Source organism: Falco cherrug, chromosome 10, assembly GCF_023634085.1.
Source record: "Falco cherrug isolate bFalChe1 chromosome 10, bFalChe1.pri, whole genome shotgun sequence".
In the NCBI taxonomy this organism is placed as follows: Eukaryota; Metazoa; Chordata; class Aves; order Falconiformes; family Falconidae; genus Falco; species Falco cherrug.
In genome coordinates this window covers 25,080,115-25,224,293 of record NC_073706.1, presented here as the reverse complement: position 1 = coordinate 25,224,293, position 144,179 = coordinate 25,080,115, and the positions used below count along the sequence as shown (strand labels likewise).

At 41.1% G+C, this 144,179-nt stretch overlaps 1 protein-coding gene across 3 annotated transcripts; it reads left to right on the top strand.

Annotated features, from left to right (window-relative positions):
* Nucleotides 1-32,270: 32,270 nt before the first annotated feature.
* Nucleotides 32,271-141,078, top strand: MPPED2 (metallophosphoesterase domain containing 2). 3 transcript variants are annotated; one of them, XM_055722966.1, is made up of 7 exons: nucleotides 32,271-32,562; nucleotides 37,359-37,602; nucleotides 70,549-70,730; nucleotides 91,960-92,185; nucleotides 133,557-133,672; nucleotides 136,355-136,468; nucleotides 139,620-141,078. In XM_055722966.1, exons 2-7 carry the CDS (start codon nucleotides 37,475-37,477, stop codon nucleotides 139,736-139,738), a joined length of 885 nt encoding a protein of 294 aa, XP_055578941.1. In that variant the 5' UTR covers nucleotides 32,271-32,562; nucleotides 37,359-37,474; the 3' UTR covers nucleotides 139,739-141,078. The 3 variants fall into 3 exon arrangements, with proteins under 3 accessions (XP_055578941.1, XP_055578942.1, XP_005436224.1); XM_055722967.1 differs by lacking the exon at nucleotides 32,271-32,562 and adding an exon at nucleotides 33,620-33,707; XM_005436167.4 differs by lacking the exon at nucleotides 32,271-32,562 and adding an exon at nucleotides 34,560-34,610.
* Nucleotides 141,079-144,179: the final 3,101 nt, after the last annotated feature.

The window sequence follows — 144,179 nt, the reverse complement described above, 5'->3', positions numbered from 1 at the left end:
TCTGCTCCCTAATTGCATTTACAGATACTGTGTTCTTGTATGATCTCCCAGCCAGCCTCTATTGATGGTCAAGACTGATCGTATTTTTCCTTGTAGTGCAACGGCAATGATTTTATACTCAAGGTGTTGCCTTATGAATAAGACTTAAAGCTGGCTGGAGCTTTAAGTCCAGAGCTATATTTTTTATGTATTACTTAATTTCATTTTTGGACAACTATATTACTTTTCACTTCTTGCTTCGGTTTCAAAGAGGTTTTATAAGACAATTCCTCTTTTAAACTGCAGTAAATACAAGCAATGGGTAAAATGATATCTGTGTGCTTTTGAACGTATATATAGTAATCAATAGAGAAAGAAGGCTCTTTATAAAATTAGAAGTTAGTATTTAAAACCTATCTTTGAAATACTGCAGATTTTTAAATTGCTCTTAATTTAATTCTCTTATTTTAATTACTTGTCAAATGTTACCTTAATTTTTGTCAGATAGCCTTTTTGGTGTAGGTTTGGGTCAGCAGAAATACAGTGATGTCAGAACAGCGCAAAGCAAGCAGGAAGCTGGCCATATCTCTTCCCATCCTGCTCTTGTGTGTAGGTTTTGTACTTGAGGAACACCTGTCACATGGCAGAACTGGAAATATTGCAGAATTTTCTCTCTTAAACCTGGATGGTTTCAAATATTTTATTTGAGAAGTTCAGTGATGAGAGAACCATGTCTTTCTAATGAGAATTTCTTTTAACACTTTTTCTCATCTCCAGAAATACTTGTCCCAAAGTAGCAGATTTTTTTTTCTAATCCAGAGATATAACAGCTTCCTGAAAGGCATGCAGCCTGCAATTAACTTTTTTCTTTGCTTTTTTTTTTTTTTTTTTGTGGAAGAATGAAACTTTCTAACATACTCTTGACAGCCTGAGTCATTTGATGAGATCTTTCAAGGTAAAAGGGTCATGAAACATCACAGAAAAAGGAGACTTCTTCAAAAACCCCAGGCCTTAACCTTTGCTATAAGTATAATTCTTTTACTTCCCAAGACAAAATTCTGAGCTTCAAAATGAACTATTTCTATCATATGGTAATAAACTAGTGTTGAATAGGGAGCAGATATAAAATTGCTCATCAATTCTGTTATTTTTTAAATTCTGGATTGGGAAAGATGATTAGTGTCAGGTCCATAACAAAAATGATTCCATTTATTTTTCTGTACCCTATTCTTTGGTCCAATCTCTTCTTCCCAAATCAATTTTATAAGATACTACTTGGGACTTCTGTTTAATTAATACCCATAATACCAAGAGAATTTGCAAAGGTGGACTTAATAGCACAATTTTAGGATCCAGCAGATGCCAACTAAAGTAACAGTGTGATTGATCTCAAACATCAAACCTTGCAGTAGGTCTAATGGTCAACTGGCCACCAGTCAGAATGAAATCTTGATCCCATTGCCATGGGTGGGAACTGGCTGCATTGCTGTCGGTGCTCAGACTCTGAGCTATTCATTATCAGCCATATCGTCTGCTTGCTTTTCAAGCATGAGAGTGGCAATTATCTATGTGTAAAATAATTTTACTCTTTAAATGGAAACTAAGGAGATGAAAAGTGTACTAATCTATCAATAAAAGAAAATGAAACATCAGAAGAATTTATGACAATTCCCTTAGCTCACTGTAGCCTTGTGGCACTTGTTATGAGCATTAATCAGGAAAGGCATAATTGATGGTGATAACAATAGTCAGGTGTGTGGCAGGGTAATTGAGAGAACTGTCTAATCTGATCAGAAAACTGGCAGATGTCATGCAGAACATCTGAAATGCTTATGGGCTGAGAATGCCAAGGACCTCAACAGCGAGGTGAATAGATGTACTTAGCATGGACTGGACACCAGACACTATAGAGAATCTAAAAGCAAGGCAAGTAAGTGGTAGAGTCTGAAACATGACTGTTGAAGGGTATGCTTCATTTAGGAAAGATAGAAATTAAGGTGATAGGTGATTTTCTATGCTAATGAATCTCTAAATACAAAATAACAGAATGGCTAAAACAAGGGGTTTGGAACTAAAATGCTTCAATGTTGGTTGAACAATGACCTAATGGAAAATTATCAGCAGTGAGCTATATGCTACCAGGCTAAATTTTAGTTGTAAGTGAAGAATCCTGTTACCTGGTTTGACAGAGCACTGTGAGAATTGTGTTTTGGTGAAAAGATTTATTGTTCCACAGAAAAATGAGTGAAAAACAGAAATTACTGGTAGAACCCAATTTTAATTCAGTGCAAGAATGTTGAGTTTCTTTATCCAGTTGCTACAGAAGAAATCAAAGGTGATACAGTAAGCAGTGGGTACATAACAAGAAGGTGTTCACAGAGAAAAGCTTTGGCTTGGTTCATCCTTTGAATAATTTCAAATTAAGTAGAAATATATCTCAGACTATTTTTGAAGAAATGACTTAAAGAAATCAAAGTAAAGAGCTGTTCAGTGGAGTCACTTGGACTGTAGAACTTGATCTGGAATTGGTCTCTGCTTTTGGTTTAAGAAATGGTTGAAATTTTCATCTTAAGCAAGAGGGAATAAACTTGTAAGGAAGGTTTTGAGGTCCAGTTTTGTGGTGTTAAGCTGGGCAATCATCAAAAAGTTTAAGTGTAAAAATCCCACTAGAAATTAAGAAAGAAGCCGATGAACAGAGAAAGGAGACCTGTCACAGGTAGGAAAACTGGTAAGTATGACAAGAGAAGTGCCAAGCTCAAGATGTCTTAAACTTGGGAAAGAAGTTGAATGTAAATCAATGGTAAATAGTTCCTTATCTATATTTTTAAAGAAAAGAAGGTGGTGAGAGAAATTTGGACTTGCATTTAATGTAAATGAGGTGTAGACTGAGGATAATCTAGTTTTGGCCAAACCAGTTGGAGTTGGGTGGTGGTAGCGGGGTTGTCAAGGAAGCAACACTGTTCTTAATGAGAATAGAAAATATGAACATATAATCTTAGTAAAGCCAAAATAAAATAAAAACTTGGAAAACATAATATACCAGTTTGGCAGGGAGAAAGTAGGAGAGAAAAAAAACCCCAACTGAATAAGTCTTAAAAAAAGGCATATGAAACTGTGGTTCCTGTAGTTCCTTTCTATTTTTAAAAGATAGGTAAACTTGTGTATGGTTTAAAAAAATGGATTAAAAGTTTTGTTTAAAAAGTGCATGCATAGAGGTGAGGATTATTGCAGGTAACTGTTGTTCTGGCTTTAATAGTATTCAGAACTTTAAAGAAGTAGTTAAAAGAAGATATTAAGAATCAGCAAACAAAAATTCTGGAGATTGATTTAAAATGGGATAACACACACTGAATTTACCAAAGAGAAATTATACCACATCTCTCTCTGATAAATTAAATTCTTCATGTAAAGGATTTTTTTGTTTAGTCCTGACTTCAATAGATCATTCTATATGGGTCATGTGGGAAAAACCATGAAGAGTGCGACAGAGGGAAATAAAAGAAAAACTGTAAGGTAGCTGGAGAATGCTACAAAAATCTGTTCTAAAAGTAGAAAAATTTTCTTGGAAGTAGATTGAATGGGGATTTTTTTTAAAGGCCATCTTTGAATCATTGTTATATAACAACACTGGAATAAAAAGCAGGTACAGCATAATTAAATTATTGCAAAGCTCCAAATTATGAAGTCATTGTTATTAAGAAATGAGCTTCATAAGGGAAGAATTTGGTGACTGAGAATAATGGAAATAGGAAGGCATTTAATACTACAAAGGATGATGCTATGCTTTTAAAAACTAGTCATAAGGATTTCTTTTGCAAGATCTGAGCTAATCAGTTGGAAATGACAACAAAAAGAACTTGCATATATTAGCAGATTCCAGGATGAGGGTGAGCTACCACTGTGATATGGGTTGTTGAATAAAAGCAATAGTTTGGCACACCTGGAGAAGTATTCCCAAAAGGGACAGCAAACTGCTAAGTTCATATATGTGACAGTGGTACATGTCATTTAAATTATTGCATGCTGTTCTTGCCCATTTCACTAATATAGTTCCAATGGAAAGAGGTTTAGGAAAAGGCTGTAAGGATTATTGATGGGATGGAGAACTTCTCTGCTGAGACTCGAACAGCTTGGTTTGTTTAGCCTAGCAAAGTGAAGCTGTAAAAGAGCTCGCTTGCTCTTTACAAGTTAAAGAAGCGAACACCAGACAGAACAGCTGTTTAAAAGAAAGGAAAATATTGGCACAAGACCGAATCATGTATCACCTGGTCTTAGATGCATACATTTGGGCTGGCAATGAGGTGGTCTCTGAGGACTGGAGAAGGGGAGATGCCAGAAATTCTGTCTGATGGTAGAAATGGGAGAGATGCACCAAGGCACTGTTAAGATGAAGTGTGATTAATTTATAAACCAGATTGTATGATGATGTGGCTTGTGATAGCAGGCAATTAATTTTGATTGGGGAGGTTCCTTCCTGCCCTCTGTTTGGGATTCATTAAATGTTCTTCCCGCCTGCCTCAGAGTGCGTGTTGAATGTGACGGCACGGCACTGAGGGAACACCAACAGTGTCATTTTCAACTGTGTCATAAAATCAGGAGATATACCAGTTGGGATTGTTAAAAATCCTATGACTTTTTTCTTGAGTTCTTTCTTACTGCTTATGATTTTGCTAATTTGCTGGTTTTATACCTGCCTTCTGTCTCTCACAGTTTTGCTGTGCCAATATAGGTCAGAATATGTGGCCAATTCCAGCCTTCCTCACGGAGCACTGAAGGGCAAGCAAGAAACCAGACTTCCTCAGCTGAGGAGCAGGTCTGAATTCCCTGAGTGTGTCCAGGTTATGATGTTGCACCCCACAACCCTCCTAACACCTCTGGCACTGCAGGAGTGGATACGGGAGTCAGAGGGCAATGTCTAAAGTGCTCTTGAGCTTCACTGGTCAACACGAGGTGGGGCATCCCTTTTGGGAACCATGGCTGGGCAGTTCTGTGGCTTCTTCTGAGACATGCTTAGGCTCAAGTCTGGCATTAAAACTGTTCCAAGAGTCAAAAAGCTGTTACTGATTCCTTTTCACAGTTTTCTTCTGGTAAGCCTTAAGTTTTTCTGCAATCACTGGGTGATAAGGAATCTGGCTAAGCATTAATTCACTTTGTTGCTGTGCATTAGTAAGCAGTGGCTGCATCCCTGTTCTGAAATATATGTGCTTTAATGAATGAAATGACATTTATACATAAACTGAAAAAAGTATGAATGGATACATCTTACACAAATGACAACTGATTTTTTTAATTGCATTTAGTAAATTAAAAATGTATATGCTGTTGGTAGGGTATTAAAACAGAGCTTCAGCCTCAAGAAAAAAAAAACACACAGAAATGAGGTAGGAAGAATAATTGGGGATAGTGGAGGTGGATTTTTTTTTAAGAGGTCGAATCTTAGTCATGAAAATTGGATCTACAGTGGGATTTGTGAGGTAGGGTAAAAGGTAGATATTGCCTGCAAAAACGCATGCAGCTGGATTGTTTACCGACATATCTTTGTAAGAAATCTTTAAAATAAGGAACCTATCTACCAGAAAGTCTTTTCATGTCTCTTTCTATGAATTGTCATGAAGCTTTGACTCTAGATAAGGGAATTATAATGAAATAAAGGAAACATTGTTTAGTTGTCAAAACGAATTTGAAGTGTGACATGTGTGGAGAGAAAGAAACCACAGAAAATTGGATATTGGCTCCTTGAAATTTACGTATGTAATGTGATGACTGTGGATTGTCTAAAAGAATCTAACCCTTCATGGTTGGTGGAATCAACTATTTTATTGACCTTTCTGGGTTTATGTTTTAAAGAGTATTAATATTAATGACACGTAAACAAATACTGAAAAAAGCTCAAGAAATATTTATTTGTAAACAACTTGATATTCACTTTTCTGCTTTTTTCAAGTTTTATTATCATACTTGCTCAAATTTCTGAGTAAGTGAAATAGTAGATTTGAACTGAATGTTGTAGAGTCTATGAAACAAAACACTTTTCACATCGTAAACAAAATATGTGGTTTACTTAGATGATTAGGATTTGCTTTTATACAAGTAAGAACTAGTCACATGCCCTGCCTGTGAATCAAAAAATCAAATGCTTTGGTGTAAGAATGACTAATGCTCTTTCTCCTAATTACTGTTCAATTACTTTCACAAAGCTAAAGTGTGTAATGTTCAAGTGTAAAGGAACATAGATATATACTCTTTCTCACACACGCACAGATATATATATGAGGAGAGTCAAAAAATGAACGAGCATGTTTTAAAATACAGATACAAATTTAAGGCATTTTGCTTATCTTCTAATAGCCAAGCATTTGCATAATCAGGATTGTATCAACTTCACAAGAAATGTATGCAATCCTGAAGTCAGCTTTGATGGCTGTAGCACAGGGAGCTACCTCAGCCTTTTGTTTTTGATGTGCCTTTATAAAGAATAGTAGTCTATGTGGTAATGATAGTGCAAATGAGCTTCTGTGAGACAACTTGTTCTCTCAATGATATCACTCAGTTTTGTATAAACCATCAGTAAATATTTAAGTTTCTTTGGAATTTTCTAAAGCCTTTATAAAATGCTGCAGGAATAGGCATATAATGTGTTTAGGTTGACAAAGCTAAGACTCTAAAGTGAGGTGGGTGAGGGTCTGTTATCCCAGCGCCGTGACAGAGATGGCACTGTAAAGCCAGAGACAATATTATCTGATGTTTTGGGGTTTTGCCATTTTATGCTTAGAAATTATTCTTGAAAAGTAGGAGTAACAGTACCTTCCTTCACAGACACTAGTCAGAAGTAGAATTTTCCTTTTCCAAAAGGGTTCACAGGAAAAATTTACTGGTACCAACTGATCAATGCTAGGGAGGGGCTGGGGGGAGGCCTGGCTAGCTGCTGATAGGTGATGTGTCACTGGTTAGAAACTGCTGGAAGCTGGTAGTGAGTAAAGTAGTCATTCTCTGATGGCTGTTGGGTAGTTGTATAAATCAAATTCATGCTTCTTTCAACTCTTAGTTAACAAACAACTTGAATTTCAGAAACTACTGTGGTGGTTGTCACCAACTGCAATGATTTTTTTCAGTAATTTTGCACTGAAATTCAAGAATGGATGAATTACAGAGACTTAGATGTCCCTTTGCTACCAAAGTTGTAGTGGCCCTCCTCTCTACAACTGAAAGCATCTGTACAGATTTATAAAGACTCGCGGAATTTGAACCTTAGCTCTACTATGCTTATGGCAGTCTCTCCCTTTATGCTTCTCTATGCAGTTTCCTTTCTTGTGTTTTCTTCATGTGGGTTTACTGGCCAAAAGGAGACTCTTCATGAGACTCCACATGGTTGTAGCAGCAGGACTCCAAGTGAGCTGTGGGTCAGGCTGACAGAAGGCCCTGCCTCCAGGCATGGTCCGAGGGAGAAAGGTCTTTCCCTCTGCTGTGCTTGCTCATGGGGGGCAATAATCTGCTGCCTCCTCAGTAATTACAGGACCCACCACACGCACCAACCTTCTTCCTATACTCTGAGGTGACTGAAATGTTAAAGAAAAGCTTAAATTCATTTATTTCAACCAGCCCTATGCCTTATCTGCATGAGGAAATGTGAAACTGTGGCTATAATCCCCTCTCTAGGTGTGCATTCATATGAAATGGCCCCGGCGGGGCTGGGGGAGAATGCAGGGAATCAAGCAGACAAAAAGCTAGGGCCCTCACAGAAACGACCGAGAACTTACGCTAACACTGTTTCAGCAGCAGCAAAGTTTATATTTAAACAGCAGTCTGTAGAGCCAGTTCAGCAAATCAAGACCCAGTGAAAGGAAGGCTTCAGCAAAAGAATTTTTTTTTTAGTGAATGCATGATATTTTGAGACAATTAAAACTAATTTGGGACAGAATGTGTTACCAGTGAATGAAGCCTGTTCGAGAAGACCTGCAGTTGCAGGTAGCCTGTGGGTGTGTTTCCCCACATGGCCTTTCACACACCCCAGCTCTTTTTTTCCCTTCCACTCCCTACGCCTGAATGCAAGGAGCGATTGCAGCCCAGGCTGAGCAGGCAGAGGCCCCGTTTCTGCTCTCTGTAAAAGCTACAGTAGTTCCGCGTACTTTAATGGTGTCAGTCCTGATTTACTGTGGCACAACTGAGCTTGTAATCTGGCTCTGAAATAATAAATTGATGCACACTTCAGGGGAAAAAAAGGTTGTGCATAAAATCAGGAAAATGCTTTTGTTAAGGAAGGACTGTGAGATTTTTATTTTTTATTTCATTTTGATTTTTTAATCTCTGGTAAAAGTGTCAGGTTTTTCTCAGACTGGTTTTTCACATCAGAGTAAAAGAAAAAGAATATACAGTAAAGAGTACTTAGGGCTTTGTGGAACTAAAGGTAAACAGCGTGTTGTTTGCATCAGTGAAACGCATGCCTTTTTCAACGTGTCAGGGCACTTCTGATACACTTGTGTTGGCATCATTATACTGTGGTAGGAGGAAGTCATTTATTTATTTATTCTCTTTTGGCATCCATGAGATTTAGAGATGAGACATTGCCCTTCTGGATACATAATCCAATTCTGATGCTTTCGTTTTTTCCAGTAAAACATCAATAATTTGATATGTTTCTATTGTCTAAAGCGGTTTTGTCTTGATGAAAGACATTTTAAGTGGGCAGAGTTTCAGAACAGAATTTCTCTTATGTGGCTTGTCATTATGCGTATGATACGTAAGTAAATCTTATCTATTAAATTAATGAGAATGTGGGGAGAAGGAAATATTTTTGATCAGCAGTAACCAAACTCTGAGAACAGGGAGGAAAAAAGATGTGCGAAAAGCTTCAAAATACAGCACCGCATTGTTTGCAAAAAGCCTGCTGTTTCCTTTATGTCTAACTGATCCGTGCCAGAAGCCCTCTTGAATTTCTACAAGAATAGAGCTTCAGATCATCTGCATTCAGTGCCAGAGTCATGGCCCTGGAACCGATAATTGCCTCTGACAGGATTTAATTACCTTCTCCAGGACCTTTTCTCTGTTTGATTGGAGACCACCCCCCGCCTCCGATCAAATCAGACAGCGCTAACACGCCGTGGCGCCGGAGCCAATCCCGGGCACGGCCGGCATGGTGACCTTGCCGAGCCGGAGCCCATTGGCGGCAGTGGCAGGCACCCGTCACCGTCACCAGCCGGCCACCGCAGATAAGCGAGCAGCCTTCATGCTAATGGAGGCTGTCAGCACGCCGGGGCATGGCGGCATGGGCAGGCACCAGGCCACCAGCCCCGCAGCCACCTCTGTGGGCCGGCTGTGACCATCTTGAGGGTCTTCTGCGTGCCCCTCTGACACGAGCGGGGTGTGCTTCGCCTCCCACCGGCGTTTTGTCACCCAGATGCAGAGCATCGCTGCTTGGCATGCATCACGCGGCCCCTGTTTTTAATATTAACTTGACGCGTGCAGTCGCTATATTATTTATGGTAGTTTTAACGTAGAGTCTAAATGTGCCCTCGGCTTTCAGAAGGAAAACTGCATTCCTTAAGCAGTCGGCTTTTGGAGGCCTAATGCTTCTAAGGTGAAATGGCAGCAGCATTCAAAGCACAGTAGTTTCTAGCAAATACTTTCCCGTTCTCAGAAATTAAGCAAAATCTTTTGCCCGCACCTCATTTAGCAGCTGGCTGCCTTGACAGCGTCACTGCTCAGGGGCTTTAATCGGCCAGGCTTCAGCTGTAAGGTGTGTGTAGCAGCCAAGACTCAAGATACTCTTATTTTTGTTCAAAGCTATGTCAGTCTCAGTGCGGGTAGAGGGCTTGGCCCTGCCCCAGCGAAGCAAATGGCCGAGATCCCGGTGGAGCCAGGGTAGGTCCAGCCTTACTTCGTGCTGTATTTGTTGCTTTATCTGTTTTCACCTCGAAGGGAGATGTAGATGCCGTGTACTGAAATGGAGGGAGGGGGTGATTTGATGTCATGGTAACTTCTCCAACTATCCATACAGCTGTATATAAATTCAGCGCTGCTAAAGGCGATGCATCTCATAGCACCTCAGACAGCAGTGGAGGGATGCTGATGAGATTCTTTTCCTTGTGGAGTCACTGAGAAGAGCAGCAGTTACCCTGCTGAATGCCTTGCATTGCAGTATTGCCCCTTCCAATTTGAAAGGCCTGCCAGTACAACAGGGAAAAGGACCACAGACGGTGCTGCAGTAGCAGCGTTACTCCAAGAAGCAAAAGCACAGAAGCGGGGGTGGTGGGGAGCTTGTTCAGTTCTGCATTAGATAATCTAGCCCTTTGTGCAAATGCCCTGTCTTCTTTTTGCCAGTTACCCTGTTTTTCCCTTTTCCTAGGGTTCTATATAACTGAGGATCCAAGATGTTTTCATATGCTCTAAACAGGAATTACAGGGATGTAGGGCTCTCCTACCCTGAGGCAAAGAAAATTCCATAGGAAAGCATCGTTTGGTGAAAATAAGTTGCGTTTCTACAAGGCAGCAGATAACCGTTGTATGTGTGACTCTGGTCTGACCGAAGGCCAGTTTACTTGGGAGCTATTTCAGCCTTCTGCGGATTGGTATGGCAACACAGCGGTCTTCTGAGATGAAGGGATGTTAGAAAGAAAAAGGTAGAGGTGTGACTTTTTTCTTTGTCTTTCAAACTTAGCATATAGCAAAGTATGCAGACCGCTTGTTGCCATAGGCTGAGACACTGCACAAATGATCTTGACTGCAGTGCAAAATCTCTTCCCTTTTCTCAAAGCAAAATACTGAAAGATCAAATAGGCAATGCATCCTTCTTAGTCCAGGTCCCTCCAGAAACATGGAGGGAAAATCCACTGAGCCTGACTCTAAAAGTTTTAATCTCCACAATGGACAAAAACCACTCAAAGAGAGAGAGAGAGGCAGTTGGGGGAGGGTGGGTGGAATATGAAGCAAGTAGCATTTCATTTTTTTTTCATTTGCCCAGACAGATTCCACTGTGAACATGTAATGGTTTTCACTGAGGCACTGTGTTATTTTAAGGTAAATCTGCTGACTTCAGAATGCATAATCAGTTTCATGATCGTAATAAATTATATCACAGCCGCATCTGGTGGGAAAATGGAAGGAAATGCACAAAGCAAGAGTGGTAGGACAGCTTGTTGGTTCGGATGCTAGCCTAGAACCCATTTCTTTGTTGCTTTTTTAAGCCAATAATTTTGAAAGCATCTAGGTCTATTAAAAGCTCATTTTGAAAGCATTGTAGGCACTCAGAATGCAAGTCTCTTTGAAAAATATTTTTGAAAATGTTACTGCAGTTCAGTTCCATAGCTGTAAATTGGGAATTGCAGCACTTCTTGCAAATGTGATGTGTGAATAAACATATTTGAAAGCAATTGGGACAAAACAGGAGCTCTCTAAGGACCTGAGATAGACAGACAGGCTACAGGGGCTGTGGTATCGAGAGCATTTATTCACTAGCAGTCATAGCTTAAGCAGCTCGGGCATCTATCCCCCTTCCTGACGGGTTGCTTCCAGCTCTTGCATTTGCTGCCACAACTGTTTGCACAGCATGCTGTACAGTGAACTTGATTGAGGAATAGATCCAGCTTGGTAAAAGATAAAATATGTGCTGACTACATGGCAACACAAGCATCTGTGCCAGCCAAAACACTGGTTGGCACGTGGGGCAGAACCAAGGCTGGGGGGAAGGAGGGTGGGAGCTACTCAGGCAACCTGCTACTGAATGTAAAAGCAGTCCATTCTTATTTTTAAGTACCTTAAACATTAATCTAGAAGAGTAAAGGTTTTGTTCTAATATGCAAAAAGGATTGACCATGGTCTGATGAGAAAACTTGGAGCATTTTATCACTGATTCCTATACAAGCAAAACTGGCTCTCTGATTTATATATTAAAAAAAAAGAAGGGAAATAACCCAAAATTTGTTAACCATGGCAGTAGCCCATGAAAGAGATGATTTAGGAGTCATACTGTCAAGTGTTATATTTTGATTTGTCTGAAGAATTTAATAGAAAACATACAAATAGAATGCTGCCTTTAAAAAAGAAAGCTGTATTTTTTTATAACTTTTCTTAGAAACTTGTATTGTATGCCTGCTACGGTATTACTTTTTTTAATTGCCACTACCTAATTGTGAGATAAATCATTGTTCCGTTACCCTTCCATATTTGAGATATAGATACTCATACTTCAGGTTTGTCTTCCCAGGCTTCAGTGGCAGTATACTAAAGATGAATTTCATCTATTCCATGTGACACAGGTTGTTTAACAGGAAAATGTTTTTATTAGAAGAGCTGGGTTAAGGGTCCATCTGGAACCAATTGAATTCTCTAATGGCCTAACCTTCTATTTCTAGAGGGAGAGAGGAGAAAAAGCAGGGAGGAAATTTAGGCTAACAGTGTAGCTCTCTGCTCCCTCCAGCCTCTTGATCCTGCTCTCTTGCTGTAATTTGCCACGTCCTCATCTTTGTACATACAGCTACTTCTATGACTTGCTGTAAATTGTTCTGTTCAAATAATCGCTGTTAAAAGTCATCATCAAAAAAGGAGGGGAGAGCACTTACATAGGACAAATGAGGGAAGAGTAAATTGTGCTATGGGGAAAGAAGTGAGCATGGGTCTCTGAGAGTAGACCAGAATCTTCTCAAGCCATTATCACTTGAGCCAGTCATCACCGACGCCCACATGCCATGTAATTACAGACTCAGTCACAGACTTCAATGATTAGCAGCTCTCTTTAGATTACCCAGGTACCACTGTGTACCTCCCAGGACTGCATGCGAAGGCTTTATGAAGTACTATAAAAATAGAAGGCTATATAATGCAGCCTGATTCCAAGTCCGGTGGCAATCCCAGATGTCTTTCCATTATTCCAAGGGGGTTTGGCCAGAACCTGTGTGTAGCACTTCCACATCAGATGGGAGGAATTCTGCCCATCATGTGCTACAAATCAGGCTGAGCAAAAAAGAGAGGAAAAAAAAAAGATGGAGATTTTTTAAAGGAATTTTTCATATCAAAAAGACATTGAGGCAGCACTTGTCCTGGTATTGCATTGTTTGTAAACCCAGAATTTACCGAGCTCCCCATTTTGTAAACCTATTCTCATACTCAGGCACAATGTTAAGCAATTTCTTTCTTAAATGCAGACAGCCTGTAAGACAGCAAATGATTGCTACTTGTCCAGGACGAAAAAGGCTACAGTACATACATTAACATACATCTTGGGATTCTAAACTTTTTTGATTGCACTGCTAGTTCAGTTCAAAAGCAGAGTGTAAGAGTCATCGATACATCACTGTATTTGTCTCTGCTGTTTTAGCAGCATAAAATAAGGTCTCTGCCCCAACCACCTTACAATTTTGTTGTTAAGTGATACAGAAAAAAAAATCTCCAGAAGGAAAATACTTTCCCTTTTTGAAGTTGACCATTGAAAACATTTTGTTTCCAAGTCATGTCGTATTATTAATTCATATCAGGGTGGACTGATAGCCAAATGTAGAAAAAGAATATTATGATAATAGAAACAAACAGCTGTGAAGTCTGAAGCTGTGAGTTTTGTGAAGCTTGTGTTCCTTAGCACCGCGTTTCTGGCAGCAACATTACAGGGTAGAGCATCGCTAGAGGAAATTAACGTAAAAAGTGTTGATTGCAAAATATTGGTATACGTATTTGTGTATGTGTTTGGGGAGGAGATAACTGCGCAGTTCACTCCTAACCCCATCTGCTTAAGTGCACTGCACAGTTGTTCGAAAAAACCTTGTAAAAAAGATAAAATCGTGAGTACAAAGAGCCTAAAAATGCATCTATATTGAGAAACTGTAGCCAATTGATTATTCAGCTGGCAAAATGGAAATTTCAAGTTGCATAGACAGCTAATTGTGGCCTGCCTATGGAATGACAGGTCTATAATTTTTAGTTTTGTGCACATTCAAAGCCAGTCACCTTGACACTTAACAGTCCATTATCTGCCGGCCACCGACCATATGATGATATTCAAAGAGTGACAGGCCTTTTCCATTACAGAATGATAAAATGCACTATGCTTTATTTGGATAAAGCTGTCTTCACAGACAGAGCAAACCAAGTGCTTATCTGATCCTTGCATGCAACAATGACATTGGGTCACCTTTTACTCCACAGGGCCGACCTTTTTTTTTTGTCATTGTTCTTTGGGGATAAAGGTGAGTGAAACTGGTATCCCCAGTATTGTTTTCTAGAAGAAAAGGTAAGCTGGCATTCATATCTATGATTTCTTTCAGTATCAAATAAGTTATATTGCAGGAAGCATTGGGACCCAGGTCATGCAACTACATGATTCATAATCTAGGGAAAAATGTTTGGTTTTTTATCAAAAAGATTGTTTTGTTTTCAGTATGAATACAGAGCAAGGTCAGGAAACATGTCCCAAGATACTTCCTATCAAATAATAAAACCCAACAAACTGCCACAAATCAGGCTGAGACCTAGCATTAAGTTGAAACTGGAACAAGGGTCTGGATCCAGCCAGGGACTCTGCTGCACCTTCCCTGGATGTGGTAAATGTGTCTGTGGCATTGTCCCTCGTCTGCAGCAAGAACATGAGACTAGGGACCATCTCTGTTTACAGGAAAAAACGTAGCTTGAAGACCAGACGGTGCTTGGAGGTAGTTTTTAGGTTAGAGCATTCCCTGCCTGGGCATCTCTTCAAGAAGGTTGTGTGATCCAGGGAGGACCGGGAAGCAGTGACTCAATAAAAAAACCTCAAGCCACGGTGGACATAGGGGTTCTCTTACTTGTACCTTGCTGTGGAGGGAAAGCCATTCACTTTGAGTGCTATGAACGATGTGAGTACAGGAGCTTGCAGTTTTCAGGAACCTAATGGGAGATGGGCTCACACGAAAGGCATAAGCTCTGCTTTGGCCTTAGCACTAGCTTCTGTGCCCAAGCGCTCTCAGTGAATTTTATTTATTTATTTCTAAATATCAGTTTCTAGTTGGGAATTCTGAGTGTGCCTTTAGGATAACTATACTTAAAATTTTTCTGAAGTTTTAACAAGAGACGGTATTGTTTTTCTTTGCTGGCAGAGCCTATTTCAGCTCCCAGTGACATTAGCGCAAACACACTTACCGATTCACTGTGTGCTAGAGCAAGTGCTATATGAGTAACCCTGCAGAACTTTGCAAGAGAGAACTTTTATCAACAGTTCATTTTGAAATTCTCTTAAAATGCTAAAAATCCTGTGAATTACAAATTTACAAAGCAATTTTCTTGAGTGTTTAGAGTGAGCGAGAGTAACCTTTGCCACTGGAAAAGATTATTTCTGGATTTTCCAAATGATACACAGTCGCCCATTTCAGTGTTAAGTATTATTCCTTTAGTTGCTTGATTATTCTGGGATGAGTGATGAAATCCACAATACTTTGGTGATTCCTGTAAGAAATGTACTTCATATGCAAACGTTCGGTTTCCTATGTTCTCATGTGTACAGTATATTACATGTATTTATAGCTCTGGAGAAAAGGCTAATGAAGAGAGCATACTCTGAAGCGAACAGACATGAGGCTTCATTTGTTCCCTACATGCCGCAATAATACTAATACACCTTTTACTTTACAGAATGGCTTGTACTTGGGGAATTGTGTTTCATCCAATTTTCTTGCAAGTAATGAACAAGTTCCCCCAGGTTTATTGGCACTATCTTGTGCACACTTTTTTGGTGTAAATTATTTATTCTACTAATTTAACAGCAAACAGTCCTGGATAGTGAGCTTAGTGAAGCAATTTCATATATATTGGTTGTAGGTTAATTATTTAGGGATTGAGATATCTCTGGTAATGCCAAATAAGTACAGGCCTAATCAGAGAAAGCAATTGAATGTGTCTAGGTTTTCCAAATCTGAGATCATGCAACCATTATTTGATGGTCATTAAGTTTGGTATTTTATTGCAAAAGAACATGAATGTGTTTTGAGGTAGCCCACAAGTTAACCCTTATAATTCCTGCCATTTGCCAGGTGATTGACTCTTTGGACACTGAGCCAGCTAACCAGACAAATCCACATATTCTGTTATTCTGGAAACGGAGAGAGTTAAGGATGTTTTTTGATATGTGTCTCATGAATAGCTTAATGGTTTGGAGGCTGTTGAAATATGAATGCTAAAGAATCAACTGGTAAATCGTATTTAGGACTAAAATAAACATCCTCTGCTGATTGTTTTAAAGGTAGTGTGCAGCCGCACAGAGGAGATATCTTAAGTGTTATAATCACCACAATTTTTATGTAGAGATTCTGATGCTAATTATTTGAAAAACATGAAACATCTCAAGTCCTATGTAGCATCACTACCTAGTGTCAGTTTAATGGGAATGGGTATTGTGTGGGGGTTTTTAATTTGATGAGGAAAACATTATTCTTAATCGGTATGAGGTTTTTCCAGCTGACACAAAATAAGATAGGCAATTCATTGGAGAGGAGTGTAAGCTCTGAGCAGAGCCTGAGAAGACAATGAATGAAAAGCAGCGTGAGGAGAAATCTGTGAGCAATGCTTGGTGTGGATAAAATGTTGATGTTATGGCATAGTTGTTTCCATTCTGTCATCTTTATTTCTACAGCAAAATTACTGCTCTGTGCTGTGCTGTGCTGTGCTTGACTCCTTAAACGGCACTCAAAGCAGCCCTCTGGAAGGGCTGGAAACTCTTTACCTTATGTCCATGTCCTAGGACCTCTTCAGTAGCAGTTGGAGCAGGTTGTTTTATTTTTGAAGATCCCCAATGGAGTAATCTGCTCTGTAGGCTGTTTGTTTTGGCAGGGTTTGTTTTTATTTTCTCTTTATGTTTGTTTTAGTTTTGTTTCTTTGTTGGATCTTGTTTGTTTGTTTGTTTTTAAATACACCTGTGGATTTCTTTTTAATGTTACATTTCACGCAAGTTCCTAAAATGTGCCTTGAAGTTGGAGCAGATGGTGGGGAACATTTAAGATGATCTCTTTTTTTCTAAGGCAGTTCATTCCACAGTTTTAGGTCAGCCTTCATGGAAGCACTTGCTTCCTTCCAGATGAGCCCTACCTTCTTGCTTGAGAATCTGTTTTGTTGGAGGAGCGAGTAGTTCATTGCAAAGCTTTAGGATGCACAGGCTTTCCAGCGTAGAAAATAGAGGATAGGATGGTGAAAGCATGATGGTTTACATTGTCGAAGGGACGTCCTGAAGCATTCTGCACTAATTGGATTTTGTTTAGCACAAAAGCCTTTGTGCCAGATGTGTTGTGCTGGTAAGAGAGATGAATAACTGAAGCCAGATCATTAAGAAGCAGGATAGGATGGAGTCACTTAACGGCAGATTGAAGGAAGAGTCATTCATTGCCACATAAGGGCATTCTGCTAGCAAGGATTTCAAGAGTACAACTAAAGATGCTTCCCATTTTACATTCCATTGATCTGAGATGCATCCTAACAATATATTATTTTTCTCTATTTCATTATGTCAAAATAAATACAGTCCTTCAGGGAGGATCAAAAGCTCAGCTACATCAGCTCTTCCGTGGTAGGACGACACACTAATCTGCTAATTCTCCAGTTGCTGTGGGATTTTTGCATTTCTAAAGAGAGGGCTAATAAAACTCGTGATTAGTGGAAGAAGAGAAGGGAACCTTGGGTAGTGCTTTAATGATGGAGTGCTTCAGGGAAGCAAGAAGGAGACCTGGGGCTAAAGTCTAACGGACAGCTTCTGAAAAGAAGCCCAAAAAGATGGATGATGAAGTCTCTCCAAGGCTCAATGTAGCTGTGGGGTGGAATAAAGAGATACTTCCCGCCGTGAGTTTAGAGATCATTCAGCAACTTATATTTTATGGAACGATGGAAACTGAAAATTAAAAACATGAAAGGAAGACTGTAATAGTTGGAAAAGTATATGAGGAATTTTGCCAAAAGTATGAAATAAAACATACAGCTGTGTTAAGAAAAATATTTAACTCCATTTTAAATGCCATGAGTCATTAGGATGTGTTAAAAGGCAAAAAGCAGCATAGTATGGTTTTCCAGCAAAAATGAGGAAGGAAAGCTGCATCTCACTTTATTGTAAAATGTTTTAGTTACAGGAGTATGTTGAACTTCTGCTTAGGTGCAGTCCCTGTGCTCTTAAGTCCATCAGCTTAGAATTGTGCAATTACAGTAGAAATGGAAACACAGACAATCAAAGGCTTCAGAGTTACATAGGATGGATATAGGAAGGGCTGGATGGGTTATGCAGAGGATTTGGAGTGATTGGACATGTACTAGTTCTTGTTATTTTAGAAGCTTATTCTGTTAAGACACGGTGCCAATGACAAGTAAGAAAAATTACTTTTTCGTAATTCAGGAGTTATATGACCTGGTAGGCTGGAAGAAGAGAAAGAATCTCTTAATATTTGGCTTCTGTGGAGTATTCATACAGTACAGCTATTTTTCCTATGAAGCTGAGGATGTGTAGACAATTGAGCTATGCAGTATAATTACGAGGAACAGTGCATCCAATTTTGTGATACTAGTCTAGCCAGTGAGTGAGAGCAACAAATGAAAGACACAACTTCATAAGATGAATGATTTTCTGATTTTGATAAACCACTTGTTCATTCAGTATGAGGAAGAAAGATGGATATGGACTTAGAGAGCAGTGATGGATCGGTCTTTAAAAGCCTCCTTGTTTGGGAAAAAATTAAATATTTATTTTACTAACCTAGATGGGGATACTAGCTAGTCCAGTGTTTAAAGTTATGCCTGTATTATGTTTCTTAGAGTTCTGTAAAGAGCTAAATGGAGTAGAGGGAAATGAGCAAGCTAGGTTCTGGAAACAGTCTTGTTTCTAATAGTAAGGACCTCAACAAGCCCTAATTTATCCTGCTTAAGAAAACACTGGTTTTGAATTCCTTGCTTTTTCTTTCCTGCTTATACATTTTAAATTGTCAGTGTAGGATGCAATTAAGCTAATGGGTTAAGAAGGTGCAATTTTGTTGGTTGTGGTGCTGCTTCTGGGTGAGTATTCAGCAAGAACCCCCTGGATCCCACTCTGCCAGGTTCCCTGCTTCTGCTTTGCTGAACTGAGCTGAGACATGTTTGCTGCAATATGACAGGAGATCCAGCACTGTATTTCTAGTGACAGACTTCAAGTTCCCCCTTCTCTTCTTGGCATTGACTTGAATTCTTGCAGAGGGGACACTGTTGACAGGCACAGCGGTAAGGATTTTTAATCCTTTTCGTAACAAAACTCATTGAAAATCTTCAGAAACTCAACATACCTTGTCTGCTTGACTTTGTGCAGCAGTTCATTTTTTATTTCTGCTGAGAAGCATTTCTTAAACAGAGTGCAAGCCAGTAGGAATGTCTATACAGAAGATGTGATGCTTTCCATTGTATTACCGAGCTGTTTCCCAGTTTACTTCCTGGCATCTCTAATGGCACGGAGACAAAGCTGACAGCCTATCTACATGGAAAGGAGGGCACTAGCTGATCTGGATACAGTCAAACTGATCGGGGAACCTTGAAATAAGAACACCTAACAGATTCCGGGGGTTCTGGGTGGAATATAGCCTTTAAAAGTCTCAAGAGAATACACATTGTCTTTCAATGACATGTCTTTCAATGAATCCTCTCATTTTCACATTGTTCTTTAGCACGAAATGTTAAACGGAGATTCCACCTGCCTGTTCCACAAGTAGGTCAGCATTTGATAACTGCATTAAAATTGGCCTTTCCTAAATCCTCTCTCTCGCTGTAATCCTTTCTGTCCCTCTCAATTTTCCTATGTTCTAATGCTCAATTATGGAGAAAATGTTGAGTCTTTTTTCAGATTATTTCCAAACTGCCATCCACAGTGGAGCTGTTTTGTTTTTGTTTTGGATCACATTTCTTCCCCAAAAGCTTCCAAAGATAGACATCACAGATATGACACCACATGGGAAAGAAGAAGGTTTTTATGCTCATACAAAAATTCCATCTCTCTTTTTTTCTATTGTTCTGAAAGAAAATAAAAAACTCAGACTGTTTTGGGCTTATGAAAATGTCTTAAAGAACACATTCAGCATATTTAAATATATTTGGTAATTTAATTCTCAAGCCTAACATCCAGTTCATTTTCGATGTGGCCTATCACTTCTGGTGTGACATTACTGAAAACCCTCTGATTAAAGCCAGCTCTCTTATGCATACTTTACCTCTGTGACCTATGAGTAGCTTGAAACCATTTGAACTCTGTCTAAATTGGATCCCCCTGGTTGTAAGTGTTACTGCGTGTCAGTTCTATGTCAGTTGGATGGAAATCTTGCTGCAGAGGATGAAAGTTCACAGCTCAGTATTAATCTACTGGGCAAACTACATCTAATGCCTTCAGTTTTCTTGAAATAAAGCTTCTGATGACCTCTGACAGGTAAAATACAGTATAGGATTTTCTAATATTCATTTTTAGTGTAGATATTTAAAATATAGCATGTATCATCCTTCTGTACCAGATAAATGCTACGGGAGATGAAATTAACAACAGTGGCAAGTGGTTTATTGGACATGGAGACTTTTGTTAATAAAATATATCTAGGTCCACTACTTCACAATTGTCTTGTTCTCAAAACAAAAAATGCAAATCCTGGCTTCAGTAAAGGAGGCTGTGTATTGATAAACTGCTGGCTGAGATTCCCTTGATATCCGTTGAATGATACTTTGAAACTGGTGTGTGAAGAGGAGTTTAAAAAAAAATAATCGTGAAGCTGCATGGCTTCTGGAGCAGGCAGCATAAATCACTGCGTGCTGGTGGAGGCTGTCTTTAACTCACAAATAAGAACTTCAGCTTTAGCACCAGCTACTGTTTAAAAGAGAATCTGTATAGATTTGTGTGGCTTAAATGACACCGTTGTCAACATCCTCGGTTACAGAATGACACCTTTACTCTGCTCTGTCAGTGTCAGGGAGTCTTAAATTGTAAGTACATTACATTTGGGGTTTTTTTTGAAGTGACTTTTTTGTATATAACATTCCAAGCTAAAAAAAAAAAATAAATCTAATGGGTGCAGGTTTGGAAGTCTGCAACTTCATCACACTTCTGTTTAAACTAACAATAAAACCCATACCTCCTTCAGTAGGAGTAAGATTGACTTTTATATATTTAGTTAGTATCTGAAAGGGACTGATCCTGTGTTCCTTGCAACTCCCAAATTCTTTCTGAAAACACTGGGATTTGGTAGGAGGAAAGAAATCTAAGATTAAGCTTTTGTTTGTGATGGTAGGATGCTGATGCTTGGAAGGATGCTTTTTAGGCACTAGACATGAATCAAATTAATCTTTCTCAAAACCCTGCTCCAGTCCTACCAAGAACAACTGAAAAAGCTTGCTTGTGCCAGGCCTGAGTGGAACCTTTGGCTTTTTGAAGAGCCTGTGCTTCAGCCTCGTGTTTGAAAGAGAAATTTTAGTCTACAGTGTACACTTGGTTGGGATCTTTTGAGCCCTTCCAGCTCCTCTGATTCTGTAACTGCAGTTTGTCGTTGCAAAACATTGCCGACTGATAAATCAGATGAAATATCTCATCTGATGACTCTCATCCTGTCTTTCCTCTTACGGAAGTACAAAACAATAGTGATAAATCGGTATCGGTATGGCCAGAGGTATTTTAAGACAGTGGCTATAGGATCAGTTCTTGGACAGTTTAGGAGCATATTTTCCTGTTTTTACATTTTTAAACACAGCCTTCTAAATTCCTGAGAGCCTGATTCTTTTTCCTATGAGTCACACAAAGAAATAAATTTTTGATTACAACATGTGCAAAGCCCAGAGTCCAAAACCTGAGAGCTCTCTTCCGTCACAGGCTCTAACACCTGATATCAAAAGATATATATCAAAAGTCAGTGGAGCTCCCTGTGAGTGCAGTGCCTGGGTCACCCGGATCTCTGGGAGACCAGGGCTCATTCAGCAGCAATGCCACGGAAGTTTTCTGTAAGTACCCGTGCTGTATGTACACATGTTCCAATAGAAATGTAGAATAACAGCATAAGGACTCTTACAACAACGTAACAAGAAAAAAGGCATGGTAGTTTTGGCTGGGAGAGTTTAATTCTCTTCGCGGTCGCTGGTGCGGGGCCGTGTTTGGGATCTGTGCTGCAAACAGCGCTGGTGGCCAGGGATGCTTTAGCTCACGCCAGGCAGCCCTTGCCCAGCGCCGAGGGCTTTCCTGCTCCTCACCCGCCAGCCAGCAGGCTGGGGGGCACCAGGGGCTGGCAGGGGACACAGCCGGGACAGCTGAGCCCCACGGACCAAAGGGACATCCCATCCCATGCGGCGTCACGCTCAGCATGGAAAGCTGGGGGAGAAGAAGGACAGGGGGAACGTTGGGAGTGACGGCGTTTGTCCTCCCAAGTCACCGCTACGCGTGGCGGAGCCCTGCTGTCCTGGGGGTGGCTGGGCACCTGCCTGCCCCTGGGGAGGGGGGAAGGGATTCCTCGCTTTGCTTCGCTTCCATGTGCGGCTTTTGCTTTGCCCATTAAACTGTCTTTATCTCAACCCACGGGTTTTCTCACTTTTACTTTTCCAGTTCTCTCCCCCATGCCACCAGGGGAGAATGAGCAAGTAGCTGCATGGGGCTTGGTTGCTGGCTTGGGTTAAACCATGATGAAAGTATTAAAAAAAAAAAAAAAAAAAAAAGAAGAAGAAAAAAAATTAAGCAGCTTGCCAACTATGGCAATCTTGTGGCTTGTGGGCTTTAATCATTGATTTTTGCTTTGTTAATTTGGCAGTATTGAACGCAGGTAACTGTAGCGTTCTGATCCGACAAATATGTGGAAAAGAGCACATGGATGAAAATCCATCAGAAGACAAGTGAATGTCTCAAAGTAACATGAGTGTGCATCATTAGTCAGATTCTGAACTAAAAGAATTGAAGTGTGGACTGACACTGGTGATCTCTTCCTTTACTGTTCATTGGCCCACACTATTCATTTTGATAGAGACACCCAGATACGAAGAAGGAATCTACTTATTGTAGAACTCATATGTGTGGGGAAATTATAAGCTTACAGAGTGCTTTATGATAGGCTAAAGTTGAAAGAACAGAAAGAAACAAACAACAGTGGATGAAATGGTATGGTTTGATAGTTTTTACGTATGAAATAGCTGGCTAAAAGTCATGTATACTTTAAAAAAAGCTTTTATAGCAACAGCTAACATCTCATCTCAGATATAAGGGTCGGATCTCAAGGCAGGGCAGAACATCTGCTCCTTTCAATTTTACCAGTTTAGCTAGAAGTGATGCCAAGGATTTCAGTGGGATGAAGGTGATTCTGTAGCTTCTGCTCTCTGACCCAACAACATAAAGTATAGCCTTTAGTCTGAAGCTTGGGCAAAAGCTTAAATACACATTTGCCCAGGTTTATTCTAGATTTTGACCTTCTTAAGGTTAACAGCTTGATCTAAAGGAGAAAGAGTCATTGTCAGACTATTGGTTTATCTTGCGCCTGGGTAGAGGCATCAGCTAATCTGGCAAGTTTTGTGTCTGGATGTGTTTTGTAAGCTATAGAGCTTGTACGTAGGCTAAGCCTACAAAACACACTGGATATGCCACTGGGCTTGTGGGGGGTTGGGATACGAACCCCTACTTTTTCCCTTTGTCTTTTGCATTTTAATTTTTCCCCTTCTCACTTCTCCTTTCCAGAGGTGGCACATCTCAAGGGACGGGTCACTATGACAATGAGGGTGCTACAAACGCGACACCGTGACTCTGCATCGCTCAGCCACTGTCAAAGGCTATGCTGTGTGCAAATCCGAATGCAGAGCAGGAATCCGCGGGAACCCTAGGTGGACAGAAAGGTAACCTGGTTAAATTCTAACTGAGATTCATAAACCGATTTTATAAACTAGTTTTCTTTTAGAAGGCATTTTTTGCAGTAAGATCACGGTTTTGAATTTGCAGTAATAACATCACAAAAGACAGAATTGTGGTCAATAGGCCTGGGCGGCGGGGAGGGCACTGATAGAAGGCTCCTCAAGTGCATGGTTTGACTTAACGGTAACTGACAGAGGAAATGACTTTTTAACATACAGGTTTCGAGATCATCTCATGGGAAAAGATGATATCAAAACCCATGGAAATCATGGCTAGATTAGTTTAGAAACCTGAATGTATTACCAGAAAATCCTCTCAAGATTCCACTTAGCCCTTTTCTACTAAGCCTCCCATCTGTATATTCCCTAACAGAAAGAAGTCTTCCAGATATTTGTTAGCACAACTTTCTAATTAGCCTTATTGATAATTAGTCTGGATAAATCCATGTGCAGAACCTTCTCATTATGTTCTTTTAAAGCATGATATAAGACCTTCAAGAGATGTTTGTTTATGGATATTTTCCATTTCATGGTTTCTGCTATGTGCATGTCATGGTGAGATTGTGGGTATAGTTTAGTTAAATTTCCAAATCAGACTACACTTTAGAGAAATTAGTGCTTGATATCCACTGCTTGATCTTGATGATTACCTTTTGTACATGAAAACATTGATGTGACTGTAATAAATGTCCTGACATAAACATTTTAATTTAGAATAGCACACTTTTTAGAATTCCTGGGTCTCTTTTTTGTTTGTTTTGTTGTTTGCTTGGTTTAGGGTTTTTTTGTTTCTTCCTCGTTCTTGTTCAGCTCTACGAGCACACTGCTAAATGGCAGGAGGAACAACATATAGCTTGCAGTCCATCATCTGCATTCCCTTTGCATTAGGTGGAACACTGGCATGAAAATCGTAGCCCCTGCTCCAATTTTTCCAGCTGTCTCTGTCTCCCTGTGATCTTTTCATACAAATTTTCTGGCAAGTCTTTGAATATGCAAGCTTATATCCCTTTCTTGAGTGTACATACACATGTTGCTATCTCAGAACATGGGTACAGCTGAACAGAATTGTTAATGCTTTTTGCAGTAATTTGAGTGTGTTTACTGATGTAGGCAAACCCTCAAAACATGCAGCAACTTCTTCCTTTGTCCTCTTGCTCTCAGATTCTATGTAAGTTTTTTTTGTTTTCATTCAAAATGTATGAATAAAGCAATATCAGGATCTTTCCACTGCCATCTTCAGGTCTTATTTATAGAGTACTTTTACAGCTTCAGGAATTGTTAACTTTTAGGCAGTAAATGTCATCTTACTTCTGAGCTTACATTTGTTTTATTTTTCTTAGCAATATTATTGCTTTAAAACCGTAACGTGTTTTCTATTTTGGTCTTTTTCTATTGCCCCAAGGGACCTGAGCTATAACTAGGATTTGCATTGGCCACGGTGCTGTTCTTATTCTGCACATGGTTACGGGTAGACAGATGAGAGTGCCAGGGCCAAACATGGTATTTTATTGGAAGAGAGCTTCTGCCAAGATTTGGGCTTGAACAATTTGGAGGAGACATGATGTCATTGTCTCTATAAAGTGAATTCGGACAGGAATGTTGTATTTTATTTTGGGCATGTGTTTCAAAAATAACAATTAAAATACTATATTGTACGTTACCTTAATTTTTGTATTTACTCTCTGATTTCACAGTCCTCACCCTGCATTTCTCATCTCCTAGTGGTATTTCTGTTTCATTATTTTTCAAGCAGAGTTTGATGACACTGATTTAGCAGTTTCTCACAGTTCACTGCTTCAGTTTTCATCAAATTATACTTCTAGTTATACTAGACACTCTCATCATCAATTTCCATATGCCTCAAAGACATGCAGAGACCAGTTTGCCAACACTGAACTCAAATCCTAGACATAACTGGAATATGGGATTTTTTTTCCCCTATGGTGTCTGAGACAAAGAGTGTAGAATCCCTGTCCTTAGCAAATATTTTCAGCCTGGACGCATGAAAAATCTAGACAATAAATGCTATGGAATATTGATTTTAAAACATCACATCAAGGGATAAAAATTAATGTTGACCAGTGATTACACCATAAGACCTTATCCCTTTCTTTCCAGAAGCCTGTCTTACATTAGAGAGCACTGCATGCGGATTCCAACTTCGCTCTTTCACCACGCAGTGGGAGGATTCATAAGCATCCTGAACTGTTTTTTCTGTACAGCAGAGTTTGATAATTATGATAGTTACCACATAATCAAGATTTTGGCTTCAGGCTCTAGGTTTACATGTACCTTTGGATCAGCAGTGTTACTGGGGACATTCAAAGTGACAAGACGCCTGAGAGTGACTGTGAAAGTCTTTTCCTTCCTTTAGGGAATCTTGTTCTTAACTTCATGTTCAGATTAGAAAGATCTCCACGCCGGAATGCCTGACCTCTTTAAAAGCTTTCCATTATGTTCGTCGCACAATTCCCTACCATTTCCTATAAAGGGACCACACTCCTGACCCAAAGGTAATCAGGACTCCATAAACTGGAACTTTGATGGAGATGTGCTGGAGACCATGGTTCTTAATGTCCGTCAAAAGCATAAAGTTAATTATGCAAGGCATGAAGTGAAGCTCTATTTATTTAAATGTAAAGAGGTTAACTCCGAGTAACTCTTGACAACAGTCATCATCATCAGCTGAATTTGCCATTAGATCTATAGTCTTCAAAACAAATCTTCAGGATAGCATAGGAGTAATATTCTGGCTTCTGCACCACTGTGTAAATTGCTCTCTTTGCACTGTGAGCTAAGGTCTGTTTCAGTTTTGCAATTTGCTTTCCATGTGGAATTTTGACTGATGTTGAGACTTTAATCCATAACTTTCAGCACAATATGGACCTACTCTCAGGATTAGAGAGGTTTTCTCTATCTGCAGGAAATTCAGTTTGTGGAATCTGTTGTTTGCAGAATGCACTCAATGTGATGTAAACCCACTTCTGAATCTTCTCTCTAAAGTCAGAAAAATGTGGGTAGAGGGAGAATGTAGAGGAAGCTGTCCGATGTCTCGCTGTGTCTTCTCAAAACTCATGGGCACACAGTTCATCTCACATCCAGGAACAGAAATGTAGCGTGGCCAGTACCTGCCTCAGGATGAGATAATCTATGTCATGAAGAGGGAAGGGAGTTGTCGAATGGGTTAAAGGTCAAGGAGAAGAGAGGTTTGTAATACTCTTTACTGTAGTACTAAATGCCTGTTTCCCGACAGACCTTCAGGTTTTGGAATTATTTGGTACAATGAGCTGTGAGTGCCTGAACAGCAGCTGAATTCAGCTGAAGGTTTTCTCACACGTTGGTTTTGACTCAACGCACTGTAGACCACTTCAGTAATAAAATGATCACCTGAGGAAAAAGGCATCCACCTTCTCCTAAGCAGGTAAATTGATATGCAATACATACTATGTGTGAACACCTCACATTCCTCCCACAGCTGCATATTCCCTGCCACAGCTCATTGACCAGAAGGTGACCACCAAAAACCTTTCCTTGTATTGTGCCCTGAGCCTTCAGTATCCGTGAGCTCCTGCAGTAATGTCTTTACAATAACTGTGCATTAAATGATACCTGCACCTTTATGTACATGCAAAACTGAAGTCACTGCCTGCTCTGTTTTAAAGGAATAAATTACCCATACATCCTTCTCAGTTTTGAAAAAAGAATGTTTTGTGGAATGTTCAAAACAACAACAAAAAATAATAGGAATTATTTCTTCTCTAGGTACATTGACTAGCAGTTACACTGGGAGTTTTTACATGGGCAAATGATTCACCTGCAGTTCGTTTGCATCACTTTTTATTTCTGCAGAGGCCAGGTAGGAAAGTTCCGATCAAGTATTTAATTTAATCTAATAGGGGCAAGGCAGCAGACAACCATTATCCTGTGACAATGTTCTAGTCCATCGAATATAAGAAGAATGCCCAGAGGACAACTAGTGATATTTCCTTCAGTAGCCTTACCTGACGCTCTATCAGCATTATAATGACTTGCTCCTCTCTGTCTGCAGATTCTGACAGAAGGCCCAGGTTTCCCTTCTTTTTGAGAAGCGTCCTTTTTCTCCAAAAGCTGGTGCAATTCTACGGAGAAGCCATGGATTCTTTGTGAAGATGTAGTGTATGCTGGAGTGCTGAACAGCTTAGTGTATGGACCCGTGTTTGTGAGATAAAAACTCAGATAAAAATTCATAATGTTAGATTACAAAAATCAAAAGCCAAGAGGCTCTTTTTCTTTAATTCATTTTTAGGGTTTAATTAGTTGCAAGTTCTAGTGTCTGATTTTCTTAAGGGAAAGAAGCTCTAAGAGCTAAAAAAGCAGTTTGTATCTTCAGAATTGGAATCTTGTTGAGGTTTTTCTGCTTGTTCTTTCTCTCTAATACTATGTTTTTCTGTTGTTTTCACGTTGTCAGCCAGCATGCACACCAAATCCTCCATTATTTGCGGGCTACAAATGGAGGGAGAGAGCAACGCAGAACTTTTAATCTATCCGACTATGTTCTGCAAATTTGGAATGTAGTATCTGCTCAGTGGGGCATGAAGCCTAAACTAATGCAGTTTTCTCCTGTTGTCTTCTGTTCCACAGTTACTGAAGAATTTTTGCATTAATGAGAAGAACAAGCCTGTTAACATACAGTTTTTGGCAGAATCGCAGTGGTCTGTATTGAAATCTGGTGAGTTCAGTGACTTTCAGTGCAAATTGCTACCAGTGGTTGTCCACTGGTTCAAACTCTACTTTCTAAAAACGTTAATAAATCAAAATATGCATTGTCTAGTACTGTACCAGCATGCCCTAGTTGCTGCAGGCTGAAACTGAATCCTGCCTGCAGGACAAATGGGAACCCTTGATGCTCTGGTCTTAAAATTGCTAAAAATCTGGGAAATACATGTCTTAAAACAAACCAAACCCCTCTGATACTGTGTCCAAACTGAAAGATAGTGTGAAACATCGCCCTGTAATGTTTTCTGAAACTCTAGCATACCCTGTGTGGGGCTGGGTCCTGCACTGCAGGCGGTGGCACTCCGTACCATGCCAGCCATCACTGCTCAAGAGACCATGCTGTGGACTAGATTGGGGAAGCGATCTGCCTTAAAACCCTTTTTGCCTTTTCGAAAGAGGCTTTTTAAAAAACTGAATTTGTCCTTGTGCGGTTTATAACCCTGATGTATGGGACCAGAAGTGAATGGCAGAGGAGTGGAGCAGTTGTGGAAACACCCATGAAGTGGTACTGTTGATCATTTAATACAGTGGGATGTGGCTTTGTAATCAGGTCTTCCCTCCTTTGGTCAGATGATGGAATATTCTTGAGCTTACTGTGAGAGTACTCTCAACAAGCAACATGCAGCAAATTACGGAGCACAGTAATGCACCACATGACATACTACATCCTGACCAAGCAGGATCTGTATCAGGACAGTACTGTAACCACAGACCAATGTCATGATATACAGTTTGAAAGGGTTTTAGGGTTTCGTTTGGTGTCTGGTTTTGGTTTGTTTTTTTGTTTTTTGTTTTTTTTTTTACTTTCTTTCTGTGTAAAAGCTCACTCAAAAAAGATCTTGTTATTTAAGGAACGAGTTCTCAGAGGTAGACTTTAAATGATACTTTCTTGTATTGCTTCGCAGATATTTAAGGAAGATTTTTCCCCAGGTAAAGAGCAAAGTGAGATGGGTATCCATGGTTCACTCTGGCCTATCCTATGTGTGTCTCAAAAGTTGTTAGCTCTGTCTTGTGCTTGGCAGAAGCTGGAGACGGTGGTACCTATGAAGCATGTTAGAGGTTACATAATAGATTTTGAAGAATCTGTGTGCTTTTCATGATACTGTAGTGTTTTATAATTTTTTTTACATCTGCTGCCTCTGTGCATTTGATGATACTCAGTTTGGATTTACAGAAGTGAAAAAACAAAGTCCAGCAAAAACTCTGAACATAACTAAGGTTTCATGTATAACACACACTTTTAACATTACGAATAGCCAGTATTAAAGTAAACAAAAGCTGCTTGTTCACTGTTTTGAATTTTACCCAACTAGAAAAATCAGTCCTGTGACACTCACAATAAACAGCTTGTTTACTTTTTAAGTTTTAAAATTTATCTCTGAGTTCCTCTTGGCAAGTGTGTACTAATAAATGCACATTCCAGCCAAATTAAAGACATTTTCCTTTTCTGTTTTTACAGACTTGCATTTTGATGCTGCTCTTGTGAATTAGAGAAGAAAGGCAACAAGATGCAACACTTTTCTTCACCAAATCCTTTAATCAATTTAAGAATTTTTTTTCCCCCTCCTTTTAGCAACTCCAGGGCCAGCACATTTCTAAAGTGGGTGCATCTTAGGAAAGCATACTGTTCTCGGGGAAACGGAAAACAAGTAGTTTGTAAAAAGGAAGAGTTTTATTATGTCCTTTTGACAGAAAATATTTTAGTTTGTCAAGTCCTATATTAAAAACAGTGCTCCCAGTGACTGTATCACAGCTTGGTGTTGTTGCTTCATACTAAGCAACAGCATTTAGTATTATGAGAAAGATGTGACCTTAGAATCAGGTCCCACTCTGGATTCGTATGAGCAAAACCCAAGTACCACGAATTCTCAGGCCATATGCCTCACGTAAGGACTAGTGAATTAGTTCAGTACTGGGACACCGGGGTAACGTCTGATTGTCTCTCACCATACCAGGTATCAGAGAGAAGGTCTTTGAGCTTTGTCATTCCCAGTCCAGCCACCTACCCAGGCTTCTACCCTGTTTCTGTGCTCATTTTTGTAGTGCTGAGTGCTTGAGATGTATCACAAATACAGGAAAATTCCTTCTGCTGCAGCTGTGGAGAAGGGATGCAACAGGTTTGGGATCAAACTTGCTCCTCCTCACCTCCTCACCCCCCGCAAACCCCGCCACCACTTCCCCCCATATTTTTATATGGCAGTGGTACCAGTGAAGCTATCCTGTTCTCTTTGTGTACCCAGTGGCTCCTCTTGCTCCCTGCCTTGTTCCAGCAGGAACATTTGTGCAGTTACGAGGTAGGTTGGATGAGGAGACTGACCCACACCAAACCAGATGGTTTTTCCCTGGCGCTAACTGGATGGGTTTCCCGGGTGGGATTCCCTATTCCCACTCCAGGGCAAGTGCAGGGGCAGGAGCGGGGTAAGCGGGCTGAATGCTGGAGTGCGGGTTTTGCAGCTGTGTCACAGTAAGTTAGCTACAAATATTTGTGAAACTATGGCCTCAGACTCCATTCCAGGCAAAGATTCCCTGGGAAATGTTGCTTAGATTTGGTGAGGAGGACAACTCATCTGTGGGCCATTTTGTCTGAAACAGGAATTTTCCTTTGGTGGTTCCCAGTGCTTGCTTCTGTTAAGAGGGGAAATGACAATAGTAAAAAAAAAAAACATCAGGCTGAAAGGTCTAATATCAAATCTGGAAAAAAAACTTATGCTGTTTAGCCTTTTTTTTCCCAGGTTATTTTCTAATTTGCCATGTTTTTAAACAGGGCAATCCATCCTAGCGGATTTTCGTCTGGCAATACTGGGGACCTTTCTCATTGTTTTCAACAACAAAGAAAAACCTGCCTGGTTGCCACCCATATCCAAAGGTTGCCCAGAGTCAAAATGACTTATTTAAACCATGTAGGGGACGGCTTACTCTAAGAGGCCTGTTAGGAGCTGAGCTTTGCTGTCAGCTCGATTGCTCTGAATTGTCGGGAATTTTTTCCTTTCCTTTTCTTTATTTCTCCCCATTGTAAGCACACGACCGTGGAAGTCCCCCCTTCCCTTTGCTGTCTCGAAAGTAAAAGCACAGCCACCTCGGAGCTTTACTTCGTTACTGCTCACTGCTGACACGACCGCTGCGGATTTTGGGGTGGGGGAGACAACGGCAACCTCCCTGATTTATTCCTCCCTATGGAAAAGCCCCCATTATCCTAAGGCGATGTTCACCCTCCAAGGCTGACCCTACGGCGCATTTTTCCGATGGCTGAGGTTAGCCTGCCTGCAGAAGGAGCAGAGCACCGCATGAAGAACTAAGGATGAAAGGTGTGGAAGATGGGAAAACCCGTTTGGGGGATTTTTTTTCCCCCAAAATTGTTGTTGTTTGTTTATTTTATTCTTTATTTCTGCAGGGGCAGAGCCGAGCAGCTCCGCGCGGTGCCGGGCCGGCGGTGTGCGAGGGGTGCGATGCCCGGCGGGGGGGAGTCCCGGCGGGCTCCCACACAGCCCCCCCCGCGCCCCGGGACTGTGGCAGCCGGCCCCCCCCCCCCCGCGGCCCCCGGCCCCCGGCAGAGCCGCTGCTCCCGCCGGCCTCTCCCGCCGGCTCGGTGGGGGGAGGCTGTGCCGCGCTTGGGAAATGCAGCAGCGATTCCTCCCTCCCTCCCTGCCCGGGGGGGTGAAGTGCGAGGCAGCGGGAGGAGCTGTGCCTCTCTGTGTGTGTGTGTGTGTGCATGTGTGTGTGTGTGCGTGTGTGTGTGTGAGTGTGTGTGTGTGCGCGCGTGTGTGCGTGTGCGAGCAGCGCTCCGTGGCCGCCGTGTTTCCTGGTGCCTGCTCCCTGACCCCAGTGGCAGCCCCGCTCACTGCACCGCGCCCGCCCCCGCCGCCGCCCCGCACCCGGAGCCGGAGCCGGAGCCAGGCCGCCGCCGGGCACCGCCGCGGGGTCGGGCGCAGGTTCTGCCCCGGCCGCGCCCCCGCAGCCCCATGGAGCGGCCCCGCTGCCCGCGCTGAAGGCATCCCCGAGCCGCCCGCCGCGGCAGCCGGCGGAGGGAAGGTGAGCGGCCCCGGGCCGGTGCCTGCGTGCGGGGGCGGGGGGCGGCGGGGGCAGCGGCGCACAAAGCGGCGGGTTAGAGGTGCCGTGTCATGGGCGAGCGGGGGGGCGGGCAACGCTCCGGCGCGGCGGGGCCAGCCTGCTGCGAACAATAATACGGATGGAACCGGCCGCCGGCGCTGCCCGCCTGCCCGGCGTGACCGCCCCGAGCCCGCTGGGTCGGGTCGGGTCGGTGCGGCGGCGCTTCCCCGCAGCCCGGGCGGCTGTTCCGGCGGCGCGGAGCCCGGCCGCCCTGCCCTGCCCCCCCAGGCCGTGCCCCGCTGCCCTCCGCCGCCGCCGCGCCTCTCGGCCGGGGCGGGGGGGGACGGGCTGCGGCGCTGGCAGCGGCCTGGGGCCGGGAGGCGGCGCGCCGGCCCCGGGCTGGGGGTCGGGGCTTGGGGCGGCGCGGCGGGGCCGGGAGCGTAGGCCGGCGAGCATTGTGCTGGCTGGGGCCAGCGGACGGGCGGCAGCGCCGAGCGGCTGGCGGGGGGGGACGGGGCTGCCGGGGGCTCGGGGGGCACGCACACGCCGCAAAAGTACGGCGGGTAGGGCGGGTTTGCTTTGCCGCTCCCCGGCGGAGTTTCCCCCTCTGCCTTCAGCCGGCGGGAGAACCCGCGGTGGAGCCGCGATCCCGGAGGCCTCACGCACTTGGAAACCTCCCGAGGGCGGGGGCGAGGTGCGGGGGGCGGCGCGGTTGGCACCGCCGGGATCGAAAGCAGCGGGCACCCCCCAGCCCCCGCCGCGCTCCCCCGCGGAGTTTATTGCATCCCTCCCCCGAACACCCCCCCCCCGCCCCCAGACCCCGCTTCGGCTCGGCGGCGGCCGGGGCTCTGCGTGCGAGGGGAACTTTGTGCGCCATGGCACGTACCGCACCGCGGCGCAGAGCTGCCCCCGCCGCGGCGAGCGGCCCGGGGGGGCCAGGCAGGGGGCGCGGGGCGGGGGCTGCGGCACACGCCGGGACGGGGCCGCGCCGGAGCCATTGGCCACCCAGAGCCATCAATCACGGGGTGGTGGTGGGGGGGGGGGGGAGCGACGAGCCCGGGGCCCCGCGGGGCCGCGGCCGGGGCGGCCCGGGAGCCGGCGACGGCGGGGAGCGGCCGGGAGCCCAGGTACCGCGGGGCGGCGGCGTGGGGGGCCGTGGTCCGCACCCCCCTTGCCCCCCCCCCCCCCCCCCCGCCGGTGCCTTGTCGGGCGGGGGGCGGTGGGTGCCCGCGCTCCGGGGGGTTGCGGGGGCTGGTGCCGCACGGTGCCGGGATAGCGGCTGTATCCGCGGGAGGTGCTGACACGGGGTTAACCCTTTCGGCCGGCCGCCTTTCAAAAGCGGCTTTTCTAGCGCCAGAGCCGCCGGCAGGCACATTTTTGAAATTCAGATGAGGGAGGCGTAAATATTTTATGGGGGAAAGGCTCTCGGCGTGCCTGCGGGGCGGGCGGCGCGCCGGGAGACGGCACCGGTGACTTCTCTGCGCATCCTGGGCGATAGTTTTTTTGACCCGGCGGTACCATGCGGCTTTAAAATGTAGCTGCGCCTAAGTCCGTGCCAGCCCTTTTCTGAAAAAGTGCCGGTTTGTACCTGGAGACCTGGGCCGACGCGTACAATAACGCATCCGCGCATACCCGCGCATCCCTGCATCCCCCCGCATCCCGGCGCGCCTCCGCGCTGGGGCAGGGCTCTTCGCCCAGGGTAGCAGCTATGGCTGGGGGGGTCGCAGCCTGCTAAAGAAAGAAACAGTCCTCATTTCGCTGTTTATGACTTAAAACCGGTGGGGAAGGTGCTGCACGTTGTTTTACTTGACAGATCTGAAAAATAATGCAACTTTTAGTCTTTTGTACTCGCCTCCTGTCTGTAATCTTCAAAGAGTGGTTGCAGGTGGAGGAAGGACGGCGGTGATTCAAAGTAGCCTTTTTATTTTTGGTTTTTTTTCATCTTGGGCCTAAAATAAATTTGTTCTTAAAGTTTCGAAGCGTTCAGCTCCTTTTTGATATTTTCTTCAGAGAAGTTCACAGTAAAGAAGGTAATAATTAGTTCTTAGGTAATAATTACTTCTGGTAGGTGAGCTGTAGTACTCTGTGGAGCATTAAATGGAAATTAGAGAATTGACACAGAAGCCAGCTTCAGATTTTACTTTTTTTTTTTTTTTCCTTTCCTCTCTCTCCAATCCGGCATTTGTTGTTGAATTTCATTTTAAAAGGATACTTTGTTCGGCTTTGTCTTAATTTAAATATAGAGATTTATTTTTATGATTAAAGATTGGAACGATGGGAAGCAATTGCATCTTATATACTTGCAGTCTTACTGAAAGTCAACTTTAAAGTATTTAATACAGCTATTCAAGTATCCTCTTATAATTTGTTTTATGCCAGTTAGTTGTAATTTCTTTCTGTAACATGGATTGTTATAAACCTTGTAAAAAATGCTTATTATCTTTATGTATAATTCACTCTCATGAACAAATTGGATTTTTCTTCCATGAGTGAAATTTAATGTTCTGACCTTTCTAGATTACTGAAAATAGTGTGATTTAGCTTTTCTGAAAGCCCAAGCATATTTTTGTTGTTGGTTTACTGTGTTGTTTTATATTGTAGCTTTTAATTGGGGAAAAAATAACATTAGACATGTAATTTTTACGCTACTACTTAATTTATGCAGACGCTGAAGTTCTTGCTGTGTAAAAGAAAAACTTAGTTGTGTTTTTTTTTTTTTTCCCTGGGAGCTTTGATGGCTAGCATTTTTGTTAATGACAGTCATTTCTCTAACAGGAAGATGTTTTCATTTGTATTTACTTTTCAGTGCAGGGCAATTATGTTGCTCTGTGTTGCACACTCTTGGTAGTTTCTATCTCAAAAGAATTACAGTACTTGGAACAGGACTGCAATTTGAAGCAGGTGTTGTGTTTTACTGTTATGCAAAATAACACTAAAATATAATTGTAAGGGAAATTAAGGAAACAGCTGCAGACTTGGTATGGTAACCGCTACATTATGATTCCTGAGCAGTTGTTGCACGCATCTTACACATCACTTCTAACACAGCAAAGGTTTGGTTTAGTAAAGCTCACCTTGCTGATTTTCACTCCTGAAACTTGTGCTTATTATGAGAGGGGGTTAGTGCAAAGACCGGACCATAACCTTAGTTAAGGATGTGTACTATCTCACTAGTGACTCAGTTTTTAAATGGGAACTTTATGGTTTAGTTTCATTTTTTCCCCTTTTCGTTTTTATCTTTTTTTTCCCTCCAGTACTAAAGATGATGAAGGATAGAACCCAATTACTGGAATGAAGGTTGCAGAATGTCTTAACCCAACTAACATATGGAAGCGTACATAGGCCTGAGGTTGTAAAATAGTAAAATAAATGGCCTATAGCAGGCCATCTGCCATTTGCGGGGCATTTTTATCATGCTTCATGCCAAACTGGAAATTAGTCTTTGTATTAAAAATATATTTTGAATACAAATCAAAGATTCCAAATGTTTAACGTTACACATGGCAAACACATTTTGATCTGGGAGCTAAGAGAAGTCCAGGATGATCACACTAGAAAAATACTGCTTAGCTTGATGCTCAGGGCTCTCAAGTCATGCTCTTGTCTTTCCTATCTCTTTGTCTGCCCAGCAAGCACTGATTTATTTTTGTAAATTACACACCAGATATGAAAAATCCACTATTGCATGTGGCAAGTAAGTGGGGGCGGGGCGGGAAATCAACTGATGGGAAGTGTCATGATTTCATGGAAGTCCTTTCAGCTAGGGTGGTGTGTGCCAGTTGAGGGTCTGCCTCATGGACAGGGCTTTTAGAGAGTTGCTCATCTTTAAGGTATTCTTCAAACATCAGCTGATGAATTTTCACAGTCCCTCTGAAAGGAAGGCAGCTGAGGTATCCCCAGTTTATTGATTGAAGAAATTGAAGCACAGATTCTGTGCAGGGAACTCAACAGGGATGGGGTTTGGGAAGTTTCTGGCTATTTGGGCTTACACTCGTATTATAGGACGCTTCCAGTCTTAATGCAAAATATGTCTAAGAGCACTTTGAAGAAGCGAAAGATAGGGATGCATAGAGAGGGAAGAGCATATTTCTTTCATCTTATGCAGAAATATTTATGCATAACATCGCACTTAAATGTCAGATAAATCATTACTGTCAGGTGATGAATCCAAACCAATTTCATTGCTAGTGCACTAGAACATGAGTGTTCTATTACTGTTGTCTAGACACTAGCCTTTCTCAGGACAGATAAAGACTTTGATTCAGAGGTATGTGGGTCTACCTTTTGCTATGCAATTGGTGAAATTCTCTGGTTTGCATCAGTTTCTCTTAAGTCTCTCAGATGTAAGTTATTTTGTAAAGCTAAAACAGGGCCTTAGAAACAAGTGTGGGTATTTGTAGAAAGCCATTTGTCCATCAGGAAATGGGGTTCCCTTGTTAATTTTCATGGTGGCAATTAGCACAAGATGTTATTTAAAATAAAGAATAGTGAATGTGGAATATTTAATGGGAGCTTTCAACACAGTTTTCCTCCCACCCTTAAAGATAAAGCCTTCCTTACTTTCAGCATTTATCCTTTGGATGTATTTAATGGTGATGGAGTTAAATGATGAGGAAATTTTAAAAAAGAGTGAATAGTAAAGCTTAGAGAGTTGGGTGATGGGTACATCAAAAATAGATCTTTGAATGGAAAGCAGGGGAGGATGAAGCAATATGTCCGTGTATATTTACATCTCTTTTGAATTTATAGCAGCGTGTGCTGTCTTTCTTTCCTGGCAGAGGTCGGCGGAGTTGATGAGGAGCTGCTGGGAGCTGGGAGCCACCTGGGACACGATGCCCTACCCCGCTCCTGGCCTTGGGAAGCTGTGAGCTGCTCATGTCCATAAGGAGGAAGGATGGCTCATGGAATTCCTTCACAAGGCAAAGTTACCATAACGGTGGATGAGTACAGCTCCAACCCAACGCAGGCGTTTACGCACTACAACATCAATCAGAGCAGGTTCCAGCCTCCGCATGTGCATATGTGAGTATCCCTGACACTGCCTGCCTGTGTGCCTGCTGTGTGCCTGCCTGCGCCCTTGCACCGGGAGCTGCTGCTGCCCGACTGGGTTGAAAACTGGAAAAATTGGTTAGCCACCTTAGCTAAATAGGTAAAAAGGTTATTCACTTTTCTAACGTGGTGTGTTTGAGAAGCCACTGCTCCATCATCTCCTGGAGATAACTCTGCTGCCAGGGACTCCAAGCACCTTGCCCCAGAGGGGACTAACTGGGTGCATTTTTCTGCCACTCCTCACTCTGCAGATCTCACTTTGACTCGCCTGAGGGACCCATGGCTTTAAAATTTAAGCTCCCTTCCCCCAGCCTTTACACTCAGCTGCGAAATAGGGCTAATTGGGACTAATTGTCCCCCCTGATCACTGAATCCTTTGTCCTCCTGGTTGCGAGTGGAACGTGTGCCGCATGCTGCATTCCACTCGCAACCTGCTGCACAAAGGGCTTGGGGGTGGGGTGGGGTGGGGGGGGCTGCCCGGTGGTGCCTCCCCAGAAACACAAAACCCACGACCCTGGCCCGGGCTTAAACCAACAAAAAGCATGGGAAGTGGGGAGCTGAAGGCTTCCTACCTCACCTTGTTATTCCTGGGTATTGTATGACCCGCAGGACCATTCCTCTGCAGGGTCCCCAGGCACAATGGTCTGCATCAGAGCTAAGTACCAGTTTTAACTGAATTTCCTTCCCATTGTTTAGTTAGGTTTGATCTTTATCGGTTATTTCTCTGAAGGTTCTTTTTTTTCCTTCTCACATTAATAGACTGAAAAGCACGTGAAACTAAAACAAAGACGACATCTCTCGACCTCCTGCTGCCATTGTTAAGCAGGGTTTTGAACGATGCCACACTATTGAATTTGATAAGGATTTTGCATAATAAGGAGGGGAAAGTTGTATGGGGCTTCATTGCATTTTTGTTATGTAGAAGCCTGCCGGAAGAGTCACAATGTAGGAGTTCAGCACCTTCTAATAGGATTTCCTGTGGTTACAACCTTCCTAAAGGCAACTTTAGGAGGGATGCTGAAGAGTTGTCTGTCCTGCCTGTAACTTTTCAAGGTGGAAAAAGTTTTCCTTAATTACATTTGATTTATTACTACAACGGTGATGTAATTCTTCTTTTAGAAACAGTTCCATTTCTTGATGCACTTTTCAGATCTTTTGTCAGCAAATTTGTGCTGCGTGTTTGGTGCTCCAGACTGCACTTCTGACTGACCTTATGTACAAATTCTATGTAGAGAATGAATTCAGAACAAACAAAAGAAATGTAGAAAGCAGTTTTGAAGAATGCATTATAATCGACATTGATGTCAGTGGGAGCTGGTTTGAGGACCAGCTGAGTGTGCTGGTCAGCATTGTAAAAATTGCTCGTGCTTTGTTTCAAAAGCTTGCAAACAATTTATACAGCTACTACTCTAATAATTTGCATCTCTCTTAAACGATACTGACTTGACAGATGTCTTAAAAGAGATTTTACTTGTTTGGAGAAGTTGTGTAATTGAAATAAATACTGAAGCTGTAAAGTAGAACATAGTGATGGTATTTTGAAAGATTTTTAACTGAACTGCTGCAGCTTTCTTAAAATCAGTAAATTGGTTTCAAGGAAGGGTGCGGCATACTAGAAGGGAGATCAAAATTTAGAAAAATCGGACAGGGATTAGTCTTGGGTTCACAATGGGAGCAAAGACAACAGCGTTGTGGTTCAGGAGGTGAGTTCAGGTTTAGGTCTCCGTTGCAAATGATGGGATTTAGAAAACCTGTTGAGTTAAAAATGCCAGGATCCTAGCAGCAGGTCTCTAGAGTTGTGGGAAGAGGAAAGCAAGGAAAGGGCAGCTGTGAGTGTGGGTTTGTGTGATGGTAAGAACGGTATTTATGGGGAGGAGAGGCTAGACTGTGTGGTAGCTTCAGAAGGCATCCTTATTTGTCTTCCCAATGTTTTGTAATGGAGGCGTTGTGCATATTTCTGAAAGAGGATGTCATCAAGCGAGAAACCCGAACAGAGAATCGGTGAAAGCAGTATTAACAAAGAAACCATGATCTTTTTACCCTGTTGTATCTTTGCTAGTGCCACATTGCGGCAGCTGCCAGTATTGTTTGATTTGACTTCATTTTACAGTCTGCTTTTCTTTTTTTGCGGTCTTGAAGTAATGCATGCAGCTTGGTTTTTCCAAGGGGGAGTTTGAGGAGGTTTTATTCTTCTGTAGTGAAAACAAAAAAAATTGAAAAAATCATTGGATGATGGGAAATGAATAAAGCAACACGGTAACTGAGTGTTATGACATGTATGCGAATAGCAGGGCAATGTATTGTTACAGGGCCCTGCTGCTAACCATAAATCTGTAGCTTGAGTGTAGCTTAAGGACAATGTTCCTTCCTGAAGGAAGTAATATTTTTTAATAAGTAATTTCTTTATGGATATGCATCTCCATGTGCAAAGGTGAGAAATGGATTCTTGGTGTACACGGAGCTGTTTTCTGGTTCTCGTATCTTTTGGCCCCAACCCTCACCTTGGAGTGAATGGAGAGGCTGTGGAACACCATCAGCGTAAATCGGGCGGTGAAGGTACTCCTGCTGTTACTCTGCCTGTTCTGTGGGACATGTGTCCTGTGCTTTTTCTCTGGCTTTTATTTACTGCCTTTCACACGAGTGTCATGTAGTTTGATCAGCAGGGATACAGTTCTCTTTTATCATCTATGTATTTTTACACCAGCGCTTCTTAGTGGATCCGTTTAAGCATAGTATCAGGTAAATAACAGTGTATTAACGCTGGCTTTGCTTGGGCTGGCTGTGACAGCAGTTTTGTCAGTTACTTAAGCTCTGGTATAGTATGGCTTTTGAATCAGTCTGTCCAGTCTTTGTATTTTATTTCTCAACTAATTAATGTTTGAACAAGTGTTCTGAAGACAATTTTTACTGTACGATTATTTTGGATAAAGGGATATCAGGTTAAATATTTTGTCATCCTGAAGCAGCGCTCCCACCCACAGGTTTCACTTAATTTTCTGAAGATGTTATACAGTGTTTGCATCTGAATGCTTTGTTCAAGTCGTGTTTACTTTCATTTAGTTTTAATTAACTGCATCACCATAGTTCCTTGCTTTAAAGGGCAGTTGCAAAACAATAACAATTATAATATGCCTCCCTTTGATTATTATTGTTCTGAAAGTATTGATACTTTCCCATTTTTTTTGTTAAGAATTGTGGCTGCAAGAGGCAAATGTTGCTTGCCTCTTTGGTGTAGTGACTGCTGCCAGATATTACAAGGTGGTTTGTTTTTTTTTTTTTAAAAAAAAAGGGGCGGAGGGCGGGGGAAGAAAAAGCTTTCAGGCTGGTTTAGACCTTTGAGATGTTTGGTATGAGGCTACGGTCAGTGGTGGCAGCGATGCCCACGAGCAGTGGCAGAATGCAGCCCTGGGGATGGGGTGGCAGGCGCTGGAGGAGCTGGCACACCGGGCAGGTGTGTTGTGCTGGCAGCTGCAGGAGGCTTCACCCTGTCAAATTCAGTAGACTTTAATTCAGTAGTAGGAGAGTAAGAAAGATAGAGGCTTCTGTAGCAGAGCAAAAGTCTTCTAAATGAGGTTATTCATACCTGGAGATACATTGAACAATCTGTAACTATATAATTTTACTGCCTTTTCTGTACTGGATTAATTCCCCATGTGAATATTCTTATTCTAAAACAACGAGTATAAACAGAATGTTATATTAGTAGAAATATATATATGTAGTTGAATAAAGTATTTAAATGTATGAGTGTGTGTAAATGTGTATATATAATAATAATAGTAATATAAAAATATAGCTGTATAATCACAGAAGAAAAAACTTTCAACTGTGATAAAGCCTTAAGTTGTTACAACCTGGAGAACTTAAAAGACTACTAACCTTGAAAAACAGAATCTTGCCTATTTTTTTCTTTTCTTGGGGAAACCGTTCTGCATTTAATGAGCTTTATAAACTGCCACTGAGATTGGTGGGAAGTCATGCATTTGATTTGTAATATTACCAACTTTTGTTTCCTATAAGGTGTGGGATATTTAGGGGGAAAGAGTTGGCATTAATAGAATATCGACTTATTTGACGTTTACAGAACAGTGGAGTTCGTACCTGTGGTGATACTGGTTGAGAGAATACAGAGGTTCAGCCTTCAGTTAGCTGTCCCGTGTGTGACTAGGCAGACTGCTTCAGTTGGTGCTGGTACAATAGAGGATCACAGTTTTGGTGGAAATTGTTGCTCTGTCCATTAATAACACTTCCTACAAAAGCATACATAGCTCATGACCACCTAAGCACCTTTTCACTACTGCTTTTTCTAAATAACTAAAAAAACCCCAGTACTCTTTGATACAGTCAAGGTACAATTAAGCTGTAATTGTGAAAACAGAAGTACGTGGAATGAACATGTCTAAAACTTGAGCCTAACTTTTGGACACAGGGATTTTTATTGGCGTCATGGCTCACAGCTTATGTTGGTGCAATTTTCGTCTCTCTTCCTTGCTGGTCCCTCAGTGGCATGGGTGGCTGCTGAAAGGCAGGAGTTTACAACCTGATGCATTAAGTAAAAGAAACCTGTCTTAGGGCAAGAGCAGGAGCCCTTCAGCAGCTGCCCCAAAGCAGCTGAGAGAATCCTTACAGCTCTCCCAAAATAAATAGTCTCCACTCAAGAAGAGGGCCGTTAACTCATTGCATTTTCTGATGCTCTTGCCATAGAACAACAGAAACCAAGTTGCAAAGATGCTAATTTTAATGGTCATTAAGAAAACTGACTTACTGGAGCATGTGCATGGGTGTATGTCTGTGTGAGTCAAGATCTGTACTGATCTTAAGGATACTACGTTATTTCAGGTTACTTACTTTGCAAAAATCAAAGCATAATGCAAGTTCTAAACTTAAATTTACATGTAAATTTACATGTAAAATGAGAATAAAAACATTTTCATGAGGATACACTTAAAGGCTTTTGAGGTGTTGGAGTGGAGCATGATGAAAGTGAGGTGTTCATACAGACTTCATATAAAGCTGAGGGATTGCAGTTTTGTAATTAAAACTCAAATTTGGGCTCTTTGTATTGTGTTTATGCAGTGTAGTCATAATATGCTAAGCTCTCTTGCAAAACTGATTGTTTCTGACCTCTCTTTTTGTCATTGTGAAAAGGAATAGTATCAACTTACCTTTTAAAAAATGTTCTGACATACCTGAAGGCTGATGCTTAAAAGTGCCGGTATTATTACAAATGTAGGATAGGTTTAAATTCATTTTTTGTCACCATTGCTCTGTTGGTTCCTATATTTGCATGTTGTCCTGTCCTAAGATGGAAGCCAGGTCTGGTTTAAGTTGGTGATAACCCCCTTTACCTCTGGTGCTAGTGGGAGCAGGCTGCCAGAAATCCACCAGCGCCTCAGTGCGAGGCATCAGCCTTGTGCGAGTACTACTCCTCCTAGACGTAAAAAGCTGGGATTGTAGGTTACTCGCAGGTCTGGAAGGGGGGATGTTCTTTGATACTCAGTGCTGAGCCTGCTGCTCCCCAGCAGCTTGCTCAGCCCCGGTGCCGCATGCTCTGCCACCTCCCCAGTGATGCTGGCAGAGCCCTTTGTGGGGCTGCTGTAGGTACCACTGAAATGGTTAAACACATCTGTTGGGTGGTGTGGGTGGGTGGTTTCCCCAGTGAGCTACTTTCAGTGATCTCTTTCTTGGTGTAGCCTCACCAGTAGTGGGTTACGGGGTGGCCAGCACAGGTGGGAGGGTGGGGATCTGACAACAGGCAAGGACTGGAGGGGATGGACATGTCTTCACCTTACTTCTTCATTGATGAAATTCTGCTGTTACAACACCTTGTAGAGTCAGCCTGGCCCCTGTTGGGAAAGCCTGAGAGGGAGAAGGAAGGAAAATTGTTTGTGTTTTATGCGCATGTATGTTCATGTTCTTTTATGTGGCGTTAAACCTGAAAAGAAGCCTTCAGGTAATGAGCATTTTAATTATAAGACCCTATTTCAGTAGCTGAGCACTATAAATAGAAATTTTCATTACATGATCGGATTCTACATTTATAGCATTACCTATGCAATTCATTTAGCGGTCAGTCATACTGAGTGACAGTTTACTTATGTTTTCACGTCTATGTACAATATACAGTGTGTTCTTACCTTACGGGAAGTGCGTGATGTGATCTGACCAGGAATCCTTTATGCAGCAGCGGTCCCTACCACTGCCCCTTGTGCTATAGGGAGACTGCTCACCAAGGCAGTTTTTGCTATGAAGTAGTTAGGAAAAAAAAATAAAAACCATATACGTTACAATCAGGATGTTGCACTGTCACTGGAAGCTTTTCATTTATTTTCGTAAAATGTCAGGGAAGTAGGACTGTTGTGGAAGCAGCAGCTTCTTGCTTTTGTTTAATGCTTGAAGGGTGAGAGCGCAATCTATCTTGGGCACAACTTCTAGAGCGCAGATTTCCAAACAGGGAGGTAATACTTTACAAAACTTGCAGGCTCCACACCGCAGATCCCATCGTAAGTGTTTGGCTTGTGATTTTCTCCTAGTGGCAGAATGAGGCTGGTCTTCCCTGGCAGTGGTGATAAGCTCCTCCCTGTGACACATAGCTATTCCAAGCCCAAGGAAAGTGCTGCACCTGCCTACCACACATCTGCTTTTGTTTTGCAAATCTTTCTTTGTGTATCTTGTTGGACAAATAAACAAAAGGAAGGCCCTGTAAACAATGTGGGTTTAGGTGTTTATGTTGTAGTTAAATTACTATATGTAGCTTGCTTATGTTTGATGCAGGGGTGTTTCAGAAGTGAGCAGGTGGTGTTGTGATGAACATTGATTTTTGTACTGAATGTTGCAGGGTAGCTTCTGGAGTTTACATTTCTGATCTTGAGCTACCAGAAGTGGCTTCATTTTCAAGTCAGTTGCCTAGCATAAGTATCTACAGAAAAATTCAGAAACGGAGAGCCAGAATGCCTGTCTCCTTCCCAGAAGAACACTTGGAAGGCTTTTGGTTTTGAATTCTGTAAAAGGCCATGGTGTAACTTGAGAAAATAAATGTGCTGAGGCATAGAAAAAGTACAGTGAGGTAGGGAGATTTCTTTAAAACATGCCCCTATGGACAGTGAGCTTGTAAAGTTACTTCTGTGAGGATACAGTGAAGTTTGGCATGAGGGTTACCTGCCTTACTTGAGCGATACATGCCCCCATGGAGCGGAGAGCCTGTGTTGGGTGGGAAGTCTGCTCAGAAGTCCGCTCAGTCTTGCGAGGTAAAATCATTCCCTTCTTAATTCATGCCAGGTCTTTCCGAGTGCCTAGAAGATTTTCCAGCAAGTTGTGAGTTTTGGTCTTTGAAGCAATGGCTTCTTGTTTCCAGTGGTTTGAATCATACTTGGCATGTGCAGTTGTAGCTTTGTGGACTTCATCATGATCATTTCTGCTCGCAGAAGGTCTGAGAGCGGCTTTTTAGTCTTGTGTGATGGGTACATGCAAAGCAGGGCAAAATAGAGGAAGGAGATAAGTGTGTCTCTGTGTACACCTGCACATATTTCATAGAAGGTGTTTCAGAAGATATAAAGAGCTCGTTGTTTGATGGGGTTTGGAAATTCAGGTCCTGCTCGCTTACTTTCGGCTTTGATGTGGGCCAATAAACTTCAGGTACCGGGAGCTGCAGTCATTTTATTTATCTCCTGAAGAGCTGATCATAAAGCTTGCTCTTAACCTCCGTAAGCCTGGAGCTTTCTCCTGGCGCATCAGCTGTATGTGTCCTGCAGGATGTGCTGCGTGAAGGTTGGCTGAAACGGGATGCCTGGTGGGTGAGCACTGGTGTGGTGAGCTGCCACTGAAGCTTTCGGCATGGGGGCAGAGGATGTCTAGAGAGCAAGTCAACCTGTAATCCCCAGATAGAGTCATCCTCTTCCTAACTGATGGGTCGAGCCCATCTTATTTCTTATTGTTGTCTTGTAGATCAAAATGCTGTCGACAGATTCACCTGGTTACTATCCACTGACAGCGAAATGCTTGCCCCATTTTTATATGCTCTGTTTTACAGTGGGTGTATTTTCTAAATTTAAATTATTACGGGGAGGGGAGGAGAGACAAATAGGAAAATCCCAACTCTCTCCTGTTTTTACCAATAGATTTGAATGATTGTGCTGTGTGGCGCCTTGCAAGATTTGTTCTCGTCACAGGCTGCAGATTTCGTATTCCCAGACCCTCTCCTCCTTGCCTGCTGCTTGACACTAGGGCTACAGAGATTCCGCTGGATGTTGACAAGGAAAAAACAGTACTGGAGGCTGCCACGCACTAGAGTCCCTGCTTACAGTACTGGGCATTAACTTATATCCAGCACATTAGACTTAAAAGCACACAGCCGTTAAGTGTAGCACTCCCTTCCCAGGAGGGCAGCAGATGGAGAGAGGATGGGGGAGGGAAGGAGAAAGGAGTATGATAGAGGGACTTTATCTGATGCATTTGTAAGCCAGGAAACTTGCCATTTACCACGTTTACAATTTCGCTGGTATAAGGAATTGAGTGTAGTGACTGGGAGCATCAGGGTCAGCACATTACTCCTAAATGTTTTGCTATTGTATCAGTTTATGGGAAGGAAAAGGTGCTAGTCCAGTATATCTTCTTCATGCTCCTTTTATATAGGGAGCACAAAGGAAAAAGTCATTACTTTTTAATTACTCCAGGCTGCTTTGTTTCTTAAAGCACATTCACTTTTAGCCAACAGTGAGAATTACCGAAGGGTTATTTTCTTCCCTGTGAATGGTGAAATAGTAGTTTTGGGGAAGATAATTGTTCCGAATTAAAATTTCATGTGGTCCAGCATATTTAGTAAATAGGAGCCTTGTCCCTGTAGTTGTTAAATGCAGTGATTAGTGACAGTGTTACTGCTTCCAGTGGGACGGGACCAGTCACTTAGAGATGCCAGATTGAGTGGTTTACTCAATTTTAAGCTATGATTCTTTCAGGGACTTTTTTTCTCTGGTTGTGAACAATGTTCATGTAAGATTATGATAATTAACAGATATTAAAGAGGAGGGAAATTTCATCTTTATGGTTTGTTTATTTTGTAAATTTCAAGTCAGCCAGGCATTCACTTTTCCTCCTGGTGAAAAGCAGTGAATAGATTAAAACTGAATAAATACATAATAATACATTCAAGTATATATATAGAACTCAGGTGTAATCTTTGAAATTACTTGGAAGTTGTTTTTTTTTTTAAATGTTTTGATTTTGATTATATCCCTCTTGACTTTAGTTTGATTTTTCATCATCTTTTGTTTGTTAAACGGTGATGCTTGCAGCTTTGAAGGGAAGGCATGTTTACAAGAACACATTTTTTTCTGCTATCTTTATTATTCTGTGCCTTGAAAGTTTCCCCTTAGGACATTCGCTTTGGGTTACTGAGGGGGAGTTATGACTCGTATTGCAACTTCTTAATCCTTTGGAGGGTATTTTTAATTTTTTGCACAAAGTTGATAAGGCAGTTTTTCTGCTAGATATGTCAGTATAATGCGGCTGCACAGATCAGATACTGTTTCATATACTCGTATACTGGATACGTGTTTCAGACACCCTCTGAGAATTAAAATGATGATGGTAATCTTCTGGGGGTGGTATGTGGTATTTTCTTCTTTTTTTATTTTTTGCACTGTGACCTTTGGCGGTGTTCTGCTCGGCTACTTTGCATGGCTGCTTTGTGAGAATGCCGCTGTGTTAATGGAAGGATCACACATACTGTTCCTCTCAGAACCTGATGCATCATCTTGGCAACAAAATTAAGACCTTTAACTCTCCAAGTTTTCATCATTTGTTGTTAGTTATGTGTTACCATACATTCTGTGCCTTCAGGAAAACAGGTTGTTTTAAAAACATATACAGGTAGCGTAGAGCCTTCATTTTCTCTGAGCCAGAGGAGAAAAGAAATCCCTGGTTTTGGTTTCAAGGAGTTTAAATGGTCTGTGTTTAGGGGGATTTTGTTTTGTTTTCAGGTTCATTCATTTTAGATATCATTAATACAGAGCACAGTTTCCTGAAAAGAATCCTTACATTCAGTCTAGGTTGTCAAGAGAAATACCAATTGTAAGTTGAAAAATTAACTTTGGATCACCTGGATTCCTTGATAGTCTGTTCATAATATCATTTAATATTGTGATATGCAAGAGTGACTATTTTCAGTCAGTATTTCTCTTAGAAGGTTTTTAAGACATCATTCTACAGAATGAGAAAGACCTTTTATGATTCATTTTATTCAGTGCAGAGTTAAAAGGTGTAAGCTGAAAGACATCAAGTCAGGAACTTGGTAATTCTTTTTATTAATTAGTTGAAGTTAAATGAGGGTCTGTAGAAGATTTGGTACAAGAAGTGGCAATTTTCTGGATATCTGTTTAGGAAGAGGCAATACAATTTTTTTAGGGTCTAGACGCTTGTCCAATAAAATGCAAGAGGAATGCACTGGAGGTGACTAATACAGAATAAATGGAAGATGAGAAATAGATAAATGATCTCAGATACCCAGAAGTAACCCAAGATAAGGTGTTGGCCTAAAGTATATTTCTTAGTACACCTCACACTTGCAGCTCAATTTCATTTCTTATGATTTTACTGTCTGCATATGTGTTTAAAGGCAATCTTGCTCTAGCATGAAGTGTAGCAGTAATACGTGGCACATCATTGCTGCAGCATTAGTATCGGAGTCTGTCTTTCAGGTCTGTATGTGTTTTATTATTTTCCTAACAAAAGCTTTTTCAGATTTTGAGCTTCCAGACCTGGGCCTTGTAGTTGTTCATGAGGGAATCTGGCAATGCTGACCAAGAGGTTGTACGTTAACACACCAAGGCAAGGTCATTTGAACCTTTCAGTGCTGTGCCCAGAACCTAGCAGCTTTAAAGGCACACCTTTTTTTTTTTTTAATGTATCCTTTACAGTTTTGCTTCTGTTGGGCTTAAGTCTGCTTGTGAGCAGTGTCAGACGGTGCAGTGGGAACGAATTCCCTTTCTCCACATACGCACACAGAGCTATTGCAGTGACTGTTGGAGCTTCCCTCCTAAGTTCCCCACAAATGACTGTCATCTTTTACCTGTGGGGTGATGTGGAGCCAGGAGGGTAGATTAGTCCCTGCCTCCACTCAAACTAGAGTTTCTTTAGAGAAAGAAACACCAGTTGCTGTGGTGGTCTTTGTTCCATGAATGTCTTTCTAGGAAATAAAGCACAGTCCTCTGTGTGTTTGGTTGTTGATTTTTTTTTTTTTATTTTTTTTTTTTGTGTGTGTGTTTTTCTTTCTTTCTTTTTTTTTTTTTTTTTTTTTTTTTTTTTTTTTTTTTTTTAAAGGCACCAAACAGCTGTCAGGGGTAGGATTTCTGTTTGTTTAGGGTCAGATTAGACAATGAGCTCTAAATGATAAATCAGGGATCCTGCTATCTATCCCACGTCATCTGATTTTAAACAATATACCGAGCATTTGTAGGGCATGAATAGTGCTGACAAGTATGCGCAAAGAATTTATGGATTTTTTTTTTTTCCTCTCTATTTTCCGAGCAGAAGAAGGCAGAGAACCAAGAGTTAAAATGTTGATTCGCTGATGGTATAAATTAAGTATATTATGTATCAGCTACATGGGTGGCTGCTGGAGTGGCCATCCCCAGCGTTCTCATTTTAGCACCCCCCAAAGGGTGTTGGCCTGCCGAAGGAATAGTTGAACCGAGCATGAAAAAGTTTCCCAATATGCCTTAGTTTGCACTTCAGCATATTAGTCTAAACGATAATCAGCTTTAGTTTTACTTGCATACTTTGACTTGAAACAGTGATAGTAAAGAGCCATGGTAGTATATGGATGACTGTATCTGGGAGAAGCATGGAAGAGAGAGTAAAACCTGGTTGTCCTTATTTAATTTGTTGCCAGACATGGGTCAACAGCCTGGCTCAGAGTGGGCAGTGGCACTTGTTAGCAGCAGTGCTCTGAGTATTCACACCCCAAAGTTACATTAGGCAGCATTTCCACAAACGTTGTTAAACGTTTACCTAACTTTGGCAGTCAGTTTTGGTCCAGTGCTGTAGAAGGGTTGTGCTACTGTACGTGTGACTACAGATGTGACTGCCCCTGTTCTTTGAGCGTGTCGGAGTTGAGGTCTTCTCCGTGGACATGATGCGTTCACCCGTTGCCACTTCGCGGTAGCCGTACCCCAGCAACTCGTAGTGGTGGGAGGCGTCGTGGCTGCTGCATTAGTTGCAGTTTGAGATTTTAGTGATGTTGGTCAATGGTTCTTGCAGATCTTGCAAGTGAAAGGACTTTTAAAAACAGGTGGGTATGGTATTAAAGCAATGACTACATAGGGCACAGCAAAAAATGTTTTCTCTTTGTCTTACTGATGCTGCTGCCTGTGTTTTTGAAATAAAGTCTTGTGATCCATTGCACAGCTACACTGCTGTGTCCTCTGAGGAGCCTTTTGACTGTATTTTGAACATGTCTTCTGTAATGTGTGTTACAGCTGCCGGTGACCTGGCAGCCTAATCAAGTTAGGGGTTCAACTGTGCAAAGAAAAAAGAAACCTTATTTATTAACCCCCATGTATCTTTTGGTAATTAGGGAAGGTGGTGTGGGTAATTATAAAAAAGACTTGAAGGTAAATAGAGACGTTTTAGTAGGTATTTCCCCCACTGTGAGAATCTGACTTTGTGATGGCGTGGGGGGACACCGGTCCACATGTGCAATTTAAATAGGTCTGGATTCTGCATTATAAATATGCACCGGATGCAGGGGAGAAAACCAGCACATTCTCTCAGGATGCTGTTAGGGCCAAGCAGAATCTCATTAGGGACAACTTCAAAGATCAGTTCCTCATGTCCATAAAAACAAGTGTAAATTATCTTCTGTGAGCCTGCTGTTAGCAGTTGCACTGTTACATTATGCATGATTCTAGACTGCACATGCTATGAACAAACTGCACTATGTTTCATTAGCGTGTTTTATTTTTATGCTAAGCCTGGTGACTTCGCCATTTATTGTTGGTATTTTGGCTAATATACTATTTGACTTAAAATTTCCTGTTACATTAGCTGTTAGCAGTGACACAGTCTGAAAAGGACTTTCAAGGTTCTACAGTGCTTATGTTTTTACAGAGGAACAGCTTATAGAGAGCTCCCTTTTCTTTCCCTATTGCTTTCTCATTCTTCTGCTTCCTGCACTGGGTAAGAAGGTGTCTGCTCCTGGCTCTCTTGGGGTGAATCCCGAAGGAGCTTTCTGTGATGCTGCTGTGCAGCACTTGACTTAAATGTTTGTGAAAATGAGAAGAGGGTAGAACTTCAGTAACTTCATTATCCTTGCAGAAACAGTAAGATTCTGTGGAACATTTTCGTAAATGAAGCTATATTGCTAAAAAGGGTAAAATACATATTTTTAATTTTTTTCCCTTGTGGTATTTCTGCCTTTTTTATATAGCTTAATCACTGGTGAAGCCAAACTAGGAAAGCATTCACTTGCAGACCCAGTCAAGGCTCACCGCTGCCTTCAGATGTGATGTTAAATTCCCGAATGGGTCAGCAGGCTGGTTTGCACTGTGGTTTCACAAAGACCTGCAAACTGGGGCTGCTTTGAGCTACTTGAACTATCATCCCTTGTGACATGCACTGTGCTTTGAGAGCTGTGTCAAACCACTGCTTGTTAAATTCATAATGACAGTGAATGTGTCAAGCTATGGTTTTATGAGGGCTTTTTTGCCCCGAGGTTTTGGGTTTTTTTTGGGGGTGGTAGTACTGCCAACTTGAATAGCAGTTTTGCTGTTCACTCTTTTGCACCGCTGTTCTGTTCTGCCACATGTGTCTGTGTTGTATGTGTAACGTAATTGGAAATTCAGAGTAATCCCCTGGAGTGAGAGGAAGAGAAACTCTATGTAGCCAGTTCAGTTCTCCAGTCCTGTTCACCATCTGTCCCTGCAGACGGTTGCACTGGCACAACAGGGGAGACCGCTGAAGCAGGAGCCAGCCACAGCAGGACGGGGCTGGGAGTGGCAGAGGCTGGCACTGCTGCTGAAAGGCAAGAATTATCAAACTGTACACCCACACGGACTAGTCATGGCCTTGTGTTTAATGTATGGCTGGCTCTACAGTTCATTTGCAGAAGTACTTCACAAGGCACAGCTGTGAAATTATGTGTCTTGTGGTGTGGGATGGTGTAGAGTTCGCTGTGTAGGTGATTTGCAAAGCTCAATGAACCCGTGTGAGACTTTGGTGCCATTTCCAAAGAAGACGTAAAGAATTTCCCATCGTTCAAAGCTAAGATAATAATCTGAGATCATTTCTACATCCTGAAGGGCCTGAGTACACCTGTGGAGATCAGTGGGAACCTGACTTTCTACAGGGCCAGAGTAGTGCTTTAAAGAGGTGGGGAGTGCTGAGCTGCCAACCGTCCTGCTGTGGCCACGAGTGATGCTGCCAGGTGCTGGTCAGTGCAGGGATCCATAAGTATCCCCTTCTGAACTGCAGGGTGCTGGGACCTTCCCTGGTACCGGGGCCTCCAGGGAGCTGTGGGCAGTCAGCATGGTCCTGCTTAAGGCTGTGTGGATGGGATGGATGAGGAGTGGTCTGTGTCACATGGAGCCTTGGGCAGGATGTCCTCCTCTGGCTCAGAACCCTTAGTCCTTGTTCAGAGCTCCGACCTGTGGCTCCCTGGGAAGGAAGGGCAGCCAGCTGCCACCGGGGCCAAATCTGCCAGTTTGCTGGTCTAGGTCTAACGTTAATCATGTTAACAGATCCACCTAATGAGGGCACAGATTATGCTGCTAAAAAAGCTTATATTGTTGACAGCAAGCAGCCAGCTGGAGGAAAACGATGGAAGTAAAAATCTTGCCTCTACCTGGGTTTAGGTTTTTTGGGTTTTTTTTCTTATATATCAGGTCTTTTACTGTTATAAAAACATTTCAAACCCAATTTTCTTTTAAGTGATGTCACTTGCTAGTGCAGAGTTGTCTGAATTTTAATGAAATTAAAAACCGTTCAGTTCTTTACTCTGGAAAACTCCCAGCCGCTTCAGCTGCCTTTTAATATAAAATAAAAGGAGGCCAAAAAGCCTCCTTTAAATTTTTTTTCAGCTCACCAGGTGTAACAGAGGAGGATTTGACTGAACTTTTTTTTCCCTATCATTAAAAAATGAAGGAATCGAGAGACTCACATGCTGTATATTTGTTCCTACACGTGTGTACGTATGTACATATAATTGGTGCTTACCTGTTGCCCAGAGAGAACGTTGACATGCATTAATAGCTTTGCCATTCTCTGGAAGTTGGCTTCCTTTTGACGTTCTCTTGACTTTGATGTTAAAGCCTGTAAAAGCCGGACAGGGTTTGTTATCTCGCTCAGGAGCGATGGGTTGCGTTGGAAGTTCAGGACAGCGTTGGGAGGAAGTCTTCATTTAACACCGTTGTTCAGGTCTGGCTCTTTGTCTCACCATAGCAGACAATGTTTGAAACGGCGATAAGAAGTGACAGTGATAGCTGTGCTGCAGGGTTACTGGAAGGGCATGAAACAGCATCTGGCCGTTGGACTTTAGAGGTCTGCTTTTTCGTTGTAATGGGTGATTGAAATGTTCTCCTCGTAGAGCTGGCAGTTAATGTGGCATTCATGTCAGTGAGTCCCTCAGGAAAAAATGAAGTGGTTGTAGGAAAACAGAAGAGAAAAAAACAAAGTCTGTAAAACTGAGCAGAGCATAACTGGTTTTTTGTGTAGAGTATGTATGGTCACTTGCTGCTTTTAAAGTTCAAATAAATGCACGAGACCATGTAAGGATACGGTTTTGTTCAAGGAAGATATGAAAAAATAGAATTAACAAAAAAGGATGGGTGGTTAGGACCTAGGTGCTGGGCAAGAAAGGTGTGAAGGAAGTAGAGAAATACAGCCCCTTAGCAATATAAAGAAACTCCCATCAGGGCTCTAGTTATCTCAATATGTTAAAGCTAATTGCTTCGCGCTTTTTTTCTTTCTTCATTAATTTTGTTTGTTTGCTTTTAATTTGTCTGTTTAGGAGGTCTGCTTCCCATCCAAGCCTAGTACTGTCTCCTACATGACTCGACTCCTTTTGTAAAGTCGAACACACAATGCAAGATCAAGCTGTGTCTGGAAATAGAGAAACTCTTATTAGATCAAGGAGGTTCTTATTTTTGTCTTACTAGGAGGAAAAAAAAAACCCAAACCCTTAACTTTTAGGAAAATTGATATGTTGGTCCAACACCTGGCTTCTGCTGAATGGGGCAGCCCGCTGCCTTCACTCACTCCTGCCCTGTCCTGGTGCTTCTGCTGCTTGACTTGTGCCTGTGCTCACCTGCCCTCCCAGTGAGCTGAGTGGGCTCGTGGAAGGGCCGTGCAGCTTCCAGGGCTAGTCCGAGGCAGCACTCTGGCCACCAGAAGTGGCAAGGTGGGCACAGGAGAGCAGCTAGGTCTTGGTCTGCATGGCTGTCCTGTGAGTGCTCCCTGCTAGGCTGTGAGCCCGAGGTCTTGCCTTGTAGTACTGGCTCAAGGCAGTTGTTGGTGCAGCTGCACTGTGCATGGGACTGGGAAGAGGTCTGCCTGAACACGTGCCTGGAAACGGCAGTGGCTGGGAGGATGCGACCAGCCAGCTGTCTGTAGGCTTGCAGCAGACTTTTTTTCCCTTTTTCCTGACAAGTACCCATGAAAGTGTTCATGACTTGCTTCTCATGCTTTGGTAAGGAGGGCCAAGTCTGTGCTTGTGTGTTTTTCACCCTTAGCCTTCAAGTAGTTGGTGGCCTTTACCAGATCTGTGAATGGGATGGATGGTAAAGGCAATTGTCTTGGTAGGCTTCTTGAAACAAGTTGCTACCTCCCATGAGTCAGAGCTTGATGGGAGACTCATGAAAGAGAATCACAGGCTTGGAGCCATCAGCGGAAGATCCAGGATACAACAGGTCTTCATGGTTGACACTTTCCTCTGTTTTGCTTAGTGGTGTGAAAAATCACAGCACAGTTTATGGAGTCAACAGCACTTCCCTGCACTCACTTCAAAATATCGAAGTGGCTGTTTATTGTATTATCCTCAGCATGCAGCTCTGACATCTTGTTAAACCGGTGCCAAGCCATCCTTGATGTCCCAGGGCTGAATTCCCTTTGCTCCATACTGCAGTTGTCCCTTCACATATAACCATGTTCCCATCACGCTCGGACTGGAATTGCATTTTTGCCATCAGGCTGGGAGCTGGAAAGCGAGTGGCGCATGCCAGGAGCCAGAGACCTTGTTAAATTCCTGCGAGGTTAGATTCCCTTCAGAGAGTTGGCTTGGACGTCGGAGTTGAGCGTCACTGGGCATACCCCTGCTTACTGACGCCTTGGGGCTGGCGGTGTATACACCTGGCAGGTCGCCTCGTACTGGGAAATGGTTCAATGGCAAGTCTGTGACTCACGCTGTTCTCTGGGCACGGTTATTTAGCAAAGGTCAAGGGCAGAGTGACTTACAGGATCGTATTTTTGGGGGGAGGGGTGCCCAGAGGGAGAGTGACTTGTCAGGCAGGGTGTTGTGACACAGTGAATGTCGTTGACCTACTTGGAAGGGATTGCCAGCCACTCTAATTAGCTGCTTTACAAAAAAATAAACACCTGTGTTTGTTACATCAAGTTGTATTTGCTGCTGTCTTGGTGACACACTGTAAAAGGGTTCAGAGGTACCAAGTCGTGGTAAGCAAGGTGTTACTTCGGTGAGAAACAGTCTTTGGGGAGATCGTGATGTTTCAGACAAGAAAATGTCATTTGTGTGGGCGAGATGAGTGTAGCTCCTTCGAACTGCATGCTACTCTCTTTATTAGTTAAAGATGATCATTATTTAAAAATATCTACTGCCTTTTGACAAGGAGAGAAATAGATGTGATGCTTGTTACTATAGGTAATACCGATGGAAAAAAACAAGTGCTAGGGATGGTTTCTTAGGCAAAACTAGTTGTTTCAGAGCATGTTCCCATCTACAGCAGCCTGCAAAGCCATTCCTGAGGGAAAGTTCAGAGCAGCTGATTTTCCAGATGGCAGGTTGACCAGAGCCGCTTAACTCTTAGACAGTGTTGCCCTTTAGGGTTATGGTTAGTCTCAAGTCTTCACAGTCTGCAGAAGATGAAGGAGCTCAAGATTTTATAGGCCAAAGTAAACCAGTACAGTAGAACTAGATGGAATAATGAATTGCAGAAGGGATTTCTGGAACAGACTGAAGGATCTTGCCAGTTCTGCCCTTAAGGGCAGTATTCGTTATGAAACAGTCTGTAAGTCTGTTGTTGATTGCCAGAAAGTTGGGAGGGAGGAAGGAGGAGAAAGGTTGCAGGAAATTAATCACTTTAGTCAAGGAACTAAGAATCTTAACTGCTAATTTTGCTTAATGTAGATGACTGTTAAAGTATTGATGTGAACAAAATAGTTTCACTTAGCTCACATTCCTGTGCCCTTATGGTCACTGTGAACTTTGACTTGACTGACTTCAGTAAGCAGGAGCACAAGCCCTTTGTGCTGTCCGACTGGAAATTTCAGGGGCAATGCCGGAATGCAGAAATGTAAAGAAAACTAAAAAACAAATGGATCCAGATGTAAAGGAAGAAATGGTTAAGACAGCTGTTCCCGGGTTTTAACAGTTGTGGGTTTGTTGGGTTTTTTTTCTCCTTAAGCAACTTACTGAGTTAGCCCATTTCCTTACTCAGAAAATACTCTAATAGTTACAAAGCTGTCAAAGATGCTGGGAAGTTTTAGTGAATATCTTTTACAGAATTTTTAGTAAATGATTTTGTGCTGAAAACTCATAGAAACTGTGGGGTTTTTTGGGTTTTGGTTTGGTTTTTGTGTGTGTGTGGTTTTTTGGTGTTTGGTGGGTGGTTTTTTTTTTTTTGTTGTTTGTTTGTTTGGTTTTTAATTTGCAATTCTCCATAGCCTTGTAGAGCTGTTGTGGAATTTTGTCATAGTCTGTCCCTGGAAGGTATCTTTTCCTGTTCCATAATGACAGGGAAAAGAACTGGCATTTCATTTGTGTACTGGGAAAAAACTGCTGCGGATGACTAGGTGGGTGCAATGTTACACCTATTCTTAGTCGAAGCAAAAATGGTTTTGATTGTTTAAAGAAAGAGGCAGCTACCCACCAAGTTAGTATAGCTGACAATAAGTGCATCCTGATATTCCATATATTTATGTATTTTGATTTTGTCAGTTTTACTGTGAATTTTCAAGTAGCTGAAGCTTTCCTTATGTTTTTATTATCTGAATACATATGAAAAACGTTTGAGTTTCTTCTTTTAACCACTAAGAGGAGAATAAAGATGAAATCCAAGAGTAAGTAAGCACGTATTCATGTAAGGAAACTGATTCAAGATAGTTCCTACAGAAAAAGCTGTTCTGCAGCTGGTACTCTGAAATTCCTCTTGGTGTGGACACTCATATTCTCTAGGAAAAGTGCTTAAGCTAAATCAGAAAATAGGACTGTGCCTAATAAATAGACTCCCTGGGAAGTCATATAGGAAAAGATATAGGAAAAGCTATGGTACTTTTAATTCACACAGCCTGTCTTACTTCAGAGTAACCTCCTGGTATTCTCAAGCTTCAAGAAACCAGAGGATAAATAAAAACAATGATTCTTTTGCATAAAAATGTGTGCATTTGTTGGTCATTTTTTTTGGTTAGTTTTGTTGGTGTTTGGGCTTTTTTTTTTTTTTTTTTTTTCCTAAACTCCTGGTTTGGAGGATTGGAGGTATGATTTCTCTTTTCTTTAGCTTATTAATGACAAGTTTGGTGGAATTCAGCTCTGTGCGTGAGACCTTATGTACCGCTGGCTGTGTAAGCTTAGATGTTGCATTATTTAGTTAATGCCTTACCAACACCCACCATGATAGGATGAGTTTCACCCACCTTGCTTATTCCCATCTAAATGCAAAATTACGGTTTCTATTTGTTCTGCAGCTGATAGGATGTTTTGTAATTTTTACATGTCTAATGCATTGGTTGAAGTAATGAAATTCCCTCTTTTGTTTTCAAGTGTAATCACTGAGATTGCATTTGCATGGCTTGTAACTGCATCACGTAAGTGAAATTACATTGCCCATATCTCATTTTGCATCGTAAAATGTTATGTGGTGCAGCTTTTTTTCCTCCTTCCTGAAGCTTTTCATGGTGATATTCTTTCTCTAATTTTCAAACCACAAAGTATTTGCTTTTTTGTATTTGGCATAGAAATGACTTTCTGCAGTGCGCTTCTGCATCCCACGTGAACCAAACTTTTGATAGTGGGCAACATATGGATTTGGGAAGCAGCTAGTTTTCTAAGCTTTCAGGGTCTTGTGTTCTGTTGCATATTAACAGATTTCTAAGTAGATCTGTACAATTGGTAACAACCTCTGGGGCATACAGGACAATACCTTCCTACTGTTCACATATAGAAGCTGCATATTGAGAGGTTTCAGCTTCTCTGGCCTTGGAATTGACCTGTAGATAATACTGAAATAAAAATGATTCTGTTGTGCTTCCTTCTTTTCCCCTGCCTTTGTTACTGGTGTAGAAGCGAAAGTAAGTGCATTTTTAAATTGAGTTTTCTAAAAGTATTCCTGAGGTAGATTTCCATCTTGACTATAATTTGGTTTTGGATTTATTTGATTTTTGGGGTTACATCTTTGGAAATAAATGGTTTAATACTGTAAGAAAAATTGCTAACTGCAGAAGTCAGTAATAATTCTGATAAATATGAATGTCCCAGGTACTCCCACTGAGGACTTGGTAAAACAAAAATGTTCTTTAGATAACCTGTAACACTGTGGTTGCCCACAAACCCTCTGCCTATTAACTACATTATTGATAAAACCTCCTGATTGTATATGCAGCAGTGCTTCTCATAATACTGTCTAAACATGATATGTGTCAAATAAATGCCGTAGACAAATTGTAGTGATGGTGCAACAAAAATACTCAGTGCTGGTTTTTATCCATAAGATTTTTTTATTTTCTGTAAGAAGGCATTGGTGCTGGGTTCAGCAGCCTCCATCAAACAAGTGCTCATTGCTTAGGAGAAAGGGTGTAAGAATACCAAATAACGGGTGAGACTTGGAAAAGAAAATAAAGGGGGGGAGAAAGTAAGTCAGAATGAATTGTGCATTTCTAAGGAGTATCTCCTGCTGAAGCTACATTTGTATCGTGTTCTGCTAGTGCAGACACGAGATTTTATTTCTCCCCCTGCTATAGCTTTATCTACCAAACTTTTTCTCTCTGGAACTAATGTTTGTATCTTGAAATATTGTGGAATGTATACTATTTGACCTGCAGTTTCCTTGTCATAAGTTCTTCAATACTGGATAGAGAGAAAAGAGGGAGAATGCTATCTGGTATAATCTTTTTAGCTGGGAATGTGTTTGGTGCAATCTTTTACAAATGAGAGAACCTGCTTTCACAGCCCTCTCCAATCCAGTCACCAGGAATTGCAACATTTTGTTGACTGGATCCAGTTCTGTCTGCAACTGGGTTTCGTGTTAGCCATGTATGTCAGGGAGATGATGTTGGCTGAAATGAAGACAATTGCATTAGAAGGAGAAATAATGGAAAGATAAAAGTGCGAAATTCTCTCCAGTAGATTTGGGTGCCCAAAGTTGTCTTTTATGTTTCTGTGTCTCCAGCAAAGCTACTGTGAAGGGCTGAGAGCACATCTGAGAGCAGAACTTGGTTCTGGTACTCCTTCCCACTTTATTAAAGGAAATTATACAAAGTAAGTTCATGTTTTTCTATACATCCTGAGACTGATTCAGATCTCTCGGCAGTCTTAAGTCTGGAATTCAAGCTGAGCTTAAGATGACTAGTGTCAAAATGTGTGACAATGGAATTAGGAGTACAGAAATACTGGGCCAGCTGGGTGGTTACACAAGGTGCATGCTTACATAGTACTGAGCTTTTGGTAATCTGGAGGCTGAGTACAAACCAGTCTTTTGGTGTTGGTAGAAACTACTTAATAATCTCCTCTCTCTATTCCTATTAAAAACAAGGACTTAGCAATTTAGCTCTTCTAAAGTTGTCCGTTTTTTTTTATCATCTTCCCTGCAGAAAACTTCAGAAATCTTAAGAGGAGGTAGAGACTGAAACCTTTCACAAAGGCTGAAATAATTCATATACGTGAGATTGAGTGGCAGAAGGCCTTTTAAGACAGCGTGGCTATTATGAAGAATTTTGTTGAGTAGGAAAATAGTGTCGGTTGCCTGGGTTTCAGTTGGAAGCATTTTATTACTATTATCTTCAAAAAGTTTGTTAGAGCCTAGATGCCGGAGAGAATATACATCCTAAGAGAGACAGATTTTTGCCAGATCCACAAAGCTATTTTGTAGATAATATACAGTGTCTGCCAATTTACTTCCCTTAAAATAGTATCTCGTGCTGCATGAATGCTAGGAAGTTTCTTTTTATTTGAGTTATATGTTCTGCTCTGTTCCCTGATCTCCCACTAACATCAGTGACAATTTCATAGGCATGTTGATGGCACTCTGTGCCCTTAGTACCTTAAAAATGGGAACTCACAGTGGTTGCCCAGTGTGAGTTGTCCTTCCTTTGAACAGGTTTTTTGGACTCGGTTCTGTCACCCCTGTGGAAGTCAAATCATAAGGCAGAGCAGCAGAGAGACTCGTGATTAGCACTCTGTTTAGGAGAGGGCTAGCATTTTGCCTGCATGGAGATTGAATTGCATCTCATCCCTGGAGAGGGTGATAACTTCAGGTCAGAAAGTAAAATGATTGAGAAGGCTAAGTGCAGAGCTTCTTACTTGCACTGTATACTTAACTTGTGGATTAAACCCAACACTTCTATTTCCTCAGCTGAAAGTCGGTGAAATTTCAAGTAGTTACTGTATTTCAGACCAAATATATATTGAGGGGGGGCGAGTCAGGACCAACCTCAAGTGAATTTCTGCAAATGCTGTAGGCTTAATCCAGTGTCTAAACACTGAACATGTGTGTCTGAAACATGTAGTTTTTAGATTTGGTAGGAAATGCTAAAAGATAATCAGTTCTTCTCAAAATTTTGTGTGCCTTCAAGGCCAGTTGCCTTATTAAATAGGTTATTGTCTATTTGCTGAATTTTATAATCTCCAAGAAAAACTGAGTCATGTTTATGAATTCTGTACATTTTGGGACATTCCAGAGTTCATTTTAATACAAATGGGCATAAAAAATGGAGTATATGCTGCTATACATGCTTATACAATTCTTTTTTGATGGAACCCTGTGACTAGAAGTCATATCATTAGTTTTCTACATTTGTGCCTCTGAACAAATTGTCCTAATTTCTGAGAAAGATGACATTTTTGATGTGTCAAGTTAGAGCAAAATCGATTAAATTCAACCTATCCTGGAGATCTGCCCCTATTTGTTTTGGGGTGGGTTTTTTTTCTGTATTACAGTTTGAAAATCTGTTTTAATGGTGAAGCGAGAGCTAAAGCCACCTCTGTGGTTTCCACCCTGGAAACAAGTCTGCTCCGTTTTATGACTCGTGCAATTGAAACGATTGGAGGGATACCACACATTCATTTAGCCTCACTCTTGCTGAGAGATAAAAATGTGTGTTTTTCAAATTTTGTCATCCTTAAATTAAAATTGGATCTAAATTCACTTCTTTTTGGGGTTTGGGATGCTAGATTGTACTTTCTGAGTATATTTAATGAGTCTGTGTTTGGAAAGCTTATAGTAGGGAAATAAAAGTCTGCTTTTGGTGTCGAGAGCTTATTGACATACCCTCCTATAGCTGCAGTTTTATCAGCAAATAAGTTCTTTTGGGGTGAGAGCAAGGCATAAATTATAGCATCCCCCCACCACCAAAACAAAAGAATGTGGGAAAAGTGCTTCTGAATGACTTTTAATTGAAAACATACCAGCATAAAAATGGCAATTTACTGCTTTATTTGAAGGAAACTTTTGCTTGGGCCTCAGAGTGATGCTCGTACTGGTGTTGATACTGGTTTTAGTTCTGTTTTGCTTCTTTAACCTTTGGAAGGCCACTTATACCCAAATTTTAGAAGGTATTTCATTGACTAAACAAATGTAATTTGCAAAGGGATGATTAAGATTTTCAAAAGCACTCAAGCAATTCAGTTTCTGAATTCCCGTTAATGTCAAAGGAGGTTAGGTACTTCGGAAGAAAACCAGCTGACTATTTGCTCCCAAAGAACACCACAGAAAATCTCTATTTTAGCTCTTTCTGGTTTTACTACTGACCAGAACCTGGGATTAGCAGAGGTTGGACTCTTAATTAGTTGAGGTTTATATTGGGCTGAGATCTCTTATGAATTCCTTATGAACGAGGGTTTTCTTAAGTTTGCCCAAATGATGACAGTGGATAATATAGGTCTTTTCTGTTTAATCTCATAAATCTCACTGGAAATAAAACAGCTCCAAAACCTGTAATAAAAAGATCCATCATTTCCCTGCAGCTATAATTGTTGGAAACGTTAGCAGTAAGCTGCTGAGTGGTGCATTGAATCCTCCTGTGGGTTTGTAAATGTAATTTATTTTTTTTCCCCACATTGCACCAAGACACAATTAATGCCATTTCTGAAATAAATATCAGACCTCTGTTTTACAGTTTCCAGAACTGTTTCTAAGGTTTTGATGGGTGACACATGTACATGGAGGTTTCCAGAAGAGGTGTGGCTTTCTAGCTAATCTGGGATAGTCTGTTATTAGATATGTGTGCTTGTACAAATAAGATTTACCAGTGAGAGTGTCGAAAGGTATTTGCATCCCTTTCTTTTTAGTCAGAGAAGAAACCAGATGTTTTCTTGGTGTTTGACTATACTGGAGGATGGAGTCAAGTTAACAAAAGCACTAATACGTATGATTTAAACAATTAATGGCTGACAGCAGCCAAGCAAAGCAGTGCTATATTTTGACATTTATTGTGTTTATTGAGAGGAAATGAGCATTTGCTTTGTTCATTCAGCATGTGTTGTATCACAAAATCAGCTCTATGTATGTGCACACATACGTTTTTCTGGCTGGAGATGTCTGCATGTCTATATGATATGCTGAATTTACGCTGTAAGAATTTGCAGGGTGTCTGCCTTTCATTGGAAGGGACAGCGTAATTGAATAACCTGCCTGTCTTCTTCATCAAAGGTAGTTTCCCTTTTAAAACCAGAGGATCAGTTATAAATACTAAGAAGTTAATCTATTTCTGAACGATTTCCTAAAATAGTCACTGCAGCTTCAAAAAAAAGTAATTCTAAAAGGCCTGTTTTGTTAGGAATTTTTAAATGCAAGTTACAAAGTGATAATAATTCTCGACTGACCAGAGTGGATTTTTCAGACCACAGGTCTTTCGACAGGAGCATTCGCTCAGTGGGGCTGGAGGTGTGTGGGCTGTGTGGCAGCCAGGGGCAAGAGGAGCGTGCTGAGCTTTCCTCTTGTGTGCGTTAGCCCTGGTGGGGCCACCAGGGAGCTCTGGGATGCGAGGTGGGGTGGGAAGGGAGCCCCCGGCAGTGGGGCAGAGGTGCCAAGGTGGTCCTGCAGGTTGCTGACTTGGAGTCCTTTTCTTCCCTGGCACGCTGGCTGTTGCCTCCCCTCCCTGATGCTGCTGGAGCACTTGCCCTGCTGGGTCTCCTGCCCGTCCCACCACCCACTTGGCTTTTTCTCCAATTTATTTGCTCCCCTGTTGGCTGAAGAAAGCCATGGTAACCTGTGGTGTCTGGCTTTACCCATGGGTACTAGGATTTCTTAAGGAAGAAAGTCACAGTGGTTATTGCCAGCTGGGTATCCTGTTCTCCTGCACCTCTCCCCCTTCTCCAGGCCGTACATTTCCCCCCCTCCCTCCCTCCCCCCCCCTTTAATCAGTTCCTATGACTGGGTCCTCATCATGTAGAGCCTCATTTAGGATTGAGATCTGCAGCTGTGCTTGGGAAACCAGCATCTACCCTGGCAATCATGGTGAGATGACTCAAGGAGGTAAAGACACCGGGGTGTGTTGGACTCAGCGGGCCCAGCCAGCTCAGGGAGCAAAGCCGGCTGGAGTGGCTGCGGCGCACAGCCACGCGTCTGGGGCCACGGGTGGCTGTGCCTGCCGCCAAGGAGAGTCATGGCTAAAACCCCTGGGCCTGGCTAGTCCCCAGGGTCTCAGCCGCCGTCCCAACGGGCTTCTCAGCTGCCATCCCAACAGGCTTACAGCCTCTCTTACTGTAATTTGCCTTTTTCTGGATTTTTGTCATCCAAGAGTCTTGGAGCTGACCATGGGCTGTTGGCGCTGGTGTGTGCTCAGTGGCAGCCCCTTCCCTGGTGTCCCAGCGTGGTGGGCCAGGGCCAGGGCCAGCGCCTGCTGCCCGGCCGGCCATGGGATGCTGCCCCATGGGCCGTGGCTGCTGCGGCTGCGGCTGCCAGCACCCTGCAGCTGCGGCACCGGGGAGAGCTGAAATGCTGGGTGTTGAGGTGGGTGCTGGCAGGGTGATTGTTGTAAGCAATGTGTGCTTCAGCAGTGGAGAAAAGAAAATGCCTGGGTGTTCTAAGATGCCTTATAAATTTGGGAACAGCATCTGGAGCAGCTACGGGAGATGCAGCTGCAGAGCAGCGCAGGCACAGTCGGCTTGTTCCTTGCAGCTTTGGGAGAGAGAAGCTGCTCAAAATATGCTGAGTTAAGTTATAGTGAAGAACGGGGGCACTGTATCTGCTCCACACTTGATGCTGGAGTTTTGGCTTTGAGTCTGGGCGTGTACGAAGTGTCCGTGTTCATGTCAGCCTGATCAACTAAACTCAATGGCGCTACATTTTGAGACAATGTTTTGAGCTGAAGATTTTAAATTCAGATGTTACATTCTTATTTCAAAATGTAGACACATTTACAGTTTGATTTTGATATAGACCTCCTGGTCTGTGGCATTACAAACTTTCTGAAATTATGAAGTTGGTCTAATAGTCCTGAGATTTTTTTAAAAAATGAGAAAAATTGCACATCTTTTATTTTCATTCCGTTTCTTGAATGTCTGCAGGGCATACAGATGCTTTTCATGTATTTTTCTTGAACAGAGAGACTTATTGATGTATGTTGACAAAAATAATTAACCCACAGGTCTCACATGATTGCCCAATGCCAGGACTTGGGACTGGCTCTAAGAGAAATAACAACTATCACAAGACAACAAAGCTCTGAGATTTAGCTACTGTTACAAATACTTTAAGTACTGTAGCAAGTAGTTTCCACAGAAATTCCCCTTCTTCCCTTCTCCTGAACTTCCCATGTCAGGGGGAGCATGTGTAGAGACAGAGCTATGAGTTCAAAGAAAGAAAAAGCTGAAGATATATTGAAAAAAATATGATACTATATTGCTTTTGTTTTCCAGTTGCAACAAAATTACCTTTTGTTGCTTTAGCTGGGGAGGGGGAACTAACAGCACTTAGAAACAAGCTTTTTTATGAGTTTTTGCAGAAAATGTTTGTATTTTAATCCTAAAATAAATATACCAAGCTAACTGGCTCTTTGAAAAGGTTTGGTTTACAAATTTTGAGAATAGGAGTAGCAGGAAGAGTATGAAGATTCTGCAAGAGGAAGCTAAACTGTGTAAATAAATAAAACACAGTATTCATAGCAAGTATGAGTAGGTGTTTTTTTAAAAGCTAGTAAAATAGATAGGGTTTTAATCTATTAACTATTCTATATAGCATGTCTCCAAATGACTCCCAAAACAGTAGAGTAAGTACAACAACACACGGATTTTATGTGCTACACAGACTTGAAGTCTGTGCTTAAATGGATTTATAATGAATAGTAATTTAAATGTCATAAAAAACAAACCCACAAATTCAGTCACAGATCTAACCCAATGGAGAAATTATTAAGAGATGAAAAGGCATCATATGATGTGGCACAGTCTGGGAAGGACGGGGGCCGTAGGTCATGGGACTGTTTGTGCGTCTGGTGGGCCTGGGAAGGAGTAAAATCCCGTCCGTGGTGGTCTCTGCTGACTGCCGACTTGCTCACCTGTAGCAAAGCCAACAGAACCAGCTTAAAAAGTAGTGGCCTGTAAGCAGTTATAGTGCTGGTTTGAGCTGAAGGGTTTGGGGCAGCAGGAGGGATTTTTAGCATCTGTAAATGTTTTCTGCAGCCTAGGTGCCACATTAATCTGTGTGATTTATTCAATGTTAGGAACTGGAAATTCTTCCTGGCTTAATGTTTAAGATTTTTATTCCATCTTCTTGGATGAATTGGTTTCTTGGGAATTGTTCTGTAAGAGGGGATTTGGGGTCTGCATATCTCAAAGCTCAGGAGAGCGGGGAGGTTGGAAGGCTGTGGGTTCAGCTCTCTAAGCACAGGCATTCCCGAGGACCGGCTAACCCAGCCAGAGCCCTGTGTTTTCAGCATTTGAACTCAACCATGCAGAATTATCGTTTGCAATCAAAACTTTTAGCTCTTTCAGAAAAATGGTGCTTGTGTCTTTTCTGAATTTTCTTTGAAAACAGGGTCCTGGTGTAATTCTGCCTGCAGCTCTGTTTCTTGGAGGGCTGCACTGCCCTTGCTGTCTCAGAGGTGCTTTCTAATGCTGCTGATTTATAAGACATAATTGTGAGGAACTAGCATAAGCTTGGGCTGAAATACACAGCTCATGTGTCTGTTCCATAGCGTGACATCCTAAATCAAGTCCTTTGCGTCCATGCATGTGAAAGGCCCAATGTTTTCCTTCTCTGTGAATTTCTGAATTCAGCCCCCCACCTCACTGTCAAAACCCCCCCTTGATGACTTCTGCATTGCTCATTGTCACTTATTTACTAAATCTCTGATTTTAAAGCATAAAGCCATGATGAAATTTACTGTCCAGTAGATGAGGACAGCATGGAACTCCCAAGTCCACATGTTCCCCGGGAGCAGCACCGCTGGGATGTCAGCAGCCCGGCTGTGCACGCAGCATCCGCAAGGCAAGGAAGGGGCAGCACTGGGTTTGCTTGCTTACATGGCCCCGCTGTCTTGGAAGTGCCATGGTAACCGTGGTTTTGGAGGAAGATACTGATTAGTGATAGCTGAGCAAGCCACATTGGAGCCTGGGTTTTGTTGTCATTTGGTTCAGCTGCAGCAGCGTGTGAGGGACTGTAAATATGAGGTTTGTACCTGAGTGAGTCTTCCTCTAAATGAGAACAACCGATGGTAAGGGCAGTTTAGTAAAGCCAAGTAATTATTGGATAAACAAGGTCCTTATAGAAGTCTATGATGATTACATTATCCCCTCTGATTCCTAAACCCTTGTCATAAGTGCATTAAATATGACAGATCTTACATTACCGTCATGAATTTAGAAAGCAGTCATTGCTCAACGGCTTTAGGGGATTACATTCTGTCTTTTATAAACTTTGGGAAAAACGCCTAGTTTTCTAAGTTGTAAGATCTCTTAGGATAGATAAGTACCTATTAACAGCTGTCTGTAAAGGAAGTCAGATGCTCAACATCATTTACTAACTTACGGCAAAAAAAATTCTCATTCGTTTTGATACTTGGCTGTTTTGTTAGGTTGTTTTCCATTTCCTGATTTCTGTATTAATCCTAACGTATGAACACTTGGCTGTTTTGTTAGGTTGTTTTCCATTTCCTGATTTCTGTATTAATCCTATCGTAAGAACAGCTAAATTATTCTGGCATCTTTTTGTGACCATGCTTTCCCAAGTGCAGTGATCAAGTAATCTGTCAAGTGTTTCAGCCTGCCAGCTCAAGACTGAAAAAATAAAGTATTGGTGGTGATGGAGACTGTCCAGGTTAGCTGGATGCACTGTTTGGAGCAAATGGTGAAGGATATGTTGAATCTCTTAGGCATGTGCTCTGATTGAGCAGAGACTGGTGGTGGCTGAAATTACTATTTTAATCTCCTGTTGAACTGCAGTGAGGGTCAGGCGCATAACTATGACAGAGCTTTCGGAAATGTTGGTTTGTAAGCTGCAGGTGTTGGGCTGTGAGGTGAGCAGACCACCAGCAGAAGGGGTGGCGTTGGCAGCCCAGGTGGAAGCCTGCTAGCGAGCAGTGTGTCACCGAAAGCTGTGAAAGGGTGGTAGTGCCTGGCCTCCTGCGGCAGCTCATCTCACGGGTTCAGAGGCCAATCCTCTCATGATGTAGTAAAAAAGAAAAATCTCGCATTACTGTTTGCTGTACTGTAGCTCTGGATGAAAAGAAAACTTGAGCCTTTAGGACTGGCAATAACACCACTTTTATTAAGTTTCTATTGAAGGACTGTTTTGAGTAGGATAAATTGATGGGCTGAACACAATAACCTTCAGTATCTCACTTTCAAGTACTTAGTGGGCAAGCACTACTGAATAAGAGAAGAAATTAAGCGAAGATTTAGAAAAAAGGTTACTTGGCAACATCGTAGTGTTTGTAAAGAGGAGAAAGAAGGGTCAGGAACTTAATGTATTTCGATTATAGAATTTTCTGTAAATCAGTCATGGCATGAATAGAAAAATCCTGAACCAAATTTTGGTGTTATGCTCCTATAGGGGTTGCCTAAAGCAAAACAGGGGTTGTCGGGAAGCTGCAGAGAATAGCAAAAGCGTAACTGCTGTGTATGGACAGTATTGGACTACCAGGATGCAGGCAGTGGTGGTCCATATCTTGAGCAGAGGCCACCTGAATAAGGTATGTGGTAGTGATGGAAGTTGGTGTTGGGTTTTGTGTTGTCTGGAGCAAACGTACTTGGAAGTGTTGACATGGAGACCCCCGTGTTTACTGTGTGACATACTATTGAAGAAGTTTCTGCTTACCTTCGAGTAATTGGGAGGAAAACACCAAACACAAAAGCGGTCTATAATTACAGTTCTGCCCAGCTTGCCAGTGTGATTTCAATGGGTAAATTAATTTTCCTCTGTAATAATAACCTTCTTAATATCTGACCCTTGCAAAGACTAAGAATCCATTGATTGTGGGACGTCAGATTTTTGCAGTGGGTTCCTGTAGTGGTAACCAGTTGTATGGCTCAACTAATTGTACCTGGTGCTTTGGGTGGAATAGGAGATGCAATACCAAAACCAGTTATCTACCAAACTTCCTCTCCAAACCAATCCAGCCTGCAGTAAAACCTGCTTTTAAAGTAAAGGCCATATTAAAGTCCACATTTTTTAAAGCCTGAATTTCTCAAATTAATTCAGTGGACTGTGGCAGCCAGGTATACCAATGTGGTATATTTATGGTAAATACAGTTGGACTGGACATGCTTAAATTATGGTACCTGGGAAAGTGCAGTCTAACAAATAGTGTCTTTCCCCCTTCCCCCATGTGAAAATTTTAGCTGTTATTAAACATTGTACCAAATACAAAAGACTTAGTAAAATCTTGTTAGTAAGTGCGTTCATGTGGACATTTTCCCATTGGAAACCAGTACGTACCCGTACAGTGTTTGATTTCTTGAACCACTGTAAACTCCCCACTGTTGGGAGCTGAATTGCTCCTTGGAGGATGCTTTTGGTCTTTCTCACCTGTGCAGGGAGCTACAGTTCAAGACACTTGTGGAAGTTTTTACACATTTCAAAATATAATAAATACTAATGTAGTTTACTAAAAATAGTAAATACAGTCCAGTAAATAAAGGAATACTTCAAAAGTCTCCATGTTCCTAGGATTTGTGTTTTATTTTCTATTGCTAATCATACGTCGCATTACAGCTGTGGGGATTTAAGAAAAACAGATTTACAGTGATGTGTGCCAGTTATTTTTCTTTTCATTCAGGATGGGGAGCAAAACTAATAAAACCTGTTTAATATCTCTTTTTACTGTCAGACACTGATTTTTGGATGTTGTGTCAGTTTGTCCCAATAAGTCTTAGAACAGCATTATTTTGGGTGCTTTAGAATACTCAGAGCTCGGTTTCACTGCTCGCATGATTTGAGATATAAGTGAAGTATTACTCTGACATAACTCCTAAACACCCCAAAAGTTCTAGCTGAAGCTAAGCTCTAACAATGATCAAAGTGGCACATCGGTGGAATGGGTTGAAGTTTTGTGGAGTTGGGATGGGGTTTAATCTGTATGCTGTGCTATTCAAATCTTGAGTTAAATTGAGCAAATCGAATTATGGTAAATCTCTGCAGAGAAATAATTGCTATTCCAAAACAGGCGATGGATTGCTTTTTGGAGTTTAAGTTACTCTGTTGCACATTAGAACTTCTGACCCGCTAAGCATGTGTAAAGCACTTCTCTTCCCTGTTATTTTTCTCTATTCTGCTTATTTTTTTTTTTAAAAAGACACCTCAAAACCAAACTTCTGTGATGGGTTGCATATAGTTAACAAGATCACATTAACAAACGTAGGTTGCAAATAACCAACTGAACTACATTTTAAACATCATTGATAATAGAAAAAAAATGTTTTATCTATGGTTCCTTAGTGCTCTGCTGTATCAGTTCCTGACTTTATAGATTTTGGGAAGATGAGCTCAGGACGTTGTATGAGGGTAAGAAGTTGTCATTAGTCTCAGTTCTGCAATTTCCAGGCTTCATCAAAGCACTCCTGAATGTACCTGTTTGTGTGTAAACAAATATTCCTGCTGGAATCTGTAGGATTTCCTATGCCCTCGAACAAAATCAGCTGCTGAGCTGCTCAGCTCAAGTGAGAGCCTGTTGCTGGCCCACCTGCGAGACCTGTTGTACCTGTTCATGTGTAAAGTAAAGGGTGGAAAAATATATCTGAATTCAAAGTCTCACATGTCAGTTTTTCCCAATGTTTAAATTAACTTTAATATCAGAAACCGGCCATATCTTCCGTATTTTTTAATCTTCCCTTCTTGCCAGGTAAGTTTTTAAGAAGCACTGTGATTCCTTCTGGATTTTTGGCTGTGTTGCTTTACAGAATCATTTCTTCCAGCATGGTGTGTGTAAATGGATGTGTGTGTGCATGCACGCTTTGTAGAGATAGCTCTGTGTTGATATCTGAAATAATAGATGTGAGGGTTTTAACCTTGTAACTGTTACGAGATCTTTATGTGTCTGCTTTAGGGTCGACCCTATCCCATATGACACTCCAAAACCAGCGGGCCACACGCGATTTGTCTGCGTCTCAGACACACACTCCAGAACAGATGGCATCCAGATGCCTTATGGGGACATCCTTCTCCACACAGGCGATTTCACCGAACTGGGACTGCCCTCAGAGGTTAAGAAGTTTAATGACTGGTTAGGTAAGGAATTACTGCGTTTTGGTGACCCCAGTTAACCTCTCCTGTCCAAGTGTCAGTCACTGCCTCCTAATTGAATTAGAGCACTTGAAAATCCCTTCCCCCCCTCCCCCCCCCTGCTTACTTCACTTGTCCTCATGTGATGTGCTGTTTCTAGCCTCAGTGTGATTCTGTTAATTAAGACAAATTTGGAGACTTTGCTGTATTTCTGCATTACCTTGGGGGAAAAAGATTCTGTCATTCCACAGCAAGGACTGTGTAGCCTTACGTGTGTGCTGAGGGGGTGGTGGCACCTGGTAGGAATGTATGCGGTGTCCCATTAGTTGACACTGTGGGGTTTTATATCCACAGCCAAAACTATTGCTCGCTGTATTTTGGGTTTACCATAATTTAAAGCAGTGCTGAAAGCTACAACATATTTGGGAATGGTGGAAGTCCTTCTTCCCACAATACAGGATGGCAAAATCAATAATGATGTTTGGAAGGAGAGAATTTTTTGGGGGTGGTCTTCACACGATTGCCCCTTTGCGTTAGGGTACTGGCATTTTAACTTCGGACACACTCAATGCCTTTTGGGTAGAAGACGTTTCACATTCTGCTGTATTTGATAGCAGTGCCTTGATAGCATATCGCTACATTTGAGGGCAATTAAATTGCAACAGCAGAAGGCTAAAATGAAGGAGGGGGACTTAGATACAAGGAATGTATCTAAATGTGCAGGATGCTCCTGTTATAAATGCCACTGGTAGGCTGGCTGTGTACTGCCATGTCACCATGTGCACTAGAAATGCTCAGAGGTGAAGGTGACTCATGCAACTGATCTTCAAGAAACGTTACAATGAATTTACAGCATTATATGAAAACCTTTGAAAGCGTAGCTTTGTCCTCGGGCTTTACCTCCCTCAGTGTACTGTCTCTTGCCTGCTGTATGATGGCCACATCTCTACATGCCTTTAATAGCATCGTTTTATTCCATTGGAGTTCCGTGGCTGACCCTTCAAGAGATAAGTAAAGAACATTTGGATTTACAAAAGGAATTTTTAAATAGAAGAGCTTCTACATTTTCAGTCTTTTCACCCTCCTTTGCATTTTCTCCATACTGTTCTTTTTATCTTCCTTCTGACCTCCTCTGATTTCTACAGCCCAATTTTAAAGAACATTTTCATCCTTTTTATTGCTGTGCATGTGGGATTGGGGCTTTCAGATACTGCCATATTACTGTAATTTAGTTTTATCATTCTTATTTCTAGAAAGCAGCACTAGATTTTATGGGCTCAAAGCTGTCCTTTTTCTCGGAATGTAATCGCAGGACCGGGAAGTAAGAAGCGGTAGCAGAAGTAGGTGGGTTGGTACATAGGTTGGGGGAAGAGACACAGACAACTTCCTCAACTTTGGAGCATTCTTTGTGATAACCTGTAAATGTCAGTGTTGCGAAGGAGGAGGAACAAGCAAGGTAAGGGCAGTGGGAGGCTGTGCAGCGGTGGGCGGTGTGGTCCTCCAGTGCTGCAGTCCTTGGAGGGAAGCCTGGGCAGCACGGCTGTTCAGTGAGGTTCTGTTAGTACCGATGCCAGGCAGCTCCAGAAAAAGAATTGCCTTCTGGAGAGCGCAGACCTCCAAAGTCTACCCTGAACGCGCTGCTGAGAGCAGTGCCTGGCTAGCCAAGTTCCTCTTTGGACTTTGAGTCATTTCACAAGTATTGCTTTGATACAGCCAGAGTCCATGCCCAGTGCTTGGCACTTGAAAATGCTAACTCAGTGCTGCAGAAAGCCAAAACAAGCAAGCTGCTCGTGTGTTTTCACCCTTTCATGTGGTGATCTTATAGTATTGGCAGCCACTTGGCATTCCTTGTATCTAAGAGGTGTTTCATGATGATGTTACTTTATCACATAGATCCTGGGTTTAACATTTGCAACAGAAGAATTCTAACCCTTTGAAATAGGGTTTTTTCCAGCCTCAGTAATTTACCTTGGGGCTTTCTTATAGCATATATATAGTTCTTGTAGAAGTCAGTATGGTATTTATCTGAGAAAGCAGATTTTGCATTCTTTGGCAGTGTCATTGAAACTGGAAGCTTTGATTGTGTGAGGACCTACTGGCTTTGGCCTCAGGCTTTCATATTTCAGACACAGAGAAAACTTCTTTTGTTATTTCCTTTCCCCCCCCCTTTTTTTTTTTGTTTTCTTTCTGTTCTTTCTGTCTCTCTTTTTTTCTTTCTTTTTTTTTTTTTTTTACATGCACAGAATCCACTTGCATTTTCATCTATATGACAATACCAGTTATTAGGTTTCTGGTATAAGGTGAGGCAGAAAATTGATTCCCCTGTGGAATCTGGCGGCATTGGTATCCTCATCTGGAATTGTAATACTATGAGTCAGGCCTGCCCTTTTGCCACTTTGTTTTATGCTCCTCTCTGCAAAATGAGAGTAACTGCATTTTACTGTTGACTGTGTATATTGTGAAGATTAATACGTTCAAGATTGTGAGGTGATGACATGTAATAGTTTAAAAGATACATACCAGTGGGAGGCAGCTTCTTTCCATCATAGTTGGTAAGAACCTTATTCCAAAGCAATGGGCTGAGATCTCCCATCAGATGCAGTGTTGCTTTTATAGAAAGGGGTTTTCATATCTTTGTGTGCATAGTTTTCTCCACTGGTAGTTGTGTTGTGAAGCAGTAATGGAGACAAGGCATCTGTATCGTTTATACCATGAGGGAGAGAAGCAAGATCAAAGCTCGGCTTCATTCTACAGCTTATTTTACATACCCTGTGGTAAAAACCCCAGAGCCTTATCTCCACTAGGATTATATAATGGGATAACTAAAACACAATAACTGTCCGTAATTTTCTTGGCAGTAAAGCCAAGGGAAAAGTTCAAAGATGATCATTCTGAACGCCTGCCTGGCTGTACTGCCCTGGGTGTTACATATGCCAGTCAGACAGGACAGAGAGCACTTCTGTCAATCCTGCAATTTTTTATTTCTTGGGTCTTGCATCCCTTTGCAGCTCTTCAGGTATCTCACTTGAGCAAAATGTCTTGTCCATCCATTTCATTAACACTCATCCTTCCTTGTCTCGGCAGCCCAGTTGTAAAATATGCTTTCCACATGCTCCTTCCCGCTCCTCTCTCTCAGCCTTTCCTGCAACTTTTACTAGTTCTTATGCTTTTTTCCCTTTAGCTGATAAATTTTCATTATTGGTTTTGCATGAAAGTCTTCTGGTCTTATACATTGAATAACCTCTGTGGTCACTTAGTGATTACATATGCTGGCTGAGGTAATTTATTCACTTTGTTTTGGTGTGAACATGTCCCTTGGGTCTTGTAACTGCTGTAATCACTTGACCTTGGTGACTGTTAAATGCTTTAAACACAGTTATTTTAAATTTATAATTGTTTTCATTAAAAATCTCTTATAGTAACTTAACTGACCTTGCAGTAAACACAGCATTATGTGCTGAGGAAGAATTAAGATGTTATTCTATGCCTAATACATTTCTTACTGAATGTTTCAACATACTGTTATTGTCACCGTTCATATTTTTCCCATCCGTTCTCATTCAGTCATATATGTGAAATGAAATATAGGAATATCTAATTATAGCTCTGTCTTCATAGTGCAATGTTTCCATCCCTGTGTCATGGGAAGTGATTGACTAACTTTTAAGAACTGAAGAGAATGCAAAGATAAATTCAAGCAGACAAATCTTTAATGAGTGACGGTCTGTTTATTGTGCTCAGTTAGTATGGGCCTGATTATGCACATCCTTACTTGTGTGAATAATTTGCATCTGGTTTAGTCATTTTTCTCAAATAGCCAGTTTTGTTCATTTTTTATCCAGTGGTTATCTCTTAACTTTATTCATTTTTTTTTGTTGGTTTTTTTATTTTCTCCCCAGTGGAAAATTTTTAATATAAGGCATATTGCTGGACGAGCTAGGCAAAATGCTGCAGTGGTAGATACGAATAAATCCAGTAAGTGAAATTACTGCTGGTTAATGTCTGTGGAGCTGAAGTGGAATTTGGCTAGGTGTTTTCTGAGTTGTTCTGGGATTTAGCAACTTGACTGTTCCATATTTTTTTTTCCTCTTTCATGTCTTTTTTTTTTTAATGCATTTTTCTTAATTTCTGTGGGATAACAACTTGAGGAACTTTGTGAATGGTTTAGTGGACTAATACATATGGTTTTGTACTGAAATAAATATTTTTTTACCTGTAATATGTGCTTGCCTTTAGTATAAACCTTGTTGATTGAGCTAAAATAAAAATTCAGCTTCTTTTCTGTGGTGTAGTTCATCATGTTACTTGAAGTGAAAAGAAAGGTTTTCTTGTTATGCTCTGCATATATGGATGTGGTCGGTCCTCAGAAACGTATTGTCAGCCCTTTCCAAGTTCACTTTTGTGTGAATGTCAAGTTATTGAAAATAGCAGCTTCAGCTTGGAACTGCTGGCTGGTACATGGAATGGATGTCGGAATGGGAAGAGCCTTGGAATTGTGCTGTTGCTCTCAGAGATATGGACAGACAGTTGGTTCCAGCCTACACTTAGATTTCTGCATTAGTACTGTAGAAACTTGAAATTATATTCAAAACTGTAAGCCAGACACCTGCCAAAATAGTGTTTGACCTTGAAGATAGTGTAATTTAATCTGAAAAAAAAAAAAGTACTGTAAAAAAATAGTTTAATAGTAAGATCAAGCTCTTATCACTGTTTAAAAATTCTGGTTCACATTCCTTGTGTATCCTTTCTCAGTCTCTCTGGGCTGGCTCAGTTATTCCCTCATTTTATCTACCCTTCTTTTCTCTTCTCCGGACATACTTCATTTAGGGTTTTGTATGAGTGTGCTCCTTCTGCTAACGTACACTGAAAACTCTTTCATTGTGGTGAAGAATTTTTTTTGGGAACTTCTGCTCTGTAAAAGTATATTTCTGATATGAATCATTTTAGCATCTGACAGGATGCTTTTTTATAAAAACAAAGCAGTAAGCTCTAAATTTCTCCAAATTCAGAGAGCTCAGAGTACTCTGAACTAATTTAGAACCAGAAGGAAGCTTATGAATATTTTAAAGTAAAATTATGGCAATAAAAATAAATCTCTTCCTATTTTTATAAATTGATTTATTTCTGATTTGTGTTTTTACCATCTGGAGCATATTTTGAACCCTATATTGCTCTACTTGTTATAGCTAGAATGAATAATTGACTAAACATGAAATACCATTTTGATGAACAAAACTCTTAGCACTTGAGAAAAAATTGCATTCATTGTGAGCGCAGGAAAATGCTGAGGTAGCTTTAATCCTGTAAGTGTGTATGGGTTTTGCACAGCTGTTCTGGGAGAGAGGGAAGCAACTCCCAGGAAAATCTATTAGTCTAATTTTGAAAACAGCTATGTCTTCTGTGGGTGGCTCTGGTGAGATGCTTCTTCAGGTTTCAGACACTGGAATGGGATACACGTACTTCAGTAAGAGGTTGAGCTGGCTGCTGAAGGCAGTTGCCTCTTCTGTTGGTGTTGGTGTTCTGTTATCCTTCTGATACCATTAGGAATTCCGTGTGATTTGCAGGATCCACACCATGTTGGCTGCCTGTTTCAGAGATGCTTGGAACTGGAGAATTAACGGAGACCTAAAGGTGCCACTGGCAAGCCTGTACACACAGTTTTATTCTGACAGCTTTCTTACTAATTCTAGATACTGAATATTATGAATTTGGAACATGTTGAAGCAATTTCATCTAACGCCCCCCCCCCCAAGATTTATAAGATGAAATCTAGAGTCTTCAAATTTTCTTGGTTTGGTGCTTTTTTTTATATGTTTAGTTATCTGGGTTATGTATCTCACTCTGTCTTTATTGAAAAGTTTAAAAAAGTTTCTACCAAGTTAGGTTTAATTGCAGTATCACTACTTAAGAATAGTTCCTTCTGCTTTTGTTCTGAGTAGAACTGTGTTTAATGTCGCAGTTAACTTCTCATTTGTACTTGGTTTTAAATTCCCGTATGGCTTGACTAAATCAATCATCAGTGTTCAGCTTTTATTTGTATACAGCTTTTTTAGATACATTAAAACTAATTTTAGGGTTGGGTTTTTTTCCTCAGAGGAATAGAAAAATAGTTTGAATGCTACATTTTTATTGTATTTATAAAATAGTGGGAAAATACAGCCATGTGGATTTTTGGTAATAAGCTGAACAGTGTTTACTTGATGTAGCAATCTACAGTGAAATGTGAAAACAAAAGTGAAAAAAAAAATGCAAAATGCTACTTTTGATCTATCGTTGTAATAGCTGCTGCTTCATACTTATCGCCTGCTCTGAGTCAGATACTAGGTGCTTTGTAGAAAACAGAACCCTAGAAGTAGAACTTGAAAGGTAAACCAGCAGAAATTGTATGGAAATGAGTGTCAAGATAGTAGAATTTCCACGGAGTAAAGTGAAATACGTGCATGAGGAGCAGTATAAGTTTATTCATATCTGATCAAGCTGTTTCTTGTTTTGCTCTTGTTATTCCTGGCAACTTTTCATAAAGAAATTTCACAAGGAACTGTTTTTACTATCTGTTAATGGCGTACAGATAAACTTTGAATTGTTTGGTTGTTTTTTTAAACTGTAATCACTAACTTTTTACTAGAGATGCAGTTTAAAATCCATTATGCAAGTTGTATACTACCTGCCGTGGTCAGTCAAACCAAACATTAAGGTGTGATTTGACAGCCGTTAAAAAACTTGGCTCAGGTGAAATGTGCTTTCAAAGAGAATAATGTTCTGGATTGAGTGTCTCTTTATAACATACTCATTTAGTAATTTTCAGTGAAAGAAAGGAGCTAGTGAGCATGGAAAGTATTGCACAATTACTGGATGGGACTTTGAATCACAAGAATTGCTCAGTCATTTCTTGGATCTGCTTCCCTGGACCGCTGTTGTCTTAAAAGAGGAAGATGATCAGGTTTCAAATAATAAACCATAACCAATACAAATTTATAAAATAACCAAAATTATTCTTCCTTTCAATTCCCCCTTTCCTGCAAATACACTTTAAAACAGAACAGAGATTTACGGTTGCTGTATTGACCAGTCATGAAATAAGTAATGCCACCCAAATAGAAAGTTTTATAGACATTGTCATCAGATTCTTCCTCCAGCATCGCTGCTGCAGCCATGTGTCATAATACGAGAATGATTTTAATGGAAAGCAGTCAAAGTATGTGTTCTTTGTACACCATTGATTTATTTTGCCACATACAAATTTAATGTTGCATCAAAACTACAAAGTGCAAAAATCTCTTTACTAAATTTTCACATCACGCACACCATATTAGCAATATCTAATTAAAATAAGAAGTCTTTCTGTTAGTAGAGCATCACATTCCTGCTTAGAAAGAACAATGGTTTCGGGGTAGAGGAGTCGCTTTGAGCAGAGAGGTTGGGGCTGGAGGAAGAAAGCACTGCAGATTTTAGTATAATGTGTAGTGTTCAAAGAAATTTTATTTCATCATAAAGATTAGCAGGCTGTGTAATTCAATTTAAAGCTGGTTGGCAGTGTCCTGTCTATTACAAAGCCTTTTTTTTTTTTTAATCAGTGCTGGGTTTTTTTGTGTTGTATGTGACTACAGAACCTTGTGGAGAGCAGGAATGATCTTTGAGTTTTGTGCTTCCCACCCCCCTTCCTCTTTTCAGTTCTGCATGTTCAGAAATGTGTGAGATTACCTTGAACCGAGCTACAAAACAGTATCTGTGTGAAATGCCATCCTGCATTCTTTTGGCTTGTGTAAAATGGTAATTTTTTTGCGGCCAAACAGCCACTGAGAGTGAAAATCTGCTAAAACTCTTGAGATTGGGGGGGTTGAATCAAGCTTAAAACTCAAATGTTAGCATTTATTCACACTGTTGTGGACATTACTATGCTGTAGAATAGCAACATGCAGCAATTTATGTTAATGCAAGACTGGCAGACCTTTATCTTACAGTAATTGCCTGCACTAGGGGGTTAATAAATGTTCCAAGAATTACTGACCTTTTTTTTTTTTTTTTTTTTTTTTTTTACAAAAAAGATTGTTGCTTCTTGCTGGCTATAAGCAGCTTGCGTAGCTTAATTAACCCTGTTGTTGCAGTGAGCTGAAGCCAAGTACTTGAGCTCGGGCAAATTCTGCATACATTTTATGTATCGGGACACAATGTCTTGGCACAAAAGGGCTGTGAAAGAAAGACCCTGTGTAACTCCACCTCTCACATCCACCCCCGTCATGCCTGTTAGAAGAGCTTGAAATCTTCATTGACTATCTTTAGGGAGTATATTGATTTCAGAGAACGGGTGTTATATTTGTAGGCACTTTGGTACCACTGGTGAGGAGGAAGAGAAACCTCTTCTCCCAGAGCTAAAGGAATCTGTGTTTTTCTTTGTCCTGCTTTGTCACCCTGCGCAGGACAGTGTGAATAACGGTGCTTGCTCCATCAAGTGGGTTACCAGATCCACAGGCAGCAGCACCTCTGGGTAAAGCCCAGCACAGGGCTGGAGGACCCACTGTGCTGCCACGTCCCATGGCACTGGGCTGGTCTCAGCACTGGGTGCTGGCACATGGTGGCCCTTCCCGGCTTTGGGAGCGGCGGTCCTCATTACTTGCGGTGGCTGCGAGGTTCAGGTCACTGCAGCACCGCACTTCACTGAGCTGGGCTGCTCTCCTCTCATCCCGGACGCCAGCTGTGAGGGGACGGCTACCAAACCCGTGCTTGCTATTGATGGTACATTTAGCAGAGGAGGAACAAAGCGGCACAACAGGGGATAGCAATGTAGGGAGGAAAGCATGAAGATGCAAAGCCAACACAGAAGAGAACAAAATAACATCAAACTGGGGGAGGGACGGAGGCTACAAAGAAAAGGGAGACAAATGAGAGCGCAGGGACATAAAATAGTGGAGGTTCACCTGCTTTTCCCAGAGCTTCATTCCTTCCCAAAGTAATAAAATTAAGAAATGAGAGCTCGGGAACACTCTGCGCTTTGAATTTCCTGTAACTGTTGATAAGTGAACCTTAAAGACCTCAGAATTATGTACATCTTTTCTAATGAACCAGAAGCTTTAGTATTACAGGCCAGGCTGGGTATGGGAGTGCAATTGCTCCTTTTCCCCTGAATGTTGCCATTAAATTTTTTAGTGTAATCGGCTGACATGGAGGGTTTTAGTTTAAAACAGAGCTGCAAATGATAAAAAATGAGCTGTACTTTAGTTTTACCTGAGCTGCCCTCCCCCGGGCCTTACTCTCTAGCCCCCCGCTCCCTGAGGAGCATTTGGCATTTGCCTTCGCTGCTGAGGGGTGAGCAGGGAAGCTGCAAGGCAACCATGAAATTTCCCACTTTTTTTTATGCAGGAGATGTCTCCTGAGTGTTGTGAGGAAGTAGTTTGTTGCTTCTCCTGTCCTCTGTCCCTGCTTCAAGCTTCAGTGGTTGCTGGGAATAAAACAAAGTCGCTGTAGCCATACTTCTGGTGCTGAGGGTAAAGGCCCCGGAGTAACGTCCCCTCATAAAACCCCAGGCGAGGCAATTCCCAGAGTAGTTCTGGAGCGAAAGCCATTCGCCATTTGCACTCTCCTGGTTGTAAATTCTCGATTTGCACTCTCCTGGTTGTAAATTCTCGTTGTGTGCCATTAGCTGGCGTGTGGCAGGCAGGGAGGGAATTGTGGAGCCAGGATGGCCGAGGGGCTGCCCTGTCGTGGCACTGCCCCTGGGGACAGGGAAGGAAGAGCCATGGATCTGGTGACCTGGTGACCGACAGCTCTGGCTAGCTGTGTTAAAGTGGGTCCTGGCGTTTGGGTGAGTTACTAGAGAGTGTACAGTTATAGTGGAAGCAATATAGCCGTTCATAAACAAATGCTTCCATGAAGCCAGCTGTAAAAACAATGATGCTTGCCTCTGAGGTGAAAGGGCAAAACCTTAGCAGAAAGGAGGATAAATAAGAAATAAATTGTTACCTTGGTGTAAGTGACTGAAATAACTGTTCTCTTAGTGCTTGGTCTTAATGACCAGCTCTGATTAACTAGAGTTGTTGCTTTATTCAGCAAAGCTCGAGGCCTGCATATCATGCCCTTTTACAGCAGTTTTTTCATTCCTTTTTTTTTTTTTTTTTAAAGTCTAGAAATGATGGCTAAAATGGGTATGTCAAGAGAGACCCTACTCTGCAGAAAGCACACTAGGTAAAAAAATAGGGAATGCTGCATGCCCTAACACTTGATGATAATGTCTCACATTACAGAGAAATACTTATTTATGTACCAAAATCCTTGGTGTACTTCTGTATGCAAAAAAAGTACAGACTCTGCATCGTACAGATTTTGCAGCGCCTTGTGAAAACGCTACTGTAAATCAGGTGCACAGATACAAGTGCCATAAATCTTTCATATCCATTTAACTTGATTCAAAAACATTTCACTACCTTAGTACATTATGTGCTTACTATTATCCTTATTAAGAAGCAGAGACAGCTGCAGCAGAGGGCCAATGTACTTGTAACAGGGATAGGAAAGGTAAGAGTTTCACCTGAATTCCATCACAAATAAAGCACGCAAACTCTATATTGCAGAACGGAGTCTACCTTGCACATGGTATTTTTCATTGATCTGTTCTTTGGAAGGACAATTAGGAGGCATTTCAGCACATAGGTTTGTCCACTGGAATCCAAAGAGCGGTGCCTTGGGTTTTTAAAGAAACTTCAGTCTGAACTGTCTGTTGTGAGGTCCCGATGCTGTAACATAATTTGGCAATTGAAATTCTGCAAAGCCAGGAGAAGAGGGGAGGTGGCAACAAATAGTAGCAGGAGTGAGACTTGGAACTCAGAAATCGCTGGCACCACTTTCCATCATTATCCCTCTAGACCTTTATCAGGCTGAAAGTTTCCTTCTGCTGTTTTTTTTTTAGTGGTTGGGGTTGCTATATGTGCTTAAATTTATAAGGAAGGTATTTGAGGCTATGTGTCATTCTGCTCAGGCAATTCTAAATGGCTAGGAAAAAAAAAACCCAACGCTGCATAAGAGGAATTCAGTTCCTTGTAATAACATGATACAGCTGGGGCGATTTGGTTGTCTCCTTTAGTAGCTAAGAAACCTCTGTGGGCTGGGTTATTAAAAGGAATTTCCTTACAGGGCTCAGGAGATTCCTGGTATCCAAGTTCATCTTGAAAGACTATAATGGAATGTTTAGGTTTATTTAGAATAATAAATTCAAATGTGGCATTAGAAAAATAATACTGGAGGTTCATAAAAGCCTGCCTGAATATTTTTAGTTCACTGTAATTTCTGTTTGCATTCTCTGTGTACTTTATTTTTTTATTCTCTGTAAAAATTTCATGCAAAGACTGTGGGGGTAGCTCTGAGATAGAGTACACAGTGCTTTCAGATGGATGTTGGGCTGCTTCTAGAAGGGGAGTTTAGTTCAGGTTTTGGATTTCTCTTCTTCCAGCTTGGAAAAGGAAGAAGCAATTCCCAAGAAACACCAGCGTTGCCATCCAAAGATATGTTTAAAACCACCTTTGAACATCAGACTTGCCTCTCATACTTAAATGTTTACAAGTGGAAGCACCAAACATGATCACAGGGTGAAATTTCAAGAGCAGCTAATTACTTTAGCACATTGGAGAATGTTACATTGTCAGAGTTATTAAAAAGCTGTTGTCCTGCTTTTAGGCAGCAGTACACGGTTTTAAAACCTTTGGGATACTATAAAAATATTTTATCTGACTTCTTCATTTTCCTTTCAGTTTATTTTCCTTGCGATTATTCTTGCTGCCCCTGCTTATTATTTTTTCCCTTACTGTTATGGGAATTTATCCATGTTACATTAGTATTGGTAGTCAGGTAAGTCTGAGCCCCAGTATGTTTAGTGGTTTACCAGCAGTGTGCTCAAAAATCATAGTTTTGAAACGAAGGATTTCATCTCCATGCATAAAAATTGAGAAGTTACGTAAAATCTACTGTATTATAGAAAGAAAATTAAAATAGTTACCAGCAGTTTCTTGGTTTATGTATTTGAGATTTTTTGGTCTCATAAGATGCTCTGACCACCTTCCTAGGATGCAGAAAAAAAGGATGCATTTGGAGGGTTTTTTTTAGAAATACTCACTAGGCTTTACCAGGCTGTGAGGCAGAGGGAGGTATGTGCCTGCTGCTGTGTGCATTTGTAAGTCTCAAAGACTTTAATTTAAAAATCAGAAAACATATTATGGGGACAAGTTCAAAGTAGGATGGATTCAGGATGTTTCTGGTGATTATATGTGTTTCCCTTGATTTTTTAATATTAAAATCGGTAGTAGATGTTGGAAGTGTCCTGATAGGGGTGTGCATTTCAACCCTGTGCACAGAAAAGGAGGTTCAACTGCATACATAAAGGTGGTCCCTGTCAATAAGGCAGAAAAATTTGGGGCAGAATCTAAATCTGGGTCCTGCATTCATAATTCTTATTTCCTTCCTTAAGTTTTCTTTCAGTAAGTAGTGAGAAATTTATATCCAGACTTGTTTCTCTTTTAACTAAATATTTTACTTTGTCTGGAAGATCTTGTCCCTGGTCTTTTGCAACGTGAAAATATACATGTACGTGAAAATACCAAGACATTGTGATAATTATGATTAGCTTAATTACTTTCTGTATAATTGTTTCTCAAGATGACCTCCTTTTTGATGGCTTTTAATCATTTATTTTAGGAAAAAAAGACTCAATTGGAAATGTAAATTACAGAGACAAAGGGTATGTTACGGGAAGTAGGTCCAGATCTGTTTGTGTCAGACAGTGACTGTTGGGTTTTATATTCTTAAGATTCATGGAGAAAAATCATTTAAATTGATACAATATGTGCGTGCACAAGGTAATATCAACAACCAATATATTATTTCAAAATCTGGTGAGTTTCTTTATAGAGGATTAGGTTATATAGTGTGGGGGGACTCCGAAAAGAAAATAGAATTGTGTATTGATGCCTTTAGAAATATTATTTGAGGGCAATAAAATGTTCCCTGAAATTCCCTCCTGAGTGGAGAAAATGGAGTTTGTTTGCAGTAATTGCATTTTCTAGCATTTGCTTTTGCACTTTCCAATATGAGTTAAGCCAATTGGAACCTGTGATCTCGTTTTGCTTATTGGCAAAAGTACCATGTAAATTGATCTGTGATGCATTTATAGAGAAAGCTTTGAAAATTTTGAAATAGAGATGGCTTTTTCTTATTAGATTTGGATAGTATTAGGTTCATTTCTGTATTTTAGCCTAATGTAATAGTAACCAAAACTGTTCTTTTCAATTTAGTCTTAATCAAGTTCAAGGAGAACATTTTTGCTTAGCCCCACTGGCACTGTGAAGGCAGAGTTTTATGTACCTGTTCTCAGCCTTGGTATTCAGAGTTCAAGATCTGAGCCATTCAAAACCACACCGAGCTGAAACTGGTTTAAAACTTGTCAGCCCTGCTACATTAAGATCTTGATTGCAAGAGAAAATGTAAAATCCTGTTGGACAAGGTATAACGTATTTCTCCAGGGGAGTATACGTGCACTATAGTCCTTAAACTACAGGGGGTTAGGTGCAAATCTCATTATAATAAGTGTAAACATGGGGTAATTCTGTTTAGGGGAACACCCTTCATTCAGCTCTGCCAGGCAAAAGATGTTCTTGCCTGAAAACCTTGCAGATTTGCCCGGGTGAGTGCCGTTTCACTTACAGGATCTCTTTGGATGTGCGCCCATAGCACCAGTGCAGCCGTGGTAGTGCTTTATGTATTGCTTTGCTGTGGGAAAGCGAGGAGTAGCAGGAACTACCATTTGTGCAAGAAGCATTTTTAAAAGTGAAAGGGAAGAGGAAGGCTATTGCCATTTCCAGGGAGGGTGTTGTTTTCAGAATTTGCTAAATTTAAAGGGAAACTTCATAGTGGTCAGCTTTTTTGATGTTAAGTTAGGTGGGTTTTTTTTTCTTTTTTTTTTTTCCTCTTGAAAGCTCCATTTTTTAGGTTACATAATTACAAGCCTGCTTTTCCAGGAACTAGGAAGCAATCTGTGCTGCTTCTGTGTCAGATTTCATAATTTTAAAGTCAATTTGGGGGACTTTTTACACCTCACTTTGGCAAGTGCTGTGAGCGGCAAAATGTGGAGGATTTTTGTTTTTGAGGTTAGGCTAAACAAAAACTTCAGATTCGGTCTGTTTCAAAACAAATGCCATGTATTGATTGATAAAACTTTCCATGTTTCAAAGAATGTTTTAATAACAGTAGCCCAGTGAAATTCAAAACAACTCTTGAGATCAAAACCCAACACAAGTTATGTTCAGGGTAACACTAAGGAAGGTGTGGAACACTGAAGTGAAACAAAAGATTGTTGTTGTGCCACGTTTTTCCTTCTAACAGGGAGGAGAAGGATATTAATCACAAACAGTTACATTAGAATAATGTTATGGTTGAGACATAAATACATAAAAGCAAGGAATTGTTACAGATGTCAGAGCATCACGTGATCAGACCCCTCGCTGACGCGGTCCTGCAGTGCGGGGTTCCTGCTGCTCTTGGTGACGTTGTGCAAAATTTGCTGTTTACCTATGGGAGAGAGAAGGAGTGGAAGCGCTTGGTATTAGGTACCACTGACTCTGCAGTGTCAGACTTCTCCTGAATGCCCGTACAGGTCCCGCGGCACCGTATCTGCGGTCACTGGGACTGTGTTTGCTGCAGTACCTTGGTGCTGCATTGCTGAGTTATAGGTACTGAGGCAAGAGTCACTCGGTACTTCCTTGCTTTCATGGGTTTATGGCTCGACCTTGGCATTATTGTAACGTAGTTTTTTGTGTTTAATGTTTCTTAGACTTGGTTTTCCATTGCCAGCATGGAAGAAATCGTAATGCATGAGTTTCAGAGGAGAAGGTAGCAGTCTGAACCTGCTGTGTGGCTCGATCCTCAAGTGTGAGTATTAACGCTAGAGCTGTCAGGCCTTGTGAAAATTAATGAAGCCTGACGGTTACAGAGTGAAAGGTCAGAGGCAGAGCTTGCACTTACCTAACATTTCTGTTTTGTTGTGTCTAACAGCGTTTTCAACAAAGGGGAGCTTTAATGTACAAGCATTAGATTTATCACAGGAATTCAAGGATCTCAGCCTTTGCTTCTCCCTGTGCTGTGGTCTGATGTTTTCTTTGCATAAAGGCAAAACAGTTAAACTTCCATTCATCTGCTCGTCTTGCTGTTGCCCATGTGTGTTTTGCCTTTATTTTTTCCTTTCCAAAATCTTCTTTATTCTTTTGCAGAGGGAGGGGGGAAAAAAAAAAAAGGCATCTGAACTGATGATAGTTTAAAAAGCTGGTTGTATAGTTTTCATCAAGAAGATTTTGAGAGATCTTGTATTTCAGTTCTTTGTACTTCTTGAGAAGCATGTTTTGGTTTTGTGCATGTTCTGTCTTTTATTTGCCTGCTTTTTTGTTTTTGATTATTTCATTCTGTAGATTTCTACAGATGCAGAGGGGTAAAATACATAGAAATTAATGAGTCACATTTTCAGCCAGTGTGTTGGCTGACATCAGTTTCAGCTATTCGGTTGGGCACTTCTTGTAAAGGCTGTTTGTTTAAAACAGTAGGAATAGTTTCACAGTCAGTTGGTCAGTCTCATTCTAGAAAACTGTTTTTCCTACCCAGTTTTGAATCTTGGTGCCTGAAGTTGATTGTTGATGAGAGAAGTCCAGCTTATCATTGGAAAGCTGGAGCCTGTGCAACTGTACTTATGTTGTACTGACTCATTTGTTTCTGCCAAAGAAGAAATGAGCGCCTTTGAGATGTTCTTTGTTTTAAAAAGCTGAAGGGGGTCTGTGTGTGTTAAGCTGTAAATGCTGGAAAAAGAGAGAAACCGTGGCCCTGAGATGCAGCGGGCTTTCCGTGAGAAACCTGTGTGAAGAGTTAGAGCGCTGCGGACCAGTTGCAGGTTGTGCTGGTTGCCCTTGCCTGCTGCCCGTGGGCAGGTGGGCAGCTGTGGTCAGACATCTGATAGCAACCTGTGCTGCTGGGGGCATGGAAAGCCCATGGGAAAGACACAAAATCTGCTCCTTCAGAGTTTATCTCTGGATGCGTATGTGGTTGGTTATGGGTGAATGCTCCGTGACCAGTTTTGCACTTCTGAAGTGTGTGTGATATACCGTAAATTCAAGACGATTCATTTGTACATATTTCTCTCTTTTTTAAGGGACTAAGATTTGTACTTCAAGGTTTCTCAGCCCGTTTCTCAACATATGGCCAAAGGGTCTGTGGGGCTATGAAATGGGCATGAAAAAACTTCGCATTTCATGGAAGTGTTGTGTGGTTTGAATAGTTAATGCATGCATATGCATATTCAGAGCTTCACATCAAAAGCACTTGCATAGCATTGGTGTGTAAATACAGGTTTCTACCACTTTATAGTCAACTAGTATCATATTATTGCTTATTTCCCTACTTCCCTGTGGGTTTTGTAGGTAAGAGCAGTCAAAAAAAACCCTGTGTAATTTTCTATTTTTGTAGGGACTCGGCAGTTAACATTCATTGCCAGTCAGACTCCTTTTCAAGTCTGGCAGCTCTACAGAACTTGGGTTGTGTGACTGAATTGTACTCATACGAAGCATGGCATTAAAATGGAACAGTTGTTCAATAGATTATGGACTCCTAGGATCACCTACTTGAGGTGAACTTAAAAAAAACCCAGTGGAACACCTGATTACATAGCTTAAAAAACCCCAATGCCCTCCATCCCCTGCTGTCTCCCCAGCTTCCCCCTTGTCCCGTGTAATAGGTGTATTTAAAGTCAGTCTGTTGGTCTGCTAACACTGTAAAGTGATGTATGGGGTTGCAGCCAGCAAAAGTCCTGCCTTACCAGTGTTCACGGGGCTGCATTCTTTTTTTGCTACATCAGTTTTCAGCTGGATCAGTTTCCTGATCCACTGTGCTCTGCAGCCACTGAGTCCTTGTGGTAGCAGAGGTGTGGTGGCACAGGAGTGAGGATGAACGCTTGGGAGACGAAGGTGGGTGGGACTGTAGCTTGAGGGTTGACTTGTTAAAATGAGAAGTCACAGAAACCTTCTGAGACTCCCAGATTAATGTATTTGCTGTAAAAAATCAGATTTTTACGAGGTACTCACAGTTAGCTATCTTTGCTTTTATTTGAGTAAGAGTTACACTGACCTTTTGTCTTCCAGAGGAGAACAAATTGTCTAATTGCAATATTTTCATGATCAATTATTACATTGTGCCCTTGCTTCTACTGTTGAGGGCGTGTGTTGAAAAACATCTTAGCCAAAATAAATATATTTTGAAGGTATGTGTGCACACACACATGCACCCTGTGTGTGTATATACACATAAATTCACAGTATTTAAAATACTTCAGTATAAGTGACTCTACCTAACAGGCTTGGTGCCCTCATATTTTTTAGTAGCTTTAATCTTAGCATATTGATCTCGCCTGTTAAACAGTTAAGTATTTTTAATATAAACTCAGTTATTGCCTTGGGAGTTGACAATTGGGATTTCTGAAGTGTTCGTCCCAACAAACAGATCAAACTCTTTTCCTGCTTGGGAAGAGATTCTTCTGTTTTCCAGACTCACAGTATAAATTAGAATGAATAATATTACTGATGCACGATGGAAAATTTAGTAGTTAGGAAATTAGACTAATAAAGACCAAATGTAGCTAATAAAAATTTAGTGAAGGAAAATGAGGAAATGCCTTTCAACCTGTGTATTGTGCTGCAGCGTCTCTCTGTACAGACAGCGCGGACATAGATAGGCAGAGATAATCTGGTCAAGATGAAACTAAAATACTGTGGAGTAGGATAGTTTTGTGTGTGGCTGTTTATCCTTCCATATTAAACACAGAAGGTCAGCAGATTATAGACAAAGGGCAGGACTGCCGAAAGAAAACACGCCAAAGTATTTCAGAAAGAATTCAGAAAGAAGAAAAAATTCAGAGAGAATGAAGGTTTTGTGCTGCCACAGGGCCTTTCAGGAAGGGAAAAACTGAATGCGATGAATAAATAGCTAATCTGATTGCAGGTAATTTATTACTGTGATTAGTGCTATATAGTCTTTCCTGGGGGAAGAGGAAAGAAATGGATGAGACTTCCTCCTGCTGCTCCCCTTTGCTTGTGCCTGGCTTTTGATGCGTTTGCATTTTGATGAGTGGTGTTGCTCATCGCCAACTCCAAGGAGATGAGAGCAAAATGTGAGGTTGTGAGGTCGGGGAGCTAGGTGGGGAGCCAGGTCAGACCTTGGCACTCATTCTGTGGTAAATGTTAAAAGTATGTGCAGAAATAGAGTGAAGCACATCTCGTGTGGTCGCTGGGCGGGGGGGCGCGGGTCTGCAGCTGTGCATCCACAGCATCCCTGCCCGCGCACCAGCTGGCAGGTTCTGGGTGCGTGGTGCCGCTCAGCTGGGGCTCCTGGGTAGGTGCTGGTGGACTTGGGTCCACATGGGGCTTCTTCTCTGATACCTCTTTTGCCTTATTTCTCCGTCCTGGTCTTTCTTGGTCCTTAAGTTTCACTGGTGGGGCCACATCCTGAGCCTCCCCAGTGGCACAGGGAGGAGGCTCTTCTCTCCCAGAGCCCCCCTGGCTCCCTGGTGCCTTCCTGGCTCTTAACTGACCAAACAGCCTCTCCTTAGTCCTAAGAACATCAACAGCTGTCTTGTCACCAACTGCAGTAAATACTGTTTGGTTTTCCTTACTGATGTCAGGTGCTTCTGTAACATATATAAGTTTTACATTTCTATGTTTTAATAATCACTGCTGCCACCGTGGGTTTGTCTTTTCACATCCTGTGTGTCTTCAAAGTGAGCCCTCTTTTTCAAGGTGTCAAGATAAAAAACCATTGACTTCAAGCAAAAATATTCTAGACTTAATTGGACATAATGTCAGCAAAATGCACTGATTTTCAAGTCTATCAAAATAAATGGGAGGACACTTATCCAATAAGATGAAAAGTTTTCTCTGCTAAAACTGGCAAATGTTGATAACTTGGCAGAAACCTGAATTTAACTTCTCCATCCTACTTCTCCAAGAATCTTATCACATCTAGCTTGTTTTGGGGGGATTGATAGTTATGACAAGCGTGTCAAATTTCATGCCGGTGGTATCTTTTACATTTCCTGAGAGAGGAGAAAATAGCAATTTTACCTTGTGCCCAGGGGTCACAGAGAGCAGGAATTGTAGGTACCTGCCACATTGAGTTTTTAAATAAAAATGAATTGCAGAGCAGCATGTAGCAGAGATGAGGGAAGAGGGAAAGGAGTGAGGCATAAACTGTAGAGAAGCATTTATTGCATCTTCTGCAGCTTTTAATCTAATGCAGCACCACAGAGTTATGAATATGTATGATCTGCATTTTGTTCAGATGTGAGGTGCCTATGAAGATACTTGCTTGGTTTTTCTTCCAAGAGATTTGTGGCTTTTTGGTTTTCTATCCAGAATTAACTGATTTTGCAAAGATGATGTTTGTATAGGTGTCTTGTGTAATTCCTGTTCTGTGCTGTAAATTTTGAGAAGCAGAGGGTTTTGACTGGTTCCTCATAAGGCTGATTTAGGGGAAAGTTATTTTTGTAAATATTTTTAGCTTCACTTTGAAACTGACTTTAAAAAAATAAACCACAAACCCAAACAGTTTTGAAAGCTGAAAGAGGTTTTAAACTAGCCAAGCCACATCTGTTCAGGAGAGCTTTATTCATGAGAAGTATATAGCACCTGATTCTGTGTTCCTCAGGAAAGATATCAGGAGGACCAGAACTGGGAGATGGACCCATAGATTTCCACATTCATTCTGTTGCCTTTATGGAAAAAAAACCCCACAACTAAACCCACAAAAAAACCCCCAAACCCCCCCACAAACCCAACCTATTCTAAATGACTATTAGGAATAAATACCAAAGTGAATGATGTGGTGTAAGAGTAGGAAATCAGGCTTATGGTGAAGGCAATAGAAGTCAGCTTTGATGCAAACTTACGTGTGATTTTTGGCAAGTCACGGTGGGACAGATTTTGTAAAAGAACCTCACTTCTGTGAAGACACTGTGTTATGGGACACATATTTTTAAGAGAGCTCAACACCCAGTGTGTTTATTTGGAAGATCTGGCACTGATTGTTGGTACTAAGTTCTTGAAAATCTGTCTCTGAACTCCAGAAATCTGGCTCCACGGGCCTGATCCATGCCTCCTTCCAAACAGTGGGAATAGTTGCCCCAAATGGGGTAATCAAGTCTGTATTATTTGTCTCTGACCCTCACAGTAAATGAATTAACCACAATTCCTTTTTCCTACCTTACATCTTACTTGCCTGAATCTCGTGCTTTCTTTTACACCTGTACTTCTTACAGAAATGAGCTACTACGACATATATATATATATATGTGTGTGTGTGTGTGTGTATGTATATATAAATAGTAAGAATAAAGTGAAAGTCCATTGCAAATGAACTGAAGCTTTGGAGAGCAGGTTAGATCTGAAATAAATGCCACTTGTCTAATTCAGTACCCGGTGCCTAGTACCCTCACAACAGACTTGAAGCATCCTAGGGTCGCTGCTCTGCCCACCCACTCAGCCACCTGTGGCATCTCCCTGCAGCCCCCTCCTGTGGGCTGGGACTCAGGACTGCTGACTCTGACCCAGTCCCATCAATTAAGCAGAGTTGCACCAGGGAAGATATAGATTGGATATTAGGAAAAAAATTCCTCGCTGAAAGGATGCTCAAGCATTGGAATGGACTGCCCAGGGACGTGGTGGAATCACTCACCATCCCTAGACGTGTTCAAAAAACATGTAGATGCGGTGCTTGGGGACATGGTTTAGTCGTGGACTTGGCAGTGCTGGGTTAACGGTTGGACTTGATGATCTTAGAGGTCTTTTCCAGCCTGAATGGTGCTGTGATTCCAAGTGGTAGGACTCAGTGTCACATCTTAGGCTAATTTAAACCAGTGTGTCATCAGCTGAAAGCAAGGGAGCAGTGGTGGTTTATGCCACCTTTGGAGCTCGTTTGGTGCCTACCAGTGCGCTTTAACTCTGCAGTACACAGTTTTGGTTGTGACATTGCTTTGTGTCCTGTTACTTTACATTTCAACATCATTTCACTCAGTGGAAGAGAAGCAGCAGTAATAACTTCTGCTCAACATGGAGATGCACACAGATCTTGGGTATTTCATTCTGTTGCTGCTAGCTGTCTACTTATTGTGCCGGCAACGCTGGTGTGGGAGGAAAATGTGCTAATTAAGTCCTCTTTTTTGTTATTTCAGGAAACCTACCATATGAATATAAAATAGTGATTGCTGGGAATCATGAACTGACATTTGATAAGGAATTCATGGCAGACCTTGTTAAACAAGATTACTACCGCTTTCCCTCTGTGTCCAAATTGAAACCAGAGGACTTTGACAATGTTCAGTCACTCCTGACAAATAGTATTTACTTACAAGATTCAGAGGTAACAGTTAAAGGATTCCGAATATACGGTGCCCCATGGTAAGTCTCAATTTAAACTTTCTTTGCTGTTTATTACTTGAACTGCAGCAGGAATCATTCCTGTTGAAAATGCATGAAGTTGCTTTGTTGTATTGCCCCGCAGAACAGTATCAAACTTAACTGTAAACCACCTTGAAACAATTGCCACTTTGTTTTTGTGTGTGTGTGTATAAATAGGCTATTTTTAGCCACGTGTGGGAAATAAGACAAAAGGAATTGTAATTATTTCTATTCTGCCTGCTGAATGCACTTAAAAAATTGCAAGTTCAATATCCACTCTGTGCTTGTGGATTAACTGCAGTGTCATCTTGGTATGTATTAGAGAAGCTTCGGTACACTGTGTGCTGCTTGGGTACATGTGTCTGCTGTGCTAATAGATTAGTGTGGTAGCATTTAATACGCACACAGCACAAGGTACAAGGCAGCAGGTGCTTTAAGCATTATTTCTGATCAGTTCTAGGCTTTTTTTGCTTTTAAAGTTGTGATAATGAAATTGCAAGCCAGTTTTGATCGCATTCCACCCCTGTGCCAAGCATATGCAGGAAACATTTCTGTCCAGTTTTGCAGTAAGGAGAGACTTCCTTGTTTTTTCTACACGTTGTTTGTGACACCTGATACCTCTCTGTGTGGAGACTTGAGCAGCACTTGTTTTAAATTCTCATGCTAACAACAGCCATGGTCCTTTCAGGCTGTACCAGAAACCTCAACTTCAGTGATGGTGATAATCGTTATGCTACTTGGTGTTCTTAGTCGTCAGCTGACGTACTTAAATGCTAATTTATGTCCACCTGTAAGAAGGGTTTGTTATAATCTTATAACTTAGATTTTTGGTGCCAGGCTTGCTTTAAAGGTGAAAGTAGGAGAGGAAGGGGGAGTGGCAAGGGTTGAACCAAAGAATTGGGCAAACCTATACAGATATTAGAAATTTTCCCCTTCATCTCATCTCTATTGACTTTTCACTTGGCCTGCAGGCCTTGGTGATTCATGCAGCACCACACACGTTGACACTTCTGACAGTGCTTCTTTTGGTCATGTTGTGTCCATTAGTGCTGGCTACAAAATTGTAATCTAGCTCTGTATCTCACATTCTTCACTTAAGCTACTAATTTTTTTTTAATTTAAGTCAGCCTTTAGCTTGTTGTTTAAATCAGCCTGACATTGCTCAGCTAAAAAAAAATAATTAAATACTCTAAATCCTGCAGCATCAGCTAATTGAGAAAGGTGATCTTAATTCAGCTTAGGAGTCACCTCTTACAGACATTTCAAAGTAACTTTTTTAGTAATAGCTTATAACACACAAAAAGAAGACAGGGCACCTAAGGCCTTGGGTAGCATGAGGTGGATTTGAGACTTGCTGTAAGGCGAGCAGTCATGTGGGCTGGAAGGTTGGCTGCTAAGATTGAGGTTGTGTTCGCCTTCTTTCGTATGTATGCCTTGGACTGAGAGGGCTTGTATTCTGCAGGCATCCCGTGATAATGAAGTGTAGGCATCTTTTCAAATTTATTTGGGGCAGATTTACGTGAACTCTGCTTACTACGGAGCTGCTGGAGAGATCTGGAGAACGTAGAATCCAAGTCTGGGCAAGAGCAAGCTTAGTGTTCTGAAATGGAGAACTGTGTGATATGCCTTTGCATTTGCATTTATATGTACTGGCAAAATGTACTGATCTTTACCCCTTTTTCACTTCCCGAATCCATAATGGCAATCTGTTACCCTCTTGTCTCCAGCTGCATTTGGAAGTTCTTTAATTTTGCAGGTATACATACGGATTTAGGACGTTTGTTTTGAAATATTAAGGGATGCTGCATCAAGGAACTGAGGTGTTTTAACCATAACAAGTGAACGGCATATGTATGAAGCTATCATTTTGAGTAGAGCTTTTTAGATCAGCTAGTTTGTGTTCGGAGCATAGAGATGCAGTGTCGCCTTTTCTTCCCCCCCCCCCTCTTTTTTTTTTTTTAAATAATGACTGTTCCTGGAAAATGTGAAAATTCAGCTAGCTTCCTGCATTTTAGTTGGCCTTTGAGAGGAAGGAAAAGTCACATCAGATACTAGAAAAATCTGTTCCAAATCTGTTCTGTGCCTGGAAACTGAGACAGAATGATCAGACAAGACCGTTAGCACTTCTTAAATTTTTTCTCCTTCTCCTCCAATCACATCTCACTCTGTTACTATAAATCTTCAGATTACCCCAAAGGAAGGGAATTTGTGGGGGTTTTGTATGTATTTATGGCCTCCTTACTCCAATTAGTTCTGTCACAGTAGTGGAACACTGGTCATTAACCCAGAAGATGCTCCAACCCGAAAATGAGATAAGTTGGCATGTTCAATTTATGTGCATTTTTGTAAGTATTTCCAGAGGGAAAAAAATCTCATTTGCCGATAAAGCTACTGGTTTTAATTTAAAAAGAGGGATCAAACCAAGAATAACAGCTGTGATTCTGGAGGTTTCAGCCTGTCAGGGGTTTCTAAGAAGTAATTGCCAGGATACTGGGAAAACTGGCTATAAGTCATCTATTTAGAAAATGTAAATTGCAACTCAGTGTAACTACAGAAAAGAAATATCAGTCCATATTCATTACATGTTATTACTCATGGTACATCTGAAAGCTTTCTAAAGACCTAAGAGAATTCAAGTAGTGCCTCCTAACTTACAATTTAGTAGAATTTGTATGTAGAAAATAACTTACAATACACAGGAGCATTCATGTGTATTTGCAATTGGAATGTGCGGTGGTGCATATCAACAGCCTCTAAGGAGCAGAAAATTTGAATTTAGCCTGATGGTTCTGAGAGTATTAAATGGCATTAGCTGGAGGGGAGTAGAAAACAAAAGTATCAGCCCCTAAAAGAGAAAAGAGCAAGGGTGGGACATGAATCACATTTGGAGCTCTGCTCATTTTCAGAGGAGGAAAATGTAACTTGACATTTTCACACCTTAAATAGGAGATTTGTTGATGTAGCTTGAAGGAGCAAAATGGCTGAAGACTTTCCATTTGGTTTATAGATAACAATCCACAAAAACATTTCCCTCCTTTCTCTTCCTTCTGATTTTATCCTATGAACCTGGCTTGTTTGGTGGGATAATGATCGATAGTTTATACTTTGTGCAGTCAAAACTCTTAAAGATTCTAAGGGAAACATTTTCTCCTTTGGAAATTTGAGATTGAGGATACTTATTGAACAGGACAAAAAGCACAGGCAGTAATCGATATAGGAATTTTTTAATCTTGAAGTTCCCTTTGTGACGTATATGTAAGCATAACTCATACTGATGTATCTGTAGAAGGGTAAGGAGAGACAGTCTGTTTTTACTGCAGCTTCAGGTGCTGAATATGTATAAGTTTTATTTAAATTCAAATGTTATTGTAAAATATGAGGGTTTTAAAAATTATATTTGAGATTGTTCATCCATGCTAAGGACTGAGTTTACTGTAGTATGCTATAGATGTTTGAATACAAATATTCTAGCAGTGTCTGTTTTTTAATGAAGCTTTAAAAGCATTCAAACCACCAGAGAATTGCAGTTAACCGGAGCCAGAATTTGTTTAAACCACATTTTGACAGAAATAATTGTTCAGGGAGAATATTTTTATCTGGGTTTTTTTGTTCTGCTCTTCAGCTCTACAGGTAGCTTTTTTGGTTTGTTTGAAAGATGGGTGTAGTTGAAATGGAAAAAATATTCTGCTAAACTTGTGTGCATAGAAATGTATGGTAGTTAATTTCATGAATAATGAGGCAACAGACTTATTCATGGATTTTAAATTCTGTTCTCTGGAAAAAAATCCACAAAAAATGTCACAACCCATAAATATAAAATCTAATAAACAATAATTTACATTATTTTTTGCTGTTAAAATATATGGACATGATCCAGCCATATCTAACAGAATTAAAAGATCCAAGACTTTCAGCATATATATGTGTTTAGATAACTATAGGTAGACGAATTTTTTTGAGGGACGAAGATGTTTAATAGAAAAGCTAATTCAATATAAAGCAATGCATTTGAATGGTTAATGGAATCAATTTTATGGAAATAACGGAAAAGCACAAACGTAAAAGATTAAAATTGATTATTTAAATAGTGATTGAAATCTGCTATTTACATCATTGTGATGATAATCAATTCATCCTGAATGAAGCTGGGAAAAAAGCTCTTCCCTTCTGACAGGAACAGCAGCATTGTTCAGCAATATCCTGCACGTTTGTCAAGTTGTAGCTTGTTCAGGTCTCAAGAACAGAAGCACAAAGCTGGCCTCCCAGATGCTTTTAATGAATACTAGTGGGTTTTTCCTATGTCCAAGAATTTGATCTGTACGGTGATCCAGAGGTCAAGAACAAACGGCTCGCTATCGCTCACCTCTGCGAAGCCAAAGCTTTCATTTGCTTTTTTTAGTAACTCTAGAGGAAGTGCCTTAACTCTTTTTCAGAAGCAAAATTTTAATTGGCATGGATAATGCAGCCTTAAGAAAGTACAGACAGGTTCAACCATCTCCTTTAAAAATAACGTTTTGTGCAATTTTTTTTTCTTTTCTTTTCTTTTTAGCCCCGTGTAAATTTTGGCGGTTTCATCAAATGGTTCTGACTCAGTTTGGAATTATTTCTGTAAATGTTTTTTCCCCCTGTTTCATTTGCAATCTATTTTAATATGAGTAGCTCTAAGTTAGTACCTCTCCCTTGTTTTGATCAATGTTTTCAGACTTTGTGTTTATCCTGTCAGAAAAGCGTCAGATGCTGGTTTTTTTCTTTTCAATTATAAGTTTTGTAATGCATCATGGATTTTGCTGACAGTCTTCAAGTTCTTGAAATAGCAAGCAAATTAACAGCAGATATTGAGCGTGAGGACTGGAAAACCAATTGGCAACTCACATGATGGGATTCAGATATACTGATGGGTTCGAATGGATCTCATTTCTTTTATTTTCATAGTCTTAGTGGGCAATTAGCTTGTGCCTAAAAAAGGGAGGAATAGAAACTGAACGACTCAGCAATAAAGTTCTTCATTGCTATTTAGTAGAGAGGAAACCCCAGGGGAGACTGGACAAGACTGTTGGTGTTGTACCAGTTTTTGAGAAATTCTGGTGTTTATGCAGTGGAAGTCAGCAACTGAGAAAAATATTGGCAAAGACTGAAGTCTTCTGTCTGTGTGTTAAACAAACACACCGCCACCGTAGCGTGGTTGTGTTTAAAGGTGCAGGCTCCTGTTTCATTTTTCTTGGCATTTGTCCTTCAGGTCTCTCATTTTAGGATCCAGGAATGTATTCCCCCGGTCTAGAATTGCAGCGGTTTGCTTACATTTTTTGCCTTGTTAGGAATGTCTTGTTGGGATTTTTCTTCAGTCTCCTTGATATCAGAGTCACTTCTAAGTAAAAAAAAATGTCCTGTTTACTTCTAAAAGCTTGCTTTCTTTGTTTTCTTTCCTTTTTCCATTCCTTTTTTTCTTATAGTGGAATGTTTATAATTTTAAATATATTATCTCATAAGTCATTTTTAATACTGTGATGCTGACCTGTCCTAGCTGATTCTTTGGAAAGCTCTGCATCCTGGCACTAGGGCAGATCATGAAGTCTTAACCTTTTCTTCAGGCTTGACTTCAGCAGGAATAAGAATTTTAGAGTATTCATTACTAGCGTAACGCACAAACTGTGCCTGTTTGTGGGTGGAAGTCTAGCCAGTTAAAACAGACACAAAATGATAGCTCTCCTAACTCTTTTGAATCTTTCCTAGTGTGGAAACGGGGGTTTGAGTTCCTGCAGAGCAGTACCAAGCAGATGATTGTGGGAATCTGCTCCATATCTCAAATTCCTGCTCCGTTTTCCTGGAGTTCAGCAGGTGCTGTGCAAAAAAGCAAAGAGCCGGAATGAGCGTGAGCTGTGCTGTTGAGGGGCTAATTATTTATGGTGGTCTCCTGTTTGTGGGTTGAAGTGTAGTTTGCCCAACAACGAGGTAATTTTGATACACAAGTTGTGCATACAAAACCCACAGGTTGTGCTTCTGTTTTGCTTTGGTTTTGTGTTTTTTTTCCCTTGCCAGCTGCCTGGGAACAAGAAGTTTTCTTTCCTTCTGCTGAACACTGGGATAACACAGTGGTCAACATGGCATTTGTGTATGCTGAGCAGGCTGAAAGCATTTGCACCCAGCAAGGAGCTAGGAAGAATAGGGATTAACTAGGATACTATAAAACTCCTGACATTTCCGACTTGGTTGCTACAGACTTCACCTTGGGAGGAGGTCTGAACCCCCTGAAAGAATAGGATCTGGGGAAAGAGGAGGGAAGGTGAGAGTTAAGCCAAATGTGGAGATAAGCAGTTCCTTATGGGGATTGCACTCAGTGCTGTGTGTTGATGCCTGCTTGAATAAATTCTTCCATGTGGCTTCTGCGCTTCAGGACTCCTGCTTTTCCATTTTCTCCTACCTGTATGTGCACCATGCCTCTTTGTGGTAGTCTGGTGCAGAAGGGAAGAAAGACAAAACTGAAAATACCATGCTCTTAAGGTTAACCGAAAAATTACTTTGCTTGAGGACAACCACCTTCACAGTAGGCGAATGGAGAGATAAGAGAGGGGCCTGAGCTTTGATAAGCTGGCATCAGAGCAGATTTTGCACTGGGTGGTGCTCCTCAAGCCCCATTACTTGCTTTCCTCCTTAATTGCCCCTATACCCTAAGCAAGAAGAATTAGGGAGCCGCTGGATGCTTTGAGTGACAGACAAAGAGGCTGTTGGAGGGTGTGTGGGCAAGTGCAAGCCAGGGTCTGGCTGCTGGACCACAGAGCAGGAGGACCTTCAGGGTCCCAGAGGGGCTGGTGAGCCAGAGAAACTAGAATTCCAGCGAGGAGCTAAGCGGGACACCAAGGCTTTGCAGTTGGGGTTGGCAGACTACATGAGGGCTGTATCACTGGAAGGGCGAAGCCCATCCAGCCCGACATGCACGAACACATGTGTGTTTCCAGCACGGTATTTTGATCCAAACAACACATCAGTGCATTTTGTGGGCTGTTATCGGCAGTGCTGCTGCACTGGATGCATGAATCATTTCTAAGTCAGGAGTTGTGACCCTGGATGAGAAGGCGCTACTACATGGGCTACATGAAGTAGTCATGAAGACTACAGGAGACTTCACAGTGCAGGTGTCAGCCCACACTGGAGAAATGTAGCAACCCCCTCCATGCTTCAACAGGGTACCTAAATGTGCCAAGTTTGGGACATGGGTAGGTTCACTGACTCAGGGAGGTTTGTAATAAGCTTTAATTAAATATATAATTATCAGTTATGTGCAGATACACGTATTAGTAGCTTTGCTGAGTTAAGTTGTAATTGGAAAAATAGGGATTACTTTCAAGTGTATTTATAAGATGTGGTGAAATGAATGAGATTGGGGTTGGGGAGAGGGACGATGGGGGAGAAGGTAGGTCTTGTCCTGTGTATTGTCAGGTGTGTGGAATAGGTGTAGTCTACGGGTGGTTTGCTTCATAGTTCATCTATTCAGGGCAAACAGGAAACAATTTTGGAAGGATTTACATTGTTTCAGGTGGAACTGGTGGTAAACCTCACATGATGTGATGGTGATAAAATGCACTAGAAATGGAAGAGAATTTGTGTTTGAAAAACTGTGTTTGGTTTTAATACAGAAGTCAAGTAGCAAGTGACTAGATTTTGTAAGCTCCCAGTCAAGGATAAGATTCCTGATGACTTTTCTTCAAGATGATTTCGGTCATATTTATCTAATACTTATTGATCAGAATGCTGACTTTACCCTGACATGTATAAAAAGCTTAAAGTCACAGAGGCTATGAAATAAAGCAAAAATTGCACAAGCACTTCAAATAAGAGAACACTGATCGTGAATCTGAGCATAGACATAAAGGTCAAGAGTGACAGCTACATTCATCAGGTTTTCATGAGAATCCGTTCAGCAGAATAGATCTGGCACCTTATTTCAGAAGTGGTCAACACTCACGGATTCAGTTCAAAATCAATGAGACCGCTGAGTATTTATAACCACCTCTAAAATGTTGAGGTGCTAGTCTGTATTATGGTTTGTATGCATCTAAAGTATGAGAGTTGCTGACATTTCTGACTCTGCTAGTTAAATTTCAGAATCTTAATATGGCTGAGAGCTATGTTTGTGTATGTGTACACAGGGAGAAAGCTTAAGCAGTGGTTTACAAGCAGGAAGAGGTCAACAGCTTATCATTGTGCCTCCATAGACGTGGCTGAGTTGCATACACCCTTGAGTAAGTACAGCTGGCCTCACAAGCTGCGATGCCTTGCTATCTCCTCAGTTACTTTTGCACAGACAAGCACATCGTTTTATGGCGTGCATGCAGTGTACCTGGGAGAAAGTAATGGGGTTTGCCACCTAGTAACTCCATTCTGTGTTCCTCTTCTTTAGTGTTTTAGATAAACGCTAAACACAGTATCCTTCAATATATGTGCTTAGCGGTTTGCCTTACATACTGACATGCATGTCATGCTTGGAAACCCTGCGCCTGTGGCTACTTTGACAGAGGAAATGATGCTTCCTAGAAAATGAGCTCGTGATGATTTGCAGCCATCTGAGAAGTGTGTTTTATTTATTTTGCATTAAATAATGTTGTAAGTACTTGAGTATTGTACCTGCAGATCTGCCAACATGTCTGTCCTCTGCTTCTGGAGAGCTCTCACTTCTTATGCTTCAGCAGTGTTTGCTGGTTGGGTAGGACAAACACGAGAGTTGTGTGGTCTGGTTCTTCAAAGAGCCGGTTGATTTCTGTACCTATGTGAATCGGTGTATCTTACAGACAAAAGCTGATATTTGCAGCTGCTAACTGTATTGCTCTCGTGAGTAAGGTTTCTGGGTTCGTACCCTGGCAATATACTTACAGATTGTGTATCGCCTCAAACTTCATATAAGAAAGCTTTATGTAAGAAGGATGAATCTTTCAGTCTCCTTTTCCTGGCACAGATTTTAATGCATCTTGTTTCCAAAACTGGGAATGTAATAAAAAGAAACCGCAAGAAAGGTGTTCTCTTTAACACCTCTCTTGGTGTTCCATCTGGGCTGCTTGGGCCACTTCCATGTCCTGCACCACAGTGAAATGGAGGAGAAAGGCAAACTGAGTGCTCTGAAAGCTGTAATCCTAAAGTGTTCCCATTTTTAATATGGGATGCCCCAATACACTGTAGTCTCCAGGGTTATGGGTACCTACCTGGATTTGTTTTTTCAGTTCTTAGTAAGTTTGTCTCCCTCTTTGTTTGTGAATAGAACACAGGTTTTGCATTTGTTAAGAAACCTGGAAAGTACCATTTTAAGGAAGAATGTCTTCCACTGCCTAACTTGAAGATCCTTTTTTATAAATTCCTAGATTTATAAGATTCAGGAATGCGTTGCTTATGTTCTTGCATGTAGAGCATTGGAAGAGGTAGAGCTTTTGGAAGAGCTTAGCAAATATGTAAAGAAGTCAAGTATAAATCACTCTGAAAATACTGTTTAATCTGTCTGTAGATAGAGATACTCTGTTGTCACATCATGGATGAAATCCATCCTTCTTGAAGTTAGAAGGATTTTTTTAGTTTGTTCAGGATTTTGGACAGCAGATTGCACATGCTTAATGAAGCACTGGCAAAGGGTGGTACCTGCAGTTGTTCTTCAACTCTGAAGCAGGCACAGACACAGCTTTTTGTGTTGTGATTATCTTCACCATGTTTTGTTATAGCCAGTCATACTGAACACTTTCAAAAGCAGAGAAGTAGAGGTGAAAAAGTTTCATCATTTTCTATATGGTATTTGTGTAGACACCGCACATAGTTCATGCATAGCTTCTAATTGTTGTTGAACGTTAGCAAATTCCAAGTGATGAAAAAAGGTCTGTTACCTTGCATTTTGGTTCAAAGGTATTTATTTGTAGGACTCTTCTCTGGCTGAACACCTTTCCCACATGCGGTGGAATCTTGCTCAGGGCCAGCAAAATCCGCTGGCCAGGCTGGCGCAGCAGGAGCAGCACACCTCCTTGCAGGGTCAGGTGGGCTGTGTAGGATCTCTGCTGGGTCTTAGCATCTGCTAACATATTGTAGTGGCAGCAGTGTTTTTAGTAACAGTTGTTTGTTATATTCCAGTACTGTATTCGCTGGTCTATGCGTAACTGAAAGGTAAGTATAATTCCTGAAAATTTTATAATCATCTGGTATCAACAGAAATTTAAGTGATGCCTAAAGTGTGAGATGAAAGTATGTTTTGTTTCAGCAAAGGATTTTGTTGTTTCATAAATTCTGGAGTTAAGATAGATAAAATATTCAGAGATGCAGAGGCTGATCGTCCATCTGGAAGTGAGCTGCTTTAGCACAGAGCAGCGAGACCCCGCTGTAAGGATGTGCCTTCAGCTGATAATTACTAGCAGTCCAACTACCTAGAGTGTACACCTTTTTCTTATTTATATTCTAGTCCTGTAACCTTCCCTATTCTCTTGTGCCTTTGTTCTATTAATCTACAAAACAGGGCTCGACTTGTGATTAGTCCTTAGAGGTTGTTTCTATTAATCAGGCTGCAAAACAGACCTGCTTGGATGTTCTGTTGCAAGTGCTTAATGCGCTTTCCTCATCAGTCCATGGCACAGAGCTGCTAAGGGTTGGCTTAAATGGCAATGAAATCAGTGATGTGTCTGCTGCACTTTCTTTGTGTTTACATCTTGATTGTGTAGCTGTAGGATGGGGGAAATAGAAAGAGGAAAATAATTGCAGCCCTATAGAAAATTGCTGAAGTTAGTGACATTTGCGGCTACGTGTTGATAGAGAGCTAATGGGTGGCAGCGGGACGAGCCTGTCACACCACTACTGCTCGCTAGGTGTGTGGGGATGAGAACCGGCCCCATTTTTAAATGCGAGGATTAAAATTCAACGCTATCATAGAGTTCTAAAGATAAATCTATCCCAATAAAATTCAGAGGATCCTTTAAGATAGTGTGTATTTTTCTGCAGTAGGTAGAAAGCCAGACAGGTTTCTGCTGATGTGTCTGTAACAAAGAATAATGTAAGAGTTGGTGGAATGTAAACCAAAAAAACCCACCAAACTGATCTGTAACACTTCCATTATTAGAACTTATCGTAAAATTTGAACAATAAACAGCATATGTAGTGAGAAGCTAATCGACTTTCATTATAGAAGATATTACTAACTATAAAAGCATAATGATTTATGCTTCTAATTAAATACAGTATTTCCTCCCTGTAGGAGGAAAGTATCTATTTTTAAAATGTATCAGAAGAAACAAACCAGACCCCTAGTTATTTTTTTCTGTACTGTTCCTTTGGGTTTGTTTTTTTAAATTTTTTCTGATGTTGATTACATATTTCTTTGCCAGCTCAATAAAGTCTGTCACTGAACTAAAGTACTTGGGCTGCTGTCTGGAAAAAACCCTGGCCCTGAGGCAGCAGGGGCTGGCTCAGCTGCTCTGCTTGCCTCTTGCTGTGTTCATGCCCGTTTTTCCGTATTCCCACGACACATACCTCTATTTCTGTAGTTCACAAGCTTAAATTACCAGCTTTTGCAAAACCAGTGCAATCTTCACTCCCAGCGAAACCCACACCTGGATTCTTGTTGGCTACACTGGTGACTCCAGTCCCTTACCGCTTCGTGCCATCATTTAGCCACCGATTTGAAAGGCTTTGTGCTGCCTCACCCCCGGCTACACACTGCTTCGTTAGGCTGTGGCTTGTCCAGTTTGACCTTTCGCGGCTTAAAAAGCAGAGCCAAACGCCAGCGTGACACCGCGCTTGCCGTGGCGGCGATGCCCTCTGTTGTGCCTCATCATCGCCGTGATGCTGACACAACTGGCCGAGGGAGCGGCTGGCACGCACCCGAGTAGCCTGTTCCGCAGCAGTTTAAGGAGAAGGGGTTCCCAAATTCATCATGCCCTGCAAATTCATCGTGCCCACTCTGCGTTGTGTCAGTTGAGGAGGGGCTGGGGTTCTGGGTTCCCACCACCTTCTCCCTGCAGCAAACCTGGGCCATTACAGAGGGCTAACCGTTTGAAGGTGCCGTATAGTCAAGCCTTTTTTTCAGGGGTTTGCAGGCTATTAATAACAGTCACTTAAATTAGTATGGTTTGTACTGTCCAAGGTGAGTTTCTTTCCAATTCTAGCCGTCTTTGGATAATGCTGTTTCAAAGTCGCCACTGTAAAATTTTACATATATTGTTCTTACATGGAATTCAGAAGAAATGGGTCCCCTAACATGGTGTTCTCTAGTCCTTTTCTGGTAATTTCATTTTCACCACCTATTTGTACTGGGTTTTTTTTTTCTTCTTCTTTCTTCTTTTTTCTTCCCTCCTTATCATTTCCCCAATTATCAGAGAAATCACTCTTCCTGCATTGATTCATTTCGACCAGAGTCTGGAAGGCACAGAGAATTAAATTAACTAATATTTTACTTTTGCATGTGATTAATGCTAATGCTTACAAAGAAGAAAATACTTTGCTGTGATTTAATTTTCATTCTCCAGTTGATTCCCAGTGATTTAATTTTGCAGAGGGTTGTCTCTCTGCTTATTGTCTCATATGGAATCATTGAAGTTAGGGATGGAAAAGGCCTATTAAGCCATTCTGCCCTTACAGAATTGTCTCCTAGGCTGTATTTTTGAATGTTTTGCGCAGTTTTATTGAATGGAGAAAAGGAGTTTTATTAGTTCCTTTCAAGATTGTTCCACAGTGTGGTAGGTGTTACTAATGGGAACTAATACTTGGTTTATATTCTTCCAAAGTTATTCTCATTTTTAAAAAAATAGAAAGTGTACCATGGTTGATAAGGTGATCCTAAAGGTTTCTTGTACCTTTTGTGATGTTTATATTTGTGTACCTTTCGGACCCTGGTGTCTATTACATAATATACTTAAGTCTTTGTAATCCTTTCAGATTTTTTTCTTTTGCTCACTCTTATTTCTAGTGGGTGGGGTTTTTTTTTATTCCTGGGTATTGTTTTTTTGTGGTTGGCTGTTGGGTTTTTTGTTGGTTGGTTGGTTGGATGTTTGGGGTTTTTTTTCTTTCAAAAAGTGTCACAAGAAGCTCAGAACCAAATGCCAGTATTCTGCCTGGGTGTCACTGACGTACTGTATGTCAAGGGGAGATCCTTGCCTAGTTCAAATACTGATGTTATACAGGGATCGTATGTTTCATTGCTTCCGCAGAAAGTCCAGACTTGCGTCACACTGTCTTTTTGATGTCTCGTGATACATCTATGTGCGTAGCCCAGATCATTTTATTCTTTTTCCCATTCATGTTGCAAGCTCATACATAATCTGCTGTCAGCTGCTGCCCTTAGGTCTTTTGTTTTAGCTTAACGGGTTTCAGGTTTCTTCCTCTCACTAATTATTTATGTTTTTTTAATTCTTCTCAGATGTATTAGCCTGTTTTTTTCAGAAGGAATCCCGTTTTCTTACTTCTCTCAGTGTTTCTAACCTCCTCTTGTATAATTTCTTTCCCCACTGTCATGTTTATAACACCTCTCACTATATTGAAATCTGTGAATTTAATTAATGTGCTGTTTACCCGTTCTTCCAGATCATTAATAAAGATGTTAAATAAAACTGATCCTAATACCAATCCCTGTGGCAATCCACTAGCACTTCCCTTGTGCTGCTGCAATCTGTTTATAGCCCTTTAGCCACTATTCATCCGTGTGATAGTCCTCACAGGCAAGCTAATTCTAGGTTTTTGGAAAGGCATTATTTCACATTTTGCCAAAGTCTGGGGTGATGCAGTCTTCTATATTATTTCAATTTACTGACTTGACTGAATTTAATGTATTTACAAAAATTAAATGTGATGAAAATGGAGCTGGGTTTTTGGAGCATTTTGAAATCTTAGCAGCTGACTAGCTATAATTCTCCTTTCTTAGAGCAATTGTACCTCCTCTACTCCCCCACCCCAATTACACTGTAATTTTATTCTGTGCTGAATTTAGACTTACTAGGAGATAATTCTCAGTATCACTTCTTAATTCACGGTGTACAGATCAGTGCCACATTTCTCACTGCTTCTCCAGGATCTGTTAGTAGAAGTACTTCACATAGAATTCTTCAGTTAATATTTCAAATTCTTCAGTTAATATTTCAGACTTTGAATTGTCTGTTACTTGTCAGCAGTCATCATGGACAGAGCTTTATTGTTTTGTAATTTTACATACACACATATATATATGTGTGTGTGTCTTTGAAATTTCATTCACCCGTTTACAAAAACAACAGTAAACTCTTGCCTTAATTTTAAGTGCACGTGTTCATCCTGTGAAATTTGTAAGATTTATGGTTTTGCTTAAGTTCAGCATGGGTTTAAGTGCTTTCTTACTGTGCAGCTTGGGGGTACGTATCATTTGGTTAGTAGCCAACTGAATTTAAATGTCACTCAAAGATATTTTAAATCGCAATATGAAAAAATATTTTGCTTTATGACTTTTTACATTGTGTACATCTACGTGAACTTTAATAATGAGTTGCATCATCAGTAGTGGAATAAAAACAATCTTGGGAAATTTCAGTTTCTTTTATGTATGTTTGGCTTGGTTTTACAAACTCAATGCAAAAATCGATTTCTACATTATAACTGTAGCACAGAGAGTTTGTCACAGCTGGGCTGGAATGGCATGCTGTTCAAATCACAGCTGAATCATCATAACCCAGAGAAGAAAAGGTATTATAATATGGGTCACAGCCTTGATTTAAGACTCTACTAATCCACAGCTATAGTAATATAAAAAAAGTAATATATAATAATATTAAAAAACAAACAAACACCACCAGGGAGTATCACAGTGTGAACGGAGAAATCCCTCGTGGTGTTGTGTGGTGCTTGTACATCACTGACCACTCTGAGCAGGGATTTCTTGCTTCTCCGGACGGAAGAGGGCACCTTCTCCAGTGACACTAAGCAGCGAGATGCTGTATTAAATGACTTTGAACACAGTAATTTTGATGTCACCCTGCAAGCATTTAAATCCCACTGAAACCGGTGAAGGGAAGGGAGGTTGTGAGACAGCTTAATCTCAGTTCCGCAGTCAGTAATGCTGGGTCTGAGCTCTGCCGTGTTACTTGTTCATACAAACTTCCTCCAAGTCAGCCGGGTTTGTGATTCATTCCCCAGAGCATCAGATAGGGAGTGTGTGCTGGCTGCAGCAGGGACACGGTTACAGCTGCTGCAGTGGTGCTCCAGATTTGGAACTGGCCAAGTTCATACTGGGTAAATGCTTTGCATCTTGTTCCTGCAGTGCTTTGGTTTGGGGGTTTGATCGAGTATATAGGTACACTGAGATGGGGTTTACTCTCTTGGTGAACGATGACTTCAGATCATAATTAGTACTGCAGTAAGATCTGCCAATAATGAATAGTGAGAGATGGCGTGACGGGTTTGGTGCCTGTCTTTGCGCTTAGGTAAACGTAAGGATGGCCCATTTGAATTAGTGCTTTCTGTATAAAGCAGGGAATGGAAAGTGGCCTTGATATATTTTGTGTCACTTAGCTGGCATATGTTCTTAGCATGTTGAACCCTTGAGGAGAAGTGCATTAAGAAGTTACTGTACCCATCAAAAAGCCACATGATTTGCACTAGACATGTACATGAAAGGCAAGTTCACATAGGTGACTGCTGTGAAATAATTTTGATTCAGACACCTTTCAGAAAGGTAAGTGGGTAAGAGAGAGATACAGTAAATGCATTGCTTTCTTCAGGAGGCAAACTGTTGGTTCATATGGCTTCTTGGTGTTAGAAAAGTGTCTGTAGTTTGTGAAAGCCAGTCTCATGCATGTCAAAATGCTTTCAAAATTAATATTTAGCACAGTTACTATGCTAGTAGAAGGAGATCTGGTCCTTCTGCTTCTTGAATCATACTGTGCTGGTATATATATCACAGTTTGATGATACTACTATTTTTAATTATAGTATTTGAACTATATTAATTGCTACAGACTGTGGTGATTAGTGGAACTGAATTTTTAAAGTTTGTTTGCAGACCTTCAGACTGCTAGGCAGCTGCTGCATATGCTGACTGTGCTTCCAGTTGAGAGCCGCACGGGTGCCAGAAGGATGGAGCGTATGGGTGAGGGAACAGGGAAGGGGAGTCCCAGCTCTGACACAGTCTCATTGTATGAGGAGCAGGAAGTAACTGGTTTCTTTGCCTTCATTTGCTGATCTATAGAATGAGGCTTATAATATCTGTATGCTTTCCTCACTGCTTGCCATTCGGACAGTAGTTACAGCACATGAAGCACTGTGAAAAGTGCCAAGTGTTACAGTTAAGTTATTTTTAGCAGGATATGATCCAGCTAGGTACTGAACAGATGCAGGCTTTCATGATGATTTCAAAGGAGCCAGAGGGACCATTTGCCTGCGTGAAGTTTGTGTACTTGCTGAAGTTCTCGGCTGGATCGTTGCACTGGAAGGCTAAGTAGGTGTCTATTTTTTGCAGGATAAGAAGGGGCGTATTTGAGATACTGTTGAAGTGGAATAGATAGCTGTGTTACTTGAAGTGGGAGCTGATAACGTGTGATTTGAGGACACTTGAAGCCCTCTTCTCCAAAAAGTGGAAGGTTAATAAAAATGATGCACCGAGTTCACTGTCTGAGATTTGTCTTTAGGGTGATAAATACATCACTCAATAATTATTAAGAAACATTAAAAGAATGCAGACAGGCTTCAGTCTGTATTGCAGTGCAATGGAGTCAGGGAAAACCATCTGAAATTGTTGGCTGGAAATACTGTGCTCTCTGTTATCCAAACCCAGCAATGAGCTGGCTAATGCACCTTTACTATAGAAACCCCCACCAAGTCTATACCCAAATGCCTGTTGAGAACTTCTCCCAAGGAGGTGATGAGCTGTCAAAGACCTGGGCAATCCCAGCCCTCCTCTCCCCAGCCCAGACTCTGAGTCCAGCCCACTTTTTTTCCATGGAGCTGTTAGGATGTTGCTTATTTTTCCAATAGACCCACCTTGGCACTGAGTGTCTTTGGGGAAGATATTTAGACTTCAAAGGAATTTAGACCTTCATTTGAACTTGGGGGTGGGCCACACATAAGCACCTGTGGGAAGAAATGTACCTTTGTTCCTCACAAGTTAATACTAATATTCATTCCTACCTACTAATAACCACCTCCTGGTCTTTTACGTAAAGTCAGACTAAAAGTAGGAGATTGAATCTTCAGTCAAAGGCACTTCCCAGGTATTTGAGAAGAGAGTCCTGCAGTCCAGGCGGTGAAAACTGACACTTCTTCTTGCCTTCTATCAAAAGCGGTGTTGAAATGTAGGGCCTGTTATTGTATATTTATTCAGGCATCAATCACAATCAAGCCTCCTGCTAGTTCATCTGTGAGGGCATTGTAATCCTATTTTTATCAGTTCCTTCCTGTACAACAGACAGTTAAAATAGCATGAGTAGGGGTCAGAAATATCTTAATGGGTTCGGTTCCCAGAGATATCGGTGACCAGAGGAAGAGTTTTGCCGAAATTTCTTCCTGAGCTGATAAGGTAGATAAACAGGGGCAAGGTGCAGACTTGAGGGCGTGCTGTGGGAAGCAGAGCATGGCACTGTAAAGGAGCTGCAGAAAGATTAGGTAGTATTACTTATGGAAAAACCTCAGGAGCAGATGGAAAATAAATGTTACCATTTGCCAAGTTACCTGTTGGTAAAAATAAGCATTTAATTTTTATTTTTTTTCCAGGGTGGGCTGGTTTACGTCTGAGTAATTTTTATAATTAGCTTTACTTTTGTTTTTGCTATTGTACTTACTAAATATCTATGAGTGATTATAAATTTGAAGAAAGTTGAGTGTGGCAGTGTTTCAATCTTGTTAACCTTGGGTGAATGCTACTGACTCTTATTTAAGTAGCAGCATAGCTTACTATGCATTGCAGTCATTAAACTTTTTATTTTACATTTTTACACTTCATATTTTTATATGCACATTTAATTTTTTCTTTTTATAAAGTGATGAATTATGCTTTTAAACTCTTTTTTGGTCATTAATTCAAGCCATCTTTGGATGCAAATTATTAGAATTAGTTTATGAATGAACACAGAGAAGGGTTTCAAATTTGTCCTCTTACCAGAATAAAACTACCTTAGAAGTTCTAAATACATAAGGAAAAAGAAAGTTCATTACAGCACATTTTATTTTATAAGAAAAAGCATTACCTTTGTTTCACTTTTAAAATTGATCTGTTGTTCCTGGTCAAGCTAGTCTTTCCAAGATTGCAGAGATAATAGACCTAGTCTTTCATACTTAGTTTTTATTCACAAATTGCAGGTGGTACGTTTGCTTTTCTGATTCCCAGTTTGTTTATTTTTTTCCATTTTAATGAAACATTAATATGAACTACTTGTATGAGCTAAAATAAAAAAGGCATTATCTTCTCCAAAAGCAGGAACTAATCCTGTAAAAATCATTTTTAGCAAACCGGGATTCTAAGAGCTTATCTGGGGACTTCTGCCAGTTCAGTGGTTTGGCTTTTAACTTTAGGAACAATTAAACGTTGCTTATTGTGTAGGATTTTAATGATTTTAATATATTATTGTTAGTGTAGACTTTGTGTGGGTAGTTGCAGATTGAGGGCAAATATTAAAAATTATTACTGTGTCGGACAGCTAATGATGTACTTAATATAAACTAGAATTCATTATGTAAAAACTCAAAAATCTGTATTAATTAAATCAGAAATGTAAGTTTGTTTCCCCGCCGGTGTTTGTTGTTTGAATATTAATAATTTTTGCTACAAGTCTGTGATAAACTCACTGAAGAGAACAGAGAAGCCACACGTCAAGCTACTTTTCTGTTTAGCAGTCTTTCCTCACCCCCTGCTGTGCTAGGGGTTGCAGCTGCTTATGACGCTGGGTTTTATGTTTAGTTACACAATATGCGAAGGTTATGCTAACAATGTGCTGAAGATTTTGAATGGCGTTCCACCATGTTCTTATTTTAAATTTGGTTGTTAATTATTCTAATTGTGTATTCCAAAATATCCTTTCCAAAGAGAACTTATTTAAAATAAATTGCACAAGAAAGCAACCAATCGGTAAAGTCAACAATATTTTTGGAGACTGAATGCTTTTTGCGAGCAATAAAAAGAGTGACGGTGTCAGCATTCTTCCTTCATGAACACTGAAAACTAACAACAAATAATCAGAAGCCATCCCGCTCATTGCAAACTGAAACTGCATGCACAGTAAGCCAAACTTCAGTATTTCTCTACTTTCTGGATGTTTTCTGGCCAACACCTGGTGCAAATTCAGATAAACTTGGTGAACTTGTGTACAGCTGCGACTCCTGGAAAGCTGTAGTGCTCTTCCCAGGGTCTGGAGAAGCTCATAGGGATGGGTGGTCCTTTTGGTGATGGATTCAATCCATCAGGGCTGATAGCAAGCAAGCACTGCAGGTAAGTCTTCCCCAGGGGTCTCTTGCAGATTTTCTTGTTTGCCCTTTTTGTTTCTCTAATGGAAGTCCCTTGTGTTTTCCAGCCTACCTGTTGAAAGCACTGGCCTTTTCATACAGAAGCAACATGCTGAATTGTGCATTAAAAATCTTAGATAATCATGATTTTGTAGCAGCTGACCTTACAACACGAGCAATTAAATCTTACTGTTTGAGGAATAAGCTTTAGTTCAAAAAGAAATTCTGCAGTTACAATAATCTAGGTTTTTCTTTTATTGCGGCTGTTAACTATCAAGAAATATTAATCATTTCTGGAGGCATGGTACGTAAGTTAATTTAAAAGTTGGTCTGACATTTTTTTCCTCTTTAAATAACAAGGAGGTAAATATTGGTGTGAGCAAAAGATGTTATTCTAGTTGGAATAAATAGGTGGGGGTGGAGGGGGTTGTGACTTTCATATCACAGCTTTCATGTGATACTTCTAATTATATTGCACTTTCCTCTCACCCCACTCTGATGGTTGTATTTCGGGTGAATTCGTTTTACTCCAGCAAAAGCTGACAAGAAAGGGCAAACTGCTCCTTCTTTATATTCTGTTCCAGAAAGTAGATTTTTTCATTAGCGTGGTGATTCTTTAAAACAGCCACCCTCAAGGTAACCAGGCAGCACAGGGAGCTCCCCAGGCTCTGAACAGAAGATCCATCTCATGCCACTGTTCCGTGGCTCCCGGTCACATACCCTGAGCTTTAACTGTTCAGAATTGAAATGCTGCTGTTAAAACTTGAAGGAGTTTACAGGCTGTGGTTCCTATGCTTCATTTCTCACACAATGCGATGAGGTTGCTGAAAGCAAGCAGAGGATCCCATCCTGCAAATTTCAGTGTGAAGGATTTCAGTTGTTGTAAGCGGCTCTCCTGAAGGCGCGGCGGTAATTCTGCCTCTTTGTGGAAACACGAGCTTCCTTCTCTTCCCGCTTCCTCACTGTGTTTGCATCCATCACATCTACTCTTTTACATTTTATTCTATGGGGATTTTATATAGATAATCGGTAATATGCCTCTAATCCTCTGTGTAAAATGTTGCTGGCTGTAAAGACGGTGGTGCTCTGTAAGCAAGGTATGATCCAGAGCTCACTTCGTCTTTCCATTGACTCCTGTGAGTGTTTGGTCTGGTCCTTCTGATTCCACCTTCATGGATTTCCAATGTTTTAGTATCATTACTGTTAATGAAATACATTTGCAATAACTGCAGTAAATATCTTGCCAGTAGTCACCTGGAATTACATCTTGGCACAGTTTAAATCAATGGGCAAACTTCTCCTTTTGGTGGGAGATGAAGTTTCAGTCCCTGTAAATGACTGTTAGATCTGGGATGGGGAGACAGAGGACCGTTGTTCCCCTCAAGACAGGCAGGGAGTCACTCTGTTTTCATACATTTTGCAGTCAAGCAGAAGTTACTGTATAAACCTTGCATTGTGTGCCTGATATTCTCCAGCCAGAATGAGACATTGTGCTCGTAGAGGCTTTGGTAAACATGTTTAAAGGTTAACTGGTAGATTATAAAACATAGAAAATGGCAAATCGTATTTACCTATGTGCATACATAGCTCTTGTAAGACAGCAGGCTGACCTGGGTAGCTTTGGACAAGGAAATTGATTGCGGTGGCCATGCAATATTGATACAGCAGAGAGGAGCATCTGGATTTGAACAGGACTGGACTAACACGTTGCAGTGGTTTTCAATCTGCTAGTGCCCAAGGAGGCTTTTTTGGCTGTGCAGTAGTATCTGCTTTTGGTGCCATGTTATAAAACGTGGCACTTATTGTTAATAAATTGCTGTAGTCATCATAATGAGCTATCAGATAATTATCTCTGCTAGTTACCCTATGTGAACTGGTTTTCATAATTTAATATCTTTAAATATGCTAAAAAAGTATAGCTGTTTCCATGAATAGTGTGAGCAAAAGGCCCTGATAATTAAGTCATTTTCTCTTTGTGAAGAATAGAATTACCATCTGAAATATTTATAGGAAATATCTCAATGACCATATAATGTATCAAGTCCAGTTTGAAATCACCATTTCCTATAGCTTGAGTTCAACAGAAGTTAAAATATCTTTGCATAACACGAGTAGAAGTTAAAAGTGTTATTAGTTTCTATTTTATCATGAAGTTCTATTGTCAAGGATAAAACTCCCAAGTGTACCAAACAGAGAGGTGGAAGAAGTTGGGAGTGGGCATGAGAGCAAAAAAGAGACACCAGATTTCCAAAGAAACAAAGAATAAAGAAAATGCCTGGTTAGTATAGTCGGGATAGGAATGTAGAAAACTTGAGAAGAAAACTAGGATAACTAGAAGTTTTGATGCTGAGCTGACAAAACTGGTGTTGTTCAGCTGAGAATGTTTGCTTTCAAAATCCATGTGGAAAGCACTCAGTCATAAAAGTGTCTTCAGCACCTGCAGAAAGGCTGCATCAGTGCTTTGGAAAACTCACTGGGTGCATTTTTAGGCCCTAGATAACTTTCTGACTTGGTCCTCTGAGTCTGATCAAAGCTTATTGATGTCAGTAGGATTTTTTCCACTGATCTCAGTAGGCTTTAAATCATGTGCTTGATCCAGAAGTTCTTCGACAACAGCTGAGAAAACCTTAAACACCGCACTTGGAGTTCTGCCTGATTAAGGACTGCAGATTTACATTATGAAATACAGCATATAGGCTCAACTGTATCTCCATCTTGATGCCAGCCTTGGCATCTGAATAGCTTAGAAAAATACTCTGAAATCTCCAGGCCTGTAAGAAATTGAAAACGGCTTTTGCTTTATGCCTGCAAAGAGTCCTTCGTTGCAGCTATAGTCTGAAAAGTTAATGTGGGTGCTGTGTTTTCCACAGTGTAGATGTTTTTCAGTATTTCAGTGTACTATTTTAAGAACTTCCTTACATTGAACAGGTATCGGTTCATTATACAGATAAAAATAAAAGATTAGGAATGAAAGCCAGCTCCCTCTGAAATCTGGAGCATTGGCTCCTTAGTTCTGTAAAGCCAGGATTTCATTTCAAAACTTAGCTTGGAAGGCAAAAGCCTTCCCAACAGAAGGCATGGCCAGTACAGTTTTATAATAGACAACTAAATAAGTAAAAGACCCTTATAGTTCAAACTGCTTTTCAGCTGTACTGTTACCTGTTGGAGATACAATGTAATTGTTTGATGCAGTATGTTAAATTCTTCCAATTTTCTTAAAAACTATTAATACTTTCATTAAACAATTTTAATTCTGAGAAGAAATTATTTTCATTTTTTGCTTGTGTTTGTGAGACCATCCAATACTATCATGCTTTAGAAAGGCAGATGGGAAGGATAAGGGAAGGCATCTAATCCACACACCACCTTTATGATAACCCTATTTATAATGTGGGCTGAAGACAGAAAGCTTTTTAAGTTAAATTGTGTGGACTTGAAAGCATCAGTGCTGAATATTTTATGCGAAGCTTGTCAAGGGCCCTTACTAAAATAGCTTAAAAGCAGTATCACAGTTGCCTCCTTATAAGCATTGCATACTTTCAAAGAAGAAACATGCTGAAGGGTTTTCAATTGTGCCAAAAGTTGGTATATATATTTTTTTTAGGTGTCAGATTTTATATGCTGTATATATACAAGCATGCTCATGTGAACAAACACCTTTCTCACCACGTTTTTGCAGAAGCTTTATTTTATATAATAGATGTTGTTCCTTAAGGTATAGTAATTTTGTGTTACTGTTTTGGGGGTTTGGAGATTTGATGGCTTTTTCTGTATTTAAAAGCTGAGGACTGAAGCCAAGCAAGAGTTCCTGAGCTACTTTTTTAGTTAAAGGGGATAGAAACTAGCACCTGCAATCCATCCCAGCCGCTTTGAACATCAGCTTATAGACAAGTTGTACCCTTCGTGAGGACACATCTTTCTCCATCGCCTATAAAGGAGCCCAGCCAATTGGCTTGTACCAAACATTTGAGTTCTGAGTGGCTAAATTTAGCTGACAAGGACTCATTCACTGTACCTAATAATAACAGGTCATGTTTGTTCCTGATGCATTGTCGGAAATGAAGCTACCGCAGGAATAAACTTACCTCGGTAGGGATATTGTGGCAGTGGTTTGGGCTCTGAGAAGTGTGAAGCACTGTGGAAAACTCATTCCTGAGGACAGGCAGCAACAGCTTGTATTTTAAATGCTTTGCTAATTCATCTATCTGAATACAACTTGCAGTTAAGCAATTAGACGTTGGAGCAGAAAGTTAAATATTGCTCTCCCTTTTAAAAATTCATACTTACAAGCAGAAGTTAAACTGCTCTAACATTTGGTGAACAAAGTTTTGGTATGCAAGTATGTCAGACTAACACGTCAAATCGTGCTCACTTTCTGTGCACTTTTTTTTATTTGATTGCAATTGCATAGCACATGATGAAGCATATCTTGTTCATATGTATCTATTAAAAAATATAGAGAATATGTTATGTATAAGTGTGTGTGCATGCATGCATGCATGTAGTTATTTGGCATTGCCCTGTAGAGGCTGGTGAGGCTATTCCTATGGGGTTTTGTTTGTTTTTTTAAGGAGTATTTAATTTGTGTCTCCTGAATGAGGAGGACTTTCTGAGGAAGTTTTTTAACCACTAGAGTACTGAATAAACTGAAGTGACCATCTGCAGTCTTCTGCTTCCCTTCCCCCTTCTTTCTCCCAGCTGTAGCTAGGGAATAGTAAACTAAGGAAATGGCTTGGGCTATGGGTCCTCTGGGGCCATGTTATCTCCTGCATCCCTGGAAGAGGAAGGTTTCAGATGCGTCCCACTATTAAGCTCTGAAAATATATCCCCAAAATACAGTATATCTTTCTTGTATTGTCTTAGTCATGGAAGATTCTGATCATTTGGAGCTTCAGTTGTGTGCTGTTAAAGAAGGTAGTTGCATAGATTTACATCTTCAGGGGAAACTGGCCAAACCATGGTGCAGAACACTTTTTACCCTGCATCTATTACTCAAAAGTTCATTTCCTAATGCTTATGAGAGAGACCATGATGACCTCTGTTCTGGTGGGGTTTTTTTGTTTTGTTTTTTTTGTGGTTTTTTTTTTGGGGGGGGGGGGGGTTGGGGGTGGTGGTGTTGGTTTTTTTTCTCAGAGGGTTTTGTGATAGTCAAAATTATTTCTTCTGAGGATAAAGGCAGGTGAAGGCTGAGTATGGGCTTGTATCAGAGAATGGATGGCAGCAGAACCTTACCAAGAGGGTGGAATGTGAAGTTTTAAAGTGGATGTTGCTAATAGAAATGCACCTTTTCATATCTTCTGCACTCTCAGAAGCAGAGCAATATCAAAGAGCAGAACAGTGAGAGATGACTTATTGAAAAATAAATCATGGGTGAAATTTTGAACGTTGACTTCAATGAGACCAGCATTTCACACACATTGATACGGGTGCTGGATGTTCCTAGGTGGAGGTTACAGCATACAAATGCTCACTGTTCTGTCTTTAGCATTGCTCAGGAGTAGTCATTGCCATGAGAGGCAAGTCTACCTATCTCACTGAGCTGAAGTAAATGGAGTGTTATTCGGGGTGAGCAGTTGCTCAAATGGAGGAGAGAGAATAAGCAATGTTCAGGTGCTAATTGGTAATATAAACCCTTCTGTATTTCTTCTAGTGGTTACCAGCTCTATATGTCATAGAGCAAGCCTATAGAAGGAAGTTGCCTTTTAAAGGCAGAAGTTTATTACATAATTAAAGCAAAAAAAAAAAAAATTAGAAAAGAGAAACCCAAGTTCAGAGTTTGATCTTCATGTTCTCCTTGGAACAATTCATTATAATTAATAGAAATATGCACATAAGTTAGGGTAATGATACATGTTATCATTGCCTTCTCCCTACTGTCACTGAAAGGAAGCTTTTGCAGATTCTGAAATCCCAGTGAGCAGGAAACATCAACTCTGAAAAGCAAAAGTTTTCTGAAGGATATTTTCTTTATTACCAATACTGCCCAAGCCTCAGTCTATTAATCCACATAAAATATGTATTATGGCTGCGTGGATCAATTTTCTGTATTGCCCAGGTTTTCTTGCTGTCAGTCTCTCTCTAACATTGGTGAGAGAACCTGTGGTAGTAAAATAAAAAAATATTTGCAAGATTTGGCCATCAGTGGTATTCTTTAATAATGCATGTATGTATATACATAGGTGCATAGATGCATACAGAATTTTCTTAACCTGTGCTTTGTATTTCAGCCTGCACAAAGTTGCATTGCAGAGCTTCTCCCTGTTACCATTAATACCTGGGAGTGGACCAGGAGCCAGGGGCAAAAGTAAATTGTCACATTTGCCAGGCATGGTTCATTGGAGAAACCAGCTCTGTTGCTTTCTTGTGCCTTTGCTCATCTGTCATTGTGGCAATACATAGTGACATTTCAAACAGCTAGCATGGAAATAAGATAAAAAGTGTTTGGGACAACTGGGAAATTTCATTTAAACACAATGTCAGACCCTAGTCTCCAGTGAAAATATTGTAGGTTTACCATGTCCAGCTTTGCGATATCATTTGATGTGAAAATAAATCAGAGGCCGGCCCTGAACAGGAAAGCGGTTGAGCCCGTTCAGTTTGAGTTTGGTACTCCTGATCTCTCTGTTGCTGGCCAAGAGTAAGTAACAGTGGCTAACCGTTCATAAAGGTGTTTTGAGAGCATGATACCCAGAGAAATGCCTTTTAATTCCTTGTATTAACTTGAGGTTTGAAAAGTTTAAGTCTCTAAAAACCTTGTTCTGGCCCTCATTGTTCATGTGGATTGAGTTCTTGCTGGCTGACAGTTATTTTGCTTTGCACAGTAACCTAACACTGATATTTCAGGACAAATAGGCACCAGCGTGGCTCCTGAATGGGTGAGTTACATGTATTCATAAGCCATTCCATTCATTTCTCTGACATGGAAAAAAGGGTAGGGCTGCTTTCATCCTGCTGCCAACCCTTTTATCTCTAAAGACTCAAATTTCAGGAAACCTTTCTGCCTAGGTCACAATTTCAAAGGGATCCTGTAATATTTAAAAAGTTTAGTATCTTAATTCTCATAATTTTGAGGGGAATGTTTCTTTTCCTGCTGAGAAGACAAAACAAAGCAACCCCCCAAAACAAAACAGAAACCGATGAAAAAAACCTAAAGCAAAACAGGTTTGGAGATGTGGGGGTTAGTAAAAATGTGTTTAGTGTTACTTCACTTCCTACTATTCAGGACAGCACATTGTTAAAACTGATGCAGTGTTTATACACATTGTGGTTATGGCTATAGTCGGGGCTATTGTTGAAGGATGTTATACAGACATTTATCATAGTATGTCAGTAAACCCATTGTAAAAATGTCCTAGTAGTTAAATGAGGCTTAGATTTAATGAGGCTGTAAGAAAGGACCGTTTTTTTATCATACTGTAAATAAGGTTCCTATAGCAATGTCATTGGGATTAACATGCAGATTTTCTTTTGTTTCAAAATAAGAGCTATATCCGTGAAGTTAGGCAAGCAGTTTAAAGAACACGCTTTTACAAAGCCTTTGAAGAAATAGTTGCTTGGTCATACTCTTGACTACGCAGTGATAGTAAATGAAAGTGTGACATAAAAAATTCAAACCTCCTCTTCCCACCCCCAAAACTAACAGTACAATCTAGGCAATAAAATCCTAACGCTAATAAAATCCCCTGTTAATGGCTTAAGTAATACATTGTCAATGGCAGAAAAACCCTCTTCAATACTTTTTAAAACGATAGTTAAGATAGTTCTAAATTTCTGTGCTGCTTCATATGCTAATGGTGAACTGACTTTAATACATGTTTCTAACACTGCTGCCCCTGAGAAATGTAAAAATGAGGCTTGTAGCCATTAAGATTTTGCCCACCAATATTTATTTTCCTTGTAGCTGTGAAAATGGCCATCTAAAGCTCCAAAAGGTAGTCACTTGGACCACGCTTTAGCTTTCTGCATTTATTTTCAATCTGACACATTTTCTGTGAAGTATAGGGGGCATGCCTTATGTTTAAATTAGAAAGTAGGAAACTGTAAGGGGAAATAAATATAATTTTAACCATTTGAAAGGACTTTGTTGCAGCAGATTAGGAAGGGAAGAGTGTCTTAATTATTCTTCATATGTTTCTTTTACGGTAGGCGTGCCTTGTTATCTTTAAAACAAAGCTTTAAGTGAGTTTGGCCATCAGAGGAGCAGTTCCTGCCCAGAATAACCAGTTCTGAGCCCAGTGCTACCGTTCCCCGGTCCTGAATTTGTGCTGTTGAAGATTTGAATCCTTGTAAAACCAAATAACTGAGAAGATGTTCCAAATTTTTTTGCGCATGGGTGATGTCAGTCTCACAGTACCACTAGAAGGGAGCGGTGCCTGTGGCATGGAGAAGCTGGGAAGGCTTAGGAGAGAGGCGGGAGGTTTTCCGAGTGGTTTTGCTGCCAAAGGAAAATATCTTACCGAAGACAACTCTCTCTAGTCTTTGCAGACCGAATTGTGCTAGTCTACTTGCAAGGAACAGCTGTCCACAGTGCAGAAGGCAGGATACCCTGGGCTCCTGCCTTTCCAACAGCCCCTGTGAGCTTCGGGATGGAGTGCGGCTGCCTGGGAGGCTGACTCACCCCAGTGAGAGGCACAGAACTCAGTTCTGCATCATTTGATTCCAATTTTAGTATTGCTGGCTCTAAGAGGAAGATCCAGACAATGGAGTGTTCTCAGGGAAGGGGGGAAAAAAAGGAAAGGAAAAAAAAAAAAAAAAAAAGATGATCATTCAGGATGAGGATATTTGGATCCTTGGCAGCAGCCATAAACACAACAGCTTTCCTCTTCCACCAAGAAAAATTTCGACTTAGCTGGGCACTCACATGCCCCATCAATGTCCGTGGTTCCCCTTTGGCAGCACATTTCCTTTCAGCTGCTATATTCTTTGCTTAAACCTTTCTGGGGACATTGCTGAGGGTGTGATTCTGAGTGCTTTATCCTACAAGAGTAGATTCCTGCAGCTCTCTATTTAGAGGGCTATTTAATGTTAGCTCTCTATTCATTTGGAAATAATGGTGTTGGGGAAAAAAAATTAATTAAAATGGCTTCAGAAAGTAGTTAATTATAAAGCCTACCATGGCCTGAAGTCTAAAATACATTGCAGACTGAGAAATCACGTAGGGGTGCATTACTAAAATAATTAATTTAAAATTTTACATATATCACCCACACAGCAAATGCCGTGGCTGCTGCTAAAATGAGTCCAGTGCCCTTCAAAAACTGTGAGCATCTCTTGTATCTCCCACTCACTCCCTTTTAGATAGGCTTGTTTTCTCCTTTACTATGAGCATGCACTTTGTGTTAAGAACATGAGGGAAGGGCTTTGGGTAAGAAATGAAATCTTCACTGCATTTATTTTAGCATTTTCGTTGTGTTTTGTGGGACCAGGGTTTAACTCCTTGTGTGCTCCATCTGACACAGGCAAGAAGTGCCCAGACCTAACTGCTACCCATGCCGTGCTTCCTTCATCTGGTGCAGCTTCTGCATTGATCTGGATCCGTTAGTGTCAGCTGTTAAACTAGTCTCAGACCATTTACAGTCCTGCCAGTGCTCTTCAAAGGATAACAGGGATGTAGGTCCCGCACTGGTGTGCTGACCTTATACCACCGTGGGGTCCCATCAAGGCAATCCTTTCAGTTCAGCACTGTTGCACCACGTTAGGGCTTTTCTGTGCTAGTGCCGCTGTGTTTGCCTACATGTGCCAAATGGGAGTAAATATTGCAAAGCCTCACCTTGAAGTGCAGGAAAATAGCTGGTGAGTTTTTGGTGTTTGGGGGCGAGGGAATGGTTTGGGTTTGTTGGTTTTCTTGGAGGTTTTTTTTGGTTGATTTTGTTCTGGAGATTTTTGTTTGGGATTTTGGTGGTGGTGGTTTGGGGTTTAGTAGGAGTTTTTTTGGTTGTTTTTGGTTTTTTTCTTTACTTTTGAAGAAATGAGGAGATGTCCTGGGCAGGTTCTGGTTTTGTGATCCCCCAAACCATACCTGCTCTCCAGTAGCTATCAATACACTGAGATTCTTGCCTCATGTCAGTCTAATTTCTAGTTGGTGCAGGTTCTTGACATTCAACACTTTATCAAACATAGACTGCTTGGCACCTATTACCACTGATCTCAGCATTGCTAATAAACAGCAACATCAAGGCCATATTTTCTGGTTCCTGTCAGACCACTGCTTTCCTGGGTGAAATAAAAGTCCTATTAACATGCTCCTCCTCATTGGCTCTGACAGTTTGATTAATTAGGCCCCCTCTTTAGATGACCTCTGCACTGACACGACAAGGAGGTGAATATAAAATGAATAGTTTGCCCACATAATGGCCTTCTGCAAGTTTCAGATTTTTATCAGATCAGACTGAAGTCTGGGGCCTATATTAAAACCTACATTGTACAGCGATATACAGCTGTGGGTTATGAACCGCAGGGTTTACAACATGGTTGAAGAATTAAAACCGAACCAATCCTAGCCATCCTGATATATTGACTTCTCTCAGAATCAATCTTTCCTTTACTCTCTTGACCATACAATACAAATCTAATTCGTTTACATTATCAAATAAAATGACCTTTTGTTTTCAACAGATTTTTTATTGCCAGAAAATACAGTATGTTAACTCTGTGGTTATTCAGCCTCCCATAAAATACTAATGTAAAGCCATTATTCTAGTGCCACTCTATTTAAATGTCAGTCTGCCTTTCTATTACAAACCACTGGTTCCTAGGCTTGTAACTCATCAGTAAAAAATTTACTTCAGGTGAGAACTTGTAATACGAGCTCACGAGTTTCTTTGGAGCTGTATTTTTTTTTGAATACGAGTGTACTTGATCCCAAGGGATGAATATGTAATTGTGAACCTATAGCATGGCATGTGTAGCAAGAGAAACATCAGATCATGCCAGCATGTTGCCCACTGGATGGTGCCCTGACTGGAGCCGCTGCTTTGCAGTTCCAGGAGAAGCAGTTTGGTCACTGGCTGCACAGGGGCTTTTGGACTCTGATCCAACTACGAGGCAGCTCAGGCTTTTCATAAAACCTGGAGTTTTGACTGGTGGTCAATGAGAAAGACATCTTCCCTACTCCTTTTTTTCTGCTGCTTGCTTGCTCACACTTAATTATGTTCTGTTAACACTCTTGAGGGGAATTAGGTGTTGCATGTGGCCTGGGAGAGGGGTGGGGGTCAAAATCCTCTCTCCGTCAAGCTGTGAATTGAAAAGAGTGTGAACTGCGTTTTATTGGTCAGGTGGAGTCACTAATACAGAGGTTAAAATTCTGCTATGTTGGTTTCTAATTAAAGTTTTCATGTTAGGGTGTTTTTTTTTCACCAGGAGAGTCAAATTAACTCTCACTCAGTCTGTGGTAATCTGCATCTCCCACAAACCTCTTTGAAGGGACAACGTGAAGGTGGGTGAGCCTGAAATTAAATGTTGTGTAAACTGACCTGCATGTAATCTGAGCTCCTTGTTTAATCATCTTGAAGCCAACAAAAGTGAGTGACATATACCTAAACAGATCCTTTTCAATTAAAATAATGCTTCCTTTACCTCTGTGATGCCGAATGCGCTCTCCAGTCTTCTCAGCAGCTTCTGCTTCTTTTATAACCTTCATATGTTCCCCGCCCCCCCAGTCTCTTCTGTCATTTTTCTTTTCCTTTGTCTTCATCTGTTGATCAAGTAACTACATTATTTTAATTGATTTGCTAAATTGGCTCATACATAAGACAGCTCCTCCAGGTAATAACCTGAAAATGTTAGCTTGTGTTGCTGGGGTCATGCCTGACTGCTGCCGCGGTTGGAGTTTTTGTTGGTTGGGGAGTGCATTGCACCAGTTCTGCAAGTTATTTGTCGGACTCCTTGCCACAGGCAGAGAAACAGGAGATAAATGTATTTTTATACATGTATATACACACATGCACACATCGTGTGTAATATCAGGTGTAGGATTTTTGTACCTGTGAACTTGCTTTGCACAGAAGTCTCCTGAGGTTTTCTGAGCTGAGAAGGAGGTGTGAATTTGTTTGTTTCTTGGTCGACAGAATTTGACAAATGAAGTAACAGTGGTTTGGAATGAAGTTTGGGCAGGAGTTGCTAACTTTTCCTTCCTGCAGACTCCAAAGTAGGATCACAGGTTTTGGTAAAGGTGAAATTTTAAGTAGGCCAGATGTTAAATTTCTGTACAAAACAAAGGATGTTCACAAATGAAGAAAATGAGGCAAATCTGCATCTCTTGACATTTGTCTCATGACATTTCCTAAAACTTAAAATAGTAAATACAGTAAACAGTGTTACTGCTTAAAGTCCAGCTGTGATATTTTGTACTGTACCAAAATGCCAAATAAGCATGTATTGTGACACTAGGAACTCTTTGATTGTTTGAGCTTTTTTCATGTGGTTAGTGAGGGTGAGCGACTTTGCATCTAGCTTCGAGAATAAGCTGAAACGGAAGGTAGCACAGACTTCAAACAAACAAGAAATTCCGGGAGTATCCTGTGGCCTAATTATAACTAACTGTTTCCATTCTCTTCTGTAAATTTTCAGAAGATTATGTTACGAGTTCCTGCAATTAAATATTGTGGGCTTTGTGTGCATGGAAGACTAATGCATGTGAACCTTGTTTGGTTTTCCTACCATTCTGGAAAGTTTCAGTTTCTTCTTAAAGAATGCTAAGCAGCATTTTGAGCAAAAAAATAAATAAAAATAGTGATGGTATTTATAGATAAACAGCACCATCTGGCAAAAAGCAATCTCAGTGTCTGATTTTAAATCATTGGAGTAGATAAGAATAATTGACTTCAAGACCGATAGTGAAAATCATGGAGGACGGTATTTTGTGTCTACCATCTGATTCGCTTTAAGCAAGTTACTTAGGCTGATATTCTGGCAAATTTATTCTTGGTGTAGTCAACCTAGTTCTACACAGTATCTCTATAAACTGCTGTATCCAGATTGTTCTGAGGCTAAATTAATTATCACTTGTAAGGTACTTCAAGTTTTTGAAAGCGTTCGTGATCTGGTGATTGTGCTATAGGTTGGTGCTTAGTGGATTTTTCTGGGTTTTTTACTTTTCAGAAGTAACAAAGTGGTTTGTAACTCTGGAAATCAGATCAGGAAAAGCAAGGGCGACCCAGATATCCAGAACATTAAACGGCTCAAAGACCAAAATCTTACCTTCTTGATGCTGTGTGCTAGAGCACAGAAGTATGTTATATGGAAAGCTCCAATGAGATACAAAAACGAGAGCTAAATTTGGCTGTGATGCAAACCTGCTGTTTGAGTGACTTTGTAACTCCTGGGTCCTTTGTAGGTGTGTACTGACCACAGTTCTACTGTGAGAGATTAATTCATTCCTAAAGTGGCTCAAAACGTAGATGTGCTATCTAGCAGGTATTCCTGTAAGCATAAACCGGCAAGTCTCTTTGTTTTCAGAGGATTATCTTCAGAGAACAGCGGAGTGGTAGAAGCTAATTCCTCGCAGGTAGCACAGCTATTGCTTTTTCCTCCATCATCTGTAGGGTTTGCTCTGTGGCTTATGGGAGTATCAACATTATCTAGTGTTCTACCTCATGTGTTAGGATTCAAGTAGATAGAGCCTGGAAAAAGTGGAGCTGGTGCAAGGACTGATGATGGGGCCGGGGGGGCTGTGGCCCCTCTGTGCAGCAGTGAGCTGGTACGTTGGCTCGGCAGCTCTTCGGGAGTCCCCGTCCAAAATTCATCCTCTGGGGCAAAACTCACCTTTCATGTTGATGTCATTAAGTTACATATCTTAAGAGCAGCACAGGGTACAGATGTAAAGTTACATAAAGGTGCTGAAACACTACATTAAAATGTGTATCAGGCATTTTTCTGGTTTGTGGCTTCAGCATTTATTAATCAATCATGGAATCATTGGAGTTGGAAAAGACCATTTAGATCATCAAGTCCAACTGGTGACCTGACACAGGTTAGTCAGGCTGTTCTCTGACCAGCAAAGCCTTTTGGAGTGACTCTCTAGCGATGCTAAAGAATTCTATTTTAAGTGGTATGCAAAACCGTGAAGTTCCTGGATGCTGTTTCTTAAGATTAAGAGCCAAATCCACCAACAGGGCAGACAGGCAAACCTCCCTCCCAATGTTTATTATTCTTACTTATATGTAGCAACATTTGTTTCAGAATTCACTGAAATGTAACTTACTTGTTTCAAAGGCAGCCATCCTTCTGTTAGTATGTTGCAAATGCTGCTTTTATAAATAAACAAAGCATTCAACAGAAGCTACTGGAGGGAATTACACCTGTTACAGATTTTGGGGGTTTACACCTTCAAACGCACACGCTACCCCAGTGGATCACAGATATGCACAAGTAGGTGTGTTGGGGGAGAGGGCTTTCCTTCCCTTGTGCTTTTGCTCTGCTTTAATGTGTATCCTCATTGCAGAAACAGGGCTACTTGCAAAACCTTCTTCCAGATCTACCTGGGGTGGAAGCTTTGTCAGGTTACACTTCTTGCATGGATAATAAGAGAGAGAGAGAAAGTTAATTTAAAATGTAATACAACTAGTGTATAATGATCATGTTTACTAGAAGAAGCCAAGCATCATTCTATAACAGGCACAGCTGTTGAGCAAAACTGAATCGGAATTTCAGCCAGCTGCTTTTTTCCCTTTTGTTTCCTCTTTCCCCCTGGCCTGTCCCTCAGAACAGACATCAGACATCTGATTTCGGTTGTGAGTTTTAGGATAGATGTTCTGTGACTCTGTTTCTACAAAGCCCACAAAATTCTGCCTTAACAGTTGGAGGCGTTCAAGCGCTTTTCACTCCTACAGCATCCTTTGACACTTGACGGGTGCGTGTGCCCTGTACAGGGAGGCAGTGTGGGAATGAAGGGGGACGTGTGGCTGCTCTGGAACGAGAAGCAGTTCTGCAGATCAGTCCAGTGTGGTACTTCATAGACCTGAGCTGCTGCCATAGCACCCATCACCGTGCGTGGGAACAGTGTACTTGGTGTATGAATGCAGCGGGGGCTAGGGCTGGCTCAGACCAGGTCTGTCCTTCAAGCCATCCTCAGCTATATGCAGCACAGAAATGCAGAAGCTCTAATACTTGCTTCTATTAGTAGGCCTTTGTGAATTCTGTTCTTTTTAAAAGTAGAATGAAATTAGCCCTTGAGTCAAGTTTGAATTATTTTCATATTTTTGGGATATTAAAATATCTCCCAGATCTCATTAAGTAAAGCCCTAAATAAAATAATTGCAATACAGTTAGGGATTGGCAAACCTCAGAAGGTTTGGAAGAAATTTCCTCTTTGATGAGCAATTCAGATACTTAAACAAAGGTTGTCTGAGTCATAAACTTGAGAAATTCATCTTCTCCCTTCCTCTCCTTTCCAGTACCCATTATCTTCCTGGTGGTGTCCTCTCTGCTTCATGGTGTACTCTTGAGCCCTGTGCTCTGCATCCTCTGTGTCTTGTAAATCCTCCATGACATTACTAGCAATTTAACCTCCTGCCTGTCTGTTCTTCTGCTCTCAAGTTTCTTAAACCCTGATGTATTTCTATGAGTTTCTTTACTCAACTTGCTTCTGTTTTCTTCTTTTAAAAGAACATGTCTTCCCCACGGAAGACGACTTGTGGTCTTAAATACTGTGTGTTAACACAGTACTGTACTGTTAACACTAAACATGTGAACTGAATGGACATTCATCTGCCAAAAGGCATCGCTAACCATCCAAGACACAGGACAGAAGTTGCCAGTGGTTGGTATGGGCTGGCAGAGAAACCAAATGCTGAAAGGTATCCTCAGAGGTAGCAGGCTTTAGATTTGGGGTCTAGAGCTCAGTTACCAGTCAGTAACAGCTGGGCAGCCTGGAGGCAGCAAAGGCAGAGATGTGCAGAGACTGAGGGAAGAACTGCAAGGTGTGGGATGGAATTCTTTTCATGTACCGTTTTCCAGACATATGGACAGCTAAAGCTGCATTGATTCCTGTATCAGTCCATCCTTCAGGTGATAATCTGGTCCAGATCAGCACATCCAGGGAATGTGCTGAATGGTCCTAACATTTTCTTTGATATCTCCCTGAGATCCAGGCACAGGTCTCTATCTGACAGGAGTCTAAGCTTAAGCCTCCAGTAATCAGTTCGTACAATCCGAGGGAGAAATGGGGAACAGCTGGGTGCAAGGAGTGTGCCAGCTCACACTAGCCTGTAGCAAATGAAGTGGTTGCTGCAGCTTGTCGTCGTGGAAGACTGCTTCCTAGGGAAATGGCATTGTGTGGACACCTTCCCTCCAGACACAGTGGATGGGTGGGAGTTATGTTTCTGAAATGCTTTGTGATTGTTTAAACCGAGTGTTTATAACATAAACCATAAATCGGGTGTTTGGAGTTTATACTATGTAAGTTGTGAGAGATAAAACGGGGGGTGGGGGGTGGGGGTGGGGAGGGCTGGAAGATACAGTAGCATGGCTAACACCATCACAGCACTGGTAACCTGCTTTTGTGAGAGCCTCAGCAGATGTAAGATGCACGGTAAGCAACATCCCAAGGAACCAGACCCCGGGATGCCTCTTCGGTTCTGTGTTACTGCCCTCACTTTCTAAATGGGACACTGAGGTACAGCAGGTAAATGCTAGCGGGAATAACTACAGCTCGAGCCACCAGCCTGTGCCTCTTACTGATATCACAACACTGCATATAATGAGCACATTTAGGAAATCATTTAGCCTTTAAGATTTCCTGGCTGTGGTTGTTATGAAAAAGCATTTGAATATGCACTATAAGAAGGAGCTTAACTAAAAAAAAAAAATACTGTTTTTGTAGCACTGAAGGCAAGTTTCAGAGCCTTTAAAGAAGCTCTTATCTTGTAAAATGTGCTTCCTTAATACATTGTGCACTTGCCCTCCTCAGCCTTTTGTTTCCATGATTACACATGGTCTCCTTCTTCCCCTTCTCCCTCGCCCGCGCTACAATCCCTTTTTGTGTATTCCCACTAGGCACGCTCTGTCCATTGACTGAATGGAGACGGGCACGTGTGCTGCTCTGCCCTGGCAAACATTTGTGCGTGGCGTTCGGGGCGGAGGGAGGAGGATTGAAAGGCTTTTCTCTTCTGTGCACAAAGGTCACTTTCCCCCCCTCCCCTGCTCCATGGTTTGTTCTCTGCTAGCTGCTGCGCTGCCTCCGTTCCCATCTGGGGCTGTAATAGATCCTTTGGGGATGTGTTTGCGAGCTAGTCCTGTAACGGAACGAGTACAGGAGTGCACATTGGCGTCCTGTCCCACTGTTTCTGTTCTCCTAATGGAACTGTCTCTCTCATGAGCCAGGTCCGTGTGTTCCATTCGAATGCTGACAAAAATAAAGAGCATTTTGTTATTGTTTATTAGTTGTGCAGAAGTGCTTCCTGCTGCGATGCCTTTCAGACACCCCCTCGGCTGTTACCCTGTGGAAGGAAACAGACGGAGATTTTTGCCTCCTGTGCATCTTACTCATTGGATTAAGGATAAAATTGAAGCTTTCCTAAAAGACTGGGTAGCCTTAAAAATGAATGAATACATGGGATTAAAAACCCATGAGAGAGTTTATTTATTCTAATCCTGTTTAGAAGTAACTATTGAAATAAGTGGATTTACTAGTGCAAGTGAAAGGAAAAGCTGAATATGGAAGGTCCCGTTGTACATTTACCTTTTGAGTTCTTGAACTCTGAGGATCAGGTAATTAAATTCATGAGCCAGAGGAGGGATGAAAGTAGGTAGCAGGATATACTATCCTTTAAAAATGTTTAAGTTCCAGAAGGAGGTGAAATTCCTTTATCACCTGGATGGACTTGGCCATGGCTTTGTGCCTCCTGTTTCCTTATGTGATGGTGTTGCTTCTGAGGTGCACACACTGAGGAGCAGTTGTAATTTTGTGCCATAAAATAATGCTCCATCACTGTGCTCATTTTGTCGGGTTGGGGCTTTTTGTTGTGGTTTTGGTTTTTTGCGTTTTGTTGTGGTTTTGGCTTTTTTTTAACATAATAGTAAAACAGTAAAACCATATAAAGTAACCTGGGAGAAGGGAGCTCCAGTCACCTGCTGAAGAGGCAGTTCTCTGCTGTTAAAAGCAGATGGGTTTGTGTGTCTTGCCAGGGGGTTCTCCCAATGCACCTGCAAAAGGAGAGTGAGTCTTGTCGCAAAGCTTAAGATCCCCTCCTTCGTGGTATTCTGTCAAGTGAAGTCTGCGTCTCTCGCAGCACAGGGTGTGAAGATAATACACAGCCTACTGCATAAGCATTCTTTTAATTGCAGAAACTGTAACTTCCAAAACGCCAGGTGGAGGGGGATCTGTGGGGATTCCTGCCTGGAAATGAAAAACTGAACAGAGTAACGATGGGCCAGGTGTCTGCCTTTCATGAGGATATTCTCTGTGTCACATCTGGTGCCAGCATAACTGCTACCCCTAAATGATAAGGGAGCTTTGCAGTCAGGGGAGGGCTGAGCTGTCAGGTGAGTGGGGGATCAAGAATTATCATGACGGTTTGATGGTGGAGGAAGGATGCTGTGGAGTGCGGCGTGGCTCTGACGATCGGAGGCTCAATTAGGTTCTCCCGGACACGGGCTGACATTCCGAGCAAGCGGGACTTGCATCACGCTGGGTGTTGGGTATGAGAAGGTGTTCTGGTCCATCAAATGTAAAATGACAAAATCATTTGTAATCTCTCATTACTAGTCCCTGTGGCTTTTACGTCTGCACCTCCCTTGTGGCATTATTCAACAGCTGATAGCTTTCTTTTCTTGCCAGCTACTTAAAAATGAAGTATACTATTAATGGTTGTAGGAGGTAACTGAAATCTTTTACTTAAAACTTCACAGGAAAGAAAAATAGGTCAGATCTTAAATATGGTTACTAATGGCTGAGTAGCCTTTCTAATTATTTGCACCTGATTGCAACTTACCACAGGTGGGTGCAGCCAAAGTTCATTATAAATATTTCTGCCTAGATAGGAGGTGGTTTCTCCCAGTGAGTAATGAGCTTGAGAATACGCTGCAGAAGGCACATAACTACATGCACAATTTTTTCCCTCTAAATTATTTAGAAGTTGAGAGCGACTCTATTTAACTGCTATGCATGCAAAAAAGGGCACTAAAAGAAGTAAAATCTCCCTGTCCAATGCCCCTTGATAGGATGTTGCCTACCTACAGTGCAGGCTTTGTCTTTCCTGCACACATTTAAAGTTTGCTGGGGATAAACAGCTATTCATCTGTCCGCTCACGGGATTCACAGTACATCAACTCCATTTCGTCTGTGCCACAACACAGTGTAGTGCAAACATCGGGTGACCTTCCTTGTGATCTCATCTAAACCTGAATCTGTGCCATAAAGCTGTTTCTCTTGGTGGTGTTCTGAACGTGTCCTCTTTCTTCTTGGCTTTCTGGGGAAGTCTGAACTATCTCAGAAACGCAGGGACTTTCGGTGTGCCCGGTCAGGCAAGGATTTCTTTTTCAGTTTTTGCTTTAAGTGAAGATTTAGGAAAAGAATTCATGCTTTAGATGCTGGAAATCTGCGTCTGTAATCCAGGTGTCCTTCCAGCCATACCTTCTCTTCTCCATTTATTTATTTATTTCCGATGAAAATATTAAGTACTCGAGCATCTTTTTTTATGTGCATGCTGCATAATGGGGAAGGCTTCTTAAAAGTTTTCTTACAAGTGGATTCCCAGGTGGTGCCCATTAGTCACAGCTAATTACAGAGCTCTGGTGAACGAAGAATATATTGGAGCTCTGGTTCCCCTCCTCCTCCCACAGTGCTTCAGAAGAAAATAAAATAAAAAAACCTGCAGACAAATCCAGGTTTTTCTGTGGTTGTAGTCTCCAAAGAGCTCCGGAGAGATCACAGATGTGGTTTCATGTTTCAGGTTTAACTATAGTGTAGTAACTACAGTATTATCTACAGGAGAAATGCAAGTGGGGAAAGAGTCATTAATTGACAGTGAAAAAGTTCAACCTATGTGCTCTGTGTTTGGTTTTTTAAGTAGCTGAATGTTTAGCCAAACCGTATTTTAACTTTTAATGGCAGCCCTGAAGGTTACAATAATCTTGATATGTTAAAACCTTAGGAACAGAATAGGAAAGGAAATTTAGATACGTGTTTCAGAAGGTCAGTCGGAGAAAAGCAGAAACACTTGTGATTTAGTTAAAGGTAAGACACATTCTTCAGTTTTAATTCAGTTGCATACAAATGCAAATAGAAATACAAATGCGTACCTCCTGTGAGGTACACTGACCTTACTTTACAACTTAGGCACTGTTTTAGGTGTGTCAGTGGGTGCACAGTAAGCCAGCGGCGAGAGGTGAAGTTGCATTGTTATGCACATGAGGAACCCATAGCTCACATGAAATGTTTAACTGACATCTAATTTTCCCATCTTTTGTTACCGTTCATCCAGCATCCAGGAAGTCTGCTAGGTCGAACGAGTTCTTATGTGTGTGTAGTATAAAGTACTAGTTCCGTAGGACCACATGGGATGTGTCTATTATTTGTTACTATGGCTCTAGTGACCTTCCCGCTCCTATATTAGCAGTGCTTGCTGTTTTCCCATTGTCAGGAATTCAGACCATACATATAACTGGGTATAATCTTCATTGGTGAAACTATTGTCTGGAGAAAACAAAATAATTACAAAAAATAAAAAGTGACGCTATAACCTCATCAGGAAATTTCCACTTAAATGCGTATTTGGGGCTGAAAGAATGTATAATTTAGAGGGTACAGGAGGCAGATCACATAATGAAATTGTGTAGGACTCTTCATGATCTCTCTCTTTTTGACCGGTATGCTTTTCTTTGAGGTTGGTTTGTAGCTGGTTTTTCCTCCCCCAAATTTGATTTCTGATTTTCAGAACTGCAGTACAGTGAAGGCTGCAGGAGGAGCTTGAGCTCTCAGAAAGATGCCCCCAAAGAACTAGGGCTAGGGCAGGAGCGTCCTACCTAGAGAATGAAGTCCAAATCTGTTGCCCCAGCTCTAGGAGACACACGTGGATGAAAACAAAATCAGTACAGTTGTAACAGCTGTACAAAAAGTTGTTAGTAACAGGTGTGAATATTATAGTCTCTCTTTAGAAGAATTGCTCTGTGTACCCCTGATAAGGAAAGGCTTAATTATCATATACCTGCATTAAAATTACTTGGTTTGGCTTTTATACGTTGAAAAAGTACTCCTAGAAGGTTCGCTTTTCATCACTATGTGCTTGGGTTGATGCATGAACCAATGTCTGGAACAATGCTACGCCATGGTGGAGGAGCCTGAGGATCACAGTGTTCCTTAAGAAATACTACATGAATTTTGAATGCTATGGTCTCTTCAAATTAATAAGTCATTGTGAGACTAAACATTGTGTGACCAAGACCTCTAGGAGGCTCAAGAGTTCAAAGCCAAGTTACATAACAGTGTTCTGATATTAAAAGTACTGAAAGGAGCAAGTCTGAGTGCAGTGATCCGCTGCAGTGCAGATGGTGCGTACAGCCGCTGCATCCCAGCCTCCCTGTTGGACTGGTACCCACTGGCTGCCCTGTGCCCTGAGACATAGACTCTTGCCTCCAAAACGCTTTTGAGATTTTTTGTTTCTTTTGGTAGGTAACGTAAGAAAGGTGTTCTTATGTTTAAACATCCTCAAACTTTGGGGAGGGAAAAAAGAACCCCATTTTAAATTTGGACTGTGTTGTTTTAACTTGCTTCCCTTTCTCTCTAGTGAGTAAATGCCCCCACAGATGAATACTCTTGAAGTACCAAAAGAGCCTAGGATATTATTTTGTATTCAAACACATAGGTTAGTGTGTGTATTTGAACTAGTTTGTTTTAGAGGTATCCCCTTCAAAAAGGCTGTCTGCAAGTTACCTCTGAGGCACAGAAATAGTTTTAATTCAGAAAAATTGGAGAAGGGAAGAGATTTTGATTTTATACTGATGCAGTTTGTCTTATTTTCCCCCAAAGGACACCATGGTTTAATGGATGGGGCTTTAACCTACCCAGAGGTCAGTCTTTGCTAGACAAGTGGAACCTTATTCCTGAGGGAATTGATATACTAATGACACATGGACCTCCCCTTGGTAAGTGAAACAAAAACTGTGTGTGATTTTTTTGCATGAGAATTTTACTTTCAAATAAGCAAAATTAATAATATTAAAAGCTCTACTGTAATTGTACCCTAACTCAAACCTATGCGTTAAGAAGCCTTTTCGGAAGAAATGTAAAGTGATGTTTTGGCTTAGCAGATTTCTTAATAAGAAATAAGGTGTTTTCTTAATAAGATTTTTTTTGTTAAACTCAAGATGGGGAAGACCAAATACTTAAGTCTGTAGCCGGTATAGTTTAACATTTTATTTAAGAACAATATTCATCTGACAAATATTTGCCAATGCCATACAATTTTGCAGAAACTGATTAAAACTTTTTTCCACTACAGTGACATGTTACCGTAAGCTTTTAGAGTACAGGAGTATGCAGTCACATCTTCTCCTTGATAATGTCCTTGTAAACTTACAATATGTAACAGTCGTTTTAGGGATATTAATTGGCTTATAGCAAACCTGTGAAGGAGTAAAATTATGTTCTTAGGTAATTGTTCCTTACTCAAACTAATGACAGGTGAGCACAACTCCATGAATGCGTGATTTGTTTTTTTCATTAAATAGTTGAATTTTTCATTTAGTTTAATTTTGCTTGCTTGGTAAATGTGAGTAATTTACTGAATACCCATTTTAATTCTAAGTTCTAAACTACATTCTAATGGCTTTAAAAAGACACCAGGATGATCATTCAGCAGAGGCAGGAGTACTCAGTTTCTGAAGCTGCTGAAGCCCACACTAAAACCATTTGAAAATTCCTGCTATTTTTCCCTCTCCTGTACCCCACAAGACAGTATCTTATGTTATTTACTGCGATTTTTTAAGACACGTGGCAAGCAGTCTAAGATAGTGTTTTAAATATTTCAGTTGGTTTCACAACTGAGCATCTGCCTTTTATAAATAGGGTTTATCAAGATAAGAAAGTGTGTCAGTCTCTTCATTACCGTTATTGTTAGTAGACTGATTTTGTCAGCTCTTGAAATCCAAGGGGTCAGATCATCACTTGAAGTCACTGACTTTTGAGATGGTAGTGAGTATAAAAAAAAGCTTTTCAGAATTGCAAGGTGCCGTCATAAAACAGCATTTAAGTGCTACCAGGTTGGCTCAGAGCTTCTCAGTGACCGTGGAGTCGGGAATTAATGCATGCTTATGTTTTCTGCCACAATTAAGTTAAGAGTCAGCAATGTAAGCAGAGCTAAGGAAAAAAAAAAAAAGTCCAGAAAGTTTTTTGACGAGTAGTATACTTTACCACTCTTTTTATATCCTCGTTACTCTTTTAATACTACTTGGAGAATATTCTAAGATGATCTGCAAATTTTCTTTAATCTGAACTAGAGCTACCAGCATGCTGCTTCAATGAAGCAGCGATACGCCATCCACTGATGGTGGATCGTGCCGGGTATTGCAAACCAACGCTTTGAATAGCACTCTTTAATCTGTTTATTTTCCCAAAGAAGCAAAAAAACCCACAAGCATGCTTATGATGTTTCATGGGTGCTATTTTAAATGGGTTGCTAATTCATCTGCTCTGAATTGGGTTCATATAGAAATGCTGTGATGCTGCAGACACTAATGAGTGCTTTAATTGAGTAAGCGTACTTAAATTTTGGTTTTGATGGAGATAATGGAGGTTCAATTTCAAAAGGTTGGCACTGTATTTTAACTACAGGCACAGATTAGGTGTTAGTACTGTTTCTAAAAGGAGGGGCCGTAGGTCTCAGCGTGCATGATAGCATTGACAAAATGCTGCTTTTTTTTTTTTCCTCCATTGAAATACATGTTTTATATTGAAATGTTGCTCCATTGAAATACCGTAAATATGAAGGGAGGTAGAGCTGTAACTGGACTCTGTTCTCTCCAAAATTCAGTCAAGTTCATGCCACAACATGTTTTTACTACCTGGGATAAACTTGGCGGAGGGTGTAATGACTCTAAAGTCAGTAGAAGGGTGCTATAGTGGGATGTGGCTCCTGATTGCCCTTTTACTCCTCCTCATTCATCTTGTCCTTCTGATCCTTGTCAACGCTAGTCCAAGCAGCAGACTTCTGTAACACATGATGTCAAGTTTTGTGCATTTTTCCAGATTATCCGTAGGGTTGAGTGGCAATGTAGTCAACTAGCATTAGCTTGTTAAGCAGTTTTGCTACATTGCTTGTGGTTGGTGACCAGGGGCTCAGAATTAACCTGACACTTGCAGACTGTGGTCCTCTGGAAGATGTGCAAGACTGTATTTTAAATCTTTGGGGTGGCAGAGGTACTGGGTTGTAGATCAGATCTTCCTGAAGTGTTTAATTTCTGGAGTAACCATGTAGCTGGCTCAGGAAGCTGACTGCTGTAAGAGCCTGGGGAAGGGGAAGAAAAATCTGCAGCAGTGCCAGGAATAAATGTCCCAGGGTTTCAAGGTGGAAGATGACTTTAAACCCATAGTTTTTTTTAAAAAAAAAATCACATCCAGAAAAATATTAATGCAGATGGAGGGAGGAAATCTTAAGCAAGACAAAGTGACAGCGAAACATTTCTTAAAAGCCATTGTGTGCTTTAATGGAGAGGTTACGACTACAGATAATGTAATAAACCTTCCATGAATTATGACTTCCTGAAAGACTACGTGAAACCTTACCTGAATAGAGAAAATTAAGAGTATTGATTGCATTTTGCCTTCAGGTTTTCGAGACTGGGTTCCAAAGGAGCTGCAGAGAGTGGGTTGTGTGGAGCTGTTGAACACGGTGCAGAGGCGAGTAAGACCCAAACTCCATGTCTTCGGTGGGATTCATGAAGGTAAGGAGCAGCACTGCTCCCCTCTTTGATCTCAGCCTGATTTCAAAGAAGCACATTTTGATGGTGTGTTGCAAAGGATAGATAACAGCATATTGAACTAAAGTAGGGAGGGAGTTGAGGGGAGTGATTGCATGCACAGCACTTTGTAAATTCATGCCAGAATTGACACAGGCTGTTTCAGGAACGTGTGCTACATTTAGCCACCTACATCTTTCACTGTGCAAAGGTGGTTCTATACAGGTTCTTTGAAAGTAGTTCAAATTTTGACAAACTTGGCTAGAGAAACAGATGAGATTCCCCACACTTGCAAGCCAAATTGAAAATTATCCCCATTATTCCAAGCACAGGAGCCAAGAAGTGTGCTAGGGAAAAAAAAAAAAAAAAGAAAATCGAAGTCAACTTACTGTCTCAGCTCACCTCCCTCAGTGTATAAGGAAAGGCAGAAAGGAGGGCATCTTGAGTCAGATGTCAGGAGAGATTGCCAGAACTCATTTTGCATACATTTCTAAAACCATCCTACAATACATTTTGTACTGTGTATGTTACCTCCCAGCAGTCTCGTATTTTGGAAGAGATATTTCCCCACTGTCAGTACCAGATCAGGCAGAGTGTGAAGCTTCAGAAACAGTAAGCTCAGTTTGTGGCAGTGGAAGAGGCTGAGAGATAAAATACGTTTTGGAGACACTTAATTATTTAATACGACTTTGTAGCTTTCATATGGCAGAGAGACAAACACTGGGAGTTCTGCCTGAGAGAGAGTGTAAGACTTTGTGACCCTAGAACTCGAAATTACACGTTAAATGCTTCATACTGTCCCCCCTGGAGGTTTCTCCATTGACTCTAACTAGGTTCTTCTTAGGCTTAAAGGTTTGGAGAATTTCATAAAAGAAAAATAAAAAATAGGACAGCTTTCTCAGCTAGTGGTGTTAGTTTTTCCTGAAGCCCTTGTGACTTCCTACAATGAGTTTCATGCCTGGTATCTGTAAATATAGACTTTATAATATATTGAAATGCTGACTTGACCTTAAGTAGTATAGTGGCACAAATAGCAGTCTTCTAATGCATGCAGGAAAAGATTGGATGTTTGGTATAAATGTTAATCCTTGCATATAATAAGTGAGTACAGCAAGACTTCCAGCTAAAACGTAAAGTGCCTGCAGCCTTTGTAGGCACATTGGATGATGAAACTTTTAGTTGTAATACTGTTAAGTAATGGGAGAGGAAAGTGTTTTAATGTACAAGATCATTATTATGAGAAAGCACTGAGGAACCACGTGCAGCACCTTAGATCTAAATCTCATAGGAAAGGTGGCAGCACATATTAAAAGTGAATGTTCAAATGAATTCTTACGAGAATACCAACAAAGTTGTTAAAATCCTGTTTAGTACTTATGCAGAAGACAGAAGAACGGCTTGTTCCAGTACAGAAAGAAATAGCCAAGTGTTAAGAGCATTATCGTATAGTGCAAAATTAATTCTTATCCAGCTCCAGCTGAGGTGAACATGCACCACTTTCCATTGAATCAGTGGAGGTGATGCAGGGTTTTTTTTCCTGGTTGATAAGCAAGAACAACTGCAAACAAGGTTTTTCCCACCATGAGATGATCTAAATCAAAATTGCCAGTCTAAATAAATAAAGTAAAACAGGCGGACAGTGCAGCAATTCTGAAGTGATTATTCTTTCTGATAGACACTGTGGGTAGCTGTATTTATCTTAGCTTTCAGACAGCAGTGATCTGTACTGTATCATAATGGTTTAAAAGAAAAACATTTTTCCCCTGCGGGTTTGTGATGGGAAGGTCTCTTCCTCCATGAAACTTGTGATTTTTATTGTTTTGGGATTTTTTTGGTTTTTAAAGTAGTGTTATTTGGTGCCAAATTCTTCCTAGATTTTTTTTTTTTCTAGCTTCTTCGTTAGCTTTTTGTGGATGTCAGCTGAAAACAATGGCAAAACTTTTTCTCACCTTTTGCACTGGTAGAACTGGAGCCCCTGTCTCCTTATCCTTGAGACAATGTCTCTAAGAGGAGAACTTCTACCTGCTCCGTATCTCTGTACTTCTGTTGCCACATTTTCTCAGCTCACATTTGCTGAACGAAGGCTGAGGCGTGGTGCGGTTGATGGGTCGCTATAGTTTGCTCCGCTTGCCTGACATCACTGGAGCGCACAACCCTGTGTGCCCTGTTCCTCTGCGGCAAGCGGGAGAGGGTGGAGGCCAGCGGAACACCGGCATTGCTGCGGGTTCCTCAGACATGCTCCGAACAAGGGCATTGCCGGCTAGATGTTTAGAAGGTTGAGAATAGTCTTCAGCATCCTGAAACTCATGCCACGGTGTTACTGAGGATCAAGTCCTTGGCATGCTGAAAAGCCTGTGATTAATATTCACTGCTTCTTGGTTTTCTTTTGGGAATGAGTTACCAAGATCCCTTCGTAATGAAAAGCAGTCATCTGTTTAACCTTCACCTCCGTTTTCGGCTGAAGCGAGGGGTCATCCATTGACCTCCAGGGCTCCGTCGTGTTATAGCAGCAGATTCCTTTCCTTAGTCATGATTTTCACTGGTAGATAACTTACATATATATATATATATATATATATATATATGTATATCTTTAACCTGCTAGTGAGTTTCTGAGGTTTCACAAGCCAGCGTGAGCTCCAGCTTGGCAGTCCTGTGACAAGGAGGTGGATGATAAGGGCGAGCACGGGGAAAGCTTACTGGCTTTGGATCATTGCCCAAAGAAGGGGTTTTGTAGGCAAAATCGAAGTTACTTCTAAAGCTTTTGCTCCTGATTGGTCTTTTTCTTATGACAGACATTAGAGACATACAAACTACAGCGCGCTAATTAATTAGAAAAAGTACCTGTGTGGTTTTGTCTCTGTTTCTGCTGTGTTCAATTGCAACAGGGGATTTTCGATGGAGGAAAAAAGTATACATAAAACAAAAGCATCAGTTCTTTCAAAGACAGTACGTTGAGGGTTGGTTGGGTTTTTTTTTCAATCAAGCCTTTGTGGCGGCGTTCAAGAACTTGTGTCATTTTGAAGGAATTAATTTTATTCCAAAGCCTTGATCCCACAACAAGCTTTCAGCACAGGTGCCCACGGGCAGTATCGTTTGTTTATATTACAGTAAGCATGACACGTTCTCCCTACAGGTTATGGCATTATGACAGACGGTTACACGACGTACATCAATGCTTCAACGTGTACAGTCAGCTTTCAACCAACCAACCCTCCAATTATATTTGACCTTCCAACCCCTCAAGGATCATGAAGCACTACTGCACATTTGGAACTGGGGAAGGTCTATAAACTGCCATTTTCTAATTATAAAACTTACATTCTGTTACATGTTTATTTCAAAAAGCCGGGGAGGTGGGGTGGGGTGGGGGGAGGAGGGGATTTGGGAGAACCATGGGGATTTTGTTTTGGGGTGGGGTTTGGGTTTTTTGGGGTTTTTTTTTGTAAATTGCTGGTACAAAAGAAACAAGAAGAAAAGTTAGAGGTTGTGCTTTTTGGAAATGCAGCATTCATTTTAAATTGATAAAGCATTGTGAATTTGTAAAATGAATTTTGTTTTTCAATAAATTTGCCATTGTAAATTGTTATAGTGTTCTCAAAAGGACAGCCAAGCTTTCTTTTAATAAGTGAGAGACCTTATTTTAATATTATATTATAAGCTAAAAAATAGGCAGCATTTAAAAACACCCAAATTTGCACAACTTATGTTATTGTCGGGGTTTTTTAAGTGTCTTCTTTTTTCCTAGGTCTAAATGTTAGCTTTTCATCTCCATTTATATCAATTTGTTTTTTTAGTAGCACAAACACTATTTTGGGGTCCATTTACCTCTTGATATGTGTGCATATACTGAAACTTGTTTCTGTTAACAGTAGAATGCAGCAAGGGGAGGATAGACTTCTCAGTTGTTTGTCTCTACCTATTATATACGTTAAAGACTGATATAGATAGCCACAGCCTGTATGTGATACCGACCTTTTATTGTTTGTTTTTTAAATTATTTTAGCTTTAAAAGACTGGGGGTGAAAGCTGCAAAGAGCAGGTATTTCATGCAGTAAAAAAAAAAAAAATAAAAAATGTAAATGCGGACTCCTTTTAAATATGAATTTATATATATATGTATTTTTTGTGCATTATAACTAAGCTAGGATTTAATATTGCCAGTATAGCATCTGCAAAATTATGCTGTACAGCACATCTAAATTATGAAGGATGTGACACATTTTCCAAGTGCTGAAGGCCTTCAAGAGCCCGAGTTAAATCTTTGTCATAGTTCAGGCATGTATAAAGTCAAATGGATACAATCAAGCCTAACTAAAATAAGGCTTAGTTGTCCTTTATATTTAAATATTCTTCTTGTCTTTTTATTTCCTTTTCCTTATTTTGCACTGTGTGTAAATGCAATCTCGCTAGCACAAAATATTGTTGCAGATAGTTATTTCTGTTCTACCACTGTAAATGCTATTGAGCTTTGTTCTGTTTTATGTTACCTTGTTAATGGAATTTAGAAAAGCAGCTGTTTCTTTAAATTTATTGTGATATTATATCTAGCGGCCTTTATATGCAAATAAAATTGCAAGATTTTTAAATATGCGGTTTAAAGGAATTTTGCATTTTTCTGTAGCATTAACAGCTGGGGGGACAGTGCTAAGGGTAAGAAAGAACTTTTCTATTTTTCAATATTTTTTTTTTATTGCTTACCATTCACAGGATGTCAGTTGGGACGATAAAGCACTCAAGGCTTTTCCTTCCGTTTTTCTGCCATCCATCTTTCCATTCCTCTTAGACAGAAGAGATTTTGTCTTCCGATGTTATAATTCAGTGCAAGTTCGCACAGTTACGCCTTATAGGATGCTATTCCAGATGACATGAGGAAAAATTGATTAGGCAGTAACCTTTGTACTTCCTCACTTGGTCATTAGTGCCGTGCTTCAGGTGCCTTGTGCTCATCCACTGTAGGTTAAGAAATGAATAGTCATGGATGAAATATATCACTTCTTTATCCGGATCTCCTCTCAGTTTTGTGGCTACAGCGGGATCCACCGCTGGCAAGGGAATTGGAAGGGAGTGTGGTTCAGTCTATGCCTGTAGGATGGCAGACACAACAGGACCTGCTGGTGTTGCCGCAATACAGCTAAAAATGTCGTAACAAATCTTGTTCAAAAAATAGAAGTTACGGGTGTGAAAATCCAGTTTCAAACATGAGAAGGTAAGGCACTACTTTCATGAATCTGCATCTGCAGTAACGTGAAACAAGACCTGGAAAGCCACAGGGTATTCCCATATATCTTAGCAGGTTGTTAACTTCTGACATTATTTTGATACAAAGGTTGCAGACAGCAAACTCTGGGCTCCCAGGGCAGAGTGGTACTTAAGAGAACTGCTGCTTGTGTATTGTGATGCCGTGCACATTACGTGTAACCATGGCATTAGGCTGAAATTTTCAGATTTATAAGGCTGCTATACTCAAGACTTTTCTGGGAAAGAAGCTGTTGTACCTCTTAAATCCAATTCTTGGTTTGTACGTGGAATTTCTCATCAGGTTTCCTTTTCTTGTTGGGTTGCCTTATGGAATAGAAAGGCAGCTTCGCTCTTTAATGGTATCTGCCCTGCTTTGCTTGCAGGGCTGATTATCAGTTGAGCCAAAGGGAAGAAAGTCACCAAACATCCTTCTTCTTGGATGCAGATGCAGGATCTGCCTTGTGGGGTTTTCTTCAGCCAGAAATGGGAAGACCAGGGAATTGGTTTTGGCAACCGCAGCTGTTCGCTGGAAAAGAACATGGCTACATTTAAGACAGCTGTCCTTCCTCAGATAAAGCGTTTTCTTGGAGCACATAGAAGTCACATATATATAGCGCACCTCAGGGCTTTCTCTGTCACTGATCTGTTGCTTGTTGTCACTTCATAAGGAGGAAATACCTATCACCTGTGATGCCTTGGAGTGCCATGAACTTCCAGATGAGAGAGAATAGCCACTGCATCTGGATTGCTCTCCAGCCTCCTGAAGGACCTGGGCCTCTTCACTAGCTAGGACAGGTACAGTCCACGGCTCCAGTCTGCCATTCAGCACTGCAGCTGTCTGCCTGTAGTGCAAACTGGGTTATTCCTAAAGCAAAAATTTTAAGCCAGCAGCTTTGTTCCACCATTTGAACAGCCTGAAGCCTTCTGGCAGCGGATGAGTGAAGGCTGGTGTAAGTGCAGCCAGGCGTCTGACTTAGGTAAGACTGGTAGTGAGAAAATAGCAGAAGCAATGCCTTGAAGAAGAAAAAGTCTGTACCAGACTCTGCAATAAACTGTAAACTGGTACGTGTAGCTGTAGATGTCCTAAAGGTGTGTAACTTCTGGTTTCAACTGTTTGTGGTCCGGCTTTTTGGCTGTGTGGTGCAGCAGGTACATCAGCGAGTGGTTCCGTGCTGGGGTGCGAGGGATTGAATTAGTAACAGCAGGCTGAGGCTCTACCGTTTAGACAAACAAGCATCAAGGATAGTCGCGGCTTTTTCATCAGCTGGTGTTGGTGCTGAATACAGCTGTTAATTTAGAGAAATACCTAATCTTCAGCGGCACTTTCTAGGCGTGTTTTCCCTCATTTGTTTTTCTTTTTTTTTAATCTCTGGCTTGGTCAGCTTTATGTTGCAAACTGCCGGTTGTTCAGCACTGACCTTGTCCTTCTCCATGGAAAGACCTTTTTGATTTTATTCCCTCTTTATAATTTTTTTCCTCAATTTTCCTTTGTCCTGTCAGAAACTGATCTAGCTTTTCCTCTTCTGAGAAAGCTATTGTTTTGGCTAGTGGCAGTTACAAAAAGGCCAGAAAAACATTAGCAGTTTGGCTTTTTTTTTCCTGTACTCTTTAGAGATTCTGAAATGTATACGTGTCAGTCTCTGCTGTCACAGGCAGGTAATTTTCCTTTGCTGGATGCCAGCCATAGCTGACAATCAGGGTAAATGGGGCACAGTGTGATTTGAAGAAGTTTTATTTCACAGGGAGGCAAAAGTGTGATGAATCTGCATCTTGTCAAGGATCCTTCACTACTAAAAGTAGCTCGGTATCTGTATGCAGAATAAACCTTGGATAATAAGTCTTTCTCTGGGGTCTGATCCAAGCCCATTGAACTCACTGGGAGTCTTTCTATTGACTTCAGCTGGCTCTGGATCAGACACCTGGCATCTATCTGGATTGTGTTTCTGTCTATTACTCATCCTTCAAACTGGAGGAGGTGGTCCCTGGTTAACATGCAAGAACCCTTTGCCAGGAAGAGGACCTACCTATTGTAAGTGCTGAATCTTTCCAAGTGATTGATTAACAGCCGCGTAGTCGATTAACCTTTCTTCTTCTGAGAGCAGCTTTCATCTAGTCATCTCGATAAGGCTGAAAGCAGTCAAGGCCTTTATCAGGGGAGGGCTGCAGAACGGGATGTTCCCCAGAGGTGATTGGTTCCCAATTCTCTCTGCATAGTGAATTTAGTGAATTCAGCAGACCTCGAGGTCAAGCATTTATTAGGCTAAGAGACTGTCAAATCAATCTGGTCTACTCCAGGCAAGTTCTACCAGGAGAATGGCTTTTGCCAAGACTCTGTCTAAGAAATAGATTGATGACTAACTCCTGGTTGAAGCTGCCTTTCTCTTTTCCATTTTCCATGATTCAGATTTTTTCCCCCTCGCTGACACCAATATTTTCTCCTTAGACAAATTTTATT

Excerpts from the sequence above, each read along its gene's own strand:
- MPPED2 (XM_055722966.1), top strand. The coding sequence starts at position 37,475 with ATGGCTCATGGAATTCCTTCACAAGGCAAAGTTACCATAACGGTGGAT. Across the intron at positions 70,731-91,959 it reads GAAGTTTAATGACTGGTTAG|GAAACCTACCATATGAATAT; the intron begins GTAAGGAATTAC and ends TTGTTATTTCAG. Across the intron at positions 136,469-139,619 it reads CTTCGGTGGGATTCATGAAG|GTTATGGCATTATGACAGAC; the intron begins GTAAGGAGCAGC and ends TTCTCCCTACAG.